Source organism: Barbus barbus (assembly GCF_936440315.1).
Source record: "Barbus barbus genome assembly, chromosome: 1".
Taxonomy (NCBI): domain Eukaryota; kingdom Metazoa; phylum Chordata; class Actinopteri; order Cypriniformes; family Cyprinidae; genus Barbus; species Barbus barbus.
This window is the reverse complement of record NC_136729.1, coordinates 10,058,313-10,159,871: the sequence shown is the minus strand read 5'-3', so window position 1 is coordinate 10,159,871 and position 101,559 is coordinate 10,058,313. Positions and strand designations below refer to the sequence as shown.

At 37.4% G+C, this 101,559-nt stretch overlaps 1 protein-coding gene across 2 annotated transcripts; it reads right to left on the bottom strand.

Annotated features, from left to right (window-relative positions):
* Window positions 1–14,670: 14,670 nt before the first annotated feature.
* On the bottom strand, window positions 14,671–78,034 carry LOC306869007 (metallophosphoesterase MPPED2-like). 2 transcript variants are annotated; one of them, XM_079415535.1, is made up of 8 exons: window positions 77,750–78,020; window positions 75,202–75,462; window positions 70,849–71,018; window positions 57,175–57,356; window positions 47,914–48,139; window positions 19,471–19,586; window positions 18,291–18,404; window positions 14,671–15,890 (listed from the first exon to the last, which is right to left on the bottom strand). In XM_079415535.1, the coding sequence occupies exons 3-8, from the start codon at window positions 70,953–70,955 to the stop codon at window positions 15,772–15,774; spliced, it is 864 nt and encodes a 287-aa protein (XP_079271661.1). In that variant the 5' UTR covers window positions 70,956–71,018; window positions 75,202–75,462; window positions 77,750–78,020; the 3' UTR covers window positions 14,671–15,771. The 2 variants fall into 2 exon arrangements, with proteins under 2 accessions (XP_079271661.1, XP_079271660.1); XM_079415534.1 differs by lacking the exon at window positions 70,849–71,018 and having other exon boundaries at window positions 77,750–78,034.
* Window positions 78,035–101,559: the final 23,525 nt, after the last annotated feature.

Sequence of the window (101,559 nt, the reverse complement as noted above, 5' to 3'; positions counted from 1 at the left end):
ATCAAAAAGAAATCCTAACAACTCCAAACTTTTGAATGGTAGCTTATAGATAGATGTATAGATAGATGTTACCATTCGCAGAAGCCAGAGCCACAAAGACAGGGGGAAAAAAAGGAAAGAGCAGTGATCTTTCGAGTTTTACACACCATCTCGAGGTTTAAAGTGCTTCTTTTCCATTATAAGCTGCATTAATGCTCTGCGTTTGGGTAATTAGCAGAAAGTCAATTCCCATTACTGGTTACGCACATTGACCAGCTGCTTACTTTAATAAAAAGGCATGTCCCCTACATTTAGAGTGGGAAAGAATCAATACCCAGGATGCATTAAAATAACCTGCCTCCTGACAACAGGGCAAAATAAAAAAATTGCAACCCATAGCACAAGAACCTAGCACTCGCAGAGATTCATCTATTCAAAACTCACCTCTCGTCTTCTGAGGAAGTGAACTCTCCACTCAGGCTTTCATGAATTCATTTCTTTTCCTTTTTTATTTTTTTATTTTTCTTGTTTTTCTTTACTTCAAACTCTTTTGAAAAGCAGGTGTTCAAGAAGTCAAGAGGCATTTTGCATTAGGATGCAAAAACATGAAGATAATGCCATAAAAACTGCATGGATTGGATTGGATTGAAATGCAAAAATACATTCAGTGTGAACAGGCTTTTTTCATAAAATAATCAAATCCAGAAATAAAGTCCTTCATACCTTACAACTCTATAAAGAATGATAAAACTTAATTAGATAGGTGGATAAACCATGTTTTCTGTGTACTCATCTTCATATGAAGGGAAAGCAGGTGCACATATCCTCACATGTGAAGTGTGCCTCTCAGTCTGGATTGTGAGTGTGTTTCAATTCACTCTTTATCTTTTATCTGCCACACAGGTCTGTGGACACTGGATTACAGCTTTGAGATCTGCCAACTTTTTTTACTGCCTGTCTGTGGCTCAAGCATTTCTGATTCTCTGCCTCCTCCAAAATTTTTACATGTATTTTCTCCCTCCCTCTCTTTCCCTCTGGAATCAGACGATATATGCGGCTGTCTTCCTCTGATTATAGTGATCCAGTGGAACGGAGAGATAGCTGCAGGGATGAAGAGAGGGGGAGGAGGGGAGAGATGTATCAGTGTGAGAAAAACATCAGACCCAGAGTGTCTTCATATGCACTCTGTGTTCAAAAGTGAAGATGACTCTGAGGAACTGTGGCCAAAAGGATTGTGGGGGCTAAGATTAATCTCTGAAAGACTCACATGTGGTCTCTTTGTGTCAAAGCCAGAACATGCAGTCATTAAAGCTTGAGTGTGTAATCAAAATGATTGTTTTAAAACGGGTTTCCCTTCATCTATACCATTGGTCGGGCAACTAGATAGTCCTAGATAGTTGGTTGTTTGAGGCAATGTTGCAGTGTTGGCATATTGAATGCATTAAAAGTGTCACAGAGCCACAGTTTTTGCATCTAGAGAGATTCAGTATAATTGTCTCTACATATTAGAATGAGTATGGAAAACTTGTTTTGCTCAAAAATAAAAATAAAGAAATCATATATACAAAATGCATGTTTTCTCGTATTAATAATAAAAAGACAATTTTGGCTCATCACTACTACAGTAAAAAGATCCCCAGAATATGTCTGAATATATATATATATCTTTTGGACTTTAAAATCTTTGGAAAACTTGTTTTTTTAATTTTCTTGAAATATTATTTTCAATTACGTCTTTATATATTCATACTATTTACATTGACATTTCTGTCCAAAATTCTCATTATTGTAATGCCAATAAAAGATGACATTTTTGAAATGATGAAAGTTTTTATATGTAACTGAACTACATTTAATTTATTCCAATTCAAATCAAGTGTATTGTATTACAGTACAATAAAGAATAAGGAGAATCTACCACAGGGAAAAACAAACACATGTCTGATGCATCAAAATAATGTGAATTTGGGGAGAATTTGTGTATAATTGTGCTTAATTGTTATGAGGAATTGTAACAATGCAAATAAATAAATGACAATATTATAAATATTTCTGAATATTATAAATAACTAGTGCAAAATATATTATTTCTTTTGATTTTGTAGTGAAATAATCTTTACTTCTGTACTGTACTTCATGAATGCACCATGCATCTGATATTTAAAAAAATAATAAATAAATAAAAATCAGATTTACATGTTTACTGTCAGACTTGTGTCCCTGTGTCCTGTGTTTTTCCTCCCTCTTGTTTCCTCATGCTCTTATTTGGTCTTCCTGCTCCTGTCCTCGTTTGGTGTCATCATTAGTTCATTATGCTGCGTTCCAGGCAACTTGTAACCCGTATTTTTCCAACCTTCTACCTGTGAAAGTGCACTGGAACGGCAGTCAAACCCGTGACTTCCCACCCGTGGACTCGTACTAGATCAACATTATCCCAGTTCCGCGCTCTGACGTCATACAGCCCGCGAAACAACAATGGCAGCTCCTATGGATATACAAATAACATAAAATAAAAGGTGTAACAGCTTCTCTTGCCTTATGTGCCGTTTTTCCTCCTCCGTTTCCCTCAAATAAACAAGGAGTAAGCACCACACCAATTTACAATAATTGTAGAAATTATTGTAAATGAGCATAAGCTGGTTTGTTTACATCTAGCAACCATAATTCCGTGCGCTCAGTCAGTTTGGCGTGACTTGCCTGGAATGCTACAAAGTTGTGAGTCGTGGTTTGAAGTTGCGACTTACGGGCTCAGAAACCTGCCTGGAACGCAGCATTAGTCTCTGTCTGTGTTTGATTACTCCTCACCTGTTTCAGTTCTTCCTCGTTTGATTTCCCAGTGTTCTTAAGCCACAAATCATCGCCCTTGCCTGTCGAGACCTCCTGTTCTATGAATATGCCGGGGAATTCTGCAAGCTTGGCGCGGCGATGGCGTGGGATGATGCCACCCTCAATCATCTGTTCTGGCTCAGGGCCAATTTCCATCACTCTGTGGACCTCCCAGACACCACGGGAAGTGTCCAGGCTCAAGCCAGAACCAGCCCGCCGCCGTCCGCGGCCAACGCAAGTCAGCCGCCCGTGGCCAACGCAAGCCCGCCGCCGTCCACGGCTCTTCTAAGCCCACCGTCCGCGGGGGAGGCAACGCGGCCATCTGCGGCTCTCCCAAGCCCGCCGGCGGTTCGTATGGCAACCCTGCCGGTCGCTGTTCCTTCCAAGCCAGTGCCGGCACCTCGAAAGCGCCCTCCAGTGCCCACCTCTCCAGGGCCCGCCTCTCCAGGGCCAGTTCCTCTAGTGCCCGCCTCTCCAGGGCCCGTTCCTCTAGAGTCTGCAGTTCCAGAGCGCCCCCAAGAGTCCTTGCCTCCAGAGCACCCCCAAGTGCCCGCTCCTCCAGAACGCCAGCCAGATCAAGCCCCTACTTCCCCCAAGGAATTTTTTCTGACCCGCCATGGCCTCCCGAGTCCCCTGACCTGCCTATGTGCACGACTTACCAGTGTGTACTTACCTCTAGATCTACTGACGATTCTCCAACTATTCTGCAGCATAGTACTCCTTCGTTCCTGGTCTCCGATCTCCTACGAACCTGCAAAGAAACCACTCATCAGCATACAGCTAAGAACCATTGAACTGATCATAGTGTTTGATACTCACCTGCCATTGCTCATCACGATCTGCTTCCACAAGCCTGTCAATAAACCTGCCTGTGTTTCACTTACCGGGTTTGTCTCTGGCTCAATCTGTGAGACAGTAATGCAGCAGTAATGCAGCTACATTTTTGCATTCAGCCCGATCTCATGGCAATTCGTACATATTTTACGAGGTGGCTAATTCGTACGAATACGTACGACCTCACTCGTACAAATTTACGTATTTTACAAGTTAGCAATTCGTATGAATTTGTACGAATGCCCTACACATAACCCCGCCCCTAAACCTACCCATCACTGGGGTTTAGACAAATCGTACGAATTAGCCACCTCGTAAAATATATACGAATTGGTCGTGAGATAACGTTGTTAAAGTGCTTTTAGTATTTCTGCAAACTTGTTTTGAAGTTGTAACATTCATTTAAAGAGAGTCTGTACTGTACTGCCGGGCTGTAGTGAGCAGCTGGCATATCAAACAGTCTCATCTCAACGCTTCCTGGATCCCCTGCAATGATTCTAGTGTGAAAGATTAATACAGAGGAAATGTAGTTCAATACAAATGTCACTTTACTACCACAGAGATGAAAGAGAGAGAGAGGAAGAGAGCGAGAATGAGGGAAAGAACCCTTGGTATGACTTTAATCGCATATGCATGATGAGCAACTCTTACAAATAGAGGAAAGCATCTCCTGCTGTTTTGCCCCTCTCTTTTTCTCTCCCCTCATCAACAGCCTTGATTAGCAGTGCTTTAATTAGACCGAGAACAAAAGGAATGTGATACCCATCTGTGGAGTGATCCCCCATCACCTCCTTCTCCCTACCAGCAGAAACCCTGACGTCTAACGAACCGCAGCAATCAGTGTTAACACAAAGCCCACACACAACAACACTGAAACACCAACAAGCTCAATACACCCGAGAGGGTTTGGGGATTTCAAAGTATGTCTTATTGTGTATGTAACAGATCTTTTCACATGCACTTTTTGCGTGTCATAACTCAAACATCACAAACACAGCTCTTACATATGGAAGGCAGAAAGGGCCAAAATCCTTTAAACGGAGCGTGTGAAATTTGTCAATACGCATTGTCCACGTTAATGCAACAATTTAAAATGTGTTTCTTTTGAATTTGTAAACAATAACATTACAGGTCCTTCTCAAAAAATTTGCATATTGTGATAAAGTTCATTATTTTCTGTAATGTACTGATAAACATTAGACTTTCATATATTTTAGATTCTTTACAACACAACTGAAGTAGTTCAAGCCTTTTATTGTTTTAATATTGATGATTTTGGCATACAGCTCATGAAAACCCAAAATTCCTATCTCAAAAAATTAGCATATTTCATCCGACCAATAAAAGAAAAGTGTTTTTAATACAAAAAAAGTCAACCTTCAAATAATTATGTTCAGTTATGCACTCAATACTTGGTCGGGAATCCTTTTGCAGAAATGACTGCTTCAATAAAAAAATGACTGCTTTTACTTTAACTTTACTTTACAATGCGGCGTGGCATGGAGGCAATCAGCCTGTGGCACTGCTGAGGTGTTATGGAGGCCCAGGATGCTTCGATAGCGGCCTTAAGCTCATCCAGAGTGTTGGGTCTTGCATCTCTCAACTTTCTCTTCACAGTATCCCACAGATTCTCTATGGGGTTCAGGTCAGGAGAGTTGGCAGGCCAATTGAGCACAGTAATACCATGGTCAGTAAACCATTTACCAGTGGTTTTGGCACTGTGAGCAGGTGCCAGGTCGTGCTGAAAAATGAAATCTTCATCACCATAAAGCTTTTCAGCAGATGGAAGCATGAAGTGCTCCAAAATCTCCTGATAGCTAGCTGCATTGACCCTGCCCTTGATAAAACACAGTGGACCAACACCAGCATCACGGACTGTGGGTACTTGACACTGGACTTCAGGCATTTTGGCATTTCCCTCTCCCCAGTCTTCCTCCAGACTCTGGCACCTTGATTTCCGAATGACATGCAAAATTTGCTTTCATCCGAAAAAAGTACTTTGGACCACTGAGCAACAGTCCAGTGCTGCTTCTCTGTAGCCCAGGTCAGGCGCTTCTGCCGCTGTTTCTGGTTCAAAAGTGGCTTGACCTGGGGAATGCGGCACCTGTAGCCCATTTCCTGCACACGCCTGTACACGGTGGCTCTGGATGTTTCTACTCCAGACTCAGTCCACTGCTTCCGCAGGTCCCCCAAGGTCTGGAATCGGTCCTTCTCCACAATCTTCCTCAGGGTCCGGTCACCTCTTCTCGTTGTGCTGCGTTTTCTGCCACACTTTTTCCTTCCCACAGACTTCCCACTGAGGTGCCTTGATACAGAACTCTGGGAACAGCCTATTCGTTCAGAAATTTCTTTCTGTGTCTTACCCTCTTGCTTGAGGGTGTCAATGATGGCCTTCTGGACAGCAGTCAGGTCGGCAGTCTTACCCATGATTGCGGTTTTGAGTAATGAACCAGGCTGGGAGTTTTTAAAAGCCTCAGGAATCTTTTGCAGGTGTTTAGAGTTAATTAGTTGATTCAGATGATTAGGTTAATAGCTCGTTTAGAGAACCTTTTCATGATATGCTAATTTTTTTAGATTTTGGGTTTTCATGAGCTGTATGCCAAAATCATCAATATTAAAACAATAAAAGGCTTGAACTACTTCAGTTGTGTTGTAAAGAATCTAAAATATATGAGAGTCTAATGTTTATCAGTACATTACAGAAAATAATGAACTTTATCACAATGTGCTAATTTTTTGAGAAGGACCTGTATAGCTGTGTTAAGGTGCACAGCTTTACCACATTAAGACAACAAATTTGTTTGTGTTTCTTAACGCGTACACATTCTGGCCATTAATGTAATACTGTTTAAAGCAGATTTACCTCTAAATGTACCCACATATTAATCCTTTCTTTAGTTCACTGCGGCATTGCTTTACTGATATCTACTGTGCTAGAGTGACATAATAATGTTACAATGTAAATTAAGACTTTTCTACCTGAGAATGTTGAACTAAACTAAAAAAGACATGACATAAGACTGACATCACACACACAATGTAATGATGCAATATCCCTCATGAACATAATATAACACCTAATGTTTCAAATCAAAATTATGTCTGACCATACAGGCCATTTTTATGGGACACGCCCTTGCCAGGATTTCTATATTGCCTAAAATTTCCAGGTTTTGGCTGTTTGCACTGTGCAGATCGATCGTTGTATGACATTATTTCACGAGAGCTATAGAGAGCAGAGCAGATGGCTCCTTATGCTTTCGAATTGCTCTTGCAGTACTTTGGTGTCATACAATGATCGTGCGCAGCTTCATGTCGAACGAACAAACGAACAAACACGTGTGTGTATTTGCATCGTTTTGATCATTCTCACCTTTTCACGCGCCACGATTGGTAAATTATTTACAATACCTGCATGTTATTGGTCAAACTACTTTGGATGTTTTAGACAATATAAAAATCCTGGCCAGGATGTGTCCTGTATAAATGGCACTTATGGCCACCCTCTGATTTATGTATACGTATATACCAACATACCTCCACGTAAAATATGCAAATATAGTTTCAAATGCAGCAATTTCATTGGCTGCTGTGCGTATTGTTAACATAGATAAACATAACACAATCAATTTAAAGGACTTTTGGCCCCGTTTTCCTGCCATACTTACAGGTCTATAAAAGTAAAGGCATGTCTCAACGGGTAAAAGTACTTTCAATAAAAGGTCCAACATTTAGAAATACTTTTAATTTAAAGTTTAGCTCACCTGTCGAGAAGAAACTCAGCAAGTTTGTTGTATCCCAAACATTCAATAAAATGTTTACTCTTGTTTTACCCCATTCCTGTTTTCTGTCTCTGTGTATTTTTGTAACTCTTCCAATTTTAGCCATGCACTTTTGTAACAGAATCTGAATTTATTTTTCCGCATTGGCGAGAGTTTGGGGCTTGGCTACTGAACCAGAGCAGCTTGCTACAGTAGCCAAGCCCCAAACTCTCGCTATTGGCTGTTTGGAGGTATGCAAAGACATGGGTTGACAGGAAGGTAGTACATCCTATCCCATTATTGCATTTGTACTGAATGATATGATAATGCATATTTTTGAGTTTTTGAGGTTATTCATGCTATGCTGAAAGTGACTTGTTAATGCTTTTACACTTAAATTTCCTTTCAATGATCGATGGTTGAAGAGCAAGTTGTTTACAGTGTAATGGAAGCCACTCCCATAATTTGCACAAAGTATCATGAGGCGTAGGAAGAAGGTGGTTTGTTCAGTTCACAAACCCCACATACTTTATGAGCAACAGTAATAGTGAGGATTTTGCAAACACCACTGCGAATTACCCACATGCCCCTGACAGAGGACAAAGATGAGGAGCAAGAAGGAAAAAACGCTGCTATGCTGTCACTTTATGTTCACGATAACTATAATTACAATGAGGGTCAGTCAATTAAATAAGGCCTCAATTATGCTGAAAATAAATTAATACTAATTATCCAAATGGATCTTCATCCATTAACAGAAAAGGAAAGACAAAGGCAGATGAAAGCCAGACAGCGTAAAAGCATCAAAATGCAATTAATGCACCTGTCTAACTCATTATGACCAAACAGATTTATTCATTAAAAGAACATTTTGAGTTGTGTGACTTGACTCCCTTTATTTTTGAGTTCTTTAATTTTGGGTTCAGGAATAAATGCATTTCAACCCTTGCAAAAAAAAAAAATATTATGCTCACATTGTTTAAAAGAGTTTACATGACCTCTAAATCGCTTCCTTTTAAGAAGTTGCATTTGTGAAAATGTAACTTTACGTGATCTAATATGTATAATGTTGCAAAACCAGCATAAGCAACAGCTCAGTAGAAAAGTTTTGCAACACTGCTATTTATTCTCCTGAAGCATACAATGCATTCTCCACAGTGAATGTATTTCATTCGGACATCTCGATTATCTCTGAGGACGGTGCCAACAGCAGCAGCTGTGGGGATGGGAAACCGGAGGATGTGATGTCGTGGCGCCACTTAGTCGTCATATGCTAGGCACTAATTCCCAAATCAGCAGCAGCTATTAAATCAACTGATTTACACTTGTGTTCTGCTGTGAGATGCAAGCGCTACGATTTATACCACACAAGTGTTGCAGATAACACTGGATTTTGCATTCTGGAACTGTGAAATTGTTTACAATGTGTCAGTAACCCTGAGATGGTTTGAACCTCTGCTAGTTGGTTGTGAAATCTGTTTACACCTGTTACTTGAATATATCCAGTTGATTTTTAGCATAAGTGAACACCAGTCTTGCTAAAAAGGTGCATTTGTGTGCAACAAAGACCTTTTTTACTTCTTTGTGCATGAAAACACAGAGTAACACATTGCCACAGTAAGTTAAATATGTAGTCGCAAAATTAGAGGCCCTCCTCTCAACAAAATCTAATCACAGGAGGTCACAGGAGATGCGTTTGAGATGGATGTTAATACCAGGTGTAAACGAGGCCTAAGTGTCTATTGATTTTACCCAACACAATCTGAGACGTTAACATCTCTGCAAAGAAAACCGCATGTATTTTGCACATAAGATCACTTATCTAAATTTAAATAAGAATAAATGTCAAGCTAATATTAATTTAGCTGTTGTCTGTACTTGTTAACACACCAGTTCAAACTGATTTTTTTCAGATTAATTTATCAATTAAGGCTCTATTCAATCTAACAACAAGGTGGTGTGATGTAAGATGTTCATAATTAAGATCATTTGTTTCGGATTTTTTTTTTGGGGGGGGGGGGGGGGGGGGGGTGGAAATTAATGTCAATTGATTAAGTGCCAATTATCATCCAATCTGTACAAACCGACATGATGAATTCAAATTAGATTCACACACGTTCCAGAATTCCAAACAAGTTCTGATTATCCCTCATCTGCATCTCGACACAGTCCTATGTACTTCAGCCTGTCGTCTCATAATCAGCCTGTAATGTGGTCAGATTGAGCTATTGTTGCTGCATCACAGGTTTTCATGTGTTGTTTGTAATTACAGCTCATTGAAAACAACTATAAGACTCATCAAATCATCAGATTTCAGCCTGGTACTAAACTGCACTGATGCACAGAAGCAGCATTTCTGGGTTACATGGAATTCTATGTGAAACATGTAAAAACCATCATTAAAAATATTGTTTTCTTTTTATATTTTAGACTTTCTTTCTATATATACTGAACTGATCATTATTTTTGAAGTTTCAAAGTTTTTTAATGAAAGTTATTATATATTTCACAAATAATTGTATTTGTATATTTGTGAAATATAACTTTCATTAAAAAGACAATAGAAGATATATATATATATATATGAAATAAAATCTTTAAAAAAAAAAATTATACAAACAAAAATATCTAAAAAAAAAGAAATAAAGAAATAAAGAATAAAGTTGTTAGTTAAACAATACGGAAAACAAAGAAAATTAGTGTCATGACGGTCACTGCTTGTGTTTCTAATGTACAAAGACAGAGTAAACGGTATTCATCTCTTTGTTGTGTGTAGATGAGTGTATGAGGAAAAGAGGGTGAATAGTTCATCTTGACACATCAAGAGAAAAATATACTGTCGCTCAAAATAGTGATACATTTATCATGGAAATCCGTGGAGAGTCATTTTTCTTATGTAATGAGGCCATGTAATTTCTCTTCAGAGAGGGTGTGTGCGTTTGAAAGTGAACAGGACAGTCATGAGCTGGGGTGTTTTCATTTTTCCAGCCCAGATATGGCTAATCTTTTAATCATAATTGAAACAATAAAATAATATTACAGTGACTTCTTTGATAATGGGCAACACATGAGAAATGAGGAAATGGGTAACAAAGGAACCCAACATTTCTCTTCTTACCCCAGATTTTACTTCATTATTTCATGGATGAGTCAAGTCAGGCCCAAATGAAATCTAGATTACAATAAAGGCAGGGCTGGGTTCAATTAGGAGAGCGTAAACACTCCATAAGCTCCCGGCAGCACAGTCAGACTTATGAAGGCTGTTTTATACACATTCACACACATGCAGTAACATGTAAGCCCACACAGAAACTACACATGCAGGAAGAGCTACAGATTTCCACAGAATTGCAATATACCTCTCTCACAAAGGTTCCTGTCGCATGTATGTTTATTAAATATTTTGGCTAATTTGATCATGCTTTTGGTTAAATCTACATCTATTCCAAGTCTTCTGAAGCCATATGATAGCTTTTTTGAATATATTTGTTTACAGATTTTTACAGAACAGAAATGTTATTAATTTAAAATCTTGATTTAGTTATCCCTGGCACATTCAAAACATGCTAGTATCCAATTAATGAATAAATATTCTTTATATTTCCTTTGTGAAATACCGCAGTGCCGATGAAGATTTTTTTTATCAGGATTAGACACAACAGATTCGCTAATGAATCACTCCGTTGATCAAAAAGTCAGTAAAAAGGTCTGAAATAGTTCAGTTTGATTCATTTGGACAGTTCACTCACACACTGAATTGCTTGACAGAAATCAAAAAGAGCGCCAGATGAGATGGATTTTTACGATGCATTGAAGAAAACAAAACTTACAAATGTGTTTATCTTTTGTCAACAACAAAATCTCTTTTTGTGTGTGTGTGCAGCTTGCGAACGACTCTGTACTGCATGATTTCCATCCATTTATACCCAAAGAATATTAATAATAAGAGTATCAAAATATTGACACAACTGATGGGGTACTGATGAAAGGCTAGAAATGGCACTGGCTAGTACTTTTGCAACCTTTTCAATCAGTAATCTTCAGAAATTAGCTTTTTGTTCTCCACAAAAGAAATAAAAGTAGTTGGGTTGGAGCATGAGGGAATTATTTTTTAACTATCCCTTTAAATCTATTCCAGATTTCCCTCCAAATGCCACAGCAAAAATACAAAAATAGCACTCAGATTCTATTTGGACCATATAAGTTACCTCAAAGACAAATGGACACAAACACCTTGATTATGTGACTGTTTGTTCCACTAAAGGTACTTACTCTTTTTACTCAGTCTTACCTTTTATTCTGTGTAGCAGGGTACACAAACACAAACACACACACACACAATCTCTCAAGTAGTGACGGTGGGTATTAGCCTTCAGAGTTGCGCGTCATCCATCACAGTGGCATGAAGGCTAAGTTGACAAATTTCCAATATTAATAGAAGCTGTCGGGGCGTCGTAGGGTAATAGCAATCCCTGTCACGGGCACCTATTAATGCCTGGCCCCTGCTGCAGGACGAGGTAATTAATACACTCACACATGCTCTAAACACAATTTAGATTGACATATACATTCACCTTCATTTAAGGCAGGGACAGCTGGGAGAGAGAGAAAAGGGTGATGCTTCAGTGTATCTAGGAAGCTACTGTTGGATCTAACTAGTTACTAAGTAATTAGTTACTGAAACTGAATTACTTTTCCCTTGAAAAATTAAAGTAAGGATTTTTTTCTGTAATTTAATTACAGTTACTTATGTAATTGAACTTAATACTGTGGATAGACTGTAGAACGTTTATATACAATAGTGGATTTAACATCAAAATTTAAAATCTAACCTTAAAATGCATGCTTTTTATGTATCCTCCTCACTTTAAATACTTTGAGTTAATAAGAATATTGGTAACACTTTAGCGTCTAGTTCTCACTATTAACTAGAGGTTAATTAACATGAATATTACTTGATATTGACTGTTTATTATTACTTAAAAAGCACATATTAATGTTTTATTCTGCAAGACCTTATTCTAAATCCTTAATCCTACCCAATTCTTATTAACAAGTACTTTATTAATGAATTACAAAATGTATTTGAAAATCTGAGAAAAAGACAAAGGTATAAGACCCTACTTTAATGAGGGAAAGAACTACATGAAGCATTGAAATTGACATACTGTAATAAAAATGACATAAGTATAAAAACCATTTACGCTTTTAAACAAAGTTTACATCATTGATTAACAACCTCGTATCTCACAGTGGGTCTGTCTTTGAGAATTTTAAGTTATCATTAAAAATCAATTTCCCTTTGGAAAATGATTGCATTCACCAGAAACAAAACAACAAAATGCAATGCTAATCATCGCAGGTTAGGATAAGTTTAGTTAGTACACAGTTTAGTGTTGTGTGTGCAATATACTTCAACAAAAAACAGCACTATTGCCTTGTTGCTGGAAAATCTACATTGTTTTGAATCTAAGTTATGCTACTGAAAAATGCTAACAGCTTTACTTTAAGCTAGTTACCCTCCACTATGTTTGAGGGTGTTTGTTTTAAGATTTTTATTTTTGTATAGTAGTAATTTTACAATATATTTCTACCAAACAACCAACAAAATGTAACGCTATCATGACTGATTAGGAAAAAAACTTACTGGAAATCCACACTTTTTTAATTTTTTGAATGCAGCTAAGCTGTCATGCTAGTAAAAATGCTAACCACGTTATTTTTTATCTAATTTACCCACAGTTTGAGAATGTCTTATAGCAATAACTCTACAACAATATATTTTAACAGAACAATGTACTGTTATGTCACTATCATGGCTGATTACGGAAAAAAAAAAAATGACTGGAAAAGCTACTTTTTTTGAATGTAGCTAAGGTACTGTCACGCTACTAAAAAATGCTAACAGCATTAGTTTTAGCTAATTTACCCTCATATGTTTGAGGGTGTTTGTTTGATGATTTTTACTCTCACATAACTATTCTACATAAATATATTTTTAAGTAGGTGTCTTAGCATCTATATATGCTAAAATCCTCTCAGAATACTTTAGCAACTACAAATGCTAAAAAAAAAAACATTCAGAACACCTTTGCAATCTGATAGCAACACTTTGTTGCATTGTGGTGGTGAGTTTTACATGGAAAGTACCACTCACAAATGTAAAAAGTAGTATATTAGCCTACCATTGTTCATTTAAAATGAAAGTGTAGGTGCTTCTATAAATAGGATTTGAGAAAATAAAAGGATCTGTGCCAGGCTGCCAGCTCACAGCGCTACACTAATATGATTATGTGGATTATGCCAACGAGCTGGTCCGGGGCTATATTTCATGCTCTCGTTTGGGGGAAGTGTTAATTGGTTTGGAGCCTTTGATGTGACTGCTGGTAAGCCGGATGGAGGAGGGTGAATATGAGACTGTGGAAAAGTGTGTTTTTGTGGCCTTGGAGGGAATCAGATTGATGAAAAGAGATCCCACTTTGACTCCAAGGCCAAAGCGCTGCTGCTTTCTCTTAGCGTACCGCTGGATCATGTGTATCTCAAATTGGATTACAAAGAGATAAATGTGAATGAGGTTCCTGTAGGCGTGAAAACTTACATTCACTGGAGGTCACACGTCAGAAGACGACTGCTTGGAGGAAGTAAAATATCTTTTGAGGTTTCGTATTGAGGAATGTGGTTGAATTATAACTTGGAGATGTCAGACGACGATAACCTCCGACCTCAACTGAAAAACGATGCAAAGGGCAGTTCATATTGGTGACAAAGGAAAAAGGCAAATTCAAAGAGATGAAAGTGCAAAATGCATTAAAGGGACGTTAAAGTTATTTCAGTTGCATTCATTTAGATTTAAATATTTAAATTCTGAGCAATTAGATTATATGTATAGTTTACAACATATTACTCCAACTTGGTCTTTTAGGTAAAATGAAAATAAATAAATAAAAACAGCCCTGTTTAGTTGTACATATGATTCGACTATTGCCATAAAGTGTGACAAGAAGAGACTGTCTGACCAATTATGTTTTGGAGATATATATATATATATATAAAAGGCATAAACATTAATACTACTAATACTAACAGTACAGTACCAAAATTTTTTATCTACTTATGAATATCTCATTTGATTGCAAGTAAAAGTCTGAAAAACCCCTTCAAAGATGGTCACTAACTAACAAGCCACAACTTTGGTGTCAGGTGAACAATAAAAACCTGCAGAATTTGACTGTGCAAAGCTAGAGGTGAGAATGAACCAAACAAAGTGTTTAGAAGTAAAAATCTTGCAATTTTATTTGCATATAAAGGCAGCTAAATATATCACAATGAAACCTGAAGAAAAAAAGAAGAAATGTATCTAAACTTTCCCAGGAATGAGACTGTAACTGGAAAAAAAGCTGAGGCATTTACAGTGGCAAGAGTTGAAACAACTATTGGCATCATTTTTTGTGCTAGCAAGACTGCATTTACACAGTGCAAAATTACAAAAAAAGGACACCTAAACCTGATTTCAGCAGGTTCAAAGAAAAAAAAACTACCTTTGAGATTGTACATTAAAATAATTTCAACTCGAGTACTCGTTTATTGTGTGGAACAATATGCCGTAAAGTAGGCAACACTCAATGAGCTTCAGAGGAACATTTCATAAACAGAAAAGAGCATGTGTGCACTTTACGCACTTTAAGTCATCATCACTTACAGGCAAAATTATATTCTTCAAGAGGTTTAGAACAATCACAATTTTAGTTAGAGATTTTACAGCTTACACACATACATATAGATATACTCATATTTTAAGACATTTTCCAATTTCTATGCAGAATGAGGCGCTCCAGAATATACAGTTAAAATGCATCCATGTCTTCCCTTTGCTTGTAAGAAAGTGTTCTTTGAATGCAAAAAATAAAATAAAGAGAGAAATCCCTTTAGTTTTGGATAAAAAAAACCCCCAATAAATATGACGCTTTCTCTTCGCTAGCAGAAAGAAGGGGCTCCAGCCAGGGGAACTTAAAGCTAGTTTAAGGCATTATCCCTGTCAGCTAAAAGAAAGCTTAATTATCCTGAAAAAGAATATACAAAATGAACAATGGCATCCCATACCAACATACTTCGAATATTGACAAAAAAGAGACAATTTTACAAATTCACTAAGCTTATTATCTTACAGATTTAATCAGATCTTTTCATAAGATTGTTCAACACTTCTGTACGCGACACCTGCATGACCCCATCCGTAATCAGAAACTTCCACAGAATCTTTTAGCAAAAGACTGGCGATTTTAAAATAAACATTCAACTATTGTTTCTTCTTTCAAAGTATTGTTAGAAAACATAAGGAGAAAAGGAGATTATGGTGACGTTCACAGGCGTCTCAAGAGCTGGGGGGGTTTGGGAGGTCGAACACGATGGGAGGGTTTGTGGGTTGAAAGCTGACTGTACAGGTAGAGGCGTTGATGAATGTCGTGCACCCGTCTGTCATGATGCCGTAACCTAGAGGAAACAAGAGTGGGAGGAATTAATATTCATACACCAAACTTATGGAACAAATCATCCAATAATGAAATGGTTTCAAACCCATATGACTTCTCTTCAGTTGAATACAAATTGCTGGTGTTTTCCCTCATTTTGTCATTTTGGACAAAAGAATCTGCTAAATGATGCACAAAAGATCAAAAGTTTGGGCTTGGTAAGATTTTTTAGTTTCTTAAACGCACCAAAACTACATTTATGTGATCAAAACTACAGTAAAAACACTACTATTGTAGAACTTTATTACAGTTTAAAATAACCGTTTGATATTTTAATACATTTTAATATGTAATTTATTTCTGTGATGCATTGCAAAGCTGAATTTTCAGCATCATTACTCCAGGTCACATGATCCTTCAGAAATCATTCTAATATGCTGATTTGCTGCTCAAGAAACATTTCTTCTTATTAATAATGTAAAAAACAGCTATTACGTTTGTGGAAACAAAGTATCTTGTTTTTCAGGAATCTCTGATGAGTAAAGTCAAAAGAACAGCATTTATTTCCAAAAAGGAATCTTTTGTAAAATTATTAATGTCTTTACTGTCACTTCTGATCCATTTTAATGTTCTAAATAAAAGTATTAATTTCCTCCAAAAACATCTTACTGACACAAAGCTTATGAACGGTAGTGTATTTTCCATTATTGAACATTATTTAATCCCACACTTTTAACAATACTGCTAAAATACATAGTTCTGTCATGAGACTCTAGGTGGCACAGGTCAATAGGTTCTAACTCAATCTGATATAACTACATCATCATTCTTTTTGTATCAGCAGCCAATGAGCTTGCTGCTTAACATTTGGCTTGTGCTTTCTGTAGCAGTTGCAATGCGCTTCAGAAACCCTCCACCTCCCCCAGCTCCACCTGTATAGATCTGCTACAGGGTGATTTCATGTATGTTATATATGGGGGTTATTTCATATATGTAATATGTGCAGAAGCAGTATTTCTTACATTTTCACAGCAGCATGTCTGTGGATGTATTGGCAGAATCAAGTAACAGCAGTAACGTAGCAGATCTATTCGCCAAGACCAAACGCATAAACATTGCCATGTATATTACCATGCTAAACTCTCAGAGAGTTGTCATGACAGAAATATTATTATACAATATATTATATATAATGCAATTTTTTTTAGTAGTTTCAAAGGTTGGTGTGACAAAAAGACACTTGTTGCTCAAACAAAGGAAATGAAAATGGAAACACTTGTAAACACTTACAAAATTTAGACTTTGTATTGTATTTAAAATATCAATATATATATGTGATGTGTGTATGATTATGAGCATTTTAAATAGTCTATATTCAGAAAAGGGAGTTATGACTTTGCCCATTGACTGTGTGTGAGTGTGTGTGCATTCAAACACATTGAGTAAACACAATAACCCGTACAAGGTCTTTCCTCAAGTGGAGCACTTGTCCAAATTAGCCCCTGGGCTCAGAAACCCTTCTCTGTCTTAAACATGTTTAATTAAAAATATAATAATAATGAAAAGCCTCAAAAGCTGGAGGGAGGAAGCGAGGGGATTCAACACATCTGGTGAACACAGTCTGAAGTTGAACCCAAAGGCAGATCTCTGATCCCTCTTCCTTCAGAACTGGGTTGAACTTGTAGCCAAATCTGGTGTTAAAATGCAACCCATATCCATATATATTTATATCCTAGACTGCTTATTGGGTTTATGTTTGTGCTGATGCAGCTAATGCTGTTCTGCTAATGGTGACTCTGAAGGAAAGAACAAACCATTTCTGTTACCAATACAACATCATATACTGTATTCTAAACTGATTTCTCAAAAGATTTCTGTTTCAAGAACTCTGTTCTTTTGAACTTTCTATTAAAAAATGTATCATAGTTTACACAAAAATATGAATCAGCACAACTGTTTTCATTGATAATAATGAGTAATGTTTCTTGAGCAACAAATCAGCATATCAGAATGATTTCTGAAGGACCATGACACTGAAGACTGAAAATTCAGCTTTGTTATCACAGGATTAAATTAGATAGAAAATATTAAAATAGAAAACAATTATTTTAAACTATAAAAATACTTCCCAGTATTACCGTTTCAAATAAAATGCGGTGAGCATAACAGACTTCCAAAAAAAAAACAGATCTGAGTATATTTGTTTAGGCCTATTTCAGATTTTGTCTCAAAAGATCCATCAGCTGTCCTCATGGTTATCGTACAGGGAAATTGGTCCACTCAAAAATTGGTCTATCATCACATTGCTGTTGCCTCTCTTTTTATGTCTTGTCAATAAACACCCTTCTACAATGGACATCACTGTAGTGCACAATGACTCTTTATTTTTATGGCAGTGCCGGTTGTCTTTGTGGTTACTCACCTTCATGAATTCCTCCGAAGACGTGGAGCTTGGGCCGGACTCTCCTCTGGACTGTGTTTAACAGCTCAACACACCCAACTCTTTGCAGTTCCTTTGGTACCCAGTCCCTAAAACCTACACACACACACACACATCAGTTTCTAATCTCAGAGGAAAAACAGCTCACATTGTGACTCTTGTCCAATCATCTGCGCTTTTTAACCTAAAGCTTCAAAAACAAGACAATCCGTAAGAAAAAAATAAGGCATTTTACAACTCTTAGGTGTTATTTTACTATCATTGATATTCCATTATAGTTTTTGTTAATATTTGGAATTAGTTTTTTTCTCTTTTGAGGTGAAACTGTAGTAATTTTGTAGTGTGGTTTTATCATTTTTTTATTGGATTTCTTTTAAATATGTTTTAGTTATTTTTGTAGTTAAACGTAGTGAATACTAATATTTTATTTCATATCAGTTACTGTTTATTTTATTATAATAATGATTTTTTATGGTTATGTTTTTAGTTTTAGTTAACAATAACAACTCTTTGAGTATTAATTAATTTTTTTTTTTTTTTTATATATGTCCATATAGTTTTTATAAGGTTTTAATTTCAGTTATTTAAGTTCTGCAATTTATACAAAAAAAGGTAAAATGTTGTTTTGGCAACTAGTTGAAATAAAATACATTTTTTAAATATTTTATTTCATTTACGGTAATGTATATTTTATTTCAAATTTTTTGTATGGTTATGTTTTTATTTTGTTTTGGTTAACAATAATAACCCTGCTCTGAGGACAGATCTAAGTTTAAGTTTTGCCAATTTGTTTTGCATGGTTTTGTCATTTTTATTTTATTTATTTTTGTTGGCTTGCTTAAATATGTCGATATAGTTTTAATTTTAGCAACTTATACTACAGAACTAAAATATGTTTTTTAATGTTTTATTTTATATCAGATAATGTTTATTTCAAGTAATGAAAATGTGTTTTTTGGTTTAAGTTTTTGTTTTAATAAAATGTTTTGAGGATAGATATTACTTCATGTATGCCAAAAATGTCACTCTTTCCTTCTATAACTTCGTATGACGGGTTTCTTGACAAGCATGACAACAGGCTTCATGCAAAAGCCATTTAATGTATTCTCGAGCATTTGAATAATTGTATGGAACTCCATTAGGATTGGTTAACTGAACTCACCGAGGGGCGGCCCATGGGTCATGAGAATATCAATACCCTCTGGGATGAGGTTCCACTTATCGAGCAGGGACTGTCCCCTGTGCAGGTTAAAACCCCAGCCATTAAACCACGGCGTCCTGCGGGGAGAGAGAAAAACACATTCATAAGCACCACACATGCATCAGTCCACGCGGCGGGACAGAGATGTTCACGCGCCGTTTAAAATGACAGCTGACGGCAGATGTGGAGAAACAATCTCAACCTGTCAAAGTGATCTTCTTTCCTCCATCCATCCCTGGAGGAAGCTTCAAAGTGTGAAATGAGAAGGGCTTCACTGCAGGCTGCCATAATAAATGCAAATGCTCTGGGAGATGCAACCGCAGAGAGCAAACAGGCCCCTCTCCCATGACTGCTATGGATTGACAGCTCAAATAAAGCCATGGGGTTAATGTAGGTACGACGCCCAAATGAAATAATGTGAAAAATGAATGAGTGCTTGTATGCGGGTGTATTTATAGATCTATGTTTGTGTCAAGCTGAGGGTCTGATAGTGATGATAAATTGAGCGTCCATTTGTCCCAGGTCTGGTGAAAAACACTAATCACTGTCTGTGGAAATCATCAGAACAGAAAGTCTAGCACTCTTTATAAAAAATTACAGGCAGCGCAGGACACGTTTTCTAATGAAAAGCTTTTAGCAAAGCCCAATAGCGCTATACATTTGGGTTGGCAGTATGATTATGGATACAGGTAATTTTTTTCTTCTTTTTTAACCATAATAGATATATTTGTGCAGGTACTGTACTAGTTTCATGTTATTCACATGTGATAGCAACAAAGAAATGTCGAGAAATGTGAAAAATATTTTACTGGAAAAAAAAAAATCATTTATATAAAGCAAATAAAAATATTTTTTTATATTAAATGAAAATATATTTTCATAATTAAATTCTAACATACATTTTATTTATATAAAATCAATAAATTAACTGTATTTTATAGATATTTCTTACATATTATACACACACACACACACAATTATGCAATTAATAATATAAATATTCTAAATATATGTTTTTATATTTTTAATATATAAATAAAAATTTAAACTTATCTTTACAATACATTATATATCTATATATATTTATATATTAGTGCTGTCAAATGATTAATTACATCCAAAATAAAAGTTTTTGTTTACATAATAAATGTGTGTAAATACATGTAAATATTTTCACAATATATGCTGTATGTGTGTGTATTTACACAAATAGGTTTTACATAAGCGGAATAAGAAAATAAAGTGACTTGTTCCCAAACAGGTTTACAAATTTACAAGAGAGCGACAGAGAAAAGAGAGGCAGGAAGGTTATAGGTGCTATTTTTGACTGCAGCGTTTTTTGTATCGAATTTGACCGGGGGGAAATCAGGGCTCAGAAACATCAATAAGGTTTGTTACAGTCAGAGGCCGCCACAGCGACAGCCACCAATGATTATCGAACAGCGGTCGGGCGGAGGGGAGACCTGACACATATAAAGTGCTTCCTGCAGTCGTTCAATCTCTATCTGCAGAAAGAAAAAAAAATATAGGGGGGGAAAAAGAGAGAATTTACAGAGGTCTTAAGGTGCTGTTTCTTTAACAAGGAACCGAACTCTGCAACAAAGTGAACACATTTACACAAAATTGTCAAGAAACGTGTAGGAAAATGAGTATGTTAAGCTGAAAGGACTGTATTACGTTTCATCCCTGAGGTGAGGATAAGCAGAAATGTGTCTTGGGGGAAGTACAACGCTTAAACAGCTCTGACTTGACATAACTCATAGCGAACCAGGCCATTCTGTGCTGCGGCAGCAATTTGTCACAGACTCTGCACAAAACTGAGCTTTTGTGAAAAAAAACTCCTGCAATATTGTCTTTTAAAAATGAGAAAAAGAACGAGACACGAGCACAGCGAGGAGCAAATATAGTGTGCTGTAAATCCAACCTATATCTCATGACCTGAGCATATTTAAAATCTTCTCAAATAAATATATTGTCCAGAAAACACAACGTTCATTCATACCCCACATTACATTGTAGGAATGTTAATGCACAATGGCCCCATTGTTAGTGTCCGTGAATGAAATACACCTTCCTTGCGAGTGCATTTGTTAACCTCCATAAAGATTAATGACATCCCGGTCATATAAAGGAAAGCTTGTTTCCTCTATGGACCCAAGCACATAGGTCTTATTATACTGTACAGAGGTGTGTGTGTGTGTTTTGAGTGGGAGATGCGAGGACGGGATGCGATCCGGCTACACCGACGCACCAGATTAGATAGTCCTCTCAATGATCCACCATCTGCACAATGTCAGAAGACACTTTTTGGTTTTGATTAATGCAGACGAAGGTAACATAATTTAACATAATTTTTTCACTGTACTGAAAATCAAGTTCAGATCTAACAATGCCAGTACATAAAACAAATTGACGTTTCAACACTGAAAAGTTTTATATCACTATGATGTAAAACTATGTGTTCAGGATTAAATAAAATAAAATTCAATCAAGTATTTATGTCACACTGTTCTTTTATATCACATCTATTTGTTATAAAACCCTAATAATACTTATAATATAGTTATGATTATTTTATCTTTAAAATATAAATTAATATAAAAATTACAGCGTTAAGATCAAGGTACAACACTTTGAACATCAATACACAATTTTTTAAAGCTCATTATATATATATATATATATATATATATATATATATATATATATATATATATAATACATACATATATATATATATACACATATATATATATATATATATATATAAACACACACATATATAATATTAACATGATAGCTTTAAGATCAATCATTCTTATATTATTTGTATATATATATATATATATATATTTTTTTTTTTATTATTACTTTTTTTTGCATCGATTTAAAAACGAAATACAAAAATCTGAAGTATGCACTCAATATTGTTAGGAAAAGAATAGAATATATTTAATTAATTATTGTACCTGCACAGTCCTATTTCTACAGAATAATTATTAGTACTTTGACACATTAATAATGATTTCAAACTTTTAAAGTTTCAATTTTCAGTACAGGGTTCAATGAAGGGTTCATGAGTGTACTATAAAATGATTTTGTAGTAACTTCAATGGATAATTATATTTACGCTAACTGTCCTGTAGTATGTGATATTACTTGCAATATATGCTACATTTAAAGAGTTACTGATTAAGACTGACAACAAATATATTATTGAAACAGGTGTGACTCTCAAACTGCCCAGTTTACACATCAGCTTACGGAAGCAAATACTGTCAGTATGAATAACTTCCTGTCTTACTACAATTGACACAGTGTTCTTCAAAAATTAACCAATCTTTCAAATATAAATGCTAGTAATTTGGCTTCAAAACACTGTAGGAAGGTCATTTAATGCACCATATTTTATCATTGTTTGTTGTCAGATGGCCTTCTATGTCAACCCCAGTGAGTTCGATCATCACATACAGCCTGTCTCTTCGTATACTTCTCTCTGTTCATGTGTGAGGAACGGATGGAGTATTACTAGCTCCAGCTGTCAGGCAGCAGGACATTACACACAGAGCAATGCAAAGGTCAGAGGCCTGCGAATATAATAAACAAAACAAACAGAGAGAAAGAGGGGGAGTGAGATAACATTAAACTCTCAATACACAGCGCTCCTCTGTCCCATGCCACAGCACCACGGAGCAAAATTACAGTCTTCCCGAATGTTTACCTCCTCCACCATTACAAAGGAAAGTCCATAGAGCTTATGAACACAAACACTCCACCCACACTCAGCACGAGCTTGCGCTTGAACTGGTTACACTATTAAAAAGTCCACCAGGGTTTGAAGTCTGACCCTGCCGTGGCCTAAGAAACAGCACTATTTAAATGACGTCTGCCGCCAGAATGGGAAAATAGTCGGCTTTTGTCAATGCTGAACTCTAAGAATTTCAGGCATAATACTTTGATTCTCGCGCTTGAAAGCGTGCACGGTGAGTCGTCAGTGTTATGGATTACGGCACATAATGAAAGGGTCGAGTTCAGGTCAGGGGTGAAATCTGCCTTCCTCTGGTACTGTAAGAGAATCTGATGTTATTCAGAGATAGGCCTGGAGGTGAATGTGGGAGTGTGTGTTCACACGATGCACGCAGGTTCATGTGGCTTTTGTTCGGCCGTGAGGAACGTAGCGATAAGATCAGAAACCTAAGTGTGATATACATCTAAGACACCATTAATCTGCTCTACAATGGAAGAGCATCGGCAAGGGAATAATGGTAGTGGTGGGAGAAAGAAGAGGCATGTGTGAGAAAGAGAGAATGAGATGAAGAACTATTGGAGGTAGACAAAAGGCAAGAAATAATGGGTAGAAACCAAAAGGGAAGAGAGAACTAAAGCAAGGAGGAAACGAGGGAGAAATGAATGAGACAAGAAGAGGGAGATTAATGATGGAATGAAAGTATGGAAGAAAGGAAAAAAGAAAGTAAGGGTGAAAGCATGAAGTAAAAGTTCAAAGAAAGGAAGGAAAGAGGAAGAATGAAAGGAAAGAAGAGAAGAGAAGGTGGAAAAGGTGGCATGAAAAGTGGAGGAAAGAATGAAGGAAGGAACAGAAGAAACTGAAGGAATCAAGAGGAAAAGGACAGAAGAAGGGAGTAGGAAGAATGCACACAGGAAGGAAAACAAAAAAGAAGGAAGATAGGAAGAAAAAGAGGGATAGTAGAAAGGAAGGAAGAAAGAAGATTAAGTAAGGAGGGATGGATGGATGAAGAGAAAAATAAAACAAAAAGTAAGGGACAAAAGAAAGGAAGGAAATAAAGAAGAAACTAATTGAGGAAGGAAGGGAGGAAGACAAAAGTGACAGGAAGAAAAAAGAAAGAAAGAAAGAAAGAAAGAAAGGATGAAGGAGGACAAGAAAGGTGATGAATGGTGGAAGGAGGTACAGAATCAACAAAGAAGCAGAGGGAAAAGAAGAAGAAAGCGAAGATAAAAGGAAGCAGGCAAGTATTGAAGGAAGGAAGGAAGGAAGAAAAGAGAAATAAAAGAAAAAGATAGAAGGTGCAGGGTTACTGGAGCAGTAAATTAAGAAAGAAAAGGAGGGGAAGAAAGGATGAACGGGATATAAAACCAAAAGCAAGGAAGAAATAACAGAAAAGACAAAAAAAAATAAGGAAAGAAAGAAAGAAAGAAAGAAAGAAAGAAAGAAGGGAACAAAATCGCAGGAGGTATGGCATCAATGAAGCAGCAGAGGGAAAAGAGGAAGAGGAAAGGAAAGAAAGGAAGGAAGCAGGGAAGGAAGGCAAAGAAAAACTGGAATACTGTGCAAGCACTGAGAGCTGCAGGAAGTGTGAGGACGTCCCCAGAGAGAGTTCCAGTGACCGCTCCATTCATCTGCTCCCTCACCTCACTGTCACTGCAGCACACAGGTCACCTAAACACCCGCCTAATTGATTCACCTGTCAAACGCAATGAAGGGTTGGATGTTAATAGGAGTTTTATTTGTCCCGAGGGGGGCTGACCTGACTGCCACAGGACAGTATATTATCTATCCTCACACACGTGTAATGCCCTGTTTCAAAGCGCTCATCTCAGTTTATCAAGCACCCAGAGTCCCACCGTAATGATACCCAATGCACCGACCCCTGATAAATAACCTCTCGGCCCAAGGCCACTCGCAGGTTAACTTAGGGGAGGAGACGTGGGCCGGTAATAGGGGGGTTTGCCTGTTTGGGACGCTGATAATGACCTGAGTTGGATTGTAATGGATAGATGTGGGCAGAGGGCAAGGGAACGACCCAGTTTATAGGGGTCCTGGAGGACAACAGGAGTGAGAAGGGATAGATGCTTAAACGTGGGGCAATAAGATGGTGCAGTCCTCAGGGAGAGAGTGGGACACTAAATAAACCCTAAACATAAATCCTCCCAATTTTAAATAACTATTTTGTTAACATTCAATTTAAAACAGCATCTTCTGATATTGCACCATTGGGGTCTATAAAAAAAAACATGTCTAAATATGATACAAAAAACTTTAAATAAATAAATAAATACTTAAAATAAACAAACAAACAAATAAATGAAAATACATATATTAGTGCTGTCAAACGATTAATCGCATTCAAAATAAAAGATTTGTTTACATAATATACAAGTATGTACTGTGTATATTTATTATGTATATATAAATACAAACACATGCATGTATATAATTAAGAAAATATGTTGTTTATATATTAAATATATTTATATATAATATAAATATATAAATGTATATACATGTAAATATTTTCAAAATATATACTGAATTTGTGTATTTATATATGCATAATAAATAAACAGTACACATGCATATATTATGTAAACAAAAGCTTTTATTTATTTTGGATGCGATTACCATTTACAAACCATGCCCACATTATGATTGGACCCAAGACACATTGGATCACACCTGCATTTTTGTTCTTCTCACTTGTGATTGGATCACGCAAGACAGATGTTAATACCAGGTGCAATCACAGTCTTTGTAAGATGATCTCCAAATTCAACGTGTTTTGCAAAACAGTGTCGAATACATGTCTCAACATTTTGGAAATGAAAGGTACATCAGGGATGAAAGGTACAAACACGGTTACGGGGGGAAGGAAAGTGAACAAGTGAAAAACACAGGAACTGAACAAGAAAACAAACCTGCATTTTTGACTCTGAAAATACCGGTTGTGGGTTTTCAGAAGTGAAAGAAAAAACAGCATCAGTCACGACTCAACTGTAGTTTTCACCCAAAAAATATGGCTCATTAAAACACATCCGACACATACGCATGTGTGTGCAGACACACACACACACACACACACACGTCCCCCGAGAGCTCCTCCTGCAGAGCGCCATGAAGGATTAAAGCAGGCATCAAAGGGCACGGTGCGCCAGTGAAATATTCAGCAGTCTCTGCGGGAAGCGGGAGCTCCGGTGCATGTGTGTCTTGCACACGTACACTAAAGTCAAAGCCAAGGGATTCGGTACCTGAACCCTGTACAGAGAAAGTGTCAGACACATATTAAATATTTAATCAGCTCAACAGCGCTGGAAATGACTTCACACTACACATATGAGCTCCACCGCTGAGGTGAGAGACGTGGAAAAAACGCTCACGAGGAGATAAAAAGGTCTACGAATTATTGGAGTAATTAATGATCATTCAGGAGGGAAAGCATTTTGTTCTGTGCAGAATATAAAAAGTGTTCAAGAGCAGGCTGGAAATAATTTCTCAGTGAACCATGAAATCACAACAAAAAAATGTTGAAAAAAAAAAAAAAGGTTCTGCACACCTCTGCCATAGGTTGACAGGTTTCAAATATTTGCAAAATGTACTTGTTTTTCCAATAATAATGATATACAATTTGTAATGGTATACAGACCTTTTTAAAGCATTTTAGATTCAATAAAGTTTTACAAGATACAGCAGTGTAGACACTTTTATTAAACATTTTCCCTGTTTTATTTAAAAATAGGAAAGAAAAACAAGAAATATATATATATATTTGTGTGTGTATGTATGTATGTATGTATATATATATATATATATATATATATATATATATATGTATGTGTGTGTGTGTGTGTATATATATATGTATATACACACACACACACACACACACACACACACAGTATATATATATATATATATATATATATGTATGTATATATCCTGAAAACGTTCTATTCAGGGACCATAGAAAGTGTATTGACTCAACTTTTTGCACATTCCTCTTATTACTATTTAAGTCAACAACATACTGACCTGCACATTTATATTTATATTTTTTATTCTCTTATTTTTTCTACTTTTCTTTTTCTTAATATTTGTATTCTATATAATTGCACTGTCCTTGGAGCGGACCTGACCTACATTTCACTGCTGGTTATACTCTGTATAATTGTGTATGTGACAAATAAAAATCTTGAATCTTGATATATATATATATATATATATACACACACACATACACACACACAGTATATACACACACACACACAGTATATACACACACACACACACACACACACACACACACACAGTATATATATTATACATATACACATGTACACATATACACACACACACTTATATATTTATATAATATTTTGCTGTGTATAGAACTTTTCCCTATTTTATTTAAAAATGGGGCAGAAAAACAAGAAAACAAAAACAAAAATCCATATTTTTTAAAAATAATAGTAATATAAAAATCTCACTTATTACTTTAATTCATTTCTTGTTAATTAGCATAAATTAGAGGCAGTTCAGCAAAGGTTACCATGAATTACACAATTTTTTATAAATTAAATATATTTTTTGCTGCATTTAAGTAATGATTGTTTTCCCCCATTATGGTAATTAGAATTTGAGATATATACTTTATAATATATACTCTTATTTTGTCTTTTTATTTTGAGCTTAAATATGACCCTGGCCTATTTTTGACAGGTTTAGTGAGTAAGAGACACTAACGTCAATATTCCCAAGGACACAAAAGATTTACCATCTACAGCAGAGTTATTCGAATAATTAATGTTCATCCAGGAGGGAAAACATATTGTGCAGTGCAATATAAAGAACAGTTCAAGAGCACACGTGGTACATAAATGTCTCGACGTGCCAGAGAGAACGTGTGTGTGCGTGTGAATACACAGACTGTATGTGTGCTCTTTCCAAGCCCGTACGCTTCCATCTCGCTCCTTTTCTTCCCTCTTGGCAGGTATAAAAAGCCTCGTGGAAAAGAAAATGAAGACCTGTGCATTCACACATCAACACAGGACGACATGACTTTGAAATATGGATCATTTCAGGAAGCCAAAGAGTAATGAGAGCCCTCTCTGATAGACAGATGGAGAGAGACAGTTAGCCCCATTCACCCACCTCAACCCTATTCACACACTAAAGCCTTTCACACACACAAAAGAGCCACAGAGACCCCGGACTACGCTCTGTTTAACTAAAGAAGGGCCAGAGGTGCGGTAAGGTTACCTGACCCACCGCACATGATACACAGAGAAAAGGTGAAGGAGCAGGGTGGAGATCTGGAGGTTCTTACAAACTTGATGTTGGTCATGGGTAGTTTACTATGTGAAACTTTTAGTTGAGCGATTTACAGTATACTTACAATACAAGGACAAAAGCCCTGGAGCAATCTGGGGTCAAGTGTCATGCTTCTTTTAAAAAAAATGTATCACGTCCCATGATGTCTGTTAAATAACACATGACCGGAAAAGCATTGATTGCTATGGGATAAGGGAAGTGGGGTGTGGCCAAGTATGGTGACCCATACACGGAATTTGTTCTCTGCATTTAACCCATCCAAGTGTACACACAGTAATGAACATGCATCCGGAGCAGTGGGCAGCCAATGCTGCGGCGCCCGGGGTTCGGTGCCTTGCTCAAGGGTCTCACCTCAGTCGTGGTATTGAGGGTGGAAAGAGTGTTGGTTATTCACTCCCCCACCTACAATCCCTGCCGGACCTGAGACTCGAACCCACGACCTTCGAGTTACAAGTTCAACTCTCTATCCATTAGGCCACGACTACCCTCCTAAATAGGACTGTCAAAAAAAAAAAAACGTCTTTCAATTTTTTTTTACTATTACGGTTTCAAATGAATGTATTCTTTTAAACTTCCTATTCATCAAAAAATCCTGATAAAATGTGTCAGTTTTCACATAAATATGAAGCAGCACAACTGTTTTCAACATTGATAATAATATGAAATGTTTCAAATCAGCATATTAGAATGATTTCTGAAGGATCATGTGACACTGAAGACTGGAGTAATAAGAAAATTCAGTTTTGTATCACAGGAATAACCTACATTTTAAAATATATTAAAATAGTAAACTTTTATTTTAAAGTGTAATTTTTTTTTTTTTTTACAATATTACCATTTTACTGTAATTTTTATTTAAAGGGGTCATCGGATGCAAAATTCACTTTAGAAGTTGTTTGAACATAAATGTGTGTAGGAAATGTGTGTACACATCCATCCTATAATGATAAAAATCCACCCAGTGTTTTTTTTTTTAAATCCCTATTTTAAAATCCTCTCTCAAATCAGGCTGTTCTGAGGTTCCTGTCCTATCTCCCATGATAGTTGATTGACAAGACCGTCTTACCTTAGACCCTGAGCGAGCTGAGAGCTGTCCGCCGTTCTGTCAGCTCCAGTGTTGTGCCAAAATTCTGACCCCTGCCAGATTACTACCCCCCTAGTATTGGTAGGTTTAGGTTTAGATGTGGGGGAAGGGTTATGATTAAAGGTGGGGTTAGGATTAAGCAATCAGGTAGCGATTTCAACGAGAGGGGTTAATAATTTGGCAGGGGTTGAAAATGGGCACAACACCGGTGCAGGGGAAGACAAGATATCGCAGATTTAGCGATTGAAGTGTTTAGTTGTTCAATGTAATAATGAATATAGAAGTTATCATTTACTCCCGACATTTGAGCCGATGAAGACACAGAAGATTAACGTTACTTTCACTTTGAAGTGAATGCGCCGATCCTGATCTGCCTAAATGCATCTATGTTCGCGCAAATCATTCGTGACTATAAGGGCTTTTATGAATCTTTGCAAATCGCCTTTCCTAATAATGTGCTAGTTAGCCAGTTTCGCGGCTGAAGTTTTGTATGCTCCATAGATATATAAACCTAGATGCCTCATTACTGACTGTTTCTATGGGCCGCATCTGCCAAAGCCATCTGCCATTTTTGGAGCGGTCTGCGAATCTTTGAGCGCATTGACTGTGTATATACAAATTTTATATGTATATATATATAATATAATATAAATCATGTATTCTAACCTGTACATAAATTCTGAAATAAAGAAATGTAATAATTCTAATAAACCTTTGGAACCTTTTACTGTACATGCAACCCTAATTCACTTGCATTTAAATTTATAAATGTCACAAAAACATTTTGTGAATGTTGTTTTAACATTCAACAGGGAATATTTTAAGAGACACATTGCAAATATTTTCCCAACATTTTTTCCGTCACGTGCACATCTAACAGACGCCTGTTCTGTGTATGTGTGCTATCAGAGCTACGGTATGGAAACTATGGTTACTATGCTAAATGTTGTATGGGTCAGTAGCACATTGGTGTTTCAATGGTTGCAGGGTTGAAACTTGCAACCCGAAGCTATAACATTTTATAGACTGTGGATGTTAAATCAACAGCATGAAAGTAAGAGTAACTGCTGTCTGATTCTCTCCAGAGTGAAGCTTACGTGTAATGCATTTCACAGAGATGCTTTTCTATGTACACGTTTCAAATATTCAGAAGAAAAACATTCACTTGTCCTTCAAAGAGAAAAGAGATGTATAATAAAGATGTGAAACACTGGAACCCACCCAAAAGGATCACGCTCGGATACAATCTTGATGTTTTAATGAAGAACTTGAATCTGAGGTGAACATAAATCTTCAGAAGCAGGTAAAGGTCTCCTGTTCATTCCTATGGGCTGAACGTATTGTTCCAATCATGGAAATGTTTCGGGAAGACTTTGGAAAGAGCCCAATAGAAATCCCTATTTTCATTCTCCTACTGTAGGCCAAAGATCAAAAAGAGGCGGATGAAAAAAGATTACAGAGGAAGATGAGAAAGAGAGCGGCTCACAGGCTGCACCAATTAGAGTTTTGGCATCTGCTTTCCTTTATCGACCCGAGCTTGTGTACTCTACCTCCTTCACCATACCGACGTGAGTTACTGTTCAGAGCTGATTCAGAAACCCACAAACGAGAAGCGAACAAACCTACGCCACTGAAAAACAGAAATAAATTTTTCTGAGGAAGTTCAGAGGGCTCAAAGACTGACAGAACAGGAGAGAAAAGACAAAAGAGACCATGTTTGCACTAGCTTAACTGAAACTGCTCTTATAATAGAAATGTAGTGTTATGTATAATGCTTAGAAAGTGTATTTAAACTTAAAGAGAGAAAGAGACAAACAGAGCAATTGAATCCCAATTTGCTTACTTGCATTAGTTGCTAAAAAAAACTTACATACACTAGCATTCAAAAGTTTCAGTGCATTTTTTAAAAAGAAATTAATACTTTGATTTAGCAAGAACTCACTGAATTGATCAAAAGCAACAGTAAAGACATTTATAATGCTACAAAAGTTACTATTTTTAATTTATAAAAAAAAAACATTTTCACAACATGCCATCACATGAATATATTACAGAGAGATAGGCCGATAAAGACGGATTTATTTATAACATTTTCAGTAATCTTTTAGTCATCTTAAAAAAAAAAAAAAAAGATTAGTATTCTAATTATATAGTATATCAGATAATGGAAAATGTTTAAATATCGGGAAAAATATCGGTAAAACCGATTATCGGACAATTGCTACCGTTTTTTACTGTATTTTTGATCATATAAATGCAATCTTGATAAGTGTAAGAAATCTTTTTAAAACACAGAAACACCTTACAGACCACAAACCTTTAAATTGTAGTGTAAATATTAATATTTACATTTTTTTTAAAAAATTCTAAAATTCTGCCAATGGAAACCATTGCATGCAAAGGACTGTAGGGAATATTTGGCAAAAATTTATGCAGAATATTTACCAGAAGAACAGCACCAAAGAGCTATCTAACATACAATTTTCAATGTATTATGATTTAAAATGGTTTAATTATTATCTATTTACCATGTTGTCTGTAGTCATATGTGCATGAGTGTGTCTAATACCAGAGGAAAATTGTAAAACTGTAGACTTGGGCAATTAAGGGAATTCACGTCAGAAACATACTGGTCATAATTATCATGATTTATTATAATCATAATTATCATGAAAGATGTGCATAGCTGTGCATCTGATGTCATATCTAATTACTTTTTTCATTCTTATGCTACCACAGGGAATGATGGGAAATGTAGTTTGGTTGCACAAGTCAGTCTCATAATAAACCAGCTAAATGAGTCATGTTTTCATGGCACGCTTTATCATTGCTCTTTATCAACTGTACACAGACACTAAATGGTCAACATTCACAACTACTTATTGTGATCAATAACAATCGGCTTCCGCTGTGATTCTTTAATTGACAAGCATCCTCTTTGGAAACTTACGCTAAAAGACTACATCTTCACAGCCAAGTTGATGTGCACTCATTCTAACATGACTTGAACACACCAACAGATAAAGCATCAATTAAATGCCTAATGTGCATCTTTCACTCTTCATTCTGTTGTATTAGCACTACCAGTAAAAGCTAGTGCAAAAAGCTTCCTGTCTTTAGCAGGAAATGAAAATGAGGAAGAAAAATCACCTAAATCACTCCAGAACTCTTAAGTAGAAACTTGAAGGAAGGCAGCACTATTCACACAGGTCTCCATTCAGTCTGCCAGAAGAAGTGGCTGCTGGGAGGGGAGAGATTAGAATCAGCTGCAGTCTGAGAGGAGGGTGGGCGACACTACAATCCACTGAGCCGTGCACCTTATATTGCTTGTAAGGAGGCTAGGGCAAAGGTTATAGTAGTCAAAAGGAGGTAAGTGAATAAATGCCCATGTGAGTGAGAAAGAGAGCCAGGGTGATAAAGGCTATTGTCTTAACCTTTCTATATTGGGTGTTGCCAGGGTCAGAGAGAATAGGCACTTACAATGGACAGGATGTCATATAAACGGGCAGTTGTTTTTTTTCCCCCTCTGAGTCTCGTGGATATGAACAAGAGTAGCAGGAACAACACAAGTGAAACAAGCATAAATACTTCAAAAATGAAAAACAACAACACTTTTCACACAGTGAGCAATCTCTCTCTTTCTTTCTCTATATTAGGAAGATTAGAGGTCATACAGAGACGATACTGTATCATATAGGGGAAGGGAAAGGGAAGTGGTGTGTGGCCAAGTATGGTGACCCATACTCGGAATTTGTGCTCTGTACACACAGTAGTGAACATACACCCGGAGCAGGGTCTCACCTCAGTCGTGGTACTGAGGGTGGAAAGAGTGTATATATGCATCTATATATACATATATATTCACAAAAATAAAAATATTAATAATAATAATAATAAAATTTTTAATCAATATATTATTTATTAGATTTTTTATTATATGAAAAATAAATAAATATACATACATCCATATACACACACACACACATATATATATATATATATATATATATATATCTATTTGTGTGTGTGTGTGTGTGTGTGTGTGTATACAGGTACATCTAAAAAAAAAAATAGATTGTGAAAAACTGCATTTTTTTGTTACTTATTTCAAAAAGTGAAACTTTCATATACAGTGCCCTCCAAAAGTATTGGAACAGTAAGGCCAATTCCTTTATTTTTGCTGTAGACTGAAAACATTTGGGTTTAACATCAAAATATGAATATGAGATGAGAGATTAACATTTCATATTTTATTTACAGGTATTTTCATCTGGATCTGATACACAACTTAGAAGATAGCACCTTTTGTTTGAACCCACCCATTTTTCATGTTACCAAAAGTATTGGAACAGATAGAATTAACATAGATTAAAGTGAAAAAGACTTAATATTCAGTTCCAAATCCTTTGCTTTCAATAACTGCATCAAGCCTGTGACCCATTGACATCACCAAACTTTTGCATTCTTCTTTTGTGATGCTTTTCCAGGCTTTCACCGCAGCCTCTTTCAGTTTTGGGGATTACTCCCTTCAGTCTCTTCTTTAGCAGGTAAAATGCATACTCTACAGGGTTTAAGTGTGGAGATTGACTTGGCCAGTCTAAAACCTTCCACTTCTTGCTCCTGATGAACTCCTTTGTTGTTTTGGCACTATGTTTTGGGTCATTATCTTGCTGCATGATGAAGGATCTCCCAATCAGTTTGGTTGCATCTTTCTGTAAATTGTCAGACAAAATATTTCTGTAGACTTCTGAGTTAATTTAGCTGCTGCCATCATGTGTTACATCATTAATGAAGATTAATGAGCCTGTCCCAGAAGAAGCGATGAAAGCCCAAGCCATTACATTACTTGTGTAATGTGTACTATAATGTACACCTGTGTACACTGTGTTTCAGATGAGCTTGTATGTTTGGGATCATGAGCAGATCCTTTCTTTCTCCAAACTTTAGCCTTTCCATCACTTTGGTCCATAAAATCAGTCCATAAAACCTCCTATTCTTCTTGCTAATGAGTGGTTTGCATCTTCTGGTGTAGCCTCTGTACTTTTGTTCATGAAGTCCTCTGCGAACAGTAGATTGTGATACCTTCACTCCTGCACTCTAGAGGTTGTTGCTGATGTCACTAACAGTTGTTTTAGGGACTTTCTTTACAGCTGTCACAATGTTTCTGTCATGAACTGCAGATGTTTTCCTTGATCTATCCGTTTGAGGTGTGTTACTTAGTACACCAGTGGTTTCTTTCTTCCTCAGGAGATTCCAAATGGCTGTACTTGCTATTGCCAGTGTTTGTGCAATGGTTTGATTTTTCATCTTCTCTCAGATTCACAATTGCTTGTTTTTCACCCATAGACACCTCTCAGGTTTTCATGTTGGTTACACGTCTAACTAACTATAAATGCAGTCTGCACGGATCTGAAACTGAGCGCAGACATTCAGTGCTATTTATTGTTTGAATAATCAATTAATAGGACACACCAGGGCAACAAAACACACCTGTCAGTCACATGTTCCAATACTTTTGGTAACATGAAAAATGGGTGGGTTCAAACAAAAGGTGCTATCTTCTAAGTTGTGTATCAGATCCAGATGAAAATACCTGTAAATAAAAGCTGAAATGTTAAATCTCTCATCTCATATTCATATTTTGATGTCAAACCCAAATGTTTACAGTCTACAGCAACAATAAAGGAATTGGCCTTACTGTACCAATACTTTTGGAGGGCACTGTATATTTTAGATTCATTACATGTAAAGTAAGACATTTCATAAGTTTTTGTGTTGATTAGAGCTTACAGTGGAAGGAATACTTTGAGGATCTCCTCAATCCCGCCGTCACGTCTTCCATTGAGGAAGCAGAGGCTGAGGGCTCAGAGGTGGACTCGTCCATCACCCAAGCTGAAGTCACCGAGGTAGTCAAGAAACTCCTCGGTGGCAGGGCACCGGGGGTGGATGAGATCCGCCCTGAGTACCTCAAGTCTCTGGATGTTGTGGGGCTGTCTTGGCTGACACGCCTCTGCAGCATCGCGTGGCGGTCGGGGACAGTGCCTCTGGGTTGGCAGACCGGGGTGGTGGTCCCTCTTTTTAAGAAGGGGGACCGGAGGGTGTGTTCCAACTACAGGGGGATCACACTTCTCAGCCTCCCTGGGAAAGTCTATGCCAGGGTACTGGAGAGGAGAATACGGCCGATAGTAGAACCTCGGATTCAGGAGGAACAGTGTGGTTTTCGTCCGGGCCGTGGAACACTGGACCAGCTCTATACCCTCTACAGGGTGCTGGAGGGTTCATGGGAGTTTGCCCAACCAGTCCACATGTGTTTTGTGGATTTGGAGAAGGCATTCGACTGTGTCCCTCGCGGCGGCCTGTGGAGGGTGCTCCGGGAGTATGGGGTCCGGGGTCCTTTACTAAGGGCTGTCCGGTCCCTGTATGACCGAAGCAGGAGCTTGGTTCGCATTGCCGGCAGTAAGTCAGACTTGTTCCCGGTGCATGTTGGACTCCGGCAGGGCTGCCCTTTGTCGCCGGTTCTGTTCATAAGTTTTATGGACAGAATTTCTAGGCGCAGCCAGGGGCCGGAGGGTGTCAGGTTTGGTGACCACACGATTTCGTCTCTGCTTTTTGCAGATGACGTTGTCGTGTTGGCTTCATCAAGCCAGGACCTTCAGCAGGCATTGGGACGGTTTGCAGCCGAGTGTGAAGCGGCTGGGATGAGAATCAGCACCTCCAAATCCGAGGCCATGGTCCTCAGTCGGAAAAGGGTGGTTTGCCCACTTCAGGTTGGTGGAGAGTTCCTGCCTCAAGTGGAGGAGTTTAAGTATCTTGGGGTTTTGTTCACGAGTGAGGGAAGGATGGAACGGGAGATTGACAGACGGATCGGTGCATCTTCTGCAGTAATGCGGTCGATGTACCGGTCTGTCGTGGTGAAGAAAGAGCTGAGCCGCAAGGCGAAGCTCTCGATTTACCGGTCAATCTACGTTCCTACTCTCACCTATGGTCATAAGCTTTGGGTCATGACCGAAAGGACAAGATCCCGGATACAGGCGGCTGAAATGAGCTTTCTCCGCAGGGTGGCTGGGCGATCCCTTAGAGATAGGGTGAGAAGCTCGGTCACTCGGGAGGAGCTCAGAGTAGAGCCGCTGCTCCTTCACATTGAGAGGGGTCAGCTGAGGTGGCTCGGGCATCTGTTCCGGATGCCTCCTGGACGCCTTCCCAGGAAGGTGTTCCGGGCGCGTCCCACTGGGAGGAGACCCCGGGGAAGACCTAGGACACGCTGGAGAGACTATGTCTCCCGGCTGGCCTGGGAACGCCTCGGTGTCCCCCCGGAAGAGCTGGAGGAAGTGTCTAGGGAGAGAGAAGTCTGGGCATCCCTGCTTAGACTGCTGCCCCCGCGACCCGGCCCCGGATAAGCGGAAGAAGATGGATGGATGGATGGATAGAGCTTACAGCTCATGAAAGTCAAAATCCAGTATCTCAAAATATTAGAATATTTCCTAAGATGAATCAAAAAAAGGATTTGCAAAGCAGAAAAGTTCAAGTTCTTTAAAGTATGTTAATTTATGCACTCAATACTTTGTCGGGGCTCCTTTAGCACAAATTCCAGCATCAGTGAGGAATGGCGTGGAAGCGATCAGCCTGTGGCTCTGCTGAGGCACTATTGAGCCTTCAGCTCGTCTGTATTGCTGGATCGACTGTTTCTCATCTTTCTCTTAAAAATATACCATAGATTCCATATGGGGTTCAGGTCAGGCATGTTGGTTGGCCAATCAAGCACAGTAATATCATGGTCAGCAAACCACTTGGACGTGTTTTTGGCACTGTGGGCAGGTGCTAAAGTCCTGCTGGAAAATGAAATCAGCATCTCCATAAAGCTTGTCAGCAGATAGAAGCATAAAGTGCTCCAAAATCTCCTGGTAGACGGCTGCACTGACTCTGGACTTGAGAAAACACAATGGACCAACACCAGCAGACGTCACAGCTTCCCAAATCATCACTGACTTCAGAAACTTCACACTGGACTTCATGCAGCTTGGGTTCTGTGCCTCTCCAGTCTTCCAGTCTCCAGACATTGATTTCAAAATGAAATGCAAAATTTAAATTTATCTGAAAAGAGGACTTTGGACCACTGAGCAACAGTCTAGTTCTTTTTCTCCTTAGCCCAGGTAAGATGCTTCTGACGTTGTTTCTGTTTCAGAAATGGCTTGGTAGCCTTTTTCCTGAAAACATCTGAGCGTGGTGACTCTTGATGCACTGACTCTTTGAAGTGTTTGAATCAGCTTTGCTTGACAGTATTCTCAAGCTTGCGGTCATCCCTGTTGCTTGTGCACCTTTTCCTACCCAATATCTTCCTTTAAGTCAACTTTGCATTTAATATGCTTTGATACAGCACTCTGTAAACAGCCACACCTTTCAGTAATGACCCTCTGTGATTTACCCTCTTTGTGGAGGGCGTCAATGTTCGTCTTCTGGATCATTGCCAAGTCAGCAGTCTTCTCCATTATTGTGGTTTCAAAGAACAAGAGGTACCCGGAATTTATACTGTAGAGATGGTCGTTTAATGAAACTCAAATATAAATATTCTAATATATTGAGATACTGATTTTGATCTTTCATGAGCTGTGAGCGCTAATCATCAAAATTAAAACAAAAAACTTTTGAAATGTCTTTATGAATGTAAAATATATATGAAAGTTTAACTTTTTGAAAAAAAAAGAGTTTTTCACGATACTCTAATTTAATTTTTTGAGATGTACCTGTATATATATATATATATATATATATATATATATATATATATATATATATATATATATATATATATATATATATATATATATATATATATATATATATATGCGCATCATTTTATATTCTATATATAAAATTATATTTTTATTCCTTTTATTATCTGTGTCTTGTCTTGCCACTGTCATTCAGTTTGTACTGTGGAAGCTTCGGTCATCAAAACAATTTTTCTCGTATATGTAAACATACCTGCAATAAGGCTGTTTCTGATTCTGATATATACATAAAATGTTAAATATAATACATAATCATTCATTAATTTCAGTGTGTTTTTGTTTATTACAGTCTAGTTTTAGTCTACACAGGAGAATATAACATCATGAGAGAATGCATGTAAATTTGACTTTTAATTTTGAATAAAATATATCAGTATGATATATCAGCTTAAAGGTTATGACATCCATCTATCTAAATCCATGAACTAAACTCAGGACCTTTGCAACTAAAATAAACGCCACTGAAATCTAATAAATATAATGAAAGTTTCAGTCATGTGAGGTCACGATAGTGCGTAGCGTCTCGTGTTTGCATTGTGCATGTAAATCCCTGGTGTGTATGGTGAACAACGGCCTGGCCAACAGCAGATTCACTATGTTGCTCGTTTCACGGGTAATTAGATTCATACAACTGTCCTAGTTCTCATTGTAGCTAATTCTCTCTCTCTCTGGCTGCTTGGACCCAAGACTGATGGATTGAGGGGGGCCGCGGTGTGGTATGTAACTCGTGGCCCGGTGCGGGGAAGGTTAGCGCTTAACATATGTGCATACACGTAAACAAACACCGGCTCCGTCTGACGTCCTGTCAGCACAGACCCCCGTCTTTCTAATCACAGATCATCGATGTCTGCCATATGTTTCCCTTCACCTTTTCAGAATAATGCTATGCAGTTTTTTGCTATGTCTATGAAGTTTAAACTGGAAGAAAGAGACAGGAGACGTAGAAACACGTTTTTAAGCAAATTAGCAGAGCGCGGCTACACGATGACCTCTGACACGAAAGGAGAAAAGAGTCATTCAAAGCCGAGAGGGGGCCGTCACCCGCCCGCCGCTGTGGGTCTGTCTGTCTGACGGTCATGGCCGAGGGTCTGTGGAACATACCCAGACATGGGCTGCTAATTAATGTTGACAAGCTGCCACTCCCCCCGGTCAAGGGTCACCTTGCAATCACTGACAAGTGCAGGTAGTGTCTGCCCCTGTAAAGACGACACAAAGCTTCCCAGACGACCTCCTCCGACCCTCCCTCTCCTGTTGGGCCGCTCCTCCCCCCTTCTCCAGCACTCGCAGTGATTTCTACCCCCATAACCGCCCCCCATCTCCTCCTTCAACAGAGGGAAAAGTGTTTTTGTTCTTTCACTCTGCGTCTTAAACACACAAAGCAGACTCCATCGCATTCATGCACTCAATGAAAGGAGGAAGTACAAAAAAAGGGGGATATAAAGAAACACTATAATGCAAAGGAATAAGCAATGTATAATAAGGAATAATGTACAATGTAGGAATAAGCAATTTTGTAAATACTCGGGTTATCTTTGTGTAATATTAACATTTGTTTGATGATCTGAATCATTCTAGTGTGACAAATATGCAAAAAAAAAGAAAAAACAGGAAAAACTAAAACTTTTTCACACCACTGTATGTATGTATATATATAGTTGCTAATTATGACTGTCGAATGATTAACGGCACCCTTTTATTCAATACATGAATAAATGAATGAAGTAAAAAATAATGTCTTTAGTCATTACAATTAGCTTTCTATGAAACTATAGTCTAAACAGTTTGTGTGTCTGTGTTGCAGGTGACGGGAGGATCTCAAACAGTAGCTGCTGTCACGACCCTTCGCCTGACGGAGAGAATGTGACGGAGGAGTAACCGTGGAGAGCAGGGGGTCGGATGATGAGCCAATGATGGAAGAATGGAGTGTGTGAGTGTATACGTGAGAAGGGCTGCGGGAGGTTTTTGAGGGGGAGCTCTGCGTCCCGTCACACTCCGTGTGATGACAAATGCGCCATTTAAAAGTCACTCAGTCAACCGAGCGACTCAGCCTGGGAAAGCCATTCACACTCACACACTCACACACACTCACAGATGTTGGTTTTTGTGGTTTATGGGGACTCTCCATAGGCGTAATGGTTTTTATACTGAACAAACTGTGTGTGCTATTGCCCTACACCAACCCTACACCTAAACTTAGCTCTCACAGGAGACTTTGTGCATTTTTAGATTTTCAATAAAACACCATTTAGTATGTTTTTTAAGCCTTTTGAATTATGGGGACATAGGCAGTGTCCTCATAAACCACCTTCATATTGTAATACCTCTGTCATACCCATGTCATTATACAAATTTGTGTCCTCATAAACCACATAAACATGCACACACACACACACACACACACACACACACAGATATATAAACCCTCCCCCCTTAGCCTGTAGGCTCCATAAAGTCTGTATGAAGTCCCGACTGCCTAAATCCCCCAGTATCAGTAACCTGACTATATTATGAGCCCCACTTTAAGCCCACGGCTCAGTCGGGGAACCGTAGAGCGCTGGGACTGCAAGTCCAACACCTGGTGCCACCTTTTCAAAGTTCCTTAAACTAAAATGACCAAATCACTAGGGACACATAACCCTCACACCTTCCCATTTAAACATTTCTCTCAGTTGGAGTCCAAAATCTGAACACAAAGACAGTCAACCTGCTCTAGTCACTGTTTGTGTATAGCAGAATATGAAGCTACAAAATATATTATTAAACCTTGATGTGTAACTCATCCTGGGACATTCATGCTATGGACATGGATTACGACTAAAATCACGTGGCTTGATCATGATTTTTATCTGACGGATGACAAAACAGGTTAAAAAGAAGGGATGGGAGTAATATAGGAGCCAGTATGTTTTACGATGTTTAAGATGTTTTAATTGTGATTTTTCTGATAAATATAAGAATTTAAAATGTGATAAAAAGCTACTGGTTTGCTGTGCTATAAAACAAATCGTGATTATATCTCAGTATGACTATAAAATGATCATTACTACTAAATAAAACAATAAACAAAAGAAATATCACTATTGTAATTTTTCACTTTAAAAAAAGGTTTTATTTTACAGTACAACTGTAAAAATAGAATAATATTTATGTCTTAATTTTTTAATTTTCAAATGTTAAACACCAAGAACATCATAGCATCATGGTGGTGAGTTTTGCAAATGTAGTTTAAGATTAAGAATCAAGAATCACTTTTTCTTAGTGTGAAGAATATTTAAATACTCTGAAAAAACTTTTTTTCCACTATAAAGAACTTTTTGTGCACTGGAAGAGTTCCTTGGATGTTCATGGAACCATCAATGTCAATTACTAACCTTTATTTCTAAGAGTGTATGATGATTCTGGTAGAAACTTAGCTAAAAATTGGTAAATTGTTGTAAGGGTCCTTAAGGTCCTGCTCAACCGTCAGTTTGTGAAATTACGATGAAGCTACAATATGCATGGAATGTCAGTGCTCTTAAAATAACGGGATTGGATGTCTCGAATGCAATATTTTCCAGCAGTTATCATACATACGCAATAATCTGGAAGTGCAAGAGAGAAGCGATCATTTCTCTCTGGTTCTGTGAGGTCTTTTTCCACACACTATCAATCACTCTATGCTCAGATAAGGGCTGAGGGAGACAGATAATATGATCGGCTCAGGATCACTCTCACAGCATTTAAGAACAGTGGAAGAGGATAAGTGTCGTTGTGCGCGCGTACGAGAGAGCGCCGGAGCAAGTGCCTGTGGACGGAGGGGGATTTTCACATTATCGTACAGAACTAGACGTGGGCTGAGGGCGCCAGGCCAACACAAACGAGAGAAGAGCCTGGTGCCTGCACCACCAGCCCGTTTCAGCTACAGAGAAATATTTACCCAACACAGCCAAGCTGAATACACTCGAGCAAAATCATTCAAGATCTGGATGATTGCTATCTAGCTATTTTGCAACTTGGTATTGTTGTACTTCTACTAATGTTGGCTTCATGAGATCAATAAAGTTTCAGTATTTTTAACAATTTTGTAAGTCATATTAACTGTCTATAAAAGTATTAATAATTCATTAAACTAAATAACCAAAATAGAAAATCTTTAAAATAAAAAAAGAAAACTTTCTAAAATACATGAAAACAGTAAAAATATTTATTTGGATATAACTTGCAATGTCAATAAAAAAATATTTTTTATATATATATATATATATATATATATATATATATATCTATATATATATAATTTTATAATTGTATTCACAAAAATAAAACAAGTAGGATAATAAAATATGTAAAGTAGCCAGGTAAAGATTTTTTTTTATAACTCATTATTGTAAGTCATATTAATTGTCTATAAATTATAAATAAGTAAAAAACAAAAAAACAAACAAACAAACTTTAAAATAAAAAAGAAAACTTACTAAAAAATATGAGTACACATTAAAAACTATCTGACATATCCTAAAGGTCAATGTTTTATATAAAAGTCTGTATAAGTGTGTATATAAATACATTTATCTTTACATATGATTATATATTTTATTCACAAAAAAAAAAAAAGAGCTAGCCAATTACCTTATTATTAATTATTATATTAATAATTATTAATATAAATAATTATTAATTATGACTTTGAATTCACCAAGGAAAGATTTTAAAGGAATAAGGAATGACAATGAAGACCTTTTTTTGTTTTGTTTACTGTATTTCTTTTTAAACTGCAAAATCAGTCATAGCTTGGCATCTTTCAGGCAAATATGTATTGTGCCCACGAAAACATGCCTGAAATATTCTTCTGAAGTTTAAAGGGATTGAATCTCATAAGAGTATGTCTTAACCCCTGGGGAGTGGTGCTGGTCTTACGCCCAGATTGACTAGCAGAAGGACTCACCCCATCTGAACTGCATCACATGACCAGATGGGTCAGGCCTTCAGGGAGATTACTGCTAGCATGCAGCTTTAAAAAGCCAGACAAACACCCCCACCCTTCTTTTTAATACCCTAACCTGAGTACCACGACCCCTCACACGGCTTTCACTCATCTGAAGGCATTCATCAATCCTTCAAACTCTAAAAACATCCAAGAACACCAGCGGTTTGTTGAATGTTTGTTTTGAAATGGCTTATAATTCAATTCTACCTGAAAATGGAAACTTTGACTTTCTTAGGTTTAAATTGACATACTCAAGTGACCAGTAACTAAACATAAGGATCTTAGTCGATCAAAGCCGATGCATGTCAACTGTTGAGTCTTTTTATCTCAGTTTGTATTTTCTTGTCCTTTAAATTCAAAGGGTTTTATCGTGTTGTGTGAGTTTGTTTGTGGAAGTGGCTCTCTGAGGTCAGGCCAGGGTCTGATCTCGTGGAACAGACAAAAGCACCAGGATGTTCCTGAACAAAAGGCCACTTCCTGAAAGATGTCTGGGTTTCTCTGCCGCTATGCAAACAGTAGCTTGCAAAAAAAAAAAAAAAAAGCATTTATAGCATTTGAACCTATATCATTACGTCTGTATTTGGTTCTTAGTTCGCTATAATAACTTTCCATAGTTCCAGGTATAAGATATCCACTATGGTTCAAAAGTTTGAGGGCAATAAGACATTATTTATTATTTTATTATTTTATTGATTGATTGAAATAAATAAAGTAATAATGGAGTAATGGCTGTTAAAAACTCAGCTTTGCTATAAAAGCAATAAATTACATTTTAAATATAAATTTACATTTAAAATAGAAATTATTTTAAATTGTAATAATATTTGACAGTACTCCTGTTTTTACTATATTTTGTTCAAACAAATACAGCCTTGATGTATTCTTTCAAAAACATTTGATAAATCTTACTTTTAACAGTAGTGTACATCAACTTTTTCTGAAAGATGCATTTTCAAAAGTTTTTTTTCCTCTTGTTGCAGTTTTTAAGACTTTTAAAGGTTAAGGCTGCTAACTTCGACTTCTCAACACGTCACCCTGGACTGAAGACAGGTGCGTTTAACACTGGTACATGTCAAACAGATCATTTCAAGTAGCTGATTGCAGATAGAAGAATTAGACCGGGTAGCTGGCCTAGTGTTGTGATGCATGTTCTGGCCTAGACAGACAGGCCTATAGTTCTGTTAGAGAATTTCACGCTCTTTTTCGATGATAAACTCATATCAGTCAACCGCACTCAAACCCACATGCACATATATTTCCACAGTTCATCATCATCATCATCAGATTACCATGATTTAACTAATCCATGTGACTCGTGACTTGTGAAATAAAATGGAATATGAATATAATAAAATGATCTAAAAGTGATTTATTTTATATTGTATTTTCAGTAAAAATAGCTAAAACTGAAATAAAATTAAATCTATATAGAATTCTATATAAAAAAAATACAAAAATTACATAAAATGAGTAATTCTTAAAATGAGAGCTGACAATATAAATATTTAAGCTAATTCAATAAATATAAATAATACTAAAGCAACACTGATTTGCTAATAAAACATGGTCATGAAAATAACTGTGTGAAGATCCCAGGAATAATAGGTTTGGAATGAAATGAAAGGCACGTTTATTGCATTTTTTTGTTATTCTAAGTTGAACTATTCATTAAATATTAATGCTAAATTACTAAGTAAGTGATATTACTTATCACATAAACAATGTATTTCTATAACATAAGCTGCACATCTGATTATTCACTATGATCAACAGACCTGGTCCATGCAAAACTACAATATCAAATTATTTAAACTTAATGCTAAATTACTAAATAAGTGATATTACTTTTATAAAAATAAACTGTTTATTTGTATTAAATAAACGAGGAAAAGATATTGAAAACAATTAGCTGCACATCTGATTTTTGCGAAGAGACTCGGTTCATGCTGAACTACAATATATAAAATCCTCTTTTTTTTTTTATATCTCAGTGACAATTTCAAGAAAAAAAAAGATCCCGGTGTGAAGATGTATTTGATTCCCAGAGTGTGTCTGCGCATGATGTGTTCCCATCAATACAGCCGCCGCCATGTCTATCTGCATCAGCGCTTTCTGATTTCTTTATGCATTTCTCCTCTTTTTCTGACACCCGCCCTCTCGCTGTCTCCCTTTCCGGCACTTCCTCTGTCACCGTTTGTCTCTGTGTCTCAAAGTATGCCATTACTGTCTCCATCTGTCCATCAAGATAGTTTTATGGATATCTTTCTTTTCTTTCAGACCGCTTTCTCTCCGTTTTCACTCTTGGGAATGAGTCAGCAGCGCTCGAGGCGAACGGCCGGTCTGCCGTCACAATATTCAGCGAACGTCTGACTTATGTTACGCATTCGATGGTGTGACAATATGGTAATACAAATTAGCCGGCTTCTCAAATTTCTTGGCCAGATGAGGCACATGCCACACTAGGGCCACCCAAATGCTTTCATAGCAAGACCTAACGCTGCTGGTCAAACTGACCATCTCACGGCCACCTGTGTGTGTGTGTGTTGCGTTATCAGTATCCACCCGCCCCGGGCCCCTCTTCCCCATTTCCCACAAGACCCCACGCTGTCACAACAGACATTTAGCAGCTTTCACGCTAAAGGGCCACGGGGGGCTTCCTTCCTCCCTTCTCCATTTCCTCCCTATGTTTTCCCCTTCCCTACTGTCTGTTTCACTACATTTTGCGGGATGCCCTCTACAATGCCCTCTTTAACTTAATTTCACGGCTAATTATAGACAAAAACAAGACAGCACAAGAGGTGACTCTCACAATGTGCTCTTAAGAGCAAAAAAACACACAGGAAAACGGAGTCTAAGGGGCAAGACGTAAAAATAGAAAATGCCAGGAAGCATTAAAGATGTTGTGCAGGATAATTTGTTTTGTTAACAACCGTTTATTCAGTTTCATTCTGTGGAACAGTAGTACAAAACAAAAAGCAGCTGTACAAATTTAGAACCCACCCCAACCCATCTCACACCCTGGTAGACTTAAATTTAAAAAAATAAAAAATAAAATAAAATAAATAATAAAAATATATGAATGAATATTAATAAATAAACAATTAACAATAAAATTATTTTTACAAAGATTTTAGAAAAGAAGACAACATTAAAAGATGAATGCCATGAATTAACAATTTTGTTGTGCAGGATAATTATAGTTCAGGGCCATTTTATCTTTTTTACATGGATGCTAGGAAAACAGGAAGCAGGGCAGAGGTGCAGCTAAATGGGCTGCCCAATAGAGCGCGAGGCAAGCGATTCCCACAGCAGCGCTAGAAAAACACGGTTCCAAGAGGATCAGAGCATCCGAGGAAACTCAAACACACGGGGATGGAGTATGGGAATGACGCAGAGGTGCTTTCTCAGGCCGCTTGTTTACTAATGCGCCGTGGGACAGAAATGACATCACAAAAGCTTTTGAAGTGCATATGAATTCAAAATGTCATAATTAAAGTATTTTAACTATTAACTTTCTTAGTATGTTAGCAAATTTTCTAAATAAATTCCATACGATTACTTTTATTCAGCAAGGATGCACTGAATTTTAAAAAAAAAGTGACAGTAAAGACATTTATAATGCTACAAAAGATTTATATTTCAACTAAATGTTCTTTTGAAAAAAAAAAAAAAAAAAAAAAAAAAATTATGGTTTCCACAAAAACATTAAGCCGCACAGCTGTTTTCAAAATTGATATTAACAAGAAATGTTTCTTGAGCATTAAATGAGGATATTAGAATGATTTCTGAAGGATCATGTGACACTGAAGACCGGAGTAATGATGCTGAAAATTCAACTTTGCCATCGCAGAAATAAATTTCATTTAAAAAAAAGTATTAAAATAAATTGTAATACTATTTCACAAATTACTGTTTTATAAAATGAAGCCTTGGTGAGGATAAGAGACTTCTTTTCGACAACTTTTCCCATATATATACGCCACCTGAGAAATCTTTTTTGCTGATGTAAAAAAAAAAATTGTATTGAAAGGAAAGATAATAACAATAGTGAATAATAATATCAGACCATAATAACTGAATTAAATACCAATGGAAAGCATCAAGCTCTATCCTCCGTTATTGCCCATTGAAAAATAGTCAGGTTACAGAAGTTAAAGGTGTAATGAATGCCGTCATGTTGTCTTTAAAGCAAAACTAGCATCTAGACGTATGCCGATCTAGTCTAAAGTCACTGTAAACTCAAACCTGGAAAAAGACTAAATCACTGAAGCAAATTCTCTTAGTCTGTTAATTGGTCAAATATATGTTTGACATAGTCAAAACACAAATCTTCAAAAACAGAATGACGATGATGAAGATAAATACAGAAAACAAAGCAAAGAGAAAACACTCTAACCATCGAATGACTCTCAACAATATGCAATTTTGATTCAAGTAAATGATCTTAAAATGTAAAAACAGAAGAAATGCATGAGGAACTTACCATGGTGCACCATATATTCGAAAGCCCTTGACGGTGGCGTCAGAGTCCTGCAGGTAAACACAGTTTGACAGGAGAGACTGAACATTGTCAAAGTCCTCGGGTTTCAACTTGGACACGGAGGGAAAGCGATAGTAATCCTGCTTGACCAGCTCAGTCATGAAATCCTTATCGAAGGTCAGCTCATGATTCCCCGCGATCACCACTTTAAATTCATATGGCAGGCTGCCTGCAACACCACAGAAAAACATTCACAGAGTTAAAACAGAACATTAACCCTAGATGTTCTTATTCAACAAATAATGGCAACTAAAGTACTGGTTTGGAAGAACTGTGACAATATATAAATTGACATTTTTACAATAGTAGTGCAACCTAGCCATGTGCCTACAGAGAAATCTCATTGGTCCAAAATCCTATACCCCATAACTGCGTGCTAAACATCACATATCTTCTGGTTGGATATTGTTGCAACTAATTTGCATTCACCACTGACAGACATATTTCTTGTCAATGGAACTCACGTCCTGTCACATCTGAATTTATTACAAAATGTGAGGTTATTGCGATCCTGAGGAAAAGTCAGATAATGAAAAACAGGACTCTGCAAGTAGAAACAGGCCATTACAGCAAAACATACACCAAAGCATCTTTCTTTGCCTCTCTATTCAGGCTACTGTCTGTTCTCAAACAACCATATGGCTGGATAACGACTACAAGAACCTAAATCTAAAACATATCAGAAAGACTTTTAGTCAAGCATAAAGGTACTGTCTGTGTCTTTCAAGCCACTATGGCCTTTCTTTTTCCTTCAACAGAAAGTGTAATAAAAGTCAACGGCCATTAAACGACCACCAAATGTTTATTAAAGTCATGGCTGCCTCGTTTTCCCATTTCTCTTCCTCACTTCAGCCTCCATCGTCACAGCAAAGCTATTCTGTGCTGGTACATCAGGATAATGCAACAGGGGAAGTTGTTCTTCACAGAACTCAAACAAAAAGTGACCCTCTCTCTATATCTCTGCCAATCCTCAGACAGGAAAACACACAGACCGTCTCTCAGTGGATTGCATAACACATATGGAACGCTTCAAATGCGTAGTGAGTTTGAGAACAAACCAAATCACAATATTTCACCTATCAAAACAGATGAAACGAGGTGCTTTTCAAAGCAAAATGGGACTGAAAATGCAAAAGCAAAGACATAATATAAGTCAAAATCCGCTGTGATCAGAAGCTCTATAAAATATGTCTGAAGGTGCTCTTCACAGCCCGTTATTTGTTCTCTTTTATGAAAGAGAATGACAGTGTGAAATCGCCAGTTTAATAACGGCTTTTCACGACTTGAATTGGAAGCGTGTCTTTTTCGGAAAACAATAAAAACCAATTAAATCTTGAACTGTAAAAGGCATCAGAAAGGAGCAAATCGCTTGACCGAATGTATAAAGAAAATAAAAAGATAACCTGATTTAAAAGTAAACACTTTCCCAGCAGTTTCATTTACTTTCTTGCTCCTTCCTTGCGCTCGCCACTATATAGACTGGGATATATCATAAATCTCAGTCTAATCTAATAACAGGAGCCCATCTCTCAGCTCCGCAGTCCGCAGTCAGCCAAACGCCATCACGGATCCATTTACATCGAGCTTTCCTGTCGCACAAAACCGAATCACAAACCCCCGGCGGACGAGCTTCGTACCAGCCTCTCCATGGCATAAAAAGGCCTAGAATGCAATTACCTTCCCACCGACTGCATCTTCTGCGTCCCCGCAGGGATTTTTACAACATCTTATTGCCATCAAAATGTATTTTTCAAAGAGGACTGCGGATATAAACTCTGTTTATTACTTTGAAGAAGCTACGGAGGAACATATGGGAAGGTATGTGGCGTATGGGAAAGCACTTACAGTCAAAGGGATTTGGGTTAAGCCTCAGTGTTTGAATCTGATTTACATCAGAGGACCATCACGGGGCAGAGTTTGGCAATCGCTGCGCGTAATGAATGTAAATCAAATTAGTGAAAATAAACTATGCACCGTAAACATCTGAAACTGACTGGTAGGGAACATGTGTATTTTGTTGAAAACAGAGTGGCGCAATCACATTCGTCAAGTTTTTCGAACCGCTGCGCAAAAAACATGTGGGATTTGATGAATAGAATTAAAAACAAAGAGCACATAGCACCAGAAAGCCCAACAGCACATATCACCAAACGCTCAATCATAAATTAAAGCAATAGTTCACCCAAAAATGAAAACTCATTATTTACTCTACATTATGTTTTTCCAAACTAGTATGACGTCTTTTCTTCTTTCATGTTAACACAAAAGATTCATTTTTAAAGAATATCCTGGTCACTCTTTTCGTATAATGAAAAGGAAATGAGAACTGCGGGTGTCAACAAGCATTATAAAAGTATCATAAAATTGGTCCATACACCAATCTTCTATTTATTCCGGAACCATACAATAGTTTTGTGATGAACAGAGCAAAATATAAGTTGTTATTTACCCAAAGACTTCACATTTCCTTTAGCGGGTTCTTTGTGAATAAAACTTTCTTTTGAGCCAGATTATTTGGTTCACAACACCTGTCTGAAAGATTTTTTCATGAATCTGACCAATCCACAAAACAATTAACATAGAAGATTTAGAACAGATAATATAGTGTCTGATAAAGACACAGTGTTATGCTATTTTGCAAAATAGCAGCAACAATGGCATATTATTATAGATTGCAGACTGATTGTATCAATATAGATTGTTAATACATTTTTAAAAACGATACATAAATATTTACATTAAACAATTCCTCAATATAGAAATTAATTGATGAACATCAACTCAAGTAACAACTATTTTACAACAGTTTTGAATGCGTCTCATCCACATTTCAGAGTTTGAACTTCTATGTTTATCTTTTACAAAATGTAATGATGTTCTTGAGAGAAATACCAATGGGTGATTCACGAGTCAGATGTTTCCAATGAACCACTTGAGTTGGTGCACAATACCTGTCTGAATGATTCGTTCATGAATCTGACTGATTTGATTATCCAGTTCTCACTGGCCAGACTCGATGTTCAGGTCTCCGCAGTTATAAGGTCACTGGAGAGGAAGATTTTTAGCAAATAAGAAACAAGTTTCATGCATCATATGGACTAATTTAAGACAGTTTTATGTTTCTTTTGTGGCCTTTGACAAGCCTATTGTAAAGAGCAGGATATTCTTCAAAAATAAACCTTTCCTGTTTACTACAAGAACAAATCATACAGGTTTGCAATGACATGCGAATGAGTGAATAATAACAGGATTCTCATTTTAAGGCAAACTATCTCTATATCTCAACATTGACTGTTTAAAAAAACATGCAAACACTTTATTTTTCCACCCTCACAACATTGCAAAACAAAGGAACAAAGCTGATCTATTGGACACTGGATCTATCGGCTGTCTTGCATTGATCATAACCAGTGAACTCAGACAAACGAAGTCAAGACCTAGAAAAGCTCCTTATTTATGGTGCACAGATCCATGTTTGCATCCGTGAATACCGCATGGAGAAGTACAGGTCAGATCTCACGGGTAAGATATCGAGCAAAACTGAACTTTAGCAAAGAAACCTCATTCCCACCGAATGATTCCTGAGAATCGATCCCACTTATCAACAAAAACCATGATCAATGACAACGATTAGCGGCTGGGCTTTCTGTGCCAGAAAAACAAACAAAAGTGATCTACGCTTCACGAAAATGCATAGCGAATGAGGCAAATCCAAAAGAGAGAGAGGGAGAGGAATGACAAAACCGGCAGTATTTAAAAAGTCTAAAATAAACAACACCAATTTCCCCTTGCAAATTTAATTTATAGAGGCCTTTTATGTTTTTTTTTTTCTTCTCCTGTATCATTTAGCCCCTACTGCTAAAGAACAAATGAGCGACCTTGGAAAGAAGTGCCAGCATTATGTTGCGGAACTCTCCAGAAACTAGAACCGGAATGCTTTGGCTCAGACAATGAAAACACAAAGATCCTTTTTCCAGAAGATCCACTTCAGGCTCATCTGAGCAACTTTCTTATAGAGTTCTTCAAAAGGCTTCTATAAACTACTCCATCATCGTGTCATGTTCCAGGGAATGATTTGTCTTAAACTGACTAAACTCTTCTCTCCAAACATGGTTTTTGACAGAAGACAGCTTTCAGCCATCGTGAGATTATCTATCAGCGCCCAGCTGTGTGTTTACAACAAAAAGCGATGATGTGAAATTTCATTGTCAGGTTTCCTTCGGGACGTGAATAATAAGAACGTCGAAGCGTTCTCCGACCACCAGGCACTTCAAAAGCTGCCGGGTGTCACATGCCAGATACAAAAAAAGTGGCGGCGTCGAGTATGTTGATAGATGGAGGGATGGAAAGATTGCTGACAGCTCTCTCCGTTTCTTCCCTTCTGATGCACTATTTCAACCGCGTGTGGCACAAGAGTGTGCATGGATGGAATGACGGCGCAAAGGACAAACTAAGAGCCTGTGACATCAAAAATCAGGTTGCAAATACAGAGTGTCACAGAAACTACTTTAAAATCGCAACTAGCCAAGATGTTATTTAAATGACCTACCAATAATTAAAAGTAGTAATCTATTCTACAAGTTTCAGACATCTTGTAGTAAGTCTCTCACTACACTGAAGGTATTTATGAGGACAACATATTGGAGAAAAAAAAATTAAAAAGAGCAGCAATTGTTTTGTGGGCCCAAATACTATCATTTAGTATTTGATACTAAATGATAAAACCTAAAAGCTGCACTGAAAACAATGACAAGCACAGCATTTACATTTTTTTTTAGTGGAACAGTAGAGTTCTGCAAAAAAATATATGAGTGATGACTGACATCTGAATCACAGAATCGAATTTCTGAATGAACTAACCGATTCACTGAATCAACCCGTTCAAAATTGGCAAGCTGCAAACATGCGGACTTAAACCAGCTTTCTTGGCAAGATTCTCTTTAAACAGATGCTCAATCAGAAGAGTAGCTGAGGTGAAAGAGAAAACAGCATGACACAAAAATGTTTCGCAATCCTTGCTAAATTGCTACTTGACTGAAATACTGGTATCAAAAAGCATCATTTTGAAACCAGCTGAACTAGTGTCATAACATTTTTAAAAAAAGTTATATTTTGCAATTTTAGTACTTTTTACTTATTTAGTTTCTTTCTAACACTGAATATTGCTTGTGGTGCACGGCTCATGTAGAAAAGCCACATGGATACACACAAACAGTATGACAATACACCAGATTTGCTGGTCTGAAGAGCAGCGGTGTGAGTGGCTTCACGGTTCAGTGTGATCTCTTTATGGCTGCATGAGGTGCCAACATCCCAAACCCTTGGCCTCGGACTCCCTGGCACCAGCAGAGCTCTGGATGTCAGAGTCGGCAAGCGTTTGATTTAAATCACATGTTTTTTGATCTACACCTCAACCAAAGAACAGGATCAAATAGGACTTCAGGTGCAGGATTTACTACATACATGATCAAAACAATACAGAGACTTCCTAAACTACATTTCTAAGAACACAATTCTTCAAGAAAACAACTCAAACATTACTAAGAATTTTTTTTTGGACATGAACCATGGTAATACCACAGTATTTTGAAAAGTGTAGTAAAAAGAGTGTTTTTTATTTTATTTTGATCTTTATTTCTTTCAGTCATGGTCAGTAAACGAAATACCATATGAAATAAATATATAAACAAAATATATACACTCAGCGGCCACTTTATTAGGTACACCTGTTCAATTGCTTGATAACACAAATTACTAATCAGCCAATCACACGGCAGCAACTCAATGCATTTAGGCATCTAGATGTGGTGAAGACGACTTGCTGAAGTTCAAACCGAGCATCAGAATGGGGAAGAAAGGGGATTTAAGTGACTTTGAACGTGGAATGGTTGTTGGTGCCAGACGGGCTGGTCTGAGTATTTCAAAAACTGCTGATCTACTGGGATTTTCACGCACAACCATCTCTAGGGTTTACAGAGAATGGTCCGAAAAAGAGAAAATATCCAGTGAGCGGCAGTTGTGTAGACGAAAATGCCTTGTTGATGTCAGAGGAGAATGGGCAGACTGGTTAGAGATGATAGAAAGGCAACAGTAACTCAAATAACCACTCGTTACAACCAAGGTATGCAGAATACCATCTCTGAATGCACAACACGTAGAACCCTGAAGCAGATGGGCTACAGCAGCAGAAGACCACACCGGATGCCGCTCCTGTCAGCTAAGAACAGGAAACGGAGGCTCACCAAAATTGTACAATAGAAGATTGGAAAAACGTTGCCTGGTCTGATGAGTCTCGATTTCTGCTGCAACATTCAGATGGTAAGGCCAGAATTTGGCGTAAAGAACATGAAAGCATGGATCATTCCTGCCTTGTCTCAACGGTTCAGGCTGGTGGTGGTGGTGTAATGGTGTGGGGGATATTTTATTGGCACACTTTGGGCCCCTTAGTACCAATTGAGTATCGTTTAAACGCCACAGACTACCTGAGCATTGTTGCTGACCATGTCCATCCCTTTATGACTACAGTGTACCCATCTTCTGATGGCTACTTCCAGCAGGATAATACACCATGTCACAAAGCTCAAATCATCTCAGACTGGTTTCTTGAACATGACAATGAGTTCACTTTACTCAAATGGCCTCCACAGTCACCAGATCTCAATCCAATAGAGCACCTTTGGGATGTGGTGGAATGGGAGATTCGCATCACGGATGTGCAGCCGACAAATCTGCAGCAACTGCGTGATGCTATCATGTCAATATGGACCAAAATCTCTGAGGAATGTTTCCAACACCTTGTTGAATCTATGCCACAAAGAATTAAGGCAGTTCTGAAGGCAAAAGGGGGTCCAACCCGGTACTAGCAAGGTGTACCTAATAAAGTGGTCAGTGAGTGCATATTCTAAACAAAATACCATATAAAAGCTAAATATAAACTCAAATAACCCACAGTTCAAATACCAAGAACTTTATGATTTTCTAACTGAAATGAAAACACATTAAAAGATGAATTTTCCTACAATAAGATTTGGAATGCAATACCAAAGCCAAGACTTATGCAAATTACAAACTCCATGCATGCTAACACACACTGCATAACAGATTGTGTGTGTGTGTTATACACCAACACACTATACTACAGCTCAAACTAATGAGAGCACGTCATGCATCAAGGGCTTCCAAACAGATATATTAACAAGAGTTATGGAAGTCAGGACTGATGTTTCAATCTCAAATCTATCAATCTCACAGTGTGTCACAGTAACAACATCCGTAACGGCCACGTGCTGCAAGCTGACTATGATCTGGGGCTCTTTGTCAAAAACAAATCATACGTTTTTGTCTGGAAATGTACTTTTTCAATAGCTATTGACAGCTGGTTATCTAATATACTGCTAATCAGCAGACAACTGCCTATAAAATAGCAATTTATGCTAAGGATTTCTAAAACCTAACATTTAATACCAATTTGTGTAAAATGTTAACAAAATCTTTAATCTTTCCTCTAGATAGAATAAGTAAACAAAGCTGAAAATTGTGATATTCTCTTCATCTGTATTCTACATATTTTTCCTGAGAGGATTGTTCCTACACATAAAATCATGTTGAATTTAACCCTAAATAAATACGCATAATTAGTTGCTAATGAAGTTCCATTGCTCTCCTATGAATCGGTAATTAGAATGTCTTGTAGAAAATACTAAATAATTCTTACACTATGTCTACACCAGATAAAAATAGATCACCAATTATAATAAGCAGAGCTGTCTACACTGAAAATGTTTCTCCTGCTAATTTATTGTCCTAGTTCATATGAAATAAATTGAATTTATTTACTGATACAAATATATTTTTCATATCAATTTCATTTGTGCATTTAAACAACTTATTACTGTTAAATCAAAGACACATTTAAATGTTGCTGTTCTCTTGCCTACTAATTAAAATGAAAATTTTTGGTTTATAATTGTATGTACAGGTGCTGGTCATAAAATTAGAATATCATGAAAAAGTTGATTTATTTCAGTAATACCATTCAAAAAGTGAAACTTGTATATTAGATTCATTCATTACACACAGACTGATATATTTCAAATGTTTATTTCCTTTAATTTTGATGATTAGAACTGACAACTAATGAAAGTCCCAAATTCAGTATCTCAGAAAATTAGAATATTGTGAAAATGTTCAATATTGAAGACACCTGGTGCCACACTCTAATCAGCTAATTAACTCAAAACACCTGCAAAAGCCTTTAAATGGTCTCAGTCTAGTTCTGTAGGCTACACAATCATGGGGAAGACTGCTGACTTGACAGTTGTCCAAAAGACGACCATTGACCCCTTGCACAATTCTGGATCATCAATATTTATTAATCAATCAATCAATCAATATGAGTTACAGTGGCACAGATACACTATCATTCAAAAGTTTGAAGAAGTTGTTTACGTTTTATAAAAATGTTTTTAAAAATAGTAAATTACACTCACCATTGCTGAATTTATTTGATGAAAAATAGAGTAAAAACAGAAATAATGTGTAAAACGTATTACCATTTTAAACAACTGTTTTCAATTTGAATATATTTTAAAGTCTAATTTATTGCTGCGATGCACAGCTGAATTTTCAGCATCATTACTCCAGTCTTCAGTGTCACATGACAGAAATCAATCTACTATGCTGATTTGCTGCTCAAAACAAGTTTTTTTTATTATTATTATCAATGTTGAAAACAGTTGTGCAGCTTAATCTTTTAGTGAAACCATGAATTTCTGGATCAATAGAAAACTAATGAGAAAAGAACAGCATCTATTTGAAATCTTTTCTACCAAAATCTTTACTTTAACTTTTAATGTGTCCTTGCTGAACAAAAGTATTGATCCTTGAAAAAAACTAAAAAAATCTTACTGACCACAAACTTTTGAATGGCACTGTAGAATGACAAATCCAAAGTTAAAGGGTTGAGGAAAATTAAATCATAATTCGACAAACCCAAAACCAGCATAAAAAAATAGGCAGTTAATAATCTCACAAAATGTCTTGGAGTACCCAGAATTCCTCACTGAACAGAATAAAAGATTCAGTAATGACACACACAGCCCACTGAAGTACCTCCTTCTGTTATTGTAACGGATGCCGTAAGCGAGTGTGTGAGGGTCAGCTGTGATGCAAGGGGTTAAACGGTGGTTAATCGCAGCTCTTTACCTAACCAGTCGTTAAACTTCTTGACCTCCGAGGGCAGGCCCAGCTCAGTGAAGTCCCCCGTGTGCAGCAGAACGTCCCCGTAAGGCATCTGGATGCCATCTGTCCGTGAGTGTGTGTCCGACACACACACAAAACGCGTGTGGCCACTCGGCTTGGGACTGTCGTACGAGATGGGGTCCACCCTGAGAGCGAGAGTAAGCCACAGAGAGACAGATGGAGGGAGAGAAAGAGAAGCAGGGTATTTTATGAGCATGAAAATCAACAGAAATAACTGTACACAATTGCTAGCTGGCTAGTTACATAAGTACATAAGCTCAGCGAAGTACTCTGTCATTGCAATGTTCCTAACACAACAGAACAAACCAAAAAATGAGTGAATGAAGGATCACTGTAGTGGCAAAGGTCTATAATAGATCATGTGTGACGGAAACATTAAGGAACTGGATTCATTAAGTGATATTGAATTTGAACCACATTTCTTTTCATACACTACCATTAAAGTTAATGTTTTTGAAAGAAGTCACTTATATTCACCAAGGCTGGATTTATTTGTTTATAAATACAGTTAAACAGTAATATTATGAAATATTATTAGAATTTTAGCTGTTTTCTATTTGATATATTTTAAAATGCATTTCTGTAATGTTAAAGCTGAATTTTCAGCAACATTGTCTTTCTTCTGTGCCACGTGATCCTTCAGAAATCATTGATTTGCTGCTCAAGAAACATTTCTTATCATTATTAATGGTGAAAACAGTTGTGCTGTTTATTTTTATGGAAATGAGTTTTTCAGGATACTTTGATGAATAGAAGGTTCAAATGAACAATTTATTAAACATTAAAAATGTCTTTGTCACCTTTGATCCTTGATATGCATCCTTGCTGAATAAAAGTATTATTTAAAAAAAATCTTACTGACCCCAAACTTTTTGAATAATATGTATAACTTATAAATATTCTTGTATTAATTATAAATATATCTAAACAAATTAAATACAAAAATAAATATAAATTATGCTCTTATAGCCTGAAATCTTAACATCCATTATAAAATTTAGTTAACGTTCATAACTTAAGTATGCAGACAAATAGAACAACGAATAGATGCATTAGTTGTTTAGACAGACAGACCAATGGATAGATATATTTTGGAATTGGAATGCAAAAAACATTTTCCCATTTGCATTCACAGCTTTTGTGGAAAAGTGAAAACTAGAGCAGAATCTTTTGTTGCAGAAGCTCTGAAAATGGAAGCAGCCTTCAGAAATACTCACATTTGATGTCTAGTTAAGAGAATCACTCTCTTTTTGTCTGAACATCCTTTTATTTATTTTCCCAAAGATAGTTTGGGGGGAGAGATGGGGGAGGGGGAGAGTGGAAGAAATTCTCCTCTATAACTCAAAAGGAATGAAAAAAGGATCTTGGCTGTAATTGAAGTCAGAAACGTGCAATAAGCAGCACTCCCCCCCCCCCCAAACTAAAATTACTAAAAGGGTTGTCAGTCGACAAACAGCCCTCGGCTCTCTAATTAACACTTACATCTCCTGTCCGACTACAAATATAAAGGACCTTAGGAAGGGAGGTGGGCCGTTGTGCACAACACGCACGCTCTCTGTCCCTCTCTCTCACACACACACATACGCACACACACACACACACACAATTCCACAAAGGAAAACAAGTATGTTAAGCAGTTGTACATAAAAGAGCATAGACTCAAATGAAAGAAAAGAAAATAGCGCAGAATGGCAAATAGCGAGTCAACAAGAAAGAAATAGAAATAGAAGAAATATACAGAGACATCCATAAGGAAGAACAAACACAAAGTAAAATGAAAGAATGAAGAAAAAGAAAGAAAGAAAAAGCCGCCCAATTTCCATCGTCACTGGCTCGTGCATCTGTCTTAATTGTGATTACATTTATATGACCGAGTCATATCTGAAATGAACCACCTGCACAGAAAATCATGACACTTTAAAAAGGAGAGAGATAGAGAAACAGCCGGACAGAAAATAATATTGGTTATTGATCACAATGCAGTAAATAAAAGCAGACCCTTGCACTCACACACACACACACACACACTAGTATTGATTAAATGTGGTCTGTGGTGGTCAGGCCAACCACGGAGATATAAAAGACTCGACAGATCTTATGGAAGCGGCTGGCGTGCTGAACTCTGTGGTCTGCACACACACACACTGTCATATGAATCTATTAGAGTGAACAAGGTTTTTCCACATAGAAACAGAGCTGCGTATCTGTCAGTTCGCTGTCACCTGAACACGCGATTCACAGGATTCGTTTCACAAGCAAACCAACATTTTAATGCCACATGAAATAAAAATGGACATTTGCTTTCTTAATACACTTCTTGTGAATAGTGAATGATTAACTTTTAATGATTAACATTTAAAATACAATGTACATGAAAATCAAACCAGTGAGCATCAAGCATGAAGCCGGAGAAACAGTATTCCTGACCCTTAAAACTGGTTGATTCATTGATTTTTAAATATATTTCCACTTGAATAAAACCAATTTATTAACATGAAGCACATTTTTACCTGACACAACATTTACTCAATGAAATCACCACAGCCACAACTATAGCCATGACCGGATGAAGCCTTTTGAATATTTGCTCATTGTTTTAAATCATCACTCAGTCTTTTAAATATTCATTGGGGGGGGGGTAGAGAGGATTATTCGGACCAGGGGCTTATGCAGCCACTGAAATTGCATTAGAGCAAAACTGGAATGTGTGTGTGTGTGTGTGAGAGAGAGCGATTGAGAGTGTGTGAAACTAAAAAAGGACAGATATATCTTAGGAAACTGAGTGAATAAAGACACCGTCGTTCGAATCCACAGCAAAAGTATGGTTAAAACAACACTTAGATATGAGAAGCTTCCTCATGCCAGGAAAATACCTTTATAAAAGACGCACGTTTATACTCCGGATGCACCGCGGCTCTTTTATTGGATACATGTGTCATATTGCACAGGAAAGCGTTTTGATTTCTGTTCAAAGATACTCTATTTGACAGCGCTCACTTGATTCTTTAACCTTCAGGAGCAACAAACGATTGAACTGTATCAAAGCTTCAAAAACAGCCACAGTTCATCTACTTCAGAGAGCCGAACACACTCATGCTATTTGTGGATCTTTTGTTATAAGAAATAACCTAAAATTTGCAAACAGCAGCCACAATTGTTTGTTAGGTCAAAACTGAGGTAGGGAACAATCAGCTGGTTTCTATTTAGACTTTTTTCCTTTTATAACACAGTTAACATCGCACCCTCAGTCCTCATGGGAAGAAATAAAGTGACAAGTGATTAAAGATATCCGATAAAAGGTATATTTGCCATATAAATCATAGTTTTTGTGTCAATCAAGTCACAATCAGAGCTAAATGAGTGACATTTTATTGGTTTCTGTTTGTGTATGCTGTGCTGGGTAGCTCCGCCCACTGTACACTCTCATTGGTCGAAAATCCTGCTCCACTTAACAGTATAGTAAACATGTTCTGATTGGCTGTATTGCATCAAACAAATGACACTTTAACTTTTCCAGATTATATGTAACAGTCGATATGTGAACATTGCATTCATTATCAGCGCAAAATGGGTTTAAAATCCACTTCTCTCAGAATTAAGCTTCTCTTTTTGAACCAGACTATTTCCATCAACATTCATATAGCCAGATTTACATTGTGATCCCACCCACTCTTCATAATTGACATGTTAGTCAATGTGCTTTACAGCACAGAGACACCTGCTGTCCAATGAGAAGAAAGAATAATTACATTAGACCCTCCACCCCAGCACTCATTATGACATAATGATTGTCCGGTCAATAGGCAGTTAATTTCGAGCCTGACCTCTGGTCTACGGTTTTAAAAGGCAATGATCCAACTGCTAATTAACATCAGCTACCCATTAACTGGGTTCTCACGTTAGTCAGAAACATTCATTTTACTAAAATTACTCTTTGCTATTGTAAATGAAATCATTATCAAATCACAAAATGGCGACAAATCTAGACAAACAATTACTTGTAGATCAATATATCTGGCAAAGGAGATGGTATTTTGGCATTGGTTTTAAATCTATCGACAATGAATGGATAAATCCTTTTTTTTTTTAAAAAGAATATACAGTTGGGCAAAAAAGTATTTAGTCAGCCACCAATTGTGCAAGTTCTCCCACTTAAAAAGATGAGAGAGGCCTGTAATTTTCATCATAGGTACACTTCAACTATGAGAGACAGAATGGGGGGAAAGAATCCAGGAAAATCACATTGTCTGATTTTTAAAGAATTAATTGGTAAATTCCTCGGTAAAATAAGTATTTGGTCACCTACAAACAAGCAAGATTTCTGGCTCTCACAGACCTGTAACAACTTCTTTAAGAGGCTCCTCTGTCCTCCACTCGTTACCTGTATTAATGGCACCTGTTTGAACTCGTTATCAGTATAAAAGACACCTGTCCACAACCTCAAACAGTCACAATCCAAACTCCACTATGGCCAAGACCAAAGAGCTGTCGAAGGACACCAGAAACAAAATTGTAGACCTGCACCAGGCTGGGAAGACTGAATCTGCAATAGGCAAGCAGCTTGGTGTGAAGAAATCAACCGTGGGAGCAATTATTAGAAAATGGAAGACATACAAGACCACTGATAATCTCCCTCGATCTGGGGCTCCACGCAAGATCTCACCCCGTGGGGTCAAAATGATCACAAGAACGGTGAGCAAAAATCCCAGAACCACACGGGGGGACCTAGTGAATGACCTGCAGAGAGCTGGGACCAAAGTAACAAAGGCTACCATCAGTAACACACTACACCGCCAGGGACTCAAATCCTGCAGTGCCAGACGTGTCCCCCTGCTTAAGCCAGTACATGTCCGGGCCCGTCTGAAGTTTGCTAGAGAGCATTTGGATGATCCAGAAGAGGATTGGGAGAATGTCATATGGTCAGATGAAACCAAAATAGAACTTTTTGGTTAAAAACTCAACTCGTCGTGTTTGGAGGAGAAAGAATGCTGAGTTGCATCCAAAGAACACCATACCTACTGTGAAGCATGGGGGTGGAAACATCATGCTTTGGGGCTGTTTTTTCTGCAAAGGGACCGGGACGACTGATCCGTGTAAAGGAAAGAATGAATGGGACCATGTATCGTGAGATTTTGAGTGAAAACCTCCTTCCATCAGCAAGGGCATTGAAGATGAAACGTGGCTGGGTCTTTCAGCATGACAATGATCCCAAACACACCGCTCGGGCAACGAAGGAGGGGCTTCGTAAGAAGCATTTCAAGTTCCTGGAGTGGCCTAGCCAGTCTCCAGATCTCAACCCCATAGAAAATCTTTGGAGGGAGTTGAAAGTCCGTGTTGCCCAGTGACAGCCCCAAAACATCACTGCTCTAGAGGAGATCTGCATGGAGGAATGGGCCAAAATACCAGCAACAGAGTGTGTGAAAACCTTGTGAAGACTTACAGAAAACGTTTGACCTTTGTCATTGCCAACAAAGGGTATATAACAAAGTATTGAGATTAACTTTTGTTATTGACCAAATACTTATTTTCCACCATAATTTGCAAATAAATTCTTTAAAAATCCTACAATGTGATTTCCTGGATTCTTTCCCCCCATTCTGTCTCTCATAGTTGAAGTGTACCTATGATGGAAATTACAGGCGTCTCTCATCTTTTTAAGTGGGAGAACTTGAACAATTGGTGGCTGACTAAATACTTTTTTGCCCAACTGTATGTATGTATGTATGTATGTATGTATATATATATATATATATATATATATATATATATATATATGTGTGTGTCAATCGTTTAAAAAAACAAAATTAAATCACACATTTTTTCTGAAAATAATCGCAATTAATCCCACGTAACAAAGTTTTTAAATATACTTTTATGTTGCAATAATTTCCCATTCAATCTTAAAATTAATGTACAAACAACATAGACAGTATATTTTTTAATATTTGTTTAATGGCATCCTTTTTATGATTGAAGGCCAGCATCACTGATACCAATTAATACTGATTTCCCTATAAAAATGTTTCCCCCTGATATTTAACCATTGACTATAGCCATTCAACATTACATTATAATTAAGGGCTATCAATTTTAACCTTTATTAGACTTTAAAAATATGTAAGTGAACTTAAAACAATTTTCATATAATAAACCCATTATAATAAATGTCATATTTATCTACCTGTGCCCCTCAGCAGAAATATACAGAAATTGAATAAAGTTATCAAACACTAACTTGTAAACTAAATACAGATGAATCCTTAAAACAATAAAAGTTATTGATTTCCTCTTTTTTTCTTTTGTTCTTGATGAACAGACATCACAGTAGCTGGTTATTAGGCTATTTTGGTCTCTGTTTCTTTAAGAGCTGCTGCTGCTGAACATGAAGCGGATCTGACACGCATCATATTTTTTATTTTTTAACTCTACCTTTTCTGACCCACTTCAGGTCGGACCCATTTCAGTCTCTTCTAATGAGCTGACGAGTTGATTCGAGTGTGTTAGATGAGGGAGACAGTGCTTGGATGCTCCAGGACAGTTTTGAAAACCATTTCAGAGACATGTTCTTAATGTAACTCATATATAGCATATTGCATGCACAGTTTTATGGCAGCTTTAATCGCCTTTTTGGTAACTTCATGACTTAACTGATCACGACGTTGCATGCTCGTAGTTTCTTTCGTGATTTGATATGAAATGATACAGGCTATACAAGCTCTGGCACCTTTGTGCGTGTATTGAAGAGCACGTGCTGCAAGCACAGTACAGTTTCCACACATTTGACTCGCACCTGACGCTAAAGTGAAGCGGCGCACGCGTCTGAAATGTCTCCTGTTTGATGTGCTCGTAAAGACGTTCTGTGACTGAATAAATGCACTTCTTATATATATATATATATATTGTGACGAGTCGGCTGCCTCCCCCCTGTCCATCATCACCACCCCGTCCCGTATTCGCCGCCCTTCACCAGGCTCCCGATGGGAGTGGGTGTGTGAGAGAGGAGGGGCGCTGAAACAGCCAGGGCTGGCGGCGTGTGATGAGGCGCACCTGATGTGAATAGAGCCTCATCACCGTCGCCGTTAAATGCCGAGCGCGCCTCTCCTCGGGAGACCGGTCTCTTCCCCGTGCATGCACGCTGGTGTCCTCGTGGGTCCAGGAAAGGGAGCGTAGAGGGAACTACTCGCCGCCGCCAGAGACGCGAGCCACCCGCGATACGGCCGTCGGGCCAGGACGCCGGGCCATGGAATCCCGTCGAGCACCCGGGGATTAAGGAGTTGGACGAAGCCGCCACAGAAGCCGCCGTCACCCGCGCCCCGGGACCTCCAGACGGGAGCGCGTGCGGCCGCCGGACTCCGCCCCTTACCTGGACCCTTCCCTTCTGAACACTGCCCTCCTTCACGAGCCCCGCAGCACAACGAGGACACCAGATCCCTGTTTATTTTGGACACTTTTCCCCCTTTGGACACTTTATTTTAACATTTTGTTTAATAAAAACCTCTCCGAGGCTTGACGCCACGCCCCCCCCCCCCCCCCCCCCCCCCCGAGTCTCTGTATTTCAAAGAGGAAACCTTTCAAAACATTGAACAAGAAATCAGCCATTTCCAGGCCCAGGGAAATGTACTGCTTATGGGTGATTTAAACGCTAGAACCGGAGAAGAATTCGATTTCTTAGAATCACACGGTACCAGATTCATCACTGGCAATAACGACTTGTACCCTTCTTACCCCGCCAGAGAAAACTGTGATCAGACAATGAACGATCACGGACGGCAGCTGCTGCAGCTCTGCCGAGGACTGGCTCTGTACATCGTCAATGGAAGACTGCAAGGAGACTCGCTCGGCCGATACACCTACAGCTCTTGGTAACAGCACTGTAGATTATACCATCACAGATCTCCACCTTTCCTCTTTGAGAGCATTCACAGTCAAACCCCTGAAACCTTTCTCAGACCGCAGCCAAATCACACTCTATATAAAGCAATCTGAAACATCACCCACACCAATTAGGACACTATCCCCCGGTTTCACAGACAAGGCTTAAGCCTAGTCCTAGACTAAAATGTAAATCTAAGATGTTTTAACTGAAATAAACTTGCACTGACTGATCTTGAAATATATTAGTGCCTTTGTTTTGTCTCAAGATGCACACCAGTAATGTTTTTTTCTAAGTATATTTATAAAAATCACTTAAATGTCCTAACTGAACTATGGCCTAATCCTGGTTTAGTCTAAGCCCTGTCTCTGAAACCGGGCCTATATCAAATGATCAAAATTATGTCATTCAAATGGACAGAAAACAACGCCACAACTTACATCAATGCTGTTGAATCTCCAGAAATACAGTCCCTCTTACACTCATTCCAAACACAGGCATACCCTAAAAATCAATTCGGCATCAATCAGGAAGTACAAGATCTAAACAACATATTATACAAAACAGCACAAAAAAGTAATTTGACCATTGTTAAACCAAATACATTTTTTTTAGATACTGACAAATGGTTTGATTTAGACTGTAAGACTCTGAGAAAAAACCTCAGAAATCTATCAAATCTAAAACACAGACAACCAGATAATCCGGACCTCCGCCTTCATTACTGTGAGGCACTAAAACAACATAAAGCCACACTCCTGCGGAATAAAAGCACTGTTTTTGCAAAACCAGTTTGAAGAAATTGAAAAATCTATAAATTCACACAAATTTTGGGATAAATGGAAATTATTATACAAACCAAATCAAGAAATTCTGGCCATCCAAGATGGGGAGACGTGGAAAACTCATTTCCCAGAATTATATAGCCCAACCGAAATTCAAAATTCAAATCAAAATGAAGTAATTAATAAACTAGACAATTTAGAAAGATCGATTAAAGCGAATCAAAACCCCTTAGATTTCCCCATAACAATGAAAGAATTGGAAGACAACGGGTCCTTGAGCCCAAGAAAGCCTGTGGTGTCGACAGCATCCTGAACGAGATGCTGAAACACACAGAGCAAAGCTTCAAACTGGCCATGCTAATACTGTTCAATGATGTTCTGTGTGTCGGGTTCTTCCCTGAGATCTGGAACAAGGGCCTCATCAGCCCCATTCACAAGAACGGAGATAAACTAGACCCCAACAACTACCGAGGCATCTGTGTGAACAGTAACCTGGGGAAGGTGTTCTGTAGCATCTTAAACACCAGACTGTTACACTTCCTTACGAAGCACAATGCCTTGAGTAAATGCCAAACTGGCTTTCTTCCAAAATGTCACACATCCGATCACATTTTTACATTACAAACACTAATTGACAAATATGTACATCAAAACAAAGGAAAATTTTGTGCTTGTTTCGCTGATTTCAAGAAAGCATTCGATTCAATCTGGCATGAAGGATTATACCTAAAACTTATCGACAGTGGAATAGGGGGAAAATTCTATGATTTGATCAAATCAATGTACACAGCCAGCCATTGTGCGGTTAAAATTGGAAACCAAAGAACCGAATTCTTCCCCCAGGGGCGTGGAGTGAGACAGGGATGCAGTTTAAGCCTCACCCTCTACATCAACCAACATCTACATCAACCAATTGGCCAACATATTAGACCACGCTCCCTTTCAAGGTCTCACTCTACACGACACAGAGATGACCTGGTCCTCCTGTCGCCCACTGAAGAGGGGCTTCAGGACAGCCTGAATCTGCTGGAGGATTACTGTCAGACCTGGGCCCTGACGGTCAACCTCCAAAAAACTAGAGTAATGATGTTCCAGAAACGCTCTAGATCTCAGGGACCAACACACATTCACACTATCACACAGAACCATTGAAACCACAAAAACATACACTTACCTCGGCCTGAAAATAACTCCAACCGGTAACTTTGCTTTGGCTGTGAATGAACTCAAAGAGAAAGCTCAAAGGGCTTTCTATGCCATAAAAAGATCCATTAAAATCGACATCCCAATCCAAATCTGGCTCAAACTTTTCAAATCTAAAATTGAACCAATTGTTTTATATGGCAGTGAAGTGTGGGGTCCTTCTATAAAATTTGACTTCTTAAATTGGGAAAAACACCCGATCGAAACTCTACATTTAGATTTCTGTAAAAGAATACTCAAAGTCCAAAGAAAAACTCCAAACAATGGATGCAGAGCAGAATTAGGCCAATACCCTCTGCTTCTAAACATTCAAAAAAGAGCCCTGAAATTCTGGAAACACCTAAAAACAAGCGACCCCAACAATACCATTACAAAGCCCTAAAACACCAAGAGCTGAGCGCAAGTAAGAGTCCCCTGTGCCAGCTGGTGCTGAGACTGACTGAGCTCACACACACACAGAGATCAGCCAGCCTCAGGACACACACACACGCTCACACACATTCGGCCCACACACATTATAAACACCGAAAAAGACAAGTGCATCACCCATTGGACAAACACCATTAAAAACCAGCACAAACTGGAATGTTATTCGGCCCTAAATGGAGAATACACTGTTGCGATCTCCCTGAGCGCCGTGAGTGATGTGAGACTCAGGAAAACACTGACGATGTACAGACTCAGTGAACACAGTCTGGCCAGACTGAATTCAGAGACCACTACTACACCAAAACTAATCAAATATTTCCCCAATTTAGCACCTGTAATCCAACGCAAAAACTCGGTTTCATTCTTGGCGAAGAAGCCAAATGTTCTAATATAGCTGCAAGATTTGTAGCATCTTGTCATCTCCTGAGGGACAGCCAGAGAGAAACAAACAGCCAATAAACACACACTCACTCACAGCCCAAGCACACACGCATTAGATCTACACACATCATATAATGTATACAATGTTCAATTTTCTAAGTTCAGTTGTTACATGATGTCTATAGTATAATCTTTTATTTATTATTATAATTCTTTATTTTATTAATATTATTAGCATTGTTTTGCTATATCTAGCCATGTGTTTATATAATAATGTCTTTATTTAGTTTCATTATTACTATTATTTTCTCTAAGCTTTACTAAATGTTCAGATCTTCTAAATCATTTTCTATGTTGTTTTAATGCTTTGGCAATACAAAATGTATGTTTTTGTCATGCCAATAAAGCTTTCTGAATTTAATTGGGGAGAGAGAGAGAGAGAGAGAGAGAGAGAGAGAGAGAGAGAGAGAGAGAGAGAGAGCGAGAGAGAGAGAGAGAGCATTTCAGCAGGTTTTTTTTTTGTGCATTTTTGTGTAATTGTGTTTTTGTATTTATCTGAAATAAAAATCCTGGAATGAAAATAACCTGTTTTACTAATACAAATAATAACATCACAAATATGATGGATAGATGTATGATAAAAATGTTATATTAATGTTAATTTTTAAACTTAATTACTTACTGAAATAGTTTTTATTGATTTAACCTAACATATGACAACATCACAAATATGATAGACGGATGGACAGACAGGACATTATATAGGTCAAATCTAAAACAAAACAAAAAAATATTACAGCCATTAAAAGAAGACGTGCAATTTCTTCACAGAAGGATAAATCAGAGCTCTGCACAGACTACAAGGAAATATTTCGCATTTCTCTCCCGCCATGGAAAGATTCCTTCTTTAATGTATAGGAATTTGGTGAGAGAGTGACCGAAAGAAAGAGTCGGAGTGAGAGATTGAACCCTCTGTGTACAGTATGAATATTTCAGAGGGCCGTGTTTTGTAGATGTGGGGCACAGGGCTGTTGAAAAGAGTGCCATGCAGTCAAGCCTTTGATGCGGATAGCACCGCCACTGATCTGCGGCAGGAAATGGACTATTCAGTCTTATCTGCCTCACTCAGGGCCACGTGTGTGTGTGTAAGACAAGCAGGGGCAGGAAGCTCCATGAACCAGGGCCAAAGAATAAAAATTATAAATGATAATCATCAAGAGGAGCCAAATATTTACTGGCTTTTCCACTCATGCGTGGTCACTGGACTCTCTGTGGTCATTAAAAATCCCATGGCACTTCTCGTAAAGAGTAGGGGTGTAACCCCGGTGTCCTGGCCAAATTCCCTCTACTGGCCCTTGTCTATCATGGCCTCCTAATAATCCCCATACACTTGATTGGCTCTATCACTCTCTCTCCTCTGCACCTGTAGCTGGTGTGTGGTGAGCGCACTGGCGCCGTTGTACTGTGGCTGCCGTCGCATCATCCAAGTGGATGCTGCACACTGGTGGTGGTTGAGGAGAGACCCCCCCCACATGATTGTAAAGCGCTTTGGGTGTACAGCAATACACAATAAAGCGCTATATAAATGCATCATTCATTCATTCATTCATTCATTCATTCATGCGGCTCGGGTTGTACTGCTATTGGTGAAGAAACATCAAGCCGTACGTGCAGTCCACCACCTTCCCTCATACATAGCAATGAAATCCATTTCAGACAGAGAGACACAGCGTTTCTACCTTATCTTGTGCTTCTCAGCTGTCGTCGCTAATTCAATAAACTTCAGACTAACACAGAGCACACAAAAACGAGAGAGAGAGAGAGAGAGAGAGAGAGAGAAGCTGGAAAAACAGGATGGAGGATGAGGATGAATGAGGAAACACTTCATGAACAAACATTTCAATTAGAACATGACAATTTGCAGCCCTTTTAGAAACCAGTGTATTTCCACAGGTTGTGTTATTATAAAAAATATATATAATTCAGATTCACCACTGACAAGGATAAATGTGTAAAATAAAACAATAAGCCAAGTGATGTTATTAGACAGGATGTGAAGTGTGGTAAAAATGACATAAAAATGTGCTAAAATTGCACAGCTTCCAAGACTATTGCTTCTATATAAATAGAGACAATACCATATTATATAATAAACATTAACTATGAATTATTAAACTTATCAATTATACTTATTCAAATAGTGTATGTTGATTAAACTTAAAAATATTACAATTATTAATAACTACCATTCAAAACTTCTAAAGAAAGAAATTAATACTTTTATTCAGGAAGAACGCATTAAATTGATCAAAAATTACATTTGTAATGGTTAAAAATACTTTTTTCAAATAAAAGCTGTATCAGCATAATACATCAGCATACTGGAATGATTTCTGAAGGATCATGTGACACTGGAGTAATGATGGTGAAAATTCAGCTTTGCCACCACAGGAATAAATTATATTTCAAAATGCATTCAAATAAAAATGTTACATTGTAATATTATTTCAAAATATTACCATTTTTTTACTGATCAATAAATACGCCTTGGTGAGCTAAGCACACTTTCTGTGATTCAGAATGTTTTAACACTACAGACTGTAGAGCTGAAACAGTTAATCCTGAAGTGGCTGTTATAAAACAGATTCCTTCAATCTTACAGAACCAATTGAAGGAAAAGTTGGCATGCAGTGAAGTCCACCGTGACATCTAAAGCAGAGTATGAGGCCAATCTAATCTTAACGAATAATCTATTCAGAACTAGCAAGTCAGATGTCCTTTATCTGTGACAGAAGTGGGAAATTTTAGCCAATCGATTTAGCAGGATCTTCACTTCTCTCTGTGTCTCTGTACGGGCCACAGTGCCATTTGCCTGGAAGGGAAGTGCACAGTCACCTGGGCTGAAATAAAAAAAAAAAAAAAAAAGAAAACTTCAAACGTACATACCTGTCCCAGATCTGCCCAATGTCAATTGTCACTTGACCCCCGTGACCTTGTGCAGTGGCTGCCTCGGTGGACAGGAGCTGTGTGAGTTTAATCAAGGGTTCTCTCATTTCAAAGGCTTTGGGAAGTCCTGTGTAACCCTCCCACACACACACAAGCTAAAACAGATCCCCCTGAAAGAAAGAGTTCAGGCCTTTAGGAGTTACCGCCGGAACGAGATTGAGTTCTGATTTAATTCTGTGGGACATCTGCATTACGGAGGCCGGCTAGAGTGCTTACTGCAATTACAGTCCACGCAAAGCCCCGCTAGTTCCAATATTTTCAATTCCATGCAATTCCATTACACGCGTCGCACACGGATGCACACATGAACGTACGTACTGCACTCGATTCCTGTTGTTTGTCACTCATGTGCTTTAGAAAGACAACGTAAATGTGCCGAACATAAATCTCTAAAGACAGGTGCGGTAAAACCTGCTCGTACGCAACACGTCAATTCATCCGAACTAGGCTTGTCACCATATCTCCTTTTAGAAGAGGAATTTTCTGCATGCCTTTCATCAATGAAAAAACAGCAACGATTTTTCAAACGAAAAGAGAAACAGACTTTGTAAAGCAACAATATTCTTCTTTCTCCTGTCCAACAACAAGATAAATACATGACGTAATTCAAACACTGAATTTAAAGCGGACACAAAAGTCTGTGGTTTGTTTGTGCTCTAGAAAGCTTGCTGCATTCGTTTAGCTCGATATGAACACCCTCTTTCCCGTGGCAGGGATGAAATGAACGTTGAGTTGAAATTCTTAAACGCTTCGCACTTTTATGAGCTTTTTAATTATTCAAAGGTTGAGAAATGAACAAGGCTAAAGGAGGCCGATCGGAGCTGCACAAAGAAAAAAGAGAGAGAGAAAGAGAGGGATAGTTCAGTCTTGCAGACTTAAAACAAAATTTAAAAATGAAGTGCACAATATTGCAGTTTTTCCCAGCAAAATGTTTTAATTAATCAAGTTAGCAAAGAAGAATCAGCTCATAAGAGTCATTTGCTTGTGAATCAGACTGCATTGGACATGCTGCATGTTTTCTTGGAATTTTGCATTTTATCTCACATTCAATTCAGACTGCAAATTCACATTCACTACTTAAAGCATTATTCCATTGATCAGTCTATCAAAAATAGGACTATTTTTTTTTTTTTTCCATTTTCTCTTTGTGATTTCATAATCAATCTACTGTATTGAACAGCCAAGTATTTTTAGGCTGGCATCCGTTCAGGCCTGAACGTGTGAACATTAAAGAGCAGGGCAACGGAGCCAAAGATCAATTACACTCTTATTAAAGAGGGCTGGAGAAATAAAGGTGCAGGAGCTGCCGGGCCATGCTCGGTTATTTCTGTTAGATCAGGTTAAAAAGAAAAAAAAAGGCAACAACCAATTTCAGATGGAAGGTGGCTGTGGGGAGGAGGGGTAATGAGGGACCAGGTGAACAATGATTTCAATCGCAAAGAAGATAGGGAAAGAAAAAGAAAGAGAGGGAACAAATACAAAAGGATGTAGGGGAGACAGTATATAAAAAATATAACTAGACTAGCAGTGCTTACAAGGCAGCAAAAGAATAGTTAAAGCTTTAGGTAATTTGGCATCTAAGCTTTGGTTCTGCATAAATGCTGCATCAAATTTCTCATTGAAAATAAACATATAACATAACATTAACTTCAGTGCAAAGTTAAATAGATGCAATAAAGAAAAGACCAATCACATTTCAATATGCAAATAGGCACAATAAAGAAGACAAATTGCAATGCTGTATGCAAATAAATGCAAGTATTTTAGATTCTGAAACACTATCAACATTTTCAAACTTACATTTCTTAAGTAATTTACTAATTTCTCTCAAAAAAACAACAGCAAAATAATGCAAATCTCAGGCTGAAATTATCTACATAAAAACTTTGTGGATGAGAAGAAGAGTTTTAATCGAGTGCTGCCTTTTAAACACTTTAAAAATTAAAGAAATAATAATAAAAAAAAAGCCGAAGTCATGTCAGCTTTAGATATTGTTAAACAACGTGCTCAGCATTTTCCTTCCATAAATCTTCCCAAAAAAATCATACAAGCTCATGTAGTTGACACGACATGACAAGCACCAGAGCATATGCTTTCTGTTTCTGTGAATTTGTTCCACGCAAACAAGAGGAGAAAAAAAAAAACAACAATATAGGTGCCTAAAAGAAAGGGGAGGGAACCAAAACTGACAAACGTGCTAGTTCTTGGCCAGAGTGCTGCACAAAAGAAAAACGTTTCTTCCCAAGTCTTCCTCTGACTCCTAAGGTCAGAGGAAGACTTAACGAGGGTAATTGCTGTCGATGCACAGGGGCCATGTGCATAACTGGGTCACAGCCACGATCGTCTGAACACACAACATCTACTGTGTAGCGTTACGAAATTCCCTGCTAAACCACCTACATGAGGGCTGCATGAAGTCAGCGTGAAATCCAAACTGAGCCGGTTTGTTAAACCATGTTCCTGGTGTGGTGCACCAATTCATTTATATTATTCCAACATATTTATAATCTTTCGCTGAAGCATCTTAGCTGACATCAACCAACTAGCTAGTCTTTTAAATTTTACTGCAAACTCTAGCGTGGAACTGCCACAAAGACTAACTCCCAATGGACAATAGTAAATCCTACATATTTTGTTGTTGTATCCATTCACAAATAAATGTGCTACTGATATAAAACAGGTTTCAAATATCAGTTCACAAATTGTTGTCCAGGTAATCTAAAAATGTACCGTTTAAATTAACTAACAAAATGATCATAATTAACGGTAAAAAATTCCCTTACTCTATAGTGAAAAGCTGTAATAGATCTAATGGGATATTTCATTACAGTAAAATACTGTTAAATGTACATTTTTTGAAAGTGTAAAAGAACAAGCCATCTTGAAAAAAAAAAAACATACACATACATTCCCAGAATTCTACGTGACAGCTCACATTTGATGGGTTTTCCCTGAAATTTCGGTTTCTTCTTTGTTTTTTGTACATTAGGGATTTACGTTTTTTTAAGGTGGTTGTCAATATATTATAAAAGGTAAAAAAATTATTTTAGTAATTTGGTATATTAACATTGTTTCAACTATACATTATATGCATTGTTTACTGTAAATTTAATTTCAATATTAGAATATTGCTACCATATTTTTTTTTACAGTAAAGTTCAGGCAACCACAGCTACTGTTTTTTTTTTCTCCATAAATTTCAACATTTATTTTTAGATTTTTTTTTATTTCAGGACAACTTGAAGGACCAGATCAGGTAGATGTAGCTTTAAAGTAAAGCAAATCACAGTGCATGCTGACTAGAATGCAAAAAAACTTTTTAGAATGCAAGCCTTTTCTAAACGTCCCCCGTTTCTTCAAGCGAATGTGCAGTTGTATGTGTTTATGTTCAGCAACGCTAGCCTCTGGTAAACATGATCATTATCTCCCCAATCATCTAAACAAGCCTTTGCCTTCCCAGAACACACTGCTCTATAAGCAAGGAGGTGATTAAGGAGAAAGCAGTGGATGAAGAAGAGCTGATACTAGAAAGGAATCACAGGCCTTCGGTACGTTAAACTGCGGGTGATGCAAACACCAGTGGCTTTAAATAACGATGACGCCTTTTAATCTTCATCATGTTACAGCTCAAAAACACTTGCTGTGTTAAAACGACTCGTTTAAACATTTATACTTTAACTGAATGGATCGTGCAAAATTATCAGCCTATCAAACGGACAAGAAGAATTGAAATTATGTAAAAGCTTTTGTAATAACACCAGCATGCTACAGTAATTATTACAGTAGTAATTTTATCAACAGTCTGGAAGACCTTACCCAAAAATGAATAATGCTAAAACAGCATGTCTGCTGCAAGACTTTTTCCTCCAAACCACAAACCGTGGAATGAACAATCCAGTTTTAAATTGCACATAATGCAGTGCATGAAAATGTATTTGACAAAGAGTTCGGTGTACGTTTCACCTAAAATATGTAATATTGTGCCACAGCTGAGGTCGATATAAAAACCATGAGCCTGAAAATCGTAATCGTAACTATCTATTTCTGTCTGACTCGCATAGACCATTATGCTATCTTGTGTCTGATGCAGTCCAAACCTATTACAAAGTTTGCTTATTCAGGAACAAACACCATGTTAGACATATAAGGCTTCGTGATACTGCGAGCCTGACAGACCAGGAACAAAGTATGAATTGGTGCATTTCTTAATTTCAAAGTGAGCACGAAACATAAATGGAATGCATAAAATAGCAAACAGAACTGTATTTCTGTGCATTGTCCCTTTTTACTCACATATGCACGTGTGGCGGTTGAAAGCGGCTCTGGTTAATGTTGTAGTGGGTGAAGGCCTGTGTGGGGTTGGAGCTGTACTCGTCCACCGAGATGGTCACTTTGCCTTGTGACGGCATTCCGTGGGCCATTCTTTCTCCACGTGACACATGAGACACTTCACCAGGACCCTGAAGCGACCCACGCAGTCAGCATCCTTCAGAACCACCACTTAAATGCGGAAAAGAACCCTTGATAGTGCCGAGATGGAGGACGAGATACTATCTGTAGAGATAGAGTGACAGAAAAAAGATTATGATGTGAAATCAACTGCATAAAATGACTGCATGAGTAATACATTTTTTTTTATTGTAAAACAAGGGAAGACGTTGAAATGACTAAATAACTGCAGTGCGGAAAATTTTAATTATGTAAAATATTTGCTTGAATGTCTATTATCTTATTGACGTGTTTTATATTCTTTAATTGAATGTAAAGAGTAATCACTGCAAAAAAAAAGAAAGTGAAAATGGACAATCATTATATTTCTACATTTCTTTTTTTAGGTTTATTTAGTCATTAAAATATATGTTCGTCTTGTAAAGAAAAAGCTGTTAATTTAGATGTTACTACAATAAACACACACTTAAGTTAATTTATTACAGTGCATATCAATTTTATTTTCTAGAATACATCTGCCTAAGTATTTAAAGCTTTTCTGGCAAACATCTCAAAATTACAAATTATAATCATTTTCATATAATTTCTTTAAATTTATGAGATTTATGCTCATCACTAATAAAGTTGTTCAGAATCTCCTCTAAAATCATCAACACAAACTCCAGCTGCAAACTTAACCAAAACTTAAGCACAATGTCCAATAACAGATGAATGACTGAGCAATATAACAGTATCATGATCCAAAACTCTACAGAACTGACTAATCAAACCGACAACACAATCTGAGCAAAAGTGCTGAAAACAAATCTTAACAGAAAAAGCTGAGAAACAGAAAAGTGAGCAGCGAGTCAACATCTCCAGAGGGACAGTTAATCACACCCAACTACAAAATGTAACTCTCTCAAAACAACTTTCATTCACTTACTTAAAAAGATGTATAACATATTTACTGTAGAAAACGTATAGCATGTTGCTGTCAGTTTATATTTTATTCTTTGAAAAATATATAAATATAATACAAAAAACAAAAAATAATATATGGGAAATAATTACAATGACCATTATAATATTTACTAATATCTATAATTGTTTAAATGAATGCATAAATAATAATCACTGATTCTGCACAGGAACACCCGCCACAATTTCGGATTAAATACTGGTTTACTGCACTAGATTCAGCTGACACCTTACTAGACATTATTTCATCAGACAACCCATCATCGTACATCCTAAAAATTGAGTAAAGAGTGACACTGCTCTCTCCGTGTTATCTACTGTACCAGCCAGGTGTGTGTAAAAATCATATTATTTAACTAAATACAGCATATCTAAATATGTACAAGCCTGAAGGCATTTGAAATGTGATGCAAATTAATTCTGAATTCTTGCATTTTGTTCTGTAGGTTTGGACATGCAAGAATTAGTCAGTGGTAGTCTGTCAATCAATTCAATGTTTTTTTGTTTGTTTGTTTTTTAATTGATGAATAATTTATGAGTCTTGTAATTCACGAATCTTGTTTTTCCAGTCCCCACCTCTGTAGCTTTACTTCATACCATTATTATTATAAGTATTATTTTAATTTCTTTTTTTTCACTCAACTGTAACACATTATAGCTAGTTATGCTTACTGTTTTTAAATATACAGTAAGTTACTGTACTAATGACAAATAATACAAAACCATAATTATTAGTGCATTCATTTTAAAAGTATTATCATACACGACATTATACAATATGTTGTATATTACTACTGTTTTTTTTACTTAAGCTTTCTTTGATTTCACGGCAAACTCTTTCAGTAAATTACAAATAACTCTACAGGTGATAAACTAGTTTGTTTAACGTAAATCAAACAGTTTTAAAAAATGTTCAATTTCTGCATAAAACAATATTTATCCTTATTAATCCACGTACTCTGCTAAATAAATCGCTTTCCTCACCTCAGCTAGCTATCAACCACTAGCATAGCTGCGTAAAAACCTGCCTTTGCGTTTAATATATAACCCGCGTGATATTCATTTGCGCACAACTCTACCGCTTCCGGCTGAACGATCAAAATAAAGGCTGCAAATCATGCTTCAAGTGCGGACTACACTCTTCAGAGAGAGAGCACAAGAGATCATGTTGAACCTATATCACCCCCGACTACAATATCCCCGACATTTCTTGTTAAAAACACGCAAAGTCGCGCGTAAATGTGTCCAACACGCCTGCCGCGAAGGGTGATCGTTCCCCGGGTGAGTGGCCGCGCTGACACCGCCGCTCAATGACAAGCCACCTCTAACCCTTTTGTGTCTTATTTTTTTCTCACTCCCTGTCTAAGCGTACATTTCCAGAATGCATAACGCAGCAGAAGAGGTTGAAAGACCCTCTTTCTCTCTCGCCCACCTCTAAAGATGTTGCTCCATACACGCCGGGGAATGCAGATGTCGGTAGCCGAAGAGGTGGCACTCGGAGCCGGCCAGGGGCAGGACCCTCGACCCTGGGAGACCCTCCGGCGAAGCTGGCGGCGAGACGCGGGGAAAGCGGCGCAGGCAGGCGGCGTGAGCCTCGCTCTGACTGGAGGAGAGGGGGAGTGAGTCTAGACCGCAGTAGAGGAAGAAAGGACTACCACTGGGGTCAGAGAGCAGCGACGAGAGCATAGCCTCCGTACTAGCATGGCGGAGCGAGAGTGTGTGTGTGGTTACTCCTCCCCTCCCTCAGAAGAGTCTGCCATGATATGCGTTCACACGTGGAGAGGAGAGACCCTCTTCTGCTGCTTATTTTCGCGTCTTTCTGCAATGTCCTTTGTTGCATTTTAGTGCATTGATTTAATCAAACCTGAGAGGACCTAAAGTACCTGGAGGAAGTGCTTATTTTGGTTGCATTTTAAAGGAGACACTAAGATTTATTTCACACTGTGTGTGTGTGTGTGTGTGTGTGAGCACTGGGTTTTTGTTACTGTTAAAATGAAGTGATGTTTGCAAAGTTTTCTATGTACGGCTGAGTGTAAGGTAAAATGAGCCACTTTTTTATGTAAATTCAGGTCTTATATCTTTTTTTACTTTTAAATTATGTAACAAAGAGCAGCTATTACACTATTAGAAACCCCAGCTACTGTGTTTATGGCAAAATGAGTCAGACAATCTACAGCAAAATTGTGACCAAAGAACCAAACCCTATTGCCACCGCATACTAATATTCCTGATTTAATTTTGACATGACATTATAGGAAATGCATTATGGCATACCGATTAAATGTGTTAAAGTGTATAGGTTCAGTTCAGATGGACTGCGTTTGACTTGTGGGCGTCAAAATAAGAACAATATGAAACATTAAAAAGCAACTTTTCTTGCTAAAACTCAGTTGAACCACTGAGTGTGTGTAGGTGTGTGTGAGAGACTAATTAGTTTAGTGCTCTAAAGAATAATTGCATGACATTTGACATTTAGTCATTTATCCAAAGCGACTTACAATTGGGGAATACAAGAAGCGATTCATCTTGAAGAGGCAATCAGATAGAGGAAGTGCTCGTAACACCAAGTCTCAGTCATTGTTCAAATAAGTACAAGCTAGTAAGGGGAGAGAAAGATAGAGGGAAAGATTTTTTTTTTTTTTTTTTTTTTGAGTTTTGCATATATCATTTCTCATAAACAATCTATAGACACTTGAAAAGACGGTTTCATAATTTATTTTAAATTGTAATTTTTGTTTTACTGATAACCAATTGAACACAAGCTTAATGTGAGTTTCTCTCTGTGTGTGTGTGTGTGTATGTATCTATATGTATATGTGTGTGTGCATTTATGGATAATGCATTCATACAATATACCGTGTGCATATAATTTATCCTAATTTGAAATTAGATTATTTTAAAGGGAAAAGAACCACCTGGTCAAAAGTAATCAATTGTTTTTTAGTTTCTAGTGTTTTGTAAAAAGACCTTATAAGTGAACGTTGCTTTTCCCATTTAGCCTCTGAAAATGATTGCCCTGCCCACTCTGCTCATTCAGACCAATTAAATCAGTTCATGTCAAGTATACTTTTGTGGCAAATGTTATAATCATTTGCAGTGATTACAAAATATGGTTCATATATGTGGTGACTTTTACTAAGCCATAAAAATCATGACAGGGCTAATTGAAAAATGTAAATTTTTAACATTGCTTTTCATTTCATCATGCATGCATTTAGTTTTGTGTTTTCTTTCATTGTCTTCAAGCTAAAATCACACTGAAATCCTTGCTAAGTGAAATGAAGGCATTGGACTGTAGCTGCTTTGCATTACTGTTACATGATGCAAGAAGGTGAATCTTTGAAATGTGTATTTTTCACTGACATGTTTCAATTTTCACAAACCCACACACTAATACACGCAAACTACACGCAACTAAGCGACATTTCTGTTTGACTTTTCTCTTATCACTGGAAAATGTGTTTTCATCGACTAGCCAGCAGGCAATAATGTGAAGGCAGAGTAGCACTTTTATTCGCGGAGGCCGCCGTTAAACACTGCACCATCATTTGTCCCCCTGCCTGTGCTAGAGAGAGAGCGAGAGAGAGATGATAGATACAGCTTCAAATGTCACTGAAGAAATGGCCTCTGACATGAATGTTTTATTCAGTCTCCTTCCCCGATCACATCTATACAATAGAAAATGTAAATGTTATGCAGAATGCTTAAAAAAATTCACTATATATTTTATGACCTTCTATAAAAGAGGGGCAAAATGACTCCATGAAAATGGAAATGGAATAAAAGCCATATTAACCAGGAGGGTGGGATAGATTCTGTGCGACGAGTGGTGGGTGATTTTCACTTAACCCAAATCTAGCAGCTGGGGCATAAGGGGCTCTCAGACAGATAGAAGCGCAGACACACACACACACAGATTTATGTCGATCACACATATTGTCACTTTGGATTAGGAAATCAAGACTATAGGGAATGAGCGGAGAAGAGAAAAATATAATTGGATTTCATATACTATTGCACTGCATGACTGACTGAATTAATTTAAGATAAAATATATTTAAAATATTAAATTCTAAACAAGTAGGTCTGTAATACCTAAGGATATCTGAGAACATCCCTATTCACCTCAATGCCTACGAAAATACACAATCTTGGATCTTTGCTCATGCTCAGTTTTTTGAGCCAATCACATGAGCTATAAAATATAATTTGACTAATCGTTCTATAGCCAAAATGGCATCTTGGTGCTGATTAACTGATGCCAGAATGGACACAAACCCTTCATAGGAGACTATCCTGATGTCGAAGGCTTCTGACAGCAAAACAAATATATTTCACATTTTTAAAAGCCTCCAAAAACAGCCAGGCTCTTGTAAAACAACTACTATAATACAGCAAAAAATTTGCAATGTATATGTGGCTTGAAAAACATGACTTCTTCATAATACACCAACTAATTCTGAATTGCCTTCAAAAGAGAAACCAAATGGTGTAGTTACAAGATCTACCAGCAGAGGTTGACTGCCGATTCTAAGCAGCCAAATACTGAACCTGCTGGATATCCATCCAATTTTAAGGGCCCAAATTCACACCTTGACACACCTTTTAATGTCAACATTTACATTTATTCATTTAGCAGACATTTTTATCCAAAGCTACTTAAGGCTGGAAAACACCACACAATGTTGAAGTCATTCTGAACGCAACAAGCTCACAGAAACATGAAAACGTGTGTGGAGATACAAGACAAATGTTACGAAATTGGCTCAAAATATCAAACAAGTTCGATATCCTATGACTGGATTGAATCATAGCCTGAAGCTAATATAAACTTGCCAATCACACACCGTGTGATTTTCTGTAAAATCACTCAACTCCAACTATCCAAAATCTTCAGACTGACCCATTGCTTGATGCAACTAGCATCGACAAAGTTGTGTATTGTATTTCACGCTTTATAAACGGGGAACATAAACAATCTTTATAGTGCACAATGCCATGTTTAAAAACTACATTAGCACACCAAGACAGAGTACAGATGAGATGCAGAAAACATGGGAGACAATGTTTTTTATAAATAAATAGTAATTATTATAATACATGTCATGAAACAGCATTCACAACTTAATTAAAATGAAACATTAAATACTGAAACAATATTTTCATGTTGACAGTAAAACAGCACATTTGTATAATACATTTTTGCAAGTTTTTAGACTGACATTTAAAAGTTTTGGATCAAAAAGATTTTTTTAAAGAAAATCATACTTTTGTTCTGAAAGGACATTGATCTAAAGCGACAGTAAATACTTTTAAAGGCAGTTCTTTTGAATCAAAGAAGAATCCTGTAAAAATATATCATGGTTTCCACAAAAAATATTAAGTAGCACATATGTTTTTAGTATTGATAATAATAAGAAATGTTTCTTAAGTAGCAAATCAGCACATTAAATTGATTTCTGATGGATCATGTGACTTCCAAAGACGAACAAAGCTTTTACGGGTTTGGAATGAAATGGGGGTAAATGATTAATGACAAAATTTTCATTTTGGGGTGGAGTATCCTTTACATGTTGTTTGAACATAAATGTGTGTTGGCAGTGTTTGTACAAATCCAGCCTATAATGATAAAAAAATTCACTTTTTTTTATCTCTATAAATAATATCCTCTTTCTCAAATCGAACCGATCTCAGATGCCTGTCTGTGTGACGTCACTCAGACCCAGGCCTCTCCCACAACTGTTGATTGACACTGGTGTTTTGCCTTAGAGCTGTTATCAGCCTGCCATTGTTTCGACGCCGGAGCAGGAGTAGACAAGAATGTCTCCTAAGCGGTCGAGGTGTTTTGTTGTTGGATGTAATAATGAACATAACAGTCGTCATTTACTCCCAACAACTGAGCCGCTGAAGATGCTGTGGATTAGGCTACATTTGTTTTTGAAGGGAATGCACCTACCTAAATGCGTTTATGTTCTCGCAAATCATTCGTGATCCAGCCTCACCTACGGAAGAAGTGAGTATAAGGTTCTTTTATGAATCTTTGCAAATCGCCTTTCCTAATAAGATGCTAGTTAGCAAAGTCCGCAGCTAAAGTAAACAGTCTTATGAGAACGGCTCGTCACCCCACGGAAGAGAGGGTCGGGGTGAGCAGAGCTCATTAGCATTTAAAGAAACATGCACTAAAATGGCTTGCTGTTTGCAGAACTGTTTTTGACATGGTAAAAAGGGTGTTGTTTTACACTACCATTGACAAATTTTAACCAAAGCATGTTATATACTTTTCCTTAAGACCCCAAAGAATCATTTCAACTTGTAGAAAATGGGCATCCAACGACCCCTTTAAGTAGTAGAGTGTATCTGTAAAATATCAGGTTGCATTTGTAAAGTTTAACCCAGTGTTTTGTTCATTGTCACTTTGACAGCTCTGTGCCTGTGGGTCCAAGGGTGTGCGCTACACGTATTGCCTTTCGGAAGTCATGGAGAACTGGAGCACTGATCAGGGTGAGAACTCACTGTGTCACAATGCTGCTTCTACAAAACATGGAATGGCCTCTTGTCATGTTTTGACAGGGTTTACAAAGGTCTGTTGTTCTGTAACAGTATAGAAACAGTTCAATCATCACTGAAGTTGCTCTTTCACTAAGGTGCAACTGGCATTCGACCAGAACACCTTAATAATAAGAAAGTTGCAGACAGTGTTGACCCTCTCTTCACCTCTTACTTTTAAATTCTTTGAGTGTCTGTGTTTGAGAATTCAGAATCCAGAGGTTAATTCTCTTCAGAGAGACTGAACTCTCAATCCCATCTCTCCTCTCCGCTAATGCTAAACCGCAGAGATGGATCAATCACTCTTCCCTCTCTCTCCCCATCGGCTCTGAAAGTGTGACAATAAAACAAGGAAGAACAGAAAACAGGTTTATTGTAGAGATAGGATATTGACGGCAACTGCAGTGTGAATGTCCATGTTTCAGGAGGTAGGGGTTTGCATAGGGGTTCAGAGGGGGGCGGGGTGGTTTGAGTTCGGAGCTCTCACAGCCTGGGGGAAAAAGCAAAAACATTTATACTGCTCAAGTCTGGTGGAGTGGGCTCTGATGCTCCGGTACCGTCTTCCTGATGGTAGGAGCTGGAAGAGACTGTGGAAGGGATGGGTATAGTCCTTCATGATGCTGTTGGTTTTGCTGGAGTATCGTGTAAGGAAAATGTCCAGGATGGAGGGGAGAGGGGCACCGATGATCTTTGCAGCTGTGTTCACTGTCCGCTGGAGGGTCTTGCGGTCAGCAGCACTGCAGTTCCCGTACCAGACAGTGATGCAGCTGGTCAGCACACTCTCAATGGTGCCTCTGTAGAATGTGGTGAGGATGGGTGGAGGGAGACTTGCTCTTTTCAGCCGGTGGAGAAAGTGTAGGCGCTGTTGTACCTTTTTGGAGAGTGACATGGTGTTGGTGGTCCAGGTGAGATCCTCTGTAATGTGCACCCCTAGGAATTTAGTGCTGCTGACTCTCTCCACAGTCGAGCTGTCGATGGTCAGTGGGGGGTGGTCAACGGAGTTTCTTCTGAAGTCCATCACAACCTCCTTTGTCTTCTCCACATTGAGGGACAGATTGTTAGTGCCACAACTAACATTCAACCAGCTGTGCCACTTCCTCTCTGTAGTGCAGGGGTTCTCAAAGTCTACATTCAAAGGTCCAAATCTGAATTTTCATCAGTGTCAAAGGTCCGGAACAATTGGTTATTACAAAACGTGTTTTTAATAAACATACATAACATATAACAAATAAACACTCATTTAAAAAAAAAAGGTTCCCTTTGCATTCAAAATACTTTAATAACAAGTGCAAAAGTGGCAAAACAATTAATTTAAGTGTCAGCAGTAGAAGTCGACCTATAATGTTTTTTCTCTGGCCAATGCCGATATTTAGAAATCAGGGCAGCCTATGGCCGATATATGATGCTGATTTTTTGGGCCGATTTTCTCGTTTTTTCCCTTTCTATCAAAAGAGAGTTTGCGTAAATGGTTATTGCAGGGCACAAGATAGTAATAGTAGTAGTAGTAGTAGTAGCCTAATTCATAGTAATAATACATGGCTCAAAACAGTTCTGAAGCATGCTTTTTTGTTTATGTTTGCTGACAGACACCAGCGTTTCCCGCAGACTAGCAAATGCAAGTTGATTCTCTGCCAGCAGGAGGCGCTGTTGGAGCATGATATATAGCTGTTTCCCCGGTAACGACTGTAATCAAATAAGCGCTACTTTATCAGCCATTACAGGAAAGACCAAATGAAAATTGACATCAAAGCTTTTCTGAAGAAAACGGACGGTTCTTTTAAAAGATACATTCATATAAAAACACCCGCACAGCATTTTATTTTTGAAACGCACAGTGCTCATTTTATTCAACGAAGTATAAGCCTTTTGTAAAATCTATTTGTAGCGGTCAGTTTTGATATTGTGACAAGCCGCCACAAATAAATGTATACACAGGGCACTGCTATAAGACAAATTGCCATAATATAAGTGATAGCAAAACAAAACAAAAAAAATTAAATATTAGCCGTGAAATGTCGCCCGATTATGTCAAACGTCATACGCTCACTGGATGTCATGATGACAACAAATGTCATGAAAGAAAAGTTTCAATATCTCGCCTGCAATTTCGGACATTCTCCAAAAGACATAAAAAAATAAGAATAAATAAACAAATGATTTACAAGTTTAACGTGCGTTTATCGAAGTAGGAAATATAATTAGTGTTCTTGAAATATGAAATAGAAGCGGGTCCGGATTGAATTCCCTCCGGGTCCGGATCCGGACCGGAGTCCGGACTTTGAGAAGCACTGCTGTAGTGCGTTTCATCATTGTTGCTGATGAGACCTACCACTGTTGTGTCATCAGCAACTGGTTTGCACGTGTGGTGATGGTCTTGGTGACTGTCACATCATCAGTGCACTTTTTGATGTAAGCAGTCACAGTTTCAGTGTACTCATGCAGGTCTGTGTGGTTGTTGTAGGTGGCTGCCTCTTTAAACATGTTCCAGTCTGTGTGCTGGAAGCAGTCCTGCAGTGCTGAGGTGGCATTGTCTGGCCATACTGTGATCTGTTTTTGAACCGGTTTGGCGAGTTTGAGAAGTGGTCTATATGCTGGGATTAGCATAACAGTGATGTGGTCGGAGTACCCGAGGTGGGGGTGGGGTACAGCCTTGTTCTTTACTGTTGTGTAAAGAAAGTCCAGTGTATTGTTTCCCCTTGTTGCAAAGTTCACATGTTGGTAGAACTTTGGCAAAACTGTCTTTAGGTTTGCATGGTTGAAGTCACCGGCTATGATGAAAAAGCCGTCAGGGTTATTTGTTTGTTGTTCACTGATGGTGCTGTACAGTTCACGAAGCGCGCCCTTAGCATTTGCACACGGGGGAATGTTATATATATATTATATAGATATAAAAATATTATAGGTAATGTTATACAAAATAATTTTTATATTATTTATATGCTAACATGTATAAACACACACACACACACACACACACACACACACATGTTGGTTTTTGTGGTTTATGGGGACTCTCCATAGGCGTAATTGTTTTTATACTGAACAAACTGTGTGTGCTACACTCCTCTTATGATCAGTGGGACCCCTGTGGAGAGGGTGAGCAGCTTCAAGTACCTCGGTGTAAACATCTCCGAGAACCTGACTTGGACTACACACATCCAAACACAGGTTAAGAAAGCCAGGCAAAGACTGTACCATCTGCGACAGCTGAGGAAATTCAGGGTCTCACCAGCAATCCTGAAAACTTTCTATTCAGGGACCATAGAAAGTGTATTGACAGTGTGGTATGGAAACAGCTCCAATCAGGACTGCAAAGCACTACAGAGAGTTGTGCGTTTAGCTGAGTGCATCTCAGGGACTGCTCTCCCCTCTCTGCAGGACATCTACCTCAAACGCTGCAAAAGTAGAGCTGTCAAAATCATCAAGGACTATAATCACCCTGGTAACCGTCTATTCACTTTGCTTCCATCTGGTAAGCGCTTCCATAGCCTGATGGCAAAAACTGAGACTTAGAAGGAACTTCTTCCCCCAGGCCATCAGGCTCCTAAACTCTAACTCTGTGTCATAACATCACATGACTCCATGTATATACCACTATATCAATAGCTATTCATAATTTTTCTCTACCTCATATTGTTGCTATTTAAATACCCTGGACAACTTTTTGCACATTCCTCTTAGTACTATTTAAGTCAACAACATACTGACCTGCACTGACCTGCACATTTATATTTATATATATATTTTTTATCTATTATCTTATTTTATTCCTCTTATTTTCTCTACTTTTCTTTTTCTTAATATTTGTACTCTATATAATTGCACTGTCCTTGGAGCGGATCTGACCTACATTTCACTGCTGGTTATACCCTGTATAATTGTGTATGTGACAAATAAAATCTTGAATCTTGAATCTTGAATCTATTGCCCTACACCAACCCTACACCTAAACTTAGCCCTCACAGGAGACTTTCTGCATTTTTAGATTTTCAAAAAAACACCATTTAGTATGTTTTTTAAGCCTTTTGAATTACGGGGACATAGGCAGTGTCCTCATAAACCACCTTCATATTGTAATACCTCTGTCATACCCATGTCATTATACAAATTTGCGTCCTCATAAACCACATAAACATGCACACACACACACAATACATTAATAAAATTAACTAAATTTAATGTGAAAAATACATATATTATTTAAATGCAAACTTATTTCTGCATCGAAGCATGTTTGTAATCCCAATTTATTCTGATATTTATTTATATAAAAATCTAATATTTTAATAAAATAAAACTATTTTTAAAATATTTGTATTAAAAAAAGTAATATATTGAAAAGAAGTTACAAATTGTCATATATTAATAAAGAATAATTTTATATTATGTTAGATATATTTATTACAAATTATTTAGTGTTGTTGGCAGATTTGGATAAAAATCTATGTGTAATCCTTGTAAACATTCATTTTAGTCAGTGGTGAACCAAATGCACTTTTACTACATGATGGCCATATATACACTTGCAATAATGCATTTAGACTTTATGGCCTCGGATATACCACATGAAATCGTCTCACATGTGAATAATGCATGTGAATCATGAATATATGTATATGTTGTTTAGCTTTAAATAGAAGTGTGTGATATATCTGGACCATGAAGTCTGTGGGTCTCAGACGATATAACAGTTTCATTGCTTTGAATTGTGTGAGTGTGTATGTGTGTTTGGCAGGTGATGTTTGTTTCTGTAGCGTCTTTATTTCAATATTTGTCAAACATTCATTCTCATCCCTCTCAATCACTCAACAGATCTGCAACGAAACACAAGTCTGACGTCTTCTTTGTCCCCAATAATCAAATAAATCAGACTGCAGGCCCATGCACTCCATGATTGCACATTATATTTTGAAAGGAACAAATATGAAAACCAATTTGATTTAGAACGTATTGATACAATTTTTATAGTCTCCCCATATTCAACCATAAAAGAGAAATCATGGGTGCTGTTAAGCCTATTGAGAGGCTTGATGTTCTCGGGCTCTCGGTTCTAATGAAATTTCAGACTCATTTGGAATGAAAGCAAACAAACCGCACTGTTTAATTTCTTGAAAGCTCAGAGCTCTCAGTTGTTTGTATGCACGTTAGAGCTATTGGAGCTACACCTATGTGCTATTTTGGCACATTAGAACCTAAAGTGTATTTATTAGTTACAGTATTTTTGAAAGGGCATCGTCCCAGTGACAGTTTTGTAGCTTTTTTCTGAGAGTGTGCACTTAAATTTAGATGAAATGAAACTGCCTGCTAATACATTGCATTTAACTGTTATCATCACACTATTTTTCACAGTATGCCAAACCATGATCCAACCATAATCTATGAGCCAAACAACCAACAATTGAGACAAAATCAGAAATTATAAGTAAATGATCTACTTGTCTCATGAAGTAAAACAATCAAATCAGAGAGAGCTTAACATAAAACTATTGTCTTAACCCTTGTGCATCAATAAAAAAAGTTACACTTAGGTCCATAGTGGACAAAAATGTCCATGTCAAAAAAAAAAAACGGTCATAAAAATTGGAAGCTTAGGAGCAGAGACTTAAGTGTGGTCTCATTTTAAAGAAGACCCATGCCAGATTATTGTTGAAGTAAAAAAGTTTAAAAAGTGAAACCAAAAATTCCATCTGGTAAGAAAATAGTAAAAAAATAATAATTTTGAAGCCTTGCCAACAGAATGAAAGCCTATTAACAAAAATTGCATAATTTTACAGTTAAATGGCACTGCGAATAAAAATAGCAGTTTTAATGGGGACATTTTTGTCCAAAAGGTCCTGAGTGTAACAAATTTGTGTACCTAGTGTAAAATAGATTTATTAAAGGAAATGAGGGTGTAAGATTTAGAAGATTTAGTGTAAAATCTTTGTCTAAAGAAATGAATACATTTATTTTAAATTAAATAATTCAGCAAGGCTGTATTAAATTGATCAAAAGTGAGAGTTAAAAACATTTATAATGTTATAAAAGAAATGTGATCAATTTTCTTGAGCAGCATATGAGGATATTAGATTGATTTCTGATGACTGTAATGGCTGCTGAAAATTTAGCTTTGCATTACAGGAATAAATTACATTTTTTAAATATATTAAAATAGAAATTGGCTGTTTAAAATTGTAATATTATTTCACAATATTGCTGCATACTTATTTGATATTTATGATATTTTGCCTGGTGGCAGTGAGTTCAGTTCCTCACCCTATTCAGTGTAATACACTAAGCAGCTCTTAAAAGACTAAATAATACTAACATTTGTCAGTCTCTAACATTTGTTAAGTCAAAAACATCTAAAAACCAATAGTTTAAACTATTAACATCCATGTGTCTTGTCTATAATTGGGAGATGCCAAAAACCTATGGTCATCACACACAGAATAATAATAAGAGGGATTCGCACTTGTATTTAAATGTAGTTGTCATTCCAAAAACCAAAGGAGTTTAGTATGGTTCTTCACACTCAATGTGGATTTAATTTGAACACTGTTGTCATTGATATTTTGAGGAGTGAATTGAATGCAGAATGCAGAACAGAACTACTTCCCGTGTGGGATACTCACTCTGTCTCTGCTTCCTGTATGTGTCCATTTACCCATCGCTCCATCTCTACACATCTGTCTCTATCTCTCCTTCCCTTCCCCCATCCTTCCTCTCTTCCCACTTCCATTTAACTCTCTATTCCATCTCGAGAGGAGATGGTAGATGGTCTCTTCATTATGTGGAACACAGACAGTGTGATTGTGTGTGTGTGTGTGTGTGTGCGCGCGTGTGGAATGAATGAAAGCCAGCCAAGTACATGCTATATTTTATATCCTGTCAATAGCATTCCAAGTTGCTGTCCCGTGGTCATGATTTACCATGTTTTAGCCAAGTCCTCACTGCAGAAAATGAAAGAGCAGTTTTCCACCCCTCTCTGCCTGCTTCCCATTCATCTCTCTCTCTCTCTCTCTCTCTCTCTCTCTCTCTCTCTGTCTGTGATATTTTGCGGATAGAAGGCTGTTCGTAGCACTTTCATAAAAGCATTCCTGGGTCATTCCTGCCATGCAGGAACTGTAAAAAATGAATATGCCTGTATTTTAAGTATGTATTTCTAATAAAGGGTATTCAGACTTCAGGGACTTTTATTTAATTAATTGATTAGCTTACATAATAGCAAGGAAATGAATGGATGTCTACCAGGATTATTAAATATAACATGAATATTAATGGAAAGTGAAATTGAATGAACATTTTTTAAGAAACAAACACTATTTAAAAAAAAAGTTAATGCATCACTATGGAAACGTGTTTCCACTTTAGGATTGAAAAATTAAACAGGCAATAATAAAGTTTAAAATAATAAGATATGAAAGTCACAATTATGATAAATAAAGCTGAACTTGTGAGAAATAAAGTCACATTGAAATATATTAAGTCAAACTTGCTTTTTTTCATGGCAGAAGGTTTGAGTCATGCAGCATGACAAGCAGATTAGAAAGAGTACAATGTAAAACTACTGACTTATAACTTATAACTACTGCTGATTTGCTGCTCAAGAAACATTGCATTGCATTCAAGATAAACACTTTATCAGCACACATGCATTCCCTGGGAATCCAATCCATAACAGTGGCATTGCTGACAGCATGATCTAGTTTGAGCTACAGGAATGCTACACCTACTGTTTTCATTTCCTAATGAAAATAAATTAACTAATATTATTTTCATCTTTAAAAACTGTGAATATTTTACTTGATCTATTAAGATGAATTAACTGAAGATATGAAAATGTACTGTCCAGTAGGAATGATCCTTCTCATCGGTTCATTCCTATTGGACTCTGAGAACAGATGGCTGAAATATATGAAAAGCCTGTTTGTAATTTATGAATAACACATAACTACTCACATGCACAGTGAAATAAATGAAAGAGAAAGAGAGCACTGATGAGGTGCAGAGATGTGTTTGTGTCGTGTGTTTATGCGTGTGGGCAAAAACTGAGAGCAGGAAGAAAAAGAAACAGACAAATAAAGTCTGTCTGTTAAATTGATGACCTCATGTATCTGTGGCACACGCCTCTCTAGCGTCTCACAACCTCAGGGCCATCACACACAATCAAATCTGCCGCTCACTGATGTGTTACAACTGGGCTTGTATAGCGCTGCTCTGCCTCTCTCTCTCTCTCTCTCTGGAAACAAATGCAGTCTATTCAAACAGTCAAAATAAATACAGATGGCATGAAAGAATCACAAAGACAAGCAAAGAAATGCATGCATGTGTGTATATATAGTTTACAATATTATTTACCTTGTAATGTAGCTGCAGTTCGTGTTTCCAATCACTTACTCAGCAGGGATTCTTACAATAGTATGATTTTTTCCTTGATGTGGGAGGCTGTAGCTTTGCTTACGGATTGCATATTTTTTTCCATCTCTACTTTCGGTTCAGAGGAAATAAAACATATGGAAGGCCCTGTCTTATGATACCATACTGTATATGAATTATATGAATACATGTATATTTTTACACACACACACACACACACACACACACACACACACACACACACACACACACACACACACACACACACACTCAGTATGTGTATATATATACACAGTATATATATATATATATATATATATATATATATATCTCACAGGAAAATGCACTATTTTACAAGGCGGTGATATCTTATAAATTCACACAATGTAAATCGTACAAAAACTTCCGATTTTTAGCAAAAGAGTAAGCATAATTATCCACTGCTAAACCTAACCAGCACTGAAGGGTCAGCAGATCATATGAAAATATCCAAATGACATTGAATTCCTTTAAATTAGCAAAAAATTTGCCAAAACTTAAAAAATAGAAATTACAATACAATACAAATTGCTATGAGTTTGTGTTGATATATACATAGTACCATCCAAAAATTTGGGGTTGGTAAGATTTATTAATGTTTTTGAAAGTTACCAAGGATACATTTATTTGATCAAAAATACAGTAAACATAGCAACGTTGTGAAATCTTCCATTTGAATATATTTAAAAATTTCATTTATTCCTGTGATGCAAAGCTGAATTGTCAGGATCATTATCAATTGTCAGAAATCATTCTAATATGCTGATTTGCTGCTAAAGAAACGTTTATTATTATCAATGTGTCATGAGTCTGTTCTGTTTTGGTTTAGTTTTGTCTCGGTCTGCCCTCCTAGTTTTTCCTATGATTATTAGTTAATTAGTCCCGCACCTGTTTCTGTTCCCCTGTGATTACATTGAGCCTTTATAACCTGAGTTCTCCCTTGTTCCCATGTCCGCTATTGTTTGATGTTACACATGACGTTTTCTTCAAGTAAAGTTTATAGCTTTGATATACCTGCCTGCCTGGCTTGTCCTGCTTTGCATTCTTGGGAGCATACATGTAACACAATGTTGTGCTGTTTTATTTTTTTATTTTTATGTGGAAACCGTGATATATATATATATATATATATATATATATATATACAGGTCCTTTTCAAAAAATTAGCATATTGTGATAAAGTTCATTGTTTTCTGTAATGTACTGATAAACATTAGACTTTCATATATTTTAGATTCATTACAACACAACTGAAGTAGTTCAAGCCTTTTATTGTTTTAATATTGATGATTTTGGCATACAGCTCATGAAAACCCAAAATTCCTATCTCAAACAATTAGCATATCATGAAAAGGTTCTCTAAACGAGCTATTAACCTAATCATCTGAATCAACTAATTAACTCTAAACACCTGCAAAAGATTCCTGAGGCTTTTAAAAACTCCCAGCCTGGTTCATTACTCAAAACCGCAATCATGGGTAAGACTGCCGACCTGACTGCTGTCCAGAAGGCCATCATTGACACCCTCAAGCAAGAGGGTAAGACACAGAAAGAAATTTCTGAACGAATAGGCTGTTCCCAGAGTGCTGTATCAAGGCACCTCAGTGGGAAGTCTGTGGGAAGGAAAAAGTGTGGCAGAAAACGCAGCACAACGAGAAGAGGTGACCGGACCCTGAGGAAGATTGTGGAGAAGGACCGATTCCAGACCTTGGGGGACCTGCGGAAGCAGTGGACTGAGTCTGGAGTAGAAACATCCAGAGGCACCGTGTACAGGCGTGCGCAGGAAATGGGCTACAGGTGCCGCATTCCCCAGGTCAAGCCACTTTTGAACCAGAAACAGCGGCAGAAGCGCCTGACCTGGGCTACAGAGAAGCAGCACTGGACTGTTGCTCAGTGGTCCAAAGTACTTTTTTCGGATGAAAGCAAATTTTGCATGTCATTCGGAAATCAAGGTGCCAGAGTCTGGAGGAAGACTGGGGAGAGGGAAATGCCAAAATGCCTGAAGTCCAGTGTCAAGTACCCACAGTCAGTGATGCTGGTGTTGGTCCACTGTGTTTTATCAAGGGCAGGGTCAATGCAGCTAGCTATCAGGAGATTTTGGAGCACTTCATGCTTCCATCTGCTGAAAAGCTTTATGGAGATGAAGATTTCATTTTTCAGCACGACCTGGCACCTGCTCACAGTGCCAAAACCACTGGTAAATGGTTTACTGACCATGGTATTACTGTGCTCAATTGGCCTGCCAACTCTCCTGACCTGAACCCCATAGAGAATCTGTGGGATATTGTGAAGAGAAAGTTGAGAGACGCAAGACCCAACACTCTGGATGAGCTTAAGGCCGCTATCGAAGCATCCTGGGCCTCCATAACACCTCAGCAGTGCCACAGGCTGATTGCCTCCATGCCACGCCGCATTGAAGCAGTCATTTCTGCAAAAGGATTCCCGACCAAGTATTGAGTGCATAACTGAACATAATTATTTGAAGGTTGACTTTTTTTTTTTGTATTAAAAACACTTTTCTTTTATTGGTCGGATGAAATATGCAAATTTTTTGAGATTTTGAATTTGGGGTTTTCATGAGCTGTATGCCAAAATCATTAATATTAAAACAATAAAAGGCTTGAACTACTTCAGTTGTGTTGTAATGAATCTAAAATATATGAAAGTCTAATGTTTATCAGTACATTACAGAAAATAATGAACTTTATCACAATATGCTAATTTTTTGAAAAGGACCTGTATATATACATACACATGCACAAAGTTTTAATCTCAAAGAACCATATACAGTGGCTCCTAAAAATATTTGGGTAGTTATGCTTACAAATATATGCTTGTTATTGCATTATACAGTATAATAACATATCCAAGCAAAATGGTTTCATTTTAAAGTAAGATAGCACAGGCACACTTTCAACAAATCAATAAAAGAAGCTTGTTAGGTTTGAAATGATAAAACAATACTGTAAAATGCAGACAAAATGTATTTGAACACTTGTGTCCTGGAGAAGTAACTTCATACAGTACTTCCATTAATAAACCTTGACACCACTGGTGAAAAGTCAGCACAAATAATTCAGAAAAGTAGTTAGGTCATGAAATTCAGACATTATAAGTGTCCAAATACATTTTGGAGTCTCGGTAATAGTCAAGTGAAAAGCCCAATTCAGCAGGCTTTTCTTGTAAGTTGCTGAAAAGAACCATTGAAAAGCTCCATTCAATCATTTTATTTAAGAGTGAAATCAGTAATAAAAGCAAAACTGAAGCAAGATGCATAGTGACATAAGCTTAAAGTATTTATCACATTGTAAAGGCTGAATTAAAATGGGTTACATGTCAAAGTGCCACCAGACCTCTCTGAATCAAAAACACCTGCTCATTCAAAACATGGACTGAAAACGGTGCCATAAACCACAATAGTCCTCACTTTATACAAATAATGATACAGTTTATCAGTTTAAACTACTCACATTTAACCAATTTTCTACATTTTTTCAACTTATTTAATGATGTGTATTACAGTAACATGTTAAAATGAAATAAATTGTGTTATCACAAATAAAACTATAATAAATAAAATAAAATTATACATGTGCATGGCTTGCGTTGTCAGAGTTTTACTGCCTCTAGTGTTCATTTCAACTGGAAACTGTAGTGATTCATACTGTACATATAGGTACGTTTTCTCAGTTGTGCAGAAATATATTGAGAGGCACGTATTTCCAATGAGCCTAATTTCAATGACAGCAAAAAGACAAACTAAAATTCTTGACATTCCTATTATTTATAATATGAATAATAAATAATAATTATTGTCTATATTTCCTGCATTGCTTTTTGGATAATTTCTGCCACCTGCAAAAGAAAGAAAGAAAGAAAGAAAGGAAGGAAGGAAGAGAAATTCTGAGAATTCTGAGAAGATAAGTCTTAATTGTGAGATATAAACTCATAATTGCAAGAATGAAATTTGGAGATCAAAAGTGACAACTGCTTTTTTTTTTATTCTGTTGCAGAATAAAACAAAAAAACAACAACTGGGAAATGTAAACTCAGAATTCCAAGAAAAAGGGCAGAATTGTATTATATCTCGCATATCTTACTTTTTTTAAACAAAGTCTAAATTGTGAGTGAAAAAGTTTTTTTTTCTTTTTTTTATTATTCTGTAGGTATTATATACACTTTAGGTACAAATTTCAGGTATCCTACTCTGAAATTATTCATTTGTATAAGCTGCAATTAATACTATACTTTATTCAATACTATTTGTGCACCCAAAGTGAAAGTGATATAACTGAGTGTGACGAAAAAGAGGCGAGGGTCTCCACAAAATCAGAAAGCACATGGACACAGAAACGCATTTGAAATGCATAATAATACCAGGTTATGTGTCTTGAATGCATCTTGGTATCACTTTACCAAAAACACATTTTAATAACAGATGGAAACAGACTTTATCTCTTGCTCACTTGATTTCAGGGATATTGTATATAATTTGCGGGCATCAGGGAGCCATTATCAACATGCAGGAGAATCCCGAACCTTCCGGGAGAGGTGGGATGTTTGTAATTTGTAAATTCAAAGTACTAATATGTAGCTTTATGGTACTAATATGTATCATTTAGGAGTGAATAAGGTACAAAGATATACCTTTTAGCTTTTGTACCTCAGGGTACAGTGCCAGTAACAGCTTTGTATGTTTTTTTTGGATTTCTATTGACCATGTGCAGTGTTTTCATGCAGAAGATTTCTACAGTTTCCAGTTGAGATTTAGATGATAATATAAGCAGTTTAGTAGCTTTAATAAAGATAAGTCCATTTTCATTCATGTGCAATGTGGACACATAAATATGTATGTGTGGCCTTAAGACAAACTTGCACAGAATTGGCCAAACCTGTCCTGCACGCCACTGTATGTAGTGAACTCGTTTCGTTTAGATTCTGAGCAGTCCGTAGGCTGTGTGCGAACGCTTTACACGAGAATAAAGGTGAGAGAGCTATTTGAGCAGTTCTTGGCCTGCCCGTCCGTGTCTGGGGAAGGCCCCGAAGGACTAGTAGGCGCGTGGCTAGCTTTATGCAGTATTCATAGGATGTAAAGAATTGCCCGTCTCACAGAAAAAAGGAGAAAAAAACAGAAAGAGAGGGAGAGTAAGAGAGAAAAATGGAGCCATTATTCCAGGCCTCTAACGAGAGCTGCTTGTTTTTGCAGCACAAGCAGTGGAGCCTGAATATTAGTATGTACAGAGGAAGCTAAGTGTGTGTGTATGTGTGTGTGTACGTCCAGATGTGTATACACAAGGGGTCATTATACTGAGAACTGCAGCATTTACATTATATGTATATACAGGAGTGTGTGTAAGCGAATACTCACGACATCTGCTGTGCTAAACTTCAGACGGAGCGGCTGAATATACACACAAGACAGATTCAGACACAGTTTCTAATTAGAAATCATCTATGACGACTGAGTGACTACGTTTACATGGACATCAGTAATCTAATTATTTACCTTATAAACACACGTCATTACGTCACCACCACGCGATGCCATCCGACATGCCCTCCAGAATTTCACGTATAAACATATAGTTCGTCTTGATGATGATGCCATATACAGTTTTGGGTGTTTATTTTTTCATTTTATGAAAGCTTCAAGTGCAGTTAATTATTTGTACGTGCATACAGACGATGGCGGTGTTGAAGCTCTTTTATTTGCCGTCAAACGGTTTACCACTGCCGTGTGTGTATCCTGTCGCAAAATGCGGCAAAAAGTCCTACATGATGGTAATAGTTTGAATAAGTTGTTTACATGTCTGTACTGCACTTCAATAATGCGACTAAAATAGGAATACTCCACGTCTTAATTCGATTTGTGTTTACTTCGATTATGATTTTAGCCGGATTAAGGTTATCAAAAATCTCTGTTTACATGGTAGATTCTTAATCAGAGTATTACCGAGTATTGATGTCCATGTAAATGTAGTCACTGACTGTAAAATTACCAAAAAGGATTTAGCATCATTTATGTCCAAAAACTACTTAAAGGGGTCATCAGATGCAAAATTCACTTTACAAGTTGTTTGAACAAAAATGTGTGTTGGAAGTGTGTGTACACATCCATCCTATAATGATAAAAATCCACCCAGTGTTTTGTTTTCAATCCCTATTTTAAAAATCTCTTTCTCAAATCAGGCTGTTCTGAGGTTCGTGTCAGAATGACGTAGTTCTGCACAGACCGCTCCCACGATAGTTGATTGACAAGACCGTCTTACCTTAGACCCGCCCTGAGCGAACAGAGCTGTCTGACTCCGGTGCAGGGGAAGACAAGATGTCTCCGATTAAGCGATTGAAGTGTTTAGTTGTTGGATGTAATAATGAACAAAGCAGTCGTCATTTACTCCGCACATCTGAGCCTCTGAAGACCAGAAGATTAACGTTACTTTCGCTTTGAAATGAATGCGCCGATCCCCGAGCTACATAAATACATCTATGTTCGCCCGAATCCTTCGTGATCCAGTGACTATAAGGGTTTTTATGAATTTTTGCAAATCGCCTTTCCTAATAATGTGCTAGTTAGCCAGTTTGGTGGCTGAAGTTTTGTATGCTCCATAGATATATAAACCTAGATGCCTCCTTATTGACTGTTTCTATGGGCCACGATACATAAGCCATCCGCCATTTTTGGAACGGTCTGTGAATCTTTGAGCGCATTGACTGTGTGCGTCTACAACAGCAAGTTATACGCTTGTATATCTTTGAATATTCATTGATTATTATGGTGAATGCGAGATGGCTGTCGCGTCAACGTATCTAGAGCGGTCGAATAGGGAATCTACACAAATCTATGATCTATCTACTCATCACTCCATGGAAGAGAGGGGCAGAGTCAGCAGAGCTCACTAGCATTTAAAGCAACATGGACTAGATCAGAGTGCTGAAAACAGAGCTGATTTTGACAGGGTAAAGGTGTTTTTTACACTACCACTGAAAATTTTTAACCAAAGTATATTACAGACCTTTCATTAAGACCATAAAGAATCATATCAACTTGTGTATAATGGGCATCTGATGACCCCTTTAAGTTTTATTTTAGGTGGTGTGCAAGAATAAACATTTTCATTTGTATAAATGAAATTATAGATAGATAGATAGATAGATAGATAGATAGATAGATAGATAGATAGATAGATAGATTCAGACTTTATATCTCGCAATTCAGGCTTTATATCTCACAATTCTGACTTTATATCAATTTTATTTATTTCTCGGTACTTGCAGGAAAAAAATACATAATTGATATAAATTCATAATTGCAAGAAAAAGAAATACATTTTTTATTTGTCTTACACACACACACACACTACTCTTTCCATACAAACTTCCATATTAAACCTAAAAATATTTTCATGAATGTAGCTATATTTTAACTCCTCAAACCACAATATATGTAATTTCAAATGCTGCATGTCTCATTTTCAGTCATTTAAAATTAATATTTGTTTTTATTGTTGCTGTTTTCACTATGGAAGAGAGGAAATCATTTGAAATTGCAGTTGAAAAATAGTACAGAATTTTAAAGTATTATTTAAAATTAGCATTTTATTAAATAAAATAAAAATAAAAATCACTTTTCTTTCATACCTCATTTCCAATTCAAAACAAAATAAGTAATTGTCATTGATCAAAGTTAATTTCCTAAAATCCTCAGGCTTATGATTGGAGTCTGTCTGTCTGGGCTTGCAGTAGTAAGCGCAAGCTTCAGGATAAGATGTGCACACACACACACACACACCTTACCTTTTCCTTTGCGATATTGACCGCATGAACAATGGGTTGATTGTGAGGTCTGGTAGAGTATTGTGGAGGGGATGTCAGGCAGAGGGTGTGAGGATGACCCTTCTTACAGGCTCACAGCATCCCTGGACACCTTCTCAAACAAATCACAGCAGGACACCGAAAATACTGTATGAGGAGCTAAATAATAAAGTGCTCTAAAAGAGCGACTATCTAAAAACTGGAAGGGCTACAAAAGAGGTATAGATAGTGAATATAGATACATACACCAAATGTGTTAAAAAAACAGTGCAATACCTGGAGAGAGCCATCTGTTAGCATTCCAGTTAATCTTAATGACAGCTGCCTGGTTGACGCAGGATCTGTTGGACGTACAAGATTTGAGGAAAATAATTTTGAGGCAATCATCTGAACTGTAAATGCCATGTGACTAATCAATGTAGAGCCATAGTAAAATAAAATAATAATAGTAATAATAATAATAATAATAGTAAACACAAAATAAACAATAAAATAAAATAAAATAATCAGAATATAGAGTTACTTTTGAAGAATTTCAATGGGGAATTGCTGTTTGGGTTCAGATGATGTAGTTACAACATCTACCAGCAGGGGCGAACAGGGTCATGATAACCAGCTAAACATTTAGTCATGTTGAAGGTAGTTTTATGCCACCAGATGTTAAACTATCAACATATAGACCCTTTTTCTGTTAGTAAACAATGGCCCGGTTTCATAGTCAGGGTTTAGCTAAACCAGGATTAGGCCATTGTTCAATTAGGACATTTAAGTAGTTTTTATAAACATGCCTTAGAAAAAAGCATTACTGGTGTGCATCTTAATACAAAACAAAGACACTGACATGTTTTAAGATCAGTCAGTGCAAGTTTCTTTCAGTTGAAACAGCTCAGATTTACATTTTAGTCTAGGACTAGGCTTAAGCCTTGTCTGTGAAACCAGAGGATTGTGAAGTTTTTCTGTGGACGGAGCTTAGCTGGAGGCAGAAAGATTCCCCTTACCGCTTCACTAACGCTAGCTATGAAGTTTGTTAGCTTGTTTTTTAACAATAACTGGGGAAATTCTGATTTTACCTGCATATGTAAGGTCACTCACTGTCCGGCACCACGATTGCTATTTGAAAAGGTTAACGGACGAAAAAAGATTGGCTGACCCACACACGCTTTTACTCAAAGGATGAACGGTCTTACAGGATTCCCTCCGTTTGAGTGACTCACATCTATCACCTGTATAGCTAAGACAAACTCACCGTGTCTAGTCATGTAGATGTATATATTTCAATTTCAGCAGGCAACTATTTTTACAGCTACATTATTATTCCAGCCACAATTAATCACAACAATGTATATACAATTATAAATGATTAAGCATATAAATCGTCAGTTTGTTGTTTTACACACATGCACACAGACATTATTTCATACACGACATAGTGAGATGCATAAGCAATCTTTAGATGCGCCCAATAACAACAAAAGGCAATACTTTATTGAACCTTTTCTGATAAGAGGTGTGCGCTGCAAATGCAAGCATTTTTGATGATCGTTTCTGTCCAGTCCGCTCATTCGCGTTTAACCACAGCTGTCGTCGTTTTTGTTTTTGTCAGGCCGAGGCAGCAGGTATGCGTTAAACTTTCAAATTGAAGCCTCTACTACATCGATTCTGACACACAACATCACAAGAAGATGATATTTTAAGCTCCTTATGTAGCCGAATCTGTGCTGGTTTGAATTGGCCGCCTCCAGTTTTCGCTTTGTTTTGCCTCCAGCTAGCGCTGTGACATAATCGTGATGTCGGCCCCTAAAAGGGTCTATTGTCTGGTCCTATTTGAAGCTAATTCTCATGGATGAGAGTTGCTGAAATCGCGTTTGGTCTCGTACTGTATCGTGTATCTTGTCAGTGTGTGCACTTGCTTGGCCATTTGTAGTTGATAAACAGGAAAGTGGGTTCAAGCGCCAGCAGAAGGCAGTGTAATGAAGTGGTCTTTAAGAGAAGCAGTCTATCAGCGGAAGTTTAAAATCAGCTCGTAAGTGTATTTACTTGTCTCAGTGTTTAGCGCATTTGCCGTTGCTAGGAAACGCTTATTTTGTTTACTAGGATGAGAGTTGCTGAAATGGCGTTTGGTCTCGTACTGTATCGTGTATCTTGTCAGTGTGTGCACTTGCTTGGCCATTTGTAGTTGATAAACAGGAAAGTGGGTCCAGCTGAATTGAAATGATCATTTGTTAGATTGGTATAATGAAGGTTATTATACCGCGGCAGCGGTCGCGGCAGTCGTCGTGTGAAGCCCTCTTAGTGTGAAGACCAAAGAGTGTAAAGACCATCGACTCTACCGTGCGACTCCACCGGGCAGGGACACCGGCAAGGGATAGTAGTAGCTTTTTATTTAATTTTTTCATTGATATGTTTATTATTGAAATGTTGTTGTTATATGCATGTGTTAATTTTATTTAATTTCTTTATTTTCTTAAATATGTGGGTAGATAGTAT

Excerpts from the sequence above, each read along its gene's own strand:
- LOC306869007 (XM_079415534.1), bottom strand. The coding sequence starts at position 75,329 with ATGGCCCACGGAATGCCGTCACAAGGCAAAGTGACCATCTCGGTGGAC. Across the intron at positions 57,357-75,201 it reads CAACCGCCACACGTGCATAT|GGTGGACCCCATCTCGTACG; the intron begins GTGAGTAAAAAG and ends TCTCGCTCTCAG. Across the intron at positions 48,140-57,174 it reads GAAGTTTAACGACTGGTTAG|GCAGCCTGCCATATGAATTT; the intron begins GTAAAGAGCTGC and ends GTGGTGTTGCAG.